The sequence below is a fragment of the Conger conger genome, chromosome 5, assembly GCF_963514075.1.
Source record: "Conger conger chromosome 5, fConCon1.1, whole genome shotgun sequence".
Classification (NCBI taxonomy): Eukaryota; Metazoa; Chordata; class Actinopteri; order Anguilliformes; family Congridae; genus Conger; species Conger conger.
Window position 1 is genome coordinate 27056823 of NC_083764.1, and position 142719 is coordinate 27199541.

The 142719-nt window shown below is 41.6% G+C and overlaps 2 protein-coding genes across 4 annotated transcripts in view; both read left to right on the forward strand.

The window, feature by feature from the left end:
* Positions 1-51754: 51754 nt before the first annotated feature.
* On the forward strand, positions 51755-119929 carry LOC133128652 (forkhead box protein N3-like). Of its 2 annotated transcripts, none has more exons than XM_061242355.1 (6): positions 51755-51943; positions 74855-75405; positions 84706-84842; positions 99685-99752; positions 113466-113574; positions 115958-119929. In XM_061242355.1, exons 2-6 carry the CDS (start codon positions 74881-74883, stop codon positions 116391-116393), a joined length of 1275 nt encoding a protein of 424 aa, XP_061098339.1. In that variant the 5' UTR covers positions 51755-51943; positions 74855-74880; the 3' UTR covers positions 116394-119929. The 2 variants fall into 2 exon arrangements, with proteins under 2 accessions (XP_061098339.1, XP_061098340.1); XM_061242356.1 differs by having other exon boundaries at positions 115961-119929.
* An 18795-nt stretch (positions 119930-138724) lies between these two features.
* The window catches only part of gtf2a1 (general transcription factor IIA, 1), a 10947-nt gene continuing 6952 nt past the window's right edge, over positions 138725-142719 (forward strand). Inside the window, exons 1-5 of one of the 2 annotated variants that reach the window (XM_061243728.1) lie at positions 138725-138896; positions 141746-141847; positions 141936-142086; positions 142195-142259; positions 142675-142719. The exon at positions 142675-142719 is cut by the window's right edge and continues 31 nt beyond it. In XM_061243728.1, coding sequence (XP_061099712.1) covers positions 138867-138896; positions 141746-141847; positions 141936-142086; positions 142195-142259; positions 142675-142719 — 393 coding nt within the window. In that variant the 5' untranslated portion in view covers positions 138725-138866. Of the gene's footprint in view, positions 138897-138965; positions 139409-141745; positions 141848-141935; positions 142087-142194; positions 142260-142674 lie in introns of those variants that run through there. The other variant, XM_061243729.1, reaches the window with a different exon arrangement.

Consider the following 142719-nt stretch of genomic DNA (forward strand, 5'->3'; position numbering starts at 1 on the left):
GGTAACATGGAATGTACAGTTGTGGTCTAGTTTAATTTGTGAAAGTCAGCCCACTTTAAATCACCGCCAAGGTAGTCTAACATAACTATTCTAACACAAACAATGAAAGTCTTTCAGTAACAAGTAGAAGTAATTTACATTACAAGCCAAATGTAAAAGCACTATGAATCTAATGCACAACTCTTGTGTGCATCGATAACAAGATGCAAGAGCCTCTCAGATTCAGCACTGTACTTTTCTGTTGTTGTTATGGAAATAAGCTATCAATGTTGAGATAATTAAAATGCAAACATAAGACTTCCCTGCAGCCTTTGCTCTTACAGACTGCACGACTAACATTAGCCTACAATGAGCCAATATTTGTGAATTCCGCGTCCATCAGTAAAACTACATGCTCACAGACCCATTCGATAAATCTTTTCTTGTGCTGTTTTTTTTTTATTTTTTAAACAATCATTAAAGCATGAAGCATGAAACCACAAGTAGTTATACACGTTAAGGGGCACACAGCTTGTCCAAGCACAAGAATGTAAACAAGGTGTTTATCTATGATATAAACATGTTCACACAGTTACCACATAATACCACAAAAATCATCTAATTTCTAATTTATTTTTTATTTTCTGGATAAGCAACAGCACAGTAGCTTGACCATTGTGATGTGTTTTGCCACACCTCAGGCTTATGGTAAATGCCAAAATAATGGTTTTATGTATACTATGCATAATAAAATAAGTAAATTAGTAATAGTTTAGCGATATACATTGAGCCATAACATTCTTAGAAAGTTTTCCTATCCCACTTGAGATATTTATTTCTTGAAAAGGGGGAAAACAATTTGAGATGGCCCACTTGAGACATGGTAATATTTCTTTGGTAGGTCCGTGATTTAATATCCCATTCTGTTCTTATTTCCCTCAGTGCCACTTGATAAAATTAGCTCCTTTCTATTTATTTGAATACAAAATTCTCTGCCGCCTGTATGTGCTAAACCATGTACAGTATTTGAATTGTGACCAGCTTGGAGTGAATGGCCCACAGGCCTTTGAGCATCCAGCTTGTCGAGCATGAAATGTGTCAGGTAACAAAAGACACACTCATGCCGACTCTTGACTCAAGTGCTCAAGGATTCACTGCTCTATAGAGCAGTGAATGCAATATAGAGAGTTCATGTGTGCCAGATATCATGAATTAAGCTGTCAATCACACTCCAATGGAAAAAAAGAAGAAGGAATATGTATGTGAAAGCACTTCAAGGATGTTTCAGACCCTCACATTGTTATGCCGCCATTTTGTCAGTTCAGACATTCATACATTAATTTCAAATCTGATGGGCTGGAGTACAGAGCCTAAACCCACTGTGCCCTTAATAAAAAGTTGCCGCCGAAAATCTTAGTGCCCAGTGCCCAGTGTTCTGGGGTTTCTTCAAAGAGGCAATAAAACCTTCCAGGAATGCAGATACCAGAATACAATAGATTTGTGTGTATAGATAAGGGCCTTGGTATGCCTTTTAAATGCCTGAGGAATTCCCTGAATATTTTGGTAGTCGGGAGAAAACCGACACAAATTGATGTAACAATGTAATAGTATATAGTCATTATCAATTAACTTGAACTATCAAAACATACTGTACTATCCCTCTCTTTCATCTGGCATATTCTAAAAACTAGGCATCTGTCAACCTCATGACAAACAACATGTTTTTGTAAACAGTGTGTGAGAACAAAACTACAGTAACAGCAGTTCTGTTTACATGTTGCATGCTTGTTTTTTTATCTGAAAACATAGCCCTGAAAGTTGCTACAAGCCACACATTAAGGTGTGGGAGGTACAGTATACTGCAGACTGGAATGCAGCCATATGATTTATATGGATTGAAAATTATTTCTTGTGTCCCCTGCTACTGCCCACTACAGGTACCGGAATCCACCCACCACGAACAACCAGGACACGGTAAGGTAAGCATAGTCTTTATTACAATTTCAGGTAAAAACAGCTCATTTACGGGCAGCTGCCCTGCTCTGACCTACTCCTCCAGTCCCTGCTCGTGTGGTGGTGCACATCCCTCACACCGCCGGGCTCCACCCCCGCTCACCTTCTGCCTAGCCCGGGGCTCGCCTTCTGCCCAGCTGCTGACACGGTCCAGGGTTTGCAGTCCCCACTGCCACACACTCTCCACACACTCCTAAAAGAAAGGTGGGGTCTCTCCCAAACCACAAAAAAAAATTAAGAAACGAAAGTATGAGGAAAAAATCTAAAGTCAGGGATAATAGAAATAAAAACCTTCAAAAACCCTTATTACAATTACATGGCTCTGGGCCTGTTCCTTTCTGGCTGCCCACCCCACACTGTCACAAATCCTGCTCTTTTATTCTTTTGCCTGTGTTGGAGGAAACTAGTGGCAGCTGTGCGAGATCAATTGGGCGGAGCCTAGGAGACCAATTACCCTGGTCCACATTCACTCACGTGCTCCCAATTACCAATAAAGAAAAGTGCTCTTATGAAGCCAGTGGCTTGTCAGGCTCACCTCCTGACATTTGCCTTTAACTAGGTAGGTGAACTGACAATTATTCTCATTTGCAGTGATGACCTGGGATATTGGCTTAACATCTGAAGGTTTGAAAAATGCAAGAAAAATGATCACTTTAATTTTATTGATAATTTTAATTACCCTTCATGCAATTATTGGATCTGTGCTTTGTGCGATATTAAAAAGAAGCACAGCTTTTTTTTATTGTACACATAGTGAGTGTACAATAAAAACAGCCCCATCTAACAGAATGTGATGTGCAGTGTCTTCAAGTAATTGACAGCTCCACAGTCAGCTTTGAAAACACGCCACGGAAAAACGACACACTTGCCCCAAGCCACAGGACGTCTGAGCCTATTATCTTAATTAAAAGTGGGCCTCAGCACTCCCATCATCCACCTTAAACTCCACCTACCACTCCTTATTTAACAAACTGGGGGGACCAACAGTATCCAACAGTATCTGAGAGCAAGTGTGCAGCACAGGGTGACCAACTTCCACTGACAGAGTCTCCATTCCCAAAGGAAGCCCATCAACTGTCCAACTGTCAAGTGCTTACCATTTGTGCACTAAAATAAAAAAACATTAAAGTGCAGATGAGGTGGACCGTACACATTCCCCTACGAAGATCACGGACTGCTGCGTGTTCAGCTGCCTTGACCGTGAACCCCATGGGTAATTGATACTGGTCCGTCCACACCTCACATTAGTGCACAAACAAATTAAGTGATGAGGTGTGATCAAGTATGACAAACAAGCTCTGGTTAACCAAGACCTGGGACTTAAATAGCAAGGCACACAACTGACCTTGATCAGTAATCAGACTGCATAAGAGTATTGATTACCTGATAGCCAAAGAACTAATCATCGCATTGGCAAAAGTACAACAAGCGCACCCTCTAGCGCCGCAAAGGTACTGCCAGGAAAAGACTGAGCTGAGAACTGTGACAAAAGTAGCTTCACTGTATTACTTTGAGCACTGAAAGATAGAGGTTCAGACAGTGAGGGTCAGGCTACCACTGACACACCACAGAGGATATGGTGAAAAATCCAGAAAGGAAGAGAAAATTTAAGTCAAAGGTCCACTCAGAGGTCAGAGAATACACCTGAGCTGGTCTGAACATTGAAATGTATCCCACTATCTGTCACAAGAAGGTCACACAGCTATTTTATTTGCCCCATCTGTGAGCATAAACTGATTTTTGTCTTTAGTTTTTTACATTTTATTCTGCCTCTCTCTCTCTCTGAGGATTGTGGGTTGTGGGAAGTGAGAGTGAGTGGTGGCATAATGACTTTTCAACTAGTGAGCGAGCAATGGACTTAAGAACAGTTCTTGTAAAAAGTGGGAATGTTTTTACAACGGCTAAAGAGGATGGAGCAGTATTCTGTAGTCTGTATTCTGTGGGCCAGGTTTGTACCTGTCTGGGACAGGGAGGTTAGGTGGTCTGCTTCATGGATAGGGATGAGCTAAATTAGCTAGATAGTTTACATTAGCATGGGCTGGTTTCCGCTTTCAGGGTATATCATTACCTTGGTTTGAAAAAGTCATGGTTCCAAAACCAATAAAAGTTCCTGTCATACTGCTCCGACGGTATGAGCTATTTTTTTGTGTGATAAACTGACTAATCACAAAGATATGTCTAGAATTTACACAGGCTGCATAGTGCGCACAGCTAGTAGACCGTTGACTGAAGCCGAATTTTCACTGTGCCTGGTGCCACGCTTTCATAGAAATAGAGTGTGGAAATACACTGTCAATGCTCACATTTGTGCAATGTCATTATAGATGTCATGTTCCATGTCCCATGTTTTATGTATTTTCTGAGTTCCATTTTAGCCTTTGTGCTCATGTGCCGCTTTCTCATGTCTCTTTTTCCAGTTCAAATCAATGAAATTAACAAAACCAAATTGAGCTGAAAACAAAATACATACTAAATGTTCACGTAACAAAATAATATATATCTACTCTATAACCCAAAATGACATAGGTGGCAATCACCCCTTTCCTAATGTGTTTCAACAATTGTTCACCCTACTTGCAGCAACAGAGTATAGAGGCCTCTGTCTTACCTGCCCCAGGGCTGGGGCAGCCAACATGCAGCTTATGTAAACAGAGGAGGGACGTGATTGGTGGAGGTGGGATCAAGATAATGATGATTGACAGCAGGGACAGCGAATGGAAATGGTTTATGGCTTCACCTGTAGAGTTTAAGGGGGGGAAACAGACAGACATACAACGTAACACTGATTACCTGCCTGTTCCTGATACCCTGCCCGTTCCTGATTACCTGCCCATGCCTGGTTACCTGCCCGCTCCTGTTACCTGCCTGTTCCTGTCTTTATACCACTGGCGTACTTAGCAACAGACATCAAACAGGTCGACCAAGGAAAACAACAGCAGTTGATGACAGAAACATTGTGAGAGCTGTGAAGAAAAACCCTAAAACATCAGTCAGTGACATCACAAACAATCTCCACAGGGCTAGGTATCTCAATCAGCCGTTCGAAGAAGACTTTGAGAGCCACTATATAGAGACTATACCACAAAGCGCAACCACTCATCAGTAGTAAGAATTGGAAGGCAAGATTACAATTTGCAAAGAAGTACAGTAATGAGCCACAAAAGTTCTGGAACACAGTGTTATAATGAAACCAAGATGAACTTCTACTAAAGTGATAGAAGCCCCTTATTTGATTTTTTAGAATGATTAAAATAATAAAACGATCCATCTTGTGATGATTAGTTACATTGGCTAGTTAGCTGGTAAGGTATTTAGCAAGATCGTCTTAAATTCTATGAAGGATAAACGCTAAAAACTTAGTCTAGCTAGTTAGCTATAATCAGAGAGAATAGTTTACTTCCACAGAGTAGCCTAAAATACCCACCAAACCAAGAACTGTACATGCCTGCCTATCCTCCCAAAACCTGTTAGTGCACAATTCAGAGTTACATCCTAATTAAAATCCCATTTTGTTTATCTCAGGGTACACAAACTAGTTGTAGAAGACAGATAGAAGACAGATACTGCCCAGTGAGCCGGAGCACAGTGACATGGCGTGTGATCGAGCAAGCCATAGAAATGGAGGCCAAAATCAAAACCAGATTAGATAAGCCAGACTCTTCAGTGACAGTGGACATTTGGACTGAAAAGAGCATGCATGGCTTTTTAGGGGTGATGGAGTTGCAGAAGACTGTAAAAGTCTGTTCTTTTACGGTGTGACAGATTTACAGGATCTCACACTGGAGAAAAAATCAGTGACAAATTTAACAGATCTGTGACAACTTTGAAATAAAGCAAAAACTAGATTACATTATTTGTGGTAATCGGCGGACATGAAAAAAGCCTTTGCAGTATGTTTCCCTGCAGTGGCCTCACCTGAGAGTGAGGAGGATGAACTGGAAAACCCGGTTTGACGGACTCTTCAGCGTCGATTCAAGGGAAGTTTTGAAAATGCTCGAATGGAAAAGTCAGATCAACATGTTGGAGAACTTCCCTTTGGCATTTTTTTATGTGCCCTGAGACAGCAAAGCTTTAAATGCAGTCACCTTGATTGATAGAGATTGTTGGAGATCAATAGATCTTTACCACTGTTGTAGGCTTGACCCCTTGAAATCTCTATTGTGTGAGTTATATGTTTGCATAATCAGAGGGCTTTTTCATGCCTGCCTTGATTATGATGAGCGATAATTCTGCCACATGTGCCTCCAACTGCAATCAGTTAGAGAATTGGAATGGCAGTAATGATGCCTATGGGCAGATAGAATATGCCACCCATACTAAGAAAGGGAGAGCTAATATGGATGCAGGGCATCACACTGGTACAAGAGATGAAATAGGATTCCTGTCCTTTGTTAATATAATTTAACAGCTTTTTGCCCACTCCCATTCACTCTCATGCTCACGTGTTACACATGTCCTCACCTCCTTACACTAGTTAACAGGTGTGGCCTGAAAAGACATAAATATCTAGTCCTAGCCTATGAGGCAATTAAGAGGAAGTACACCCTCTTTCCTGGAATCATTCATCAAACCTTCTACTCCAACCAAACTTCACTCTGCAACCCCTGACCAAATGGGTCCTTTTTTTGCTCGGGCAGATCTCTTATCTTCTCTGGCCCCCGTTAGTGAGATGCATTGAGAAGTAGGATCAATCATCAGGACTGCCAGGCCACTGTCTTCTGCTGGAAACTGAAAGCTCACCCATTTCTGTAAGGGAGCGGAGGGAGGACTAAACGCGACCGAGTTGGGTTCTAAAAGTTACCCACAAGATGTGAGATTTCTGGGCTAATTGCTAATGAACAATCTAATTAAACTGATGGAACAGGATTATTTATACAAAAGTGAAAATGAACAGTGATGGGGGTCTTCAGACACAGAACCCCAGCTATCAGGAGTTTACACTGAGGGGGGCAAGCTCCAAGACTTAGTGAAAAGGCACACTAATTTTTTTTAAAAAGAGGAAAAAGGCCCTGTACAAATGTTTGGATACCGTGTCAGTTATTACTTTGTACTTGAGCAACTATAACAGCTTGTAAATGCTTCCTGTAGCCAGCTGAGAGTCTTTCAATTCTCGCTTTTTGAATTTTTCACCATTTGTCCTGGCACCTCTAACCTCCTTGCACATACTGCATGTTTGAGATCGGTCCACAGATTTTCAATAATATTCAAGACAGGCCAATGTGGTGGCCATTCCAAAACCTTCACGGTCTTACCTGGAGGTGCTTCATGGTTGATTTTGAGGTATTTGTTGGATCATTCTCTTGTTGGAATACCCAGCCTCTATTCAACTTCAATGTCTGGACTGACCTTTGGACATTAACCTCTAGAACTTCTTAATATTGGAATCCATTCTTCCTTCCTCTCGCGCAATATTTCCTGTGTCCCAGCATGTCCAGCTGCCACAGAACCCCAAAGCATAATGGATTCACCTCTATGCTTCACAGTTGGGAAGGTGTTCTTCTCTACACCCTTTTGTCAGTCCAAAGCACATTGTTCCAAAAGGCTTCAGGCTTCTCAGTGTTTTCTTCTGCATACTTCAGATGCGTAATTTTGTGTTGATAGGTAGGTCTTTGTTGTTTAAAGTATGTTGTATTGTTGTCCTGTGAACAGCTAGACTTGTGTTTGCTACTCTTTCTTGCAGCTCATTTCCAGTCATATGTGGGTTCTTCTGAGCATTTCTCACCAGGTTTCGGGCCATTCTATTTTAAATCTTTCTTGGTCTTCCAGACTTTCCCTTGACTTTCCCTTAACTATTCCATTTATCTTCCTTTTTCTAATAATGTTTCTCACAGTGGAAATAGGTAGTTTGAAACATTGAGATTTTTTTTCCTTTAAAGATATTCTCATTCATTTCTACCACTTCAATCTTCACATTAAGATAAATATTTTTTGTATTGCACTTTGTCTTAAATATGCAAATTAGGCAGTATCTCATTAAATATGCATAACTTTGCATATATTTCGGTACCAAATATCTAATCAATGGATAAGTACTAATCAGAGGGGTTTGTGACTTTTAGCTTATATTGTCTTTAAAATAAAAAAAAATAGTGCATACACCAATTAAAAATGCATTTTTGGCGTATTTTTAGACACTAATGCAACCAAAAATGAAAGGACAACAAGATATTCACAACTCCTTCTGTAATATGGGCAGAATACACCTGCCCTGGAAGTTGAGATAATTTGTGTTAATAGTGATAGTATACATGTTATAGTAGAAGAATGCCAAAAAATCTGAAAATTGATGAATTGAAAATGCCTTAATTTAAAAAATTTTTGCCTTAATGTCTGGAAGTTTTTTAGAGGTCACTTTGGATGACAGCATCGTTTTTGCTGACAGGCTTTTCTCATAGTCACCCAATGGGAAAGGAGCGTGCTCTCTCTACCCAGATGATATCATTTCCAAGACCCGGATCCCTGTTGCAAGAAAATAAGAGGGAAGTTCAAAGCAAATTATTGGACCTCTAATGAAGCAAGGAAACAAACAGTCATGCTAACATTATCTTGGCTCCATGCATTGTAAATAAATATTTTAAATGAATTAGCTTCTTAATGATGGACTTAAACTCAGGAACTGGCTATGTTTACATCTTATAATATCCTAGTCTGCCCACACACAACATTTGGCCTATTGCCAGTCCAATCTCATTTCCTCTGCAGTTGCTGCAATGTTACCCTCCTGAACACTGAAACATTTAAATCAGCCACAGAAAAAACTACCACCACTGTCAACAAACTTGTCCTTACAAATGGATATCTCATACCTAAAATATTCTTGCTTACATTTAAATTGCTCTTCAAATGTAACCAAGATCTGTGAGGGCAGATCCCTTTTCTGATGCATTCAGTTTTAGGAAATGTTGGAGGACTGGATGAATTAAAAGCTGTTCTGGGTTTTGAGAGGATTAAATTATTATCATCTCCTCTGATCTTATCACCAAGTTCAAACGGCCACCTCTGCTGGAGTGATTAGGGCTTTGGCACAGATTTAAGCTAACCTTATCAAGCGTCTTGGGACCCGTTTTTAGAGAACCGTGCCCAAACGGGGAGAGCGACTACAGACCACTGCTTGTGTATAAGAGAGAGAAATGTAGAGATGAACATGAGAGCAAATTGAATTAACCTTCACTTTTGGCATCAGTTTAACCCCATTAAGTGTTCTCTGAAAAAACTGTTTTTCATCATGATACAGCACGATTTTTCTCATTTGGATTGATTAAACAGTAAACATGCAATCAAGATAATACTATGTTATGTAGCAACTTTGCATACAAAGCTGTTGTGCAGGGTTATTTTTTACCTTCTGTATAAAATGTAAGAAAATAGAATATACAAAACGAAAATTTTTATTTTGTGTATCTCAGATTTCTTTGTGGATCATTCTGGTGGCACTTTCCCATACAGATGTCTTTTGAATGAGAAATTGGTGAAGTGAGACTGAATGGGACTGAGAGCCCAGAGGTCTGGAAAGATGAGTAATGGAAAATACACTCAGTGAGCACTTTATTAGGTTTTAGGTTGTTTGTTTTTTTTACTTATCGGTGTTCTGCTGCTGTATCCTATCCATTTAGAGGTTTGACATGCTGTGTGTTCAGAGATGCTCTTCTGCATACCACTGTTCTAATGCTGTCAACTTAGACTAGTCTGGCCCTTCTCCTCTGACCTCTTTCATTAACAATGTGTTTTTGCCCGCAGAACTGCTGCTCCTCGGATGTTTTTTGTTTTTAGCACTATTCTCTGCAAACTCGAGCAGTAGTCACCAACCATATTCCTGGAGATCTACCGTCAAAGTCATTTACATCACATTTATTCACCATTCTTATATTTGGTCTGAAAAACAGCTGAACCTCTTGACCATGTCTGCATTCTTTTGTGCTTTTAGTTGCTGCCACATGATTGGCTGACTAAATATTTACATTAACAAACTGGTGTACAGGTCAACCTAATAAATTGCTCACTGAGTGTATAAACATATAAGGATTAGGATTTTGTTGCAGAAAGGAACAACAAGGATGGAACGACCAGGTCTCTAAATAGAGTTGGCCGTCTCAGCCAAACTGAGTAACTGGGCAAGAAGGGTCTTGGTCATGGAGATGACCAAGACCTGTCAGGGTTGGGAGGTAGTATCGGTCGTGACCACCAAGGGGCTTTATTATTTTCACCTGGTCCTCGTTAGTGCCAAGGGAGCCTTACCTCCGGAAGGTATTTAAAGCACGCGCTGACTATCGGTCGACGCTTTGGTGTTCACTGTTCGCTCTGTCATCAAGCTGGTATGTATGCGGTAAGACTCTGTCTGTTATGAGCCAGGTATCGTGCAGGTTCTGGTTTTCTGTCTCATTTAAAAAAGAAAGAAAAGAAAAGGGTAAGGAAGACGCTCAGCTTGTTGGTGCTGTGTGCACGGCTGACGCCTTCCGTAAGGTTCTCTGTTTTGTTTTGTTTTCATTTATAGCTTGTGTGAGCTTGCGGGTGAGGGACATTGTCCCCGGTATCTGTATTTTTGGTTTGTGTTTTCCTGAGCTGCGTCTCAAGGTTCTTTGTTTTCTCGCCGAGTGTTTTATACCAGGTTGTTCTTTTATTTCGTCCCCGGTCCGGGGTTTGTAGTGTTCGCTTATAGCACTCCTTTTCGTTGGGTTGTTCGCCCTGGTTTTTAAGGGTTGCTTTATTTTCTGGTAGCCGTTTTTTGGGGCTGTTCCTTTTATTTTACTCGGAGTTGTCTCCAGACATTTTCTGTTTCCTATACCTTCCGGGGTTTTGTGGCGAACACGCTCGCGTGTTAGCATACAAATATCACGGAACCTAACTGGCCTAGCCTGAGCAATGTGACGTACAGCTCTGACTTCGCCGAGTTAGAGGACAGGATTTTCAATTGTGACAAAGAAATACAACCTTACAGGGATTTACAGAGGAAGAATTGCGTGAGCAAGAGAGACAAACAGTGGAGGACGAGGCAGCCAAAGCTAACCGAAGGCAGAGAAGTGGGAACAGCAATTGGTGTCAGTGTGGGAACTGTGAACCCATGCCTAATGTTCAGGAAACGTAGAGCCTTTTTCTACCGCAAATGGGATTGAGGGCAACGTTTGTATCACTGCCAATGTGACATACGTCTCTGACGTCACTGGACAATGTCCTTCGAGGTTTTGCCCTATATTTATAAAAAGGCTACACTGACGGTGATTTTAATAAGGCCTACACATATTATTTAAGCATTTAATCCAAATAAGCTAAATTCAAACATATGTTTTAGAATAACTGATGATATGTGACCCCCACAGACTTCAAATATGCATTATATAAATCGTCTTGTGGGGTATAAGACGTTGTGCTGGAAAGCAAAGTAAATCCGAGTATTATTCCAAATTTAATTTATCATGCAAACCTCTCAATATTATTCACAAATATATGTAACATGATCCACAAATAAGATCCACTAGCTTCAATTAAGATCCACAATTCACAAATGTGTCTCATGTATCCACATACAAATATCTCTCAACTTGCGTCTTGTGAATATGAAGAGCAAAAGTATATATATATCAAAATTCTGTGTGTATTTTTTGCAGTCTCAATTTAAAAAATCTGCATTTGCAGATCAAATGACACTCGTGCATTCAGTGAGTTCTGAGCATTGAACTGAAATATAACAGTTCAATGCTAGGAAGTTAAAATATTTTCTTTTTGAGAATTTCCTTCCGCAATCCACTCACAAATGTGGCAAGCTGTGTATGTTGCGCCAAAAGGGTCACATAACAGGTTTTCTCCATGGTTCCTTTGATCAGATGGCTAGCACACCTTAGTACTAGATATCTAGCTTTCTATTTTAATATGTGTGTGTCTAACAAAGGCAGTTTGTAAGCTGACGTGACCAGCTGATTATGTCTGTAAATGCTGGGAGTAATGTTACTTCAGCAGCCCAAAGCTGAGCCGGCAATGCATTTATTTTGTTCATAGCTAGGATATATAAAGGATTGAACAAAAGGATATGGGAGTGTGCCAGCAGAAGCTACACAGTGTTATGCGGTCAATGAAATAAACGACCACCACTGAGTGGGTTACTTTAAAAGCAAGAATCCATGGTTTTATTCAAGAAATTATCTAACCAGTTGGTTGCTATTCTGCTTATCCTTTATTTTATTACTCCATGTCCTATTCTTGCATACTTCCAGAGGGGTTTGGGCAAGCAACATTGGCTTGTTAATGTTTCTCCAGGTGATCGTGCTGGAAAAAAGGTGTTTTACTTTTTACCAAGCAACACCCTTTGATCCCTTAAAAAAAACTTTTTTTTTCAAAGGATTTAAATTTGGAAATAAAGATTCGTTTTTAGAAACAAGGTTATTAGAAAGGAATAATTCATTTTTAGAAACAAGGATTTAACATTTTTAAATTTATTTTTAGAAATAAGGCTTCCAATTTTGAAATGGATTCAAATTTAGGATTTTAATTTAAAACTAGGATTCCTTATTAGAAACAATGATTTTACATTTAGAAACAAGGATTCCTTCTTAGAAACAAGGATTTCAATTTAGATATAAAGATTCCTTTTTAGAAACTAAAGGATTGCTTTTTAGAAATGTGAATTGCACCTCTGGGCCACCATACTGCAGTAATACTAGCCTTCTTTTGTAATTGGCTACAATACAAAGCTAACGATTCAAACAATGATGATTTGAAAACAATTCAAATACGGGGGTAGCCTGGAGCTCCAGCCCAAGATCAGCCACACAACTCCCTCCTGCCACAGCTGTAGCACCAAGCCTGTCCCCTTGCCTGACAGTGCCACCCATTGGTGTTCCTGCCATCTGTGCTTCAAGTTATTGGACATTTATGAACTTTTATTTAATCTGGTTTTCTGTTTAAAAACCATTGTTTTTACAAACCGGTGTTAACCAGTGGCAGATGGGTTCCCCTACTGAGTCAGATTCTGCTCATGGTTTCTTCTTGTTCCAGGGTTTTTCCTTGCCACTGTTGCCCTAGGCGTACTCTTGGGGCCCGGTTTCTAATTCTGTAAAGCTGCTTTGCAACAAAGGCCCTTTGTAAAAAGCGCTATACAAATAAAATTGAATTGAATTGAATTGAATTATCTTAAAAAGGTTACCAAGAGCATCTAGTTTTCAACTTCATACAAATTAAGCAGTTTTCCTTTGAATCTCACAATGCTATCCATGGCTGTGTAAATATTATGATCTATAAATAATGTCAATAACAAATGTCAGACACTGAAGACGATTGGTGCAAAGTAATTATTTTGCTGTGGTTTGGGTCAAATCTGTAATGTATGTCCTATTGCAATTGACACTCAGAAATTAAATCTACTGTGTAGGACAGCTAATGTGAGCAAGCACAAGTATGCAGTTGTGACCTGTGATGATCCTATAGCAACTACAGTGTTGTGAGCCACGGACCCCTTGCCGAGCTCAGACCTCACGTTCCCACGAGCAGTACCTCACCACGAGGTGTCTCGGGGACGAACTCAAGTACTCCGAACGTCCTGGAGCCCTGGTAAGTTCTACTGAACTTCCAGCCCAGTCTCGAAGTGAAGGGTGTGATGCAAATCTGGTATTCGATGTCCTGTATTCAATGTATTCCTCTAAAGAATCTTTATCACATATGATTATAGTAAGATATACTTTATTATAATCAATCAAAAGAATAGAGTTATACAGATTACAGTGTACATATCATCTTTTGCAGTTTGCTGATCACATGAAAGTTACATATACCTCTTTAGCTCTTTCTAAGTTACCTTTCCACCTATGATGTTTAAAAGTCAAGGTACACCCCTCAAATATCCATATCCATATCCATTAGCCTTATCCTAAAGCTCCCCCTTCTGGACGTTTAAAAGAAACTATTCCTAGAATATTATATTTATCTAACTATGATAACTTCTCTACATTTTTCTACCTTATATAGTACCTTAATGAGAAATAAAAGATATTAAAATAAAAGGAAACTTATAATGTGTTACTTTTCCTACTTCTACAAGTAATATAGATTATAATTACCACTCCAGCTTGGTTATAGTTGTTCTGTGTGGCTCTTTCTTCAACAGCTCGTAGATATCTTCTGAAGCCAAATTCTAAGATCCTACCCTAAGGTCTAAAAGCTTATTCCTTATATATCTTTTTTGCATACAAAAGTGTACCTTTTTGATAAGAAATGTCCCCAATATTTCAAGCGGGAAGACATTTATCTCTTATGTAACTTGTTTTTTAATGATCATATTCATTATTTCTGTTTTTCCAACTGTCATTTTCTCATACCTCAAAAGAAATTTCCCCAATATTTTATTTCATGTGCCCCTCCGGTTTGGGAATTTCCACCATCTTAATATACGAGTGGAAAAACACTAGCTTTTTTTTATTTTTTTAAGGAACCTATTCATCACTGGTGTCTGTTTCAATTTCATAGTCTCTCCTTGACTTCCTCCAAACTTTGATCTCATGCAAGCCAGAAGTTAATGCCTGTGCAAAATGCAAAACTCCCTGGGTCACCAATTTCCGGTTCTGCGTGTTCAGCATCTTCCATGGTCATGCTAGAACACATTCTACGCATGGCCTCAGTCAGGCCTTTAGCCTTGCTCTCTAAAACCCTGAATCTAAGTCCTCTGACTTCAGACTCCTCAGTATCCATATACGGTTGTACATTTATCTTGTACCATATACTTCTCCTCTTACGGGAGCTTTTACTCCTACCCCATTGGTGTGTGCGAGGGGTTAACAATGCATTCCTGCCTAACCCATCTTCTGTCAATCTCTCATCAGGTGGGCCTAGGGCCGGGTCCTCGACAACAGTATGTTAGTACAAGAAAGGATGTTGTATACATCATAATTTTCATCAAAGTAACAGATGGGACTCCTTCATAGACTATCGACAGCCTGGGAACTGTGAACATGTCATGGAGTCCCACTGTACAGTATACAGCCATGTACTGGTCAGACTTGCTCTGTATAACGACATCACTGGCCAGATCTACAATGTTAGTGTGAGGAGGACTGCATTTCATCACATTTCACAGCTCTCATTCACGGTTGCCATGGGAGCAGGGAACAGGCGATTTTATTGTTTGAGATTAATATGGAATTGAGTTGGAGGAGCATGCGTTATGGTGATGGCATTATGCGATTCCTGATATTTTGTGAAATTTGATGTGTGCATGGCAGAGCCTTTCTGAATTATGTTGTGGTAGAAATTGCACTAAAATATTGCTATCCAACAGCACTGCAGGTATTTCAATATTGGTACAGTGGGGACCGTATATAATGATGAAAGTTCAGTGGTATCAGTCAAAAAGTGTATTTAGCCCTTAGATGAAAAATGTATAGTGAGACCGAATACTTGGGAAGCCATAAGGCAGCTTAGTGATTTTCTCTAGATTTTCAATTCAATTTCTCAGTTCTCAGGTTCTCTCTCCTCCCAGTTTTCCAGTGAAGCATGAGAGATGAGCAAAGGACAAGGTATAACCAGGCCTTCAGCTTAGGGGATCAGATTTCATGTATGGTGTTTCATGATCTGAATAGATAACCTGGTTTCATAGCTGCATTTAATTGGCTTAATCGCTGTGCGTTTCAGTTTGATGGGGGCATGATATTCAATGTTAGGCTAGGTAATATTTGTCAATCATTTAAATGAAGAAAACTACTTTTACACAGGTTATGAACACCATCACTAGAAGCAAACACAATCTACAGTAAACTGGACAGAGCAGCTCCATCCACCAGGATGATGCATTTGGCATGACCATTGTGATTGAAGATCTTTATTGCTATTTTAAGCATTATTATATTTTGTCTCCTATTTAAAAATATAATTTCTTTTTTTGCCTTTTTTGTTTGTAAACTAAAAGAAAATATAAAGATACTGTAGGCTTTTGTGGCCACTAGACAGAGAAGAGCTCTTCATCTCTGTCATCTGTATAGCTTTTTTGTACTTTGTTTAGCAGGCTTACATCTGATGGTCAACTGTTAGATATGACCATGGTGGCTTCACCAGATGGGGCTGGATAGCGTGGTGTTCTTGTGCACCACTGCTAGCTGGTGTTTATGGGGTTCCATCTAATGTTATCTAATGGTGCAGAAACAGCAACCATTTTATTTGTGAATGGAATGAACAAAAATAGACTAATGGTGGTGTGAGTGAGGAGGTTGGTGCATGCCAGCTGCTGTGGAGAATCCTGTTTCCTCATTTTGGCCGTGCCAGGTTGTGATATGATTAGAGCCAGGGATGCACTGATCACCCTGGTTTGTACTGCAGGCGCCTAGGAGCAAGTATTAGCGTCCAGTTGCCGAGCAACTAATGTGGTTTTAATCCTGTCCCTGTAGCCACTGAATTTCTCACCACATTTTCTGCTTCTGCAGTGCAGGGGCAACATCCTACAGAGGGAGGAAGGGGGGAAAGAGAGAGTTTAAAAAGAGAGATCGAGAGAGAGAGAAAGAGAAACAAACACGAAAAGTATAATGAGAGAAACAGTAAAGGAAGACAGTTTCAACAAATCTTTATTTGGCCAGTTAAACAGGCTGTTCAAAAGAGATTAATGATGAATAGCAGAACAGAAAGAAAAAAACCATTTCAATTGAGGTCATTTCCCCCTAGGCAGCACATTTCATCATCAATGACCCAAATTTCTTTAAAAACCTATTAGGTCTTTCATTAATCTGGAGAATTTGTATTCCACCTTGATGTGAGAAAGAGAGAGAGAGAGAGAGAGAGAGAGAGAGAGAGAGAGAGAGAGAGAGAGAGAGAGAGAGAGAGAGAGAGAGAGAGAGAGAGAGAGAGAGAGAGAGAGAGAGAGAGAGAGAGAGAGAGAGAGAGAGAGAGAGAGAGAGAGAGAGAGAGAGACGTTGAATCATTCTAAAAATGTCAGTCTTGTAATAAATAAAAGAAAATAGCAGCTCTCATTCAACATTTAAAGGTACAATAGGTAAGATTTTTGTCTTAAAACATTATTACAAGACCATAGTAAATCCCTTCCTATCATTGAAAAAGGCTCACTGACATGTTGACTCACCCGCTGCCTAAGTTTCAAAATATGCAGTTGACAGGCCGGCACTCAGCCAAAACATCGTATAGCTGTACAATAATTCTAGCTCATTGGTTGAAAATTGGTTCTAATTGCCACAGCCAATGGCATTTCAACGTCAGCACATTCACAGGGAAGGGGTGGGATAAACAGTGTTGTGGTTTGAGCATGCTTGTTTCTGCAATTCATCTCTTGACCGTTAGAAGTCCGAAATGAAAGATTCTTGTGTTAAAACATTGCTACAAGACCATTGTAAATCCCTTCCTATCATTGAAAAAGGCTCACTAACTCACCCTCTGCCTGTGTTTATAGTCCTTAAATTTGGGTTTCAAAGTGGATTTAATTGCTGTACAACTGTACAATGTTTTGATACATTTGACGGCCCGACAAATGTATCAAAACATTGTACAGTTGTACAGCAATTAAAGCTCATTGGTTGAAAAATGGTTCTAGCTGCCACAGTCAATGGCGTGGGGCTTATTCTGTTTGTTCGTGTAGCTGTCCAAATTGGACTCCAGACAATCACTGAAACTCTGTGTACTATTGCTTATTTTCCAAACGAAGACTACATATCTAGTTATAAAACAATACAAGTTTGTTTTCGGTAGCAACAACCAAATTAGCTATAGTTATCTTGATGAATTTACTAATATCCACTTACTATAAAATATAGGCAATACGAACATAGTAGTGATTGCACAAGCGTTGTGCTTCAGGTGGATATTTGTACATTCGGGAAGCTAACTAATAATCGCTAATTTGCTTTTATAGCGAACTGGTATTGTTTTCTAACTCGATAAGCAATAGTATACAGAGTTTCAGTGGTCGCTTGTCTGGAGTGCAATTTTGGCAGCTACACGTTCCTTTTGTCTCTTTATTACATTATTGGCATTTGGCAGACGCTCTTATCCAGAGCGACGTACAACAAAGTGCATACCCATAACCAGGGATAAGTGCGCTGAAAGACCCTAGAGGGAAGTACAATTTCAACTGCTACCTGTACAACAAAGATAAGGACGAGGGCAAATTTTTTTATTTTATTTTTTGTGTTCAATCATCCGTAAACCTTTATTTCTCTCAAACTGTAAATTGCAGTAGCATCATTTGTGGTAGGCTATAATATCTTAGTTATATAGCCAGCTAGTTGTGCAGCCAAATAACTTTCTTGCTCACAATATAGTTGGTTAGCTAAAGTGAAAATTACAAATAGTGTTGTGTAGCACACCAAAGTCAAGATCTCATAAAGTCACCTGTTCGGCGAACACCACGAAAAGACGGCAGGCTCTGTTGTGTTTGTCATTGTCAGCTTTCCAAAAGAACACTAAACTGTCTCAAACTATTAATATTACACGTTATATTCATTGACTGTGGGAAGCATAAACAGTGTTGCCCCATGGCGAAAAGTGCCTTGGTTTGGAGTCATGTCTGATGTGCCTGGTGCTGCTACAGCAGCAGACAGAGGGCTGACAGGCAGTGGAGAGGGAAGTTGTTGTTTTCGATCATGTGTTGATGTCCTCAACCTCGACCTGGCAGAGGTAGCTCAGAGCCACCGTCCAGATCTGATATTTGCTGAGGCATAATTTCTCCTTTCTCTTCATGGACCCGACTTGATTGGCTCCCCTGTTCCACCGGACCATGGCTTACAGTGACTCATTGCCTGCTTTTATCAAAACCTGGCAAACTGGAAGAAGGGTTTTTTTTAGCTTTCTGCCAACTGTGCTCTTGTAATAGCGGGTTACTGGCTATGCTGGCAATTAGGCTGGGATTACATCACCTGGTTGGCTGATCTGGAACCACACCACAGCTTTTACATTGCATGAATGTAATTGCATGACCAGCTTGAAAATTCAGCTGGTCAAGCAGGTCAAGCTGAGTAGGAGCTGGTCAACCAGCTATCAGCTGTTTCAAAACCGAGCTTAAGCTGTTTTTTCAGCAGGGCTTGCATAAATCTTTCCGATAACCATGATGAATAAAGCAGTCTGCCTAGTGTCAATCACTGAGATTCCCCTCCAAAAAACAATTATCATACTAATAAAAATACTTGGTTTCTTGCTCTACTGCTCGGTTTGCAGTGCTGTTGCTGACAAAAGCTGATGCAGGCATGCAGCTTGCCCACCTTTTAAGTGGGCCAGCACTGATCATTCCTACAGGGTTAGTTGACCCAGTTCAGCAGCACCAAACATTAAAAGCCACCCAGAACCTGGACTAACGGTCAACCTGCTTGTGGCTCTCTATAGGCATTTGAGAGAGAATGTCCAGGGGTGGACGCAGTGTTGGGACCGGGGATTAACATGGAGTCGAGGCAGAACTTATAACAACCATTGCCCTCTCAAGGACCACCACTTGTTTCTATAGTACAGCCTGCTGTAGCAGGTTTTAGGAACTTCAGTTGCCTGATAACAGGGTGCATGCCTTATTCCTGCTCTGGGGGGCAGCCATGTCCATGAGGCTTGCACCTGGCTGTTTCAGCGAATCACTTTTTCACACAGGGCCATGTAGGTTTGGATTTTTTTTTCTCCCTTAATAATAAAAACCTTCATTTAAAAACTGCATTTTGTGTTTACTTGTGTTGTCTTTGAATAATATTTAAATTTGTTTGATGATCTGAAACATTTAAGTGTGACAAACATGCAAAAAAATAATAAATCAGGAAGGGGGAAAACACTTTTTCACACCACTGTATATATATATAAATATAGTTTTAACTATTTTTTTGTTTGTGTAAAGGAATGCATAACTCCTAGAACGGGAGGGATGGGGGGTTATTATTGTCAGTTCTATTTGCACATTACACATGTCATTGCATGCCCTCCCGTAGACACACCCCTGGGACAGAAGCACGGGTCACACTAACACTTACAATGCTACTGTTAAGCATTGCACTGTCAAGCACTGTCTCAGTGCAATGTACCAATCAACATCTGTATGTGTCCAGGTAAGTTGTAACCAGCAAACATCACACTTATATCTTTGGGATTCTTTATTCCGTTAGTTGGGTGATCTCTGTTTTTTAAAACAGAGGTCCTATTCTGCTGGCCTATACGATTTTTTAAAGTTTTATTCTCGGATTTTTCCATTTTTCTCCCAATTTGGTAGTCAATTGTACCACGTCTGATTCAATTAGAGCTAGTATTAGATACACCGCCCACACCTCGTCCCTCAGTGGCCCTCAGCGGCCCAAAGGAGAGCGACACGCCTTCTTCAAGCCGTCTCGTCTCATGCTCGTTTTCCATGATTCCAAGGCGCCTGACGTGCTTTTGTTATGCTGTTCCACGTGAGCCGGCCAAACTTGGCTTTTGGCAGGACTGGGAATCGAACCATTAGTGCAACTGCAGCGAACTGCAAGTCTAACCGCATCTTAGCCTGTTGTGCCACTGTGGCCCTAACCATCCCCTCTTCACACCTCTCCTTACCTGGTGATCAAACATTTAGCTGTGCTGCTCCAAAATTTTTATTCCCTCCCTCTTCACATTCACATCTCACAGACTCACTCTCTTCACTCAACAAATAGCTCAAGCAAGCATTCACGTAATACACATAACTATACACACGTGCACTGACATGCATATATTGCAATTATCATACAAACAGTATTAACACCCCATAGTCAATGAACAAAAAAGCTTTAACTGATCTGCTAGGTTTACAAAACACATTACACCATTACAATATAATTACATTACACATTACATTATGATTGTCTGTGTGACTACTATATCCACTGAAAGAGACTTCATTGCCCAATTATTTTTGTAGGCTACAAAAATAACCCCCCAAAAATCTCACACCGCTCTAAATAATTTGTATTTATTTTTTTGCCGTGCAAAAGTCACTCTGTAATGTTAATTAACAGTGAGAAGTGTTCACAAAGTGTTGAAATCCATAATACATAGGGCTTGGCTCAATTAATGAAGCACTGTCAAGCTTTTTTCAGTGGAGCACATTTGGATTAAATGCTTAAATTATGTGTGTAATATTTTAAATTACCATCAGTGTGGCCGTTTCCTAAATTTGGGGCAAAATTTCTCAAAACAAACATGTTCACTGCATGTGTTTGGCTTGAATCTCCAGCCTGCGTTTCCCAGAAGGTAATGGGTGCTCAAAGTCCACCCTTGAATGCAGAGACTGGTTTATGGATGGCCATACATCCAGGTGTAACAGGTGAGAAATTGCCTGAGTCCAAGGTGGGATTTGAACCCCAGCCTCTCACTTGTCCAAATATTTGTTGAACGAACGCGTTACCAGTCAGCTAAAGACGAACTCGCCCCTAGCCAAGGGCAACAACGTTCTTTTTTGAATTTGAGGGTTACGTCATCGGGGAGTGTTGTCGCGATAACCTGCTACCAGCCTTCGCTTTCACTGCACTTCACCATGCTTACTAGCGAACTAGCTGAGCTAACCATGCTACACAGGCGATCACATGACACTGCCAGATAATATGGTAACATTACCATACAAATATCACGGAACCTACCTTGGCTAGCCTGAGTGAAATGACGAACAGCTCTGACTGATTTTGACAAAAAAATTCAACCTTACAGTTTTGAACCAGGATTTACAGAGGAAGAATGGCATGAGTGAGAGACAGACAGCAAAGGAACATGGACAACCAAACACGGAGTTTGCATCACTGCAAATAATAACTTTTATTGAACCCTTGCTACATCCTGCAGTACTTACGAACTTCTTCTGCAGTAATAAAAGGATTAATGGGAAGTAGCCACAGCCAAGGTTTTGATACAGCTTTAGCCAGATATTTACTTGGCCTCCTTATTTAACTCCAAAAAATTATAAAGTGGGCGGCTATTCACATCGGCTACGTCATCACAGTCTGTAATTTAGCTAGCTGAACCAAAGTAATGCTGCTTAATCTAATGACTGAATAGCTGCGACATCCAATGTTAAGTCAGCTACCAAATCATAACAGTAGGCTGTCAGATTTATTGATGATGGCGATGGCTGCAATGCAGCTGGTAGAATGTCAAAAAGGCTGATGGCAATTGCTGACGTTGCAGGCTGGAGATTCAAGCCAAACACGTCACTGGACGTGATCCATATTTAGGAAACGGCTACACTGACAGTGATTTTGAAAATGCCTACACACATAATTTAAGCATTTAATCCAAACAAGCTCAACTGAAATGTGCATAACAGTGTTCCTTTAACTTTATAGGCTGGCCTTGAAATACTTTAAATCTCTGAATTAAACTGCTTCTCAGTGGAGAGCACTTGTACAGTCGCACCCAGAGGTGTCACGCCCATTGACTGAAGGCCTATCAAAATTTTTAAAAACAAACCAGCAGAAAAAAAATCATGCAACAGTCTGTTTTCTGATGCATGTGCAAGTGTGGAAGTGCAAGTGTGGCTGATTATATATTCCACTGCGTTTATTAAAGTTCAAGCAATTAACAAGGATCGAATTGTGCGAGAAATTTCTCCACCTCTATAGAGCAGGCGTAAACCGAGGTGCAAGACAGAGGCACAGATCTAGGCTTCGAAGATGAACTGAAATAATGAAAAACAATCACACTATTTCAACCCCCAGAGCAATAAATAATTAAACCGAATATTAATAATAAATATGAATTAATGATTGCAATCAAGCAATAATTAAGGTTGGGTGTTAGTCACAGAAAATATTGACAAAATAATTTATTGAATGAACCAATACCTCATGCGAATCAGTCGGAAGTTACTGAAATAACACGCTCAACAGTAGTGACAATATCTGTAGTTTAAAAAAATCAGTGTTGCAACAGATCTGAGTAGGCTAAATGCAATGATATGCTGCTTTTAATTGCTTTTTGTCCATTGCGGAAAGAGCTTGTGTTTGTTTTGATTAGTTATCCTCCAAAATAATCACTACAAATAAACAGGGAATTAAAGGGACTGCCAAAAAAAGTGAAAATCCCATGCAACACCCAGCCATACAAATAATTATGTTTCTGGGAGAAATAAAAGATGTACTGGTACCTGCCACACGCCGTTCAATTTCTATCTCAGCAATCGTGAAGCTCATTGCAACATTACATCTTGCATTTAATTCAACCAAAATAGTCACCACAGATGGAATATATATGCATTTTGTCCTGCACTGGATACGCTTTTACGTAGCAGCCAATATATGGATATCGCCACACACAGTGAAGATATTCAGTTCACTAAACACCCATTTTAACAAAAGTCTTCCCTGAGCTGAAGAGCCTGGGGATATTATGTAAGGAATAATCCATGACGAGGTGGTGATTACATGATTTTAACACACAATGTGCGAGTGAAGAACCGCAAAACTACTTAGGTGGTTACGGTAGCTACTGTTTCAGCATGTTGCTATGGTTACATGTGTTGGTTAAGTTCTGATCAAAATAGAGAAGCTTGGCAGATGGTTAAGTCTGGTTTTCATTATTTTTCATTTTGGTTAAATTCAGCACTTTATATTTGTAATTTCAAGTCCACCTTAATTTTTTTTACGCCGGTGTTGTAACTGCCTATGCGCAATTTCCACAGGAAAGTTTTCAAACACCAAAATTATCTTGGGCTACACATTACACAACTATATCACATAATTTAACCAACATAGCCAGCTTCTCTGTTTTGTGCTGGTAATAGCTAGCCAGTAAAGGAAAAGATTATAGATAATTTAGAGTTGTCTGTTTACAAACAACCATTTTAGAATGTCACATAGCTAGTAACATTAGCTTGCAAACTAGAAAAACATTACAGCACTTATGGATATTCATATCTCAATGTAATGTCACTGGACTTAACAAAATCATTTCACAATTTTGAAATGCAAGTCGCTTTATTGGCATGACAAAGTCGTAGTCAATAAAAAAAAAAAACCCATGTCATACTGATAGCTTTGGGTCTCTCCTTAAGTTGCAGCAAAATGCAGGCTGCATATGAATTTAGAATAGTGCCAAGCTGCCAAACGTTGAACGATTATACAAAAAATAATCACCTCCTAGCATCCAATAAGAATCGAGTATTCACCCAGACCATAGTATAAGGAATTGTAACGTCAACACGGATAACAGACAACAGGCAAGTATTTGTTTAATCATGCTAGTCTGTTGGACCTGTTACATGTTTTTCTTTCTTTCATGGGCATTATCCAGGTAGGCAATGTCCCGGCATTCTGTAATAGTGAAAATTGCAGCAGCCCACTGTATGTTAGGTCATAATGCGTTTCAAACAACTCTGGCTCATGTTGCCATTTTGCTAGCTGCCGATAATACATTATCTGTCACGTCTGTGCCCTTTTTTGTTTTCACCTCATTACCCTCTGTGACCACTGTAGTCTGTTTTCTTTTTCAGTCACTCATTCATTCCTTTCACCTGTTCTTCATTTAGTGTCTCTGCCTCCCACTCCTTATATGAATTTCCTTCCTGTCATTATGTCAAGTCTCTCACCTATTTCTCATTGTCTGTTCAACAGTGTTCTATTTAAACCTCTCCTTTTCAGTTTCTCGTGGCTAGTTCGTCTTGTCCCGTTTTCAGAGTCTGCTCTTGTATTCCTTTCTCTCGGTTCTAGCCTTATTCTGCAACCCTGTTTTCCCGTGCCCAGATTTTTGGGATTTTCTAGTTTTTGATCTCTGCCTGGTTTTGACTCTGTTTTTGGATTTAGTGTTTGTACTTTTGCTGGTTTGGTTGGTCTTTTTGGTTAACTGTCTGTTTTTACGATTACACTATTCTTGCCCCGCATGTACCCGTCTGCCTGGATAACGGCCATTGCCTGTTTTTAGATTATGTTTTGGATCTTTCCTGTGCTAATAAAGCCTGCCTTCTTCGTGGCATCCCTGAGTCTGCTCTTGGTCTCTCTGGCGTTGGGGGTTATTCTGACAGTTCAACTGGGGACAAGCCCAATTGATAAAATTGCCAAAAGTGGCACAGGGTTTTGATGATGAAAAGGCAGCTGATGTAAGTTTAGTTTTGAGACGGGTGTGTGCAGGGTTGGACCCAAAATGCACGACTCAAACAACAGAGATGTAATAAAGTCCAGTGAGGTCTTTATTCAGGGAATGTCCAGTGAGCGTAGTCGAAAAACAAGCAAAGTTCATAGACATAAAATCCAGCCAAAACCAAAGTACAGTACTGAGGGAGAAGGCTGTCTCGAAATTGGTAAACCATGCAAAAAGCCCAGTAACCAGGAAAGCTGTCAGCGGGGCAGTAGTGCAGACAAACGGCAGTTCGCAGCAGGCTCGGAGTCGAAGGCCGAACAATCAAGAATCAAGACTGAAGTCCACTCCGAGAACATAGACAGCTGGCAAGAGTTTGTGGTACAGGTAGGCAATGGTCAACAAAACAGAAGTCAATCACAATGGTCAATAAACAGGTTTGGATCTTAACAGGCAGCCAATGGCTTGAAAAACCACTCAAGAATGCACCGAAAAACAGGAGGCAACAATTTCACAAAGGCATGACATGAACACTGAGCTTTATGCAGGTGTAGACAGGTGCAGAAAATTAGCTTGAGAGCAGCATGTGAATTGAAATCAGGTATGGAGGATTAACGAGATAATTAGTAATCATTAATAATAAACCTATCCTGACCTAGTGTTAGTAAAGCACAAGAAACGTAAGGTAAACATAAACACATGGTTAGGCGGCCTGTAGCGTAGTGGTTAAGGTAAATGAGCCGTTGGGCCCTTGAGCCCTTAACCCTGCATTGCTCCAGGGGAGGATTGTCTCCTGCTTAGTCTAATCAACTGTACGTCGCTCTGGATAAGAGCATCTGCCAAATGCCAATAATGTAATAATGTAGAATGTTAGTATTAGCCAATCCTGATCTAGCGTTAGTAGATTAGTAAGTAGACACGGGAAAATGAAACAATTAGGGAAACGTGAGTGACAGCAAGGGAGAGAGAGAGAGAAAGCATGAATGCAAGGTTTGCGGAAAGACACAAAAAAGTGTATGCTAATCAATGAATGGAACAACATAACATGAAACAAACATAAATTGTGACATAAAACTTTGCTAACTGTGACCAGAATAAACTACATAACGTGACATGACAAGACTAGAAAATGCATTGTAACAAGAAATAAAACATAAAAACGAGCATAATACGTGACATTACAATAAAATAACTAAGGCAAGAACTAAACATGAAACATGACGTGACAAGCATGAAATGTGATATAAAAAAACGAAAGGAACTGGATGCTTTAAAAGCATCCCACGACTTGTAGGACCTTGGGTACATTTTGTAAAGAAAATTACTGTGCATATGGTTATTATCTGTGTTTAATGTATGCAGCATTTTTTCTTCATTTTTATAAACAAATATAACAAATCATAATGTATATCATATTAATGTGGGCTCAGTAGATATTCTTATTGACTGGGAAAGTTGTTGTGTCAAGCTAGCATGACCCTGCAAATTATGGCAGAGTAGGTAGGGAACATTGTTACACATGATACATATGCTTGACATATGTAACCTGGTGGTACAAATGATTCGTATTATCAGTGTGCATTTGTAAAAGCAGTATGCGTTTAAGTGTCATATGATCAAAAGGAGGCACACTGGAGAGGAAAGGATAGAGAGAAAATGGCTGAGAGGCATCCTCAGTAACATATTGAAATATTCAATGTTAAATATTCACTATTGTTTTAAATGTAAATAAATATTTTACTTACCTGTTGTCAATGTGTAGCCAATCAGCAGGAAGGGTGAAGGTTCAGTGTGGAAAACAAGAAGTGATAGGAAAAATCGAGAGACATACAGCTTGTAAATAACAATAAATAAATAAAAAAACATAACACACGTCTTTTGTCCTAACAGTCTTATAGTTATATGTATATATGTGGTTAATGACATATTAATCGAATGTGTAAGCTATAAGTAGTGAGACTGGGTTTGGAAAGGTAAACTTTGGCAAGAATTTACTGTTAGCCAGTTTCAAGTTCCACTGTAATTGTGCAAGAACATATTTCTGGGATTACGTTAGCTAAATCAGCAAACATACGGGGGTACACCCCCAGTGAAGAATATTCTGCACGTCGAACAGACACCCCAGATAGCAGTTTGAACTACTAGCAATGCTGAAACTTCCTCTGGGCAAGCTGGATTCCCCTGCTGAAATAAGCTGCAAGGAACAAATAGTAATGGAGTGTAGTTGAGCTCCTATACATGTGAATGAACACAATTGTGATTGGATTGGGTATTCTACTGAAAAGTGTATTTTATTTGAATGTGAGTTGAAGTTGTATTCAGCTACAACATTCAAGTGTACTATTTACTACTGGGTGATTGTGATACCTAATAATTTTGGGACATTTCTTTTTATTTTATTTGAACCATAAGTAAATATTTAAATGACTTATTTCCTTGTTTTTGTCTAATTACACGTTTTTATAGGGTAAATGATTAACAGTTGATCAGTTCATTAAAATAAGTCTATTTGGGGAACTAAAAGTACATTTTAGTTAAATGAACCGAGGGCCCTGCCCTCGACCACAATGGGGATAAAAGGGGCTACAGACAGATGTCTCTGGAGGAGATCTGTGGCCCACGGTGTAGCGGTGAACAGGACGATAGCGGTGGTTTGCAAACTTCTTTGTGGTGGTGTAAGAGGGTAGTGATGGTAGTGCGGGGGCTCTCTTCTAAGCCCTGTGGGCACATCGTACCAGCACTTTGGTGGCCGCAACTTCTACATCCCTCTCCTCCTCAGGGAACAGATGGGGATTTCTCCACAAGACAACGCAGCATTTATTATTTTTTTCCAACTCCTGATTAATCCTTTCGGTCTGACCATCGGTGTGGGGGTGAAAGCTGTATGACAACTGGGATTTGGTACCGATGAGCGTAGAGAAAGACTTCCAGAAGAGAACCGAGGGCCATGGTCCATCGGAAGACATGGAGGAAGAGAAGCTCTGATATCTCTTTTGAGGAGGGTAGCTTGGGTAGTGCCACAAAGTGACAAAGCAAGTGACAAAGTCCGTATCCACATGAGACCAGGGCTGACATGGAACAGATAGTGGCTGGAGTCCCTGAGGTCGCTGGCCTTTCGTCGAGCACACTCAGCGATGGACTCAGCTGCATCTTCCTTGGCAGATGGCCACCAGAAACAACGGCCCAGGAGAGCCAGCATGTGACTAAACCTATGGTGACAGGAAAGAGGGGAAGCATGAGCCTACTCCATGACCTGAGGCTGGACAGCTTCTAGCACAAACAGACAATCAGCACGCATGTCATCAGTACCGGTACATCAGTTAAACCTGTTGAAAAATAGGGATGAAGACTTTTGGCCAACTTCAGGTACTCCAGGTTGTGGTGGTCAGTCCAAACAATGAACGGGACTGGGGTGCCTTCCAGCAGGTGGATCTCTTGAGCTCTCTGAAGGCCAAATCGTTAGGAGTTCAGCAGCAAGTGACGTTACTTCGAGATCATGTCTCTCAGTATATCGTTAATCAGGTTTTGAAAAACTACAGGAGCGTTGGTGAGGTCGAAGGGCATTATCAGGTACTCATAGTGGCCACTAGGGGTATTGACGCCAACTTCCACTTGTCCCGCTCGAAAATGCAAGCCAGGTGATATACGTTGTCTAGCTTGGTGAAATACATTCAATTCTGAAGGGAGGAGAAGGCAGAGGAGATCAGCGGGATAGGGTAGCAATTCTTTGCGGTTATGTCATTGAGCCCTCGGTAGTCAATGCAGGGAAAGAGTGACTTGTCCTTCTTCTCCATAAAGAAGAAACCCACACCAGTGGGTAAGGAGGATGGACGGATCAGACCAGCATCGAGGGGTTCACCAATGTACTTATCCATGGCTTGGGTCTCTGGAGCAGAAAGCGAGAACAGACACCTCATAGGGGGAGTTGTGCCGGGCAGCAAGTTGATGGCACAGTCATAGGATCAGTGAGGAGGCAGGGAGCAGGCCCGGGACTTGCTGAAGACTTGACTGATGATGTGATAGATGGCCAGAATGGTGTACAGGTCAGCAGGCCTTTCTTTTGTTTCTTTGAAGCAACCGGGGCTTCAGCTGGTTATGGTTCCTTGGACGCACCTGATGGTTGTGGCATAAAAGCTACATTCTGCCCAAAACCACAGGAATCAGGGGTGACTTCATCACATATAAGGCAACTTCTTCCTGATGGTTATCCAAGATCAGGTAGCTGGCAGGTGATGTGAGGACCAGAGTGGGGCACATGAAATTGGAGTCTGCCCCCAAGTCGATGAGCACCCGCACTTAGTGGCATATCCTGTTCCAGGAAATAGCGGCAAGCATAGTGGACCAGGAGGTTGAGGGGGATGGTGTGTTCCCAGCCAGCTGAGGCCGCCAGGGTCAGGAATTCAATGGCGTAGTCAGACACAGAGTGGTTATCTTGGCTGATCCTGAACAGGAAATTGGATGGTCAAAGACCCTCTTCATGGCCTCCGCGAAAAGGGTAAAACCCAGAATCCCATACCTCACTCACAGGCTCTCCCAGCTCGAACATGAGGGTGCACTGGGACAGGAAGGATCAGCAAGAATAAGGTTCTCCAGCATAGTGTTCAGGTGGGGGCACGGACGGTCTCAGGAGCAGAGACCATCGGGGAGCGAGTGGCTTGGGTGCACAACACTGAATTAGACAGGGTGGCCATCTGATGGTGTAGGTTCACCAGATCTTGATTCAGGGAGCGACGTTCAGAACAACAAGTAGGCAGTCCAAACAGGCAGATAAACAAAAGCAAACCAGGAATCCAAACACAGTGGGTCAAACACGAACAGAAGGATAATCCAAAAGGTGGTGGTTTAGGTACAAAAAATGGGTCGAAATACAGGCAGATCAGACAGAGAAAATGCTGGAGAGAATGGCAGGAGAACATTACAATCTGGCAAAGAACATATGAAACAGACAGGTTTAAATAGACAGATAACAAGGGGAAATAAGAATCAGGTGTGCATGATAATCAGTAATGATAATCACCTGTGAGATATACAGGTGAAACGAATGAATGAACAGAAAGCAGACTCCAGAAAGCAATAGGTGAATAGGCTTAGACTGAAAACAGATATTGAAAACAAAGATTATGACAGAATTACCTTATTTTTTAGTGTACGGTATTATTTGTGCATATTTATCAAGGGTGCCACTAATTCTTGACTTGACTGTGTATTATAACAGCCTGTTCTAACTATAATTCGATGACAGGTGACCGAATGTTCTAACCACTGAAATCGGACTGAGTGTTCCGAAATCTGAAAATCCGCCCCAGTGGTTGAAGTTAACAGTACATTCTAATTTCCCAAGCAAAACTGAGGCACTCGAATCCGTACGTACAAAACGTTTTTGTGTCTCTATGCTCAATTAATATTGTTAATGTTACATCTTAACCCTAACTATAACCTCTGTTGCTAAAATGTTTTGCCATTTGCCCACGGATTGTATGTAAATACATCTATTTTATATTTATTATATTTCTCCTTGCAATTGCAGAATGTCTTCGTGGGGTGGTGCTTATCCAGGATTCGGTATTTGTGAACCGATTTCCAGGGCATGAAAATTTGGCGCAAGAACATATTCATTATTCTATTCTATTATTGGCTTCAATATGCTTTTTATGAATAATACATTTGTTTCTGTACGTTTCCAAAATACCATAGTTTTAGAAGCAGCCTTGAAAACACCTCCATGGTTATCAGACCTGCTTGAATCAGAGCTCAGCTTTTCAGCTTCTTGTCTCTCTGTTGGTGAGAAAATGTTCTATTTTCAGCCAATCAAAGTCCACTGTAGGCAGAAATAGACTTACACATGCAGCTAAGGCAACCAACCGCCTTTCCCTCATGCTAAATTTAATGGCTATTTTTTTTAAAGGTCTTGCACCCTGATGCTGTTCCCTCATGTCTCTTTCTAGAAGATACACATGGCAACACAGGTTTGGATCAGTTCTCACAGATGTGTGCTTATGTACCTTGCTGAGAATGAGTATAATTTCAGTGATTGTCATACATGAAAAGAATCTGCATTTTTTTCCCCCTCTCCTCTGCACTGAATGTGTGTGATGGATGGACTGTATCAAGTTGTGCACTCACAAGGAAAGGTTCAGCATTTCATCCCTGCAGTGGTGTGACAAGTTGTAGGTACCTGAATGTACAGTGGCGTGAAAAGGTATTTGCCCCCGTCCTGATTTCCTCTATCATTGCATCTTTGTCACACTGAATGTTTTAAGATCTTTTGCCAAAATATAATAGTAAAAAAGAGAACCTGAAACACATCTTCTAAATGATTAAAAAATATGAAGTACCTATATCCCAAATGGTTCCTGTACTTTAATATCAGTCTTTCAAAACACTGTTCTGGAATTTTAGCCCACACTTTTTCGCAGAAGTGCTTTGAATCAGGCAAATTGGTAGATTTCCTACTAATTTCAGGTCCACCATCTCTTTTGGGCTCATGTCAGGACGTTGACTACCCTGCTATTAAAAGCAGATATGCCAGCTTGACCAGCATGAAAATTCAGCTGGTCAAGCTGATCATGAGTGAATATGGTCCTGGTCAACCAGCATGGCCACGCTGGTCATAAAGCCTGTCTAGTTGGCTATGAGCTGGTCAATGAGCTAGTGCTGCTAGCTTGTCTGAGCTGGTAGCTGGTCAAACCATGTCACCAGAATCGTCAACAAGCTAGCTTGAGCACTTTCTTTCAGTATGGTAGGCGACCTAAATTTTGTTTCTTTTCAGCCATTCAGATGTGTACTTGCACTTATATTTTGGATCAGCTGCATAACCCAATTACGCTTCAGCTTCACCTCAAGGACAGATGACTAGATATTCTCCTTAAGAGCTTTCTGGAACAGAGCAGTATTCACGGTTCCTTCAACAATGCCATGTTGTCCTAGTCCCAAGGCAGTAAAGCATCCCATCAGACTACACCACCATGTTTGACTATTGGTATGATGTTCTTACAGTGAAGGGCTGTATTTAGACCAACATTGTCCAAAAAGTCCTGCGTTTTGCATATGTGGCTATACCTTATCCCAAAAGGCTTGGGGATCATCCAGGTGCTTTTTTGCAAATGAGATTCACCACTATTCCAAGTGTTCTCTGTTTGGAGATTGTGGCTCTCATTGTGGTACGTCCCAGAGCCTTTGAAGTCTTTACTTGAACCCAATAGATGCTGTGGCAGGACTTGAAACAAGCAGTTTATGCTCAAAAACCTACAGATTTGTATGAATTAATGCACTTCTGCAATTTGTGTTTAGGTTCCCTTATATTTTTTTGTACCTATATGATACATTTTGTCTAAAGATCTGAAACCATTCATTGAGACATACAATAATGGAAGAAATCAGGAAGGGGGCAAATACTTTTTCATGGTATAGTATGGTCAGTCTTACAATACAGGTCACAAACAGTTTTGTTTACGTACCCTCCCAAAGACACACTGTCTGTCTTAGTGATTCCGTCTGTCTGTACTACAGTAAATGTGTGCCTCTGCCTCACATTGACCCTGTGAGTGTCATTGTGGTCTTGTCTGTCCCTCTCAATGCTCTCACGGTCTCACTGTGATCTATTCTGTCTGTTATTCTCACAGAGATGGTGATTATGGGTCCTTTGTGGTCCCCATGTCCTGCTATATTGCCTAATGGACACATGGTCACATGTTTAGTCAGAACCAGTCTGACGTCTTGTGCCGGGCTCATGATTTGAGATAAGACCGACACTGCCTCTGCCATGATGGTGACAAAGCGGGGAGTAGACGGATCAGACTGGGAAATGGTGGTTTGAGCCACCAAAGGTAAGCCCTAATGCCCTAAAAAAAGAACAAGGCAGCTTGACTGCATATGCAGAATTCAGTGTGCCTCCTCTCTTCCCACCATACAGAAGCAGTGTACAGATGCTGTATGTCCAGCCTCTTAGTGTTGTTACACTCACAAAGGAGAAACAGAAAGGTTTGGGCTTTAAGAAGAGGACAGCATATCTGCCTGACAGTGTGCAATACCAGGTGCTACTCAGCCCATTGAAATCAAGCGTATGGATTTGCTGAACACAGCATATTTGCACATAATAAAGGGAAATCATTGTGATACCAGCCTCTTTAGTCTAACAAAATGCAGTCTATGAGGGGCTGTAAATCTACAGGTACAAGCAGAAACCAACACATCCCCTTTGTTTCCTGATCAGATTACTAGGTGTTGAAATTCATAGCAACTGGCTTAATTATCTTAAGTAACTAGCAGCATTGAGTGTTAATGAGATCCTCATTTACCTGATTATGTCCCCACAGTATTTATAGGTGAAGTCCTCCAGCTATGTGAGGGATCCCATTATTTTTTAATTCATGTGAAGGTGGGGATAGTCTTTTAGATGTTTTCTTAATTGAACTCAGGATGATATACACTGCAGAAGAGCCTCTGAGAATGTTGAATTCAGTCAAACAATTACTCCTGAAAAAAAAAGTGGCAAGTAAATGGCCACAGCACTCAACATCCCTGTGCAAATGGTAATCAGGCTGTGCTAATGAGGGCTGTACTGAAGGCTAATATTTATACTTGGAATTTAGACATAGCATGTGATGGTTGGCAGACATTTTCCATGGCTAGGCCTACTTCTCTGAATGTAAGTATGTAAAAGTAATGCAGATTCAGTCTCACAATCAAATCATAATGGCTTTGCACCTGTTCTCCAACTGGGCACACTGTGGGACCACACAGATATAATGGCACTCACCTTGCCATTCATTTACTCCATTCAGTAAAAATATGAAGGACTTCTTTTATTTTTGCATTTTGCATTTGCATTGCTCTGTTCATTTCGTGCAAACATTTTGCCAGATTACACAATGAGTAAATAATGCATTTTCATCTAGCCTAGCAAACAAGGCTGTTTGCAGTTTATTTGAGTTTTCTTTCCTCTGCTAATACAACGTAGAAGGAGGGAGCACAGCAGCGAGTGGTTGCCATAGCGACTTATCCAGCGGCGTCGCTGAATCATTTTTATCCTCATGATCCCACAGGGGCTTTTGGCACTGTAACTTTTCAGAATTTCCGGTCTAATTATGTTACACTGCCACGACATGGGATTAAAAATTAAAGAGGGTGAGTCTTCATTTGAGTTAATCGCTCTGAGTGCTTTTTACATGCCCCACTAGTTATAAAGAGCCTGCAAAAAGTTAAAAACAAAAGATGATGTTTTGCGTGTGGATTCCGCTAGAATCCGTAAGTACAATTTTTCAAAGGTACGGTGAAAACACTGCGATTTGTTTGTATAATTAAATTAGGGAATTAAACCGAGACAAGTGTTTGTTACGCTTTTGAGCGTCAAATCATTGACGCGAACTAGTCTACTCTGAACGTGAAATGTTGAATCAGAATAAATTGCAGGATAGCCCTCTTTGTAAATATCATGTTAGTTTTATAAGTAATTGTATTTTTTGTCTTCTTGCTGGTTGATGTTTTATATTCAAGTTACTTTTCAAGGTCAAGTTACTAAGTGATATCGCTAATTTCATGGAGCCTAATGCATTAATAACTATGGATCGTTCTTAATCATGTGACAATTTCCTTGACGATGATATGATGAAGGACAAGCAGCCAAATAAACTAACGAAGCTAGCTAACATTCCGATACTCAGCATGTGCAATCAGTCACTCACTAAAGGTAAGACATTTTCTGCACACTGCATCAATTTTCAATAACACCATGGCATTTTGCTACTTGGTAAGCAAGTAGAGGTTTCATTTATGGATATTATACTTCAGTAGCGATCTAGCTAGCGAACTAGCTATGATGCCAAGTGGAAGACGGTTGCTAACCATAATAACCATAATAACGGTTTCATCATCGATTATCCACTTGGAGTGAGCGAGTACTGCATTATTCGTATCTGTTTCCATATACATTCAACCAATTAAATTATCCATATCTGTCGGCTACTTGCACTCGGAAGTGGGTGTAATGTCGGTTAAACAGACCACAGTACTACATTGCGATGTACAGTACAGTGAAACCAAAACTTTCACCTAAACCACAACTACTACCGTTTTCCACTCCATGATTTGCAGTTATGCTGGTAAATATCTATTACATTTTCATCTGGTTAATCATAACATTACTGTCACATTACATTAACAACATAAACCGTCTATATAAAACGATGTGTGTACGTGCATTAACTATTTAGGAACATTTTTGGTTGAACACTTGCCTGTTCATATCAGCACCACTATCTGTGTTGCCCTCGGACTCACCCTTTAAACACACACCCATGTTGTCCTCAACATCTCCCTCACAGTTTGTTACATAAATAAAATAATGCAGATGCAAATAACCGTGAATCACAAACACTTGTGTGACCAGCGACCACACTCCCATCCAGATCCCCAGACTGCTAACTCTCTTGGCAATCTGTAACAGAGGCAATACACCTCATATAATACACTGGGCTTGCATGGATTATTGGTATGTTTCAAAGTAAATAAGGTTGGAACAAAACTGTCCCATACCTTGCTATCGGGTGACGTCAATCTGTCACCCACACTACAGTACAGTCAGGCCAAAGTAGCTGGCTAGGCTACCAACTGCCACCTAATGTTACAATAAACAGGCTAATTTTAATTCAGCTACTTCAACATCTTAGGAGGTAAACGTATTCATTGACGTGATGATTAAACACTGTGCTTATGAGTACGATTGATTTCCAACCCCAACCGGAGAATGCAGTAAATCTGAGCCAGGGAGAAAGCTCACTCCATACAAAGTGCTGCCATTCATGCTTTGAAATGTTATGTTGGGGTATGTCTATATAATACACATCCATTGCAACCCAGAACATACACCTGATAAGGTTCAGTCAGGAACACCTTGTGACTATAGTTCCTACCAGAGACAGTAAACTTTCACGGCAAAATATGTTTGCTTCAAACAGTTACTGTTGAATGATTTTAACTGAACATTCCATTTAGTTCCCCAGCAATGCATTTTGAATATAAATGGATTCAAATGAAAAGGATTCACCTTTTCAAATTGTTAGCTAATGTTCGTGGCAAACAGAAAAAAAGTTTGAATATGTTCGCTAATGTTTGCCATCTTGAACGCACCTCTGGTCACACTATGCCAAGATACTAGTTAAGTAGTTATATCCTTCATCTACGATCGGAACAAGTTCAACAACAGTCTCTTGACATGCACAAAAGAGAAGTGAGGATGAGATCTGTGGTGGCCATTCCAAAACCTTCATTTTTTGAGGTATTCTTTGGATCATTGTCTTGCTGGAATGCCCAGCCTCTCTTCAACTTAAATATCTGGACTGACCTTTGAACATTTAGTCCTTGGGCCAAACCCCAAAATTGGACGATTTGGTACCATCTGGGTGGGCAAATTCTAGATGTGATTTTTTTAGTCCTATACATCCCTAGATTATGTTTTGATATGATAGACCTTTTGGTTTGGCAGCTTATTAGTGGTTATCACCTCCTAAAGGTATGGACTGCTTTCGTTCAAAACCGGAGTTTTGCCAAAAAAAGTCCCCTGCCATATTTTGCCCCCCTTCGCATGATTCGCTTGTAGGTCGGGCTGTGGGGGTGCTAGAGACATGAGCCTGCAGTTTTTGTTATGCGCCTGAGTCTCCTGAACACGTAGAAACCAACCCTGAGTCGATCAGACCTTCCTAGGCCAAGCTATGGTCACTTTTCCCGCACCTACCCCCTACCGGTGAATGCCTAATTTTTGCGGTTTTCCGTAGGTATTGTGCGGTAGGTGCGGGAAAGTTACCATAGCTCAGCGTAGGAAGCTCTGATCGACTCGTGGTTGGTCTCTACGTGTTCAGGAGACCCAGGCGCATAAAGAACATGTCTCTATCAACCACAGCCCAACCACAGCCCGAGCTATGAGCAAATAACCCGAAGGGGAGCAAAATATGGCAGGGGACTTTTTTGGCTCCACCAGAAAAGTTAAAAAGGGTAAAACATTTTACCTAATAGATATCACCATGACACTTCCTCAGTTGGTTACTTACATAAAGACTATTATTTTTTGTATTAAAAGTTTTCTGAATTTTTATGTTTAAATATGCAAATGATGCATTATCTACTTAAAATATGTGTTAATTTACACATACAATACATAAACCCTTCTTGAAGGTTTTGTATATGTCCAGGTTTCAGTTCAGTTCAGTGAGTGAGTCTAGTGGCTGGTGACCGCTAGGACCATAGGCAGATGCCTTGTTGGTAAGTAATTTGTTCAAAGTACTTAAAACAAATAAAGTGTGTGTTTACCCCCTCAAATGAATTAATTAATTAATTAATTATTTATTTAATTTATCTCCAGCCAGATCTATATTTAGAGGTAAGTTACCTTAGGTAAGTTAGCGGTAATGTATATTACATAGATACGCTCCCGTTAATAACTAGCTAGTTAATAACGAGTTAATCACCTTTTAGTTAGCTAGTTTGGCTAGCTAGTAGCTTGCTGTGCACCCAGGCATGAGACACGTGTTTATATTGTAGTAATATTAAATGTAACTTAATTTACATTACATTTACAGAAGATTCCTTGTTTGTAGCCCCCCTAAGTTGTAATGAGATCTGCGCCCTTGATTGGCAGCACTGAGCCAGCAGGCAGGGCCCCAATTACTGCACCCTGACAATATTTTAGTTTAGAATAAGGTTGATAATTTTATGTCAAACTATATTTATTCCTCTATGTCAGAGACCCACATCGTCAGCAGTAGTGTAATGATGGATCCAACTTCAGGCGAATGCAGCAGCAACCTGCCAAGAAAGCGGGCCCGCATGGACTGCATCATCCACTGCTCTGATGATGATTCCAACTCAAACCTGGTGTCACCCCAAAACCTGGACTCATGGAGAACTTTGTTGAGGGCGGCAGAAATGAGACAACATCTCCCAATTTTGGACTTAGCCAAATACTTGTGTGAGGGAGATATTCCACCAGTGCAGTATCATTACCGCTGCCGTAGTATTTTCACATTGAAAAAATCCCTGGATTCTATCACAAAAAAAAAAAAAACTGCCTCTGACTCTGGAACCGAAGAAGTAAGTTCAAGAAGACTGTCTAGAGATGTGCCAAGCAAATCCATGGTGTATGATGAAGTGTGTATCTTCTGTGAGAAATCAACAAAGTATCTGAAGGGCAAAAATACGAGGGAACCTCTCGTACAGTGTTCAGAGTTGCGCGCAGATGACAGGATCCGAGAAGCAGCAGTCACCAAACTGGACCAAAGGATGCTTGCTGTCACTAGTAGAGAGCTTGTTGCTGCTGAGGGCCATTATCATAGGTCCTGCTACCGAGCATATACACGCGGAGAGCCTGCTGCCAACTCTAAGTCAAGGGAACAAAGTGGAGATGCAGATGCTCCATATGAGGTAGCAGAAAAACATGCCTACGAGGAACTGTTCTCATACATTAGGAATGAACTCTTTCCCAACCCAGAAGTACTACCCATGACATACCTCTCATCAAGACTACAATCATCCATGACGTCTCTTGGTATCAGCCAGATCAAGGACTCAACCAAGAAACACCTCCGCCGTAGGATGGAAACAGAGTTCGGTGGAACCATCCATATATTTCCTGATGACAGTGGGAGGCTTCTTCTGTACCCAGACAACCTTTCAAAGACTGAGCTGGCCAAAACTGTGTACTCCTTGAATATGGAACTACAGCATACCAGATCTGTCAGAGGTGATATAACAGAAGCAGCTTTGCTGATAAGAAATGAGATAAAAAAACAATACACCCAAGTGTGGCCACCTGATGTAGAACAAAATGAATTCATCCTTCCCAAATCTATCACTCAGTTCCTGCAAACACTACTGACTGGAAACGGCGAGTGCACAAGTCCATCTGAAAGAGTCAAGCGACTTACCACCTCCTTTGGCAGTGACTTGGTCTTTGCAGTCACCAGTGGCAGAATCAAGCCACCAAAACACCTACTTCTGCCGTTTGCTGTGAAGTCCTTGACAGGAAACACAGAACTGGTACACACCTTGAATCGGCTCGGACACGGTGTGTCCTATTCACAGGCTGAAGAGATTGACACAGCACTGTGCCTGCAGAAGATGGAACTGTCAAGGGGCGGCATACCACTACCAACAGACATATACCAAAATGTCTTCACCACCCTGGCTTATGACAACATAGACCGACTAGAGGAGACGGTTAGTGGAGCAGGAACCTCTCACCGAGTCAATGGCATAGCTGTCCAGGCAAAAGTAATTGGACCTGTACCTCAAAGGATCATGCCTACAGTCACTAAGTCAAAGAAGCGGAGCATCAGCCCCAAAGCACTGATGCTACCCACCTACAATTCTGGACAGAGAGTGGGGCCAAAAAACGCCCCAAGTGTAGATGCCAACACTACCACACAGGTACATGATGCAAAGGCAAAGAACGTTGTCTGGCTGCTTGCTCGAATGTTTGCCCCAGAAGCTCAGACCGTGAGCAGCTGGACTGGATTCAACATCCAGACCCGCAACGATGTCACAGTGGTCCAGGATACTGTGAGCTACATGCCAACAATCAATGCCCCTGCTACAGAACTGTCTACTGTGTACGAGATGCTAAACCAGACAGTATGCATCATGGAGTCCCTGCAGTTAAAGACAATTGTCTGCGTGTTTGACCAAGCACTCTACGCCAAGGCAGCAGAAATAGTGTGGAAGCATGACAAGTTCAAAAACATTGTCATCAGGATGGGGGTGTTCCACACCATTTGCAACCTACTTTCCATTCTGGGGAAACGATTCCAAGATGCAGGGTTGAGAGACATCTGTGTGGAGTCTGGTGTTATTGCTGAAGGGTCGGTAGCTGGTGTGATGGAAGGAAGAAAGTACAACAGAGCTGTCAGGCTGCACAAGCTGGTCTACGAAGCATTAATGAGGCTTGCCTGGAAAGGCTTCCTTCTGTGGATAAAGGACAAACATCCCACACAGGTTCGCAACCTGGAAGAAGCATTGGCAGCTTCCATGGTGATGTCTGTCAGGTGTCACTCACAGAGCTTCTTGAGAATGCCTCATTCACCCTCACCATGGAGCTGTTCCAGGTCTACCTGGACTCTCTCCAAAGCCAACATGGTCTTTCAGCTTTCTGGATGTCCTACCTTGATATGACAGAGATCCTGTTGGGCCTGATTCGTGCTTCTAGAGAAGGCAACTGGATGTTGCACCTTGCATGCATCAGAGAGATGATCCCTTGGTGTTTTGCTTACGACAAGCTCAATTACGCCCGCTACCTTTCCTACTACTATGCAACCATGTCACAACTGCCTGCTGATCACCCTGAAGTACATGCCCACTTCCTGCAGGGAGGCTTCTCTGTCCAAATTGGCAGCAGAAATCCTTTTGGGCGAATTCCTGTCGACCAGACCATTGAGGAGACTGTCAACAAGGACACACAAACACCTGGAGGAACCAAAGGCTTCAGTCTCAGACCTGGGGCTATAAAATGTCCACTCCAATAATAGAATAACCAAATAAAAAGTGATCAATGTCAATGTGCAATTAGAAAACAAAAATATCACAATTAGTGTAAACAATGTACTCTTGAAAACAACTATTGCACATTCAAATAACGTAAACAGGAACAGTCTTTGCGTTTGCCCACTGGACTCCACTGTAGCCTGCACTTTCGATCGTGTTTTGTGACGAACATTTGAACATTAGGGTCTAAACTTTGAGCAACAGTTGAAAATAAACACCATTGCCCTGTTTTATTATGTTTTCTAGTGATGGATCAAGCCGGTATTTTTTTCGGCCTGCTGGCGGGCCGATCGGGCTTAACAGGTTTAATATTACTACAATATAAACACGTGTCTCATGCCTGGGTGCACAGCAAGCTACTAGCTAGCCAAACTAGCTAACTAAAAGGTGATTAACTCGTTATTAACTAGCTAGTTATTAACGGGAGCGTATCTATGTAATATACATTACCGCTAACTTACCTAAGGTAACTTACCTCTAAATATAGATCTGGCTGGAGATAAATTAAATAAATAATAAATTAATTAATTAATTAATTCATTTGAGGGGGTAAACACACACTTTATTTGTTTTAAGTACTTTGAACAAATTACTTACCAACAAGGCATCTGCCTATGGTCCTAGCGGTCACCAGCCACTAGACTCACTCACTGAACTGAACTGAAACCTGGACATATACAAAACCTTCAAGAAGGGTTTATGTATTGTATGTGTAAATTAACACATATTTTAAGTAGATAATGCATCATTTGCATATTTAAACATAAAAATTCAGAAAACTTTTAATACAAAAAATAATAGTCTTTATGTAAGTAACCAACTGAGGAAGTGTCATGGTGATATCTATTAGGTAAAATGTTTTACCCTTTTTAACTTTTCTGGTGGAGCCAAAAAAGTCCCCTGCCATATTTTGCTCCCCTTCGGGTTATTTGCTCATAGCTCGGGCTGTGGTTGGGCTGTGGTTGATAGAGACATGTTCTTTATGCGCCTGGGTCTCCTGAACACGTAGAGACCAACCACGAGTCGATCAGAGCTTCCTACGCTGAGCTATGGTAACTTTCCCGCACCTACCGCACAATACCTACGGAAAACCGCAAAAATTAGGCATTCACCGGTGGGGGGTAGGTGCGGGAAAAGTGACCATAGCTCGGCCTAGGAAGGTCTGATCGACTCAGGGTTGGTTTCTACGTGTTCAGGAGACTCAGGCGCATAACAAAAACTGCAGGCTCATGTCTCTAGCACCCCCACAGCCCGACCTACAAGCGAATCATGCGAAGGGGGGCAAAATATGGCAGGGGACTTTTTTTGGCAAAACTCCGGTTTTGAACGAAAGCAGTCCATACCTTTAGGAGGTGATAACCACTAATAAGCTGCCAAACCAAAAGGTCTATCATATCAAAACATAATCTAGGGATGTATAGGACTAAAAAAATCACATCTAGAATTTGCCCACCCAGATGGTACCGAAAAATGGTTTGGCCCAAGGACTAATTAGCCTCTAGAATTTCTTAATATTTGGTGGAATCCATTCTTCCTTCCACTCGCGCAATATTTCCTGTGCCGCCAACTGCCATACAATCCAAAAGCATATTGGATCCACCTCCATGCTTCATAGTTGGCAAGGTGCTCTTCTCTACAAAGGCTTCACCCTTTTTTCTCCAAAAATATCTTCTTTGGTGGTGGCAAAAAAGTAACATTTTGGTTTCATCAGTTCAAAGTTCCAAAAGGCTTTAGGTTTCTCTGTTTTCTTTTGCATACTTCAGATGCTTAATTTTGAGCTGAGGTCATTCTTTCTGGCAACTCTGTTGTTGTAAAGTATGTTGTATTGTCCTGTAAACAGCTAGACTTGTGTGTGCTATTCTTTTTTACAGTGATGTGTGGGTGAGCATTTCTCACCAGGCACCTCATTTATAAAACTCTGCAGAGAATCCATAGTAAATGAGGAAATGTACGTACGCCAAAAAATATTCAGGCAATTGAATGCTACAGTACCATATAATTTCTGTGTTTTAAATCTGTAGCTGTTGGTTCACTTATGACTTATTGTATGGCGTTTTTTTTCATCCATGTTTATTTGTTGACATGCAAATCCAAACTACTGGCAAACTGAACGTAGCTTTCCACTATGTACTATGCACTATGTAGGTATCTACATAAAAATAAATAAAGCAATATATTATCAGTAGGCTATTTATCCATTGGATATTGAATGTGAATTTTCCTCCTTCAGCGAAAAATGTACCATGTTAATCTCACAACCACGATTGCCCTGCACCATATAAAATGCATTGGCAAAGTTTACCGTTATATAAAAATATATCAAATTATATAGAGACCTGTATTGGCATACATGTAAGATCATTAGACCAGTCGCCTATGGTAAAATAGACTCAGTGTTATCATATTATATCAGGAAAATATTGCACTCCCAACGGAGTGCACAACCCAGTCTGTAAGTTCTCAACAGCAGTATATTTACTGATTTCACGCCAATCAAGTCTGTCAGGCAGAAGCCATAGGGAAGAGGGATGAAAACATGATTCATGTCTTATTTTAATCGATGCATTTGTTTTTAATTACAAGCGATCCACTAGCATGCCTGGACGTAAATTACAGGGATTGAACTAGCCTACTGACTGCTGTAACTGTGAGGTTGCACTGCACAATGTCAATGGAAATGTAAATCTTGAATTTGGCAATTCGGCTATTATCTGACAATGTTGACAGTTAACTATTACGATGGCCCAAAATAAAGTTTAAAAATGCAATTAAATTTGTCTGCAGTTTCAATAAAATTAAAAAAAGATACAAGCAGTATTGGTTACACGGTGGAATGGTATCCGTTTACAAAAACAGATGATTTCTCACATCCCTGGGTGGTGCCCTTATTGCAATATGACTGCAGTCTACTGCACCGATTATATTTGGGAACGTGCTGCAAATTGCGCTTTGATGTTGGCCTGTTATATAATTCAAAATAATTGAGTGAAATTGTTATTAGAACATATTTCTTTATTTCACTACTTTGCCTGCAGAGTTGCTATTTCCCTCTGCCTCCGTAATGTGTGTACGCATGGGTCAAAGTTAACGTAAATGTACACACATTTTCTTGAAGGTAAAAAAAATAAATTAAAAAATCCCAGTTTATGCTTAGAAAGTGGCATATGCACATTTCAAGCCCTTTTTTGTGCGTACACAACAGTTATAAATTAGGCCCCAGGGCCATTCTATCTGAAATCTTTCTTGGTGTTCCAGAACTTCAACTGTTACATTTATCTTTCATTTTGGAATAATGATTCCGACAGTGGAAATAGATAGTTTGAGAAATAGATAGTTTTTTTTTCCTTCTCCCTCTTGGTGGAAATGATCCATTTCATTTTGAAGTCATTGGTCAACTGTTCAGCGGAACCCATGGTTGAGCCAAATAGAGACCATTGCTGTTGGATATATATAAATTTATTGAAGGATAGCCCCTTCAGATGAATCATCTCGTTTTCTCATCTCACATACTGTACAACATACACAGAGGCACATTTACCCACTCACCTACGCATCCCACCCAACCCACCCACATAAAGTATTTACTACATAAATTGGTAAACAATACATATACAAAATAATTTAGGAATTACGTGTATGCATCCCAGAAAAACAAAGACAAGATGAAGATTCAAAGATTAAATGGATAAAGATAACTTCTTAGGGAACAAAACATAAAAAAGAAGAAAAAAATGTAAGTGAAAATAAAATGAGAAATGGGAAGGTAAGGAGAGAATCACTCTAAATACTCTTTATTTTTTACAGGATAAAGTCTTTATTAACTTTGAGAATGGTGAAACAGGCAGGGGTCGATAGCCAGCAGCCAGATGCAATAAAGGTATTCCAAAACAGAGTCGATGTCACAACAAAAGTTTCTACACAAATAGGTAGTCCAACCAGGCAAAGAGTTAGAGACAAGCACATAACAATCTGGCAGAGAACCAACAAAAACATACTGGTATAAATACACAGGTGATTGGACTGAAATGACAAACAGATGTGAGTGTGAGGAACAGGTGAAACGAATGAGTGAATTAATGAATGAATGGACTATGGAAATCGAGGGCGGACAGAAAACATGGACAGGAGACATAGAATGGAAAACGCCAAAACAGAACAGACACGGACAAGTACAGCCATTGTTAAACTATAACACATGAGCACTACATTTAAAAACAACAACATGATGTTTTAAGCCAAGATAATAATGAGGTCTTAGAGAGATGTATGGAAGTAGTTGATCTGAGAGAATTAAGCAAACTGTTGCAGTCAGAAGGAGCTTTAAACTTAAAGGCACGTCTACCGATTTCAGGCACAAAGAAGTAAAGTTGATGGTACTTTATAAGGCATGGAGTTACTTCTGAATACAAAAAGTTCAGCCCGGGAATTATATCCAGTGTATTTGAAGCACTAACTAGTAAATCAACTGGGTCTGGGCCTTAGTAATCATCTTTTTAAAAAGTAACAAAGAATAATCCAAAAGGGTTCCTATACTTCTGCACAGGGCCCTTTTCCTTTTTGTAAAATAATTAATAAAAATTTGCTGTAAACTTTGCAGAAAGGTCTCATGTTTAACTCATGCTTACCATTTAGAGTTCAGGTTTGCTTTTGATTTTCTACTGATTAATTTTAACAGACATTTAAACCAGGAGTGCCCAAATTTTTGCACCCCACTGTACTTATTTCTAATGAACAATTTATAGTTAATATTTTTAATGAACTATTTCTGTGCTAGTTATATGTTATCAAACTTGTCCAATTTTTATATGAATAGCTTTATCCCTCTATTTAAAATAAATAACCGTTATGCAGTGCAGATTGCAGGGCAGCTCATATACAAAGTGGCCAAGGGTTTATTTCCCAGCCATGTCATGTACTGTGATCACATCTCTATCTGTAGCCCTCTCTGAATTCCCTGTCTGAATAAAAAATACAAATGTTGAGTAGACTGGCTTCTATCTTTATAAAAAAAAGAAGAAAAAAAACTCACATCCCCTCTGCAACATTTCAAAATACTCCTGCATGTCTACAATCCTACATAGCCAGGAACAACATCACATGCTGCCTGTCAACATCACTTTGAGTCATAGTCTGTGGTAGTCATAGTCTGTGGTAGTCATAGTCTGTGGTGGTCATAGTCTGTGGTGGTCATAGTCTGTGGTATTCCTTTACCAAGGTGAATGGGGTGGTGCACTCTGAATGATTGTTTGACACAGGGCTTGATAAAACATTTACAATTGACCACTTGCAGGTGGAGGACAAATTGCATACTGAAAAAACATGCTTCATATTGCCTCTGGTGGATTATTAAAATAAAACTGACAAAAAAAAAAATTGTTTCTCTGTGCAACTAAGCAATTGCTGACATTTAAATTTTTTTCATTTTTTTTTTCATGCACATTCATGCCAACTGTATTTTCTGTAATCTCTGGGCTTGTCATGGTATTTGACCTAGTTTTTTTAAGTGCGGAAGGTAACTGACTTGTGTCAACATGTTTAACCAGTGTGTAGTATAGGGTGTTCTGGATTTTAGGGGGTGGATTGTTTTCCATGGAGACGTATATGGGAGCTCTCTAATTTTTACCCTGAATGCTTTATGTGGATGGGAGACTAATCATTCACTCCATGATTACAGATGTTGGTCAGCAAACACTGAAGTTGCTGTGTGCATAGTTTTGTCTTTTTCTTTCATCATACGGTATAGAATTATTTTTCCAATGCAGAGACTACAGACCTGCTCATTAACAAAACCAATAAATCAATATCAATCCATATTAATCAGTCAACAGTGAACTCAAACTCTGTGAGGTCACTACTTTCTGGAGTATCCATGCTTGTTAAATGGTATTTTTTTTGTTTGTTCTTCTCAGAGAAAGCAGTTATTGAGGCAAGTAATATTGATGAAAATATAGTGATGTGATCATGCTGCATTAGCAATGATTGGGAACTGAGCGAGCCTCCCTGACTGTGGTATTTTTTACACAGGATAAACTCAACTACTTGTACATCTGGGTTTATGCTGCGTTCATGTCACATAGGAGAAAGCGGAATGATAGGAGAATTTCCCTTTGCCCCAACATGGTAGTTTGAAATTACTGACACCTGCTGAACTGTCGTGTCTAGGAAACGACAGAGTCCAAATCTCCAATTTGTCGAAAAACATCTTCACGAGGGAAAAGACACCACGGCAGCAAGCTGTTCAGGAAAATCTCATTTTATTTATCACAAGTGCATAAAGCCGGACCAAAAACATAGACCCGGACTGCCATTTTTACAACCATTTTATACACAGTTACTCCTCCTACAACTCCACCTCCAACCTCATTCTGGCAAATCACCCACATTGTTCTTATCTTAACTCCTCCCACAACTCCTCCCACAACGTAATTGTGGCAAATCGCCAAAGGTCCTTATGCTCTGCCAGCTCTGTACAAAGTTCAGGACGCCCCCCGTCCTCACTTCACCCCGCACCTTCTCTTGGCAGAGTGGAAAAACTACCAAACTACCCGAAAAGTTCTGGATGCCCCCCCCTCTAACACACACGTCATCCATACACGTCACTCTGTATCTTTCATTTTTATAAGACGAACTAAGCAGCAGTAATCATTGAAAATATACAGACATACTAAACATTTGATTAATTATTCTCTTCTAAGTGAGTAAATGTACGTTGCATTCTTTGCATTCTTTGCTCTCATTTCGACAGTTTTCACTGAGGTTTCTTGCGTTTTGATAAGCTCAGCTATAATTAATGTTCTAGGTTCATTTGATTTGATAACAAGCAGCGTACATGTGATATATTGATTATAAGTCACTTGCATATAGATACACTTCTGGCATAAATCATCGAGAGTCCCAGAGAAATCAGCTGTACAGTCATATCTCGCTTTGCCCGTGTCCTTGACAGTTCGAGATGCCCCCCCCCCCAGCTGGCTGCTTTTATTAAACTCCAGTTACATATGGGTCACTGTGTAATTCTAGCACAATTTAGCAGTTAATCAGTTTGAAACTATACAGGGTACATATCATACTTTAATATGGATATATTGATACACTTTTAGCATAAATCATCGAATGTTTTGGAGGAACCAGCCTGCTCATCAAGGTGGAGTCTGATTTTGACTTGTGATTGTTTATCATGCTTTTAGGAGGGAGATCTTTTGTTCTGTGAATTTTCCCCGACAGAACGTGTAGCCCAGGGGTGTCCAATCTTATCCAGAAAGGGCCGGTGTCTAAGGACTAAGACATCTGATTCTACTCATCAAGGTCTTGATTAAAGACCACAATTAGTTCATTAGTTTAATCAGGTGTGTTACTGCTGGGTTAAAACAAAAAACCCACGCTGGCCCTTTTAGGATAAGATTGGTTGCAGTTTAGTAGCTCCCTCTATATCTCACTAACAACATCACCTTAACAGCAACACCAAGACAATTGTAACTGTTGTTGTCCTACAATTAATTGTAAAATGTGCAGAGACTCACTGGTGCAAATATAAATTAAATAATGATTTTGTTAACTTGAATGTTTGCTAAATTGGTCATGGAAGCCATTTCTCTTGCTGCATTCATGAGACTTCCTTAGGCTTTAACAACAGCTCAGAAATATTGGAGCCTTCAGTTCCCATTTTTCCTTCTTGGAATTACTTGAAGCTTGACCTGAACGTTTTTCCTCAGTCGGAAGGTGGTCATTTTGGTAATTCCTATTTCAGACTCAAACGCAGCAGTAGCCCACATAATATTGGATCCAGGTAAGGTTGCTGTAGAAATGCCCCCCAGATTGTGTAAGGCTCTGCTAAACTACTGCTAAGCTGGGTCAGTGGAAACATGGATAAAGGCAGTGGAGCAAAAACCGTTGAGTGGTGAGTGGTGTGCGGCTGAGAGGCATTATCAAAGCAACTCATTTTCTCCACAGGTTGTAATTGGCTGTTTTAAGCTTGCTTGCTCTTCAAGGTAATATGCCTCTACGAAGGGACACTTATGTATAGCTGCTGTATTACTTTCATTCAGAAAAATCCATGGAGATTTTTTCCTGGGATTCTAGCACTTACTTGTCAAATATCTGGGATATAAGGACACTTGTAGGCTGTAAACCACCTGGGACAGCTGGCACCTTTTGTTAAATGATCATGAGGAAGGTCATTAAGGCTTCCTTTGTCAGGCTTTTGACAGGATAAATGAGACTTATTAAGGGAGTACAATGCGCAGGGCACTTGAGAAAGGTCAAAGCGATCTACAGGCACTGTTCTGATTTCTATCTTGACTGAGGTGAAGTGTAGTGAATTGGGAATGGCCTTCTGTATTCCTTGATCACTGTGCTTTTGAAAAATAAATCTTTAGCCGAGCTGGATCAAAGAAATCTTTCAAAAGCCCTGTACTCCAGTGGTACAGTATGATTCTTGTGTGAACTGGAAGTGGAATGCCATTGCTTGCAGTGTGGTAAGACTCACTGCATCAGGAGTCCATTTAAATTACTTTCATAGTCGTGGCATGCATTTTTACAGATAAGTTAATATATTCTTTTAAGTGATGTTTTCTGGGTTTATGTCCTCCCGAGACCCGACAGAAAAATATTCATTTAAATATTTCCATTTCTTTGACATACTGTAATAGTGTATTGGATGACAAAATCATGTTGCAATGAAAATATTTTCAAAAAATATTATTTTATTATATTGAATGCCTCTTGTAGTGTACTTTTCAGTATAGTAGAATATATACTGTTGTGTTCAAGAAAATAGCAGTACAACATCAGAAACCTAATGAACCACTGTTCAGTAGTAGTGATATTTCTGCATGGCAAATACTTATAGTTATAGATGTAGTAGTGTAATAGAAAAACAACAGACCCAACTGTCATGACATGCACGCTGCTTGTTCTGAGTACTTGACTCATTCATTGAAAGGGGCATGTTCAAAATACTAGCAGTGTGGGGTTTAATTAGAGAATTCATTCATTATGTGAAAAAAAGGTGTCATTAATTGTATGAAGAGAAGAAGGGAATCAAATGTTTCACACATTGTTATAAAATATATTTCCTTCTGAATTGCTAAGTAAAATGGGCCGTTCCAAACATTGTTCAGTGGAACAACGTCATTTGATTAAAAAGTTGATTGGAGAGGGTAAAAAAAAATAATGCAGACCTGATAAAATTAGCTAATGCTTTGAATTGAATGTGTAATGTTTCCAGCACATTTGAAATATTTAACTAAAAGCTATGAAAAAATATTTGCACTTTATTCACTTTTTTAAATGCACTGCTACTCATTTGAACACAACTGTAGGTGTAGTTATTATGGCAAGGGAACATGTTATGTGGAAGAGTTTATAATATTTGTAGTTTTTCTTGTGTTCTTGAAAAGTGGGATATCTTGAAAATGAATATCTCGCAGCTGACTAGAAGCATAAGAGATAAACTAACAGTGAAAAATTGAATGGAATGGATCTCCAAGCTTATTTAATGTGGAAACAAGTAGATCCCAAAGAGGATGAATTCCTGCCTGCTGAGAAATCTTCTCAAACAATGGGTTCTAGACACTTGACAAAGGACATCGACTTTGAAGGTTCACTCGAGTTTCATAGTTCAAACTGGCTGCTATGCCTGATGCATAATGGCAAATTGAAGCTATTAAAATAAACAATGTTGTTCTTCGACCGACATATGCACCGCGCACTTCTCTCAGCCCGATCCCCGGTGAGCCGTCACGTTGGCTGCTCTTCCTTACCTCATTGATTTCGCTTATTGTTTTTCTCCAGGCAATGTGGTTACGGAAAAGCCTGCCAAATTGTTTAGTTATGTGGGTCATTGTCCCTGCCATTTTCTTAAAGAAAAAGGCCGAGTGCAGTTCAGATCATGCCACAGCCTTTCAAATTCGGCCCTTATTTTCAGGCGCGGGGTTATTCTTAGAACAAACTGTCAATGTGATAAGGCTTCCAAAATATGCCTGCTCCCTCTTCCAGCCTGAAAATAAGGGCCACATTTGAAATGCTGTGGCACAATATGCCATACATCTGCAATATAGCAGGATAAACACATAGTATGGTTGACTATGTTTCTGTTGAAGACGACTATGTTGCGACAGCGTGTCCTCTTTTATTGGCCAACTCTATAGAACAAACTGTCAATGTGATGAGGCTTCCTGAATAAGCTGGCTTCCTCTTCCTGCAACATACCTGAAAAGGTACAGTTTTCTGGAAAATCTGTGATTTTGGCAAGAGCTACCCATTTGAATAATGGTGAAGTAGAAAATGGTTAAAAAAAAAAAGTCAACAGGCACATTCATCATGTGATAAAGTCAAGAGTGGCAACATTTTTTTCTATGTGATCTCAATATTCAGAATCAATATTTATCCAGCAGTAGGAAGGTAAAAGATAGGAAGAATATGGCCTAAAATGATAAATAACAAACGGTTTGCCAATAAAGTGAGGACACACTGTTGCAAAATGGTCTGCTTCAACAGAAGTGTTTAGTCTGCTAGATCGCAGATGTATTGCACAGATGAACCTGAGTCCGTACTGATGCTTTCTTATGAGGTCAAGGCATGTGGTCAAAAGTTGTTTGCTGGATGTGGAAAATCCATGTTGATAAAGTAGAAGTCCTCCCCAGTATTTTGTCTCAGATTTGCTCATTAGCGCAATTATTCAGCCAGGCGGTAGAACTAATTAGTGAAATCAGCTCTGTGAGTTCATGGGTAGAAGAAAAACATGGCAGGACCCCTGGACTTTCTACCTCTGCCAGATATACAGACCCTCTTTTTATGCTTGTCCTCCTCTCTCTCTCTCTCTCTCTCTCTCTCTCTCTCTCGCTCTCTGTCTGTAGCATGCTGCAGATAGATGGAGCAGCTGTTCTTTCTGGTCTCTAAATGTGAGTCATATTTGCCACTGAGCCCAGAGACAGATCCTGAAGGAAGGATTACTATATCCCAATGGATCAGTCTACTTCTGTTGTCACCATCTGGAATGGGTCTTCTTGTTGTTGTTGTTCTTCTACTACTTCTTCGGAAGTTCTTAGCAGACCCTTTGGGTGTGTTGAATCACAGCCTCGATGCAGATCTTTAGCCTGGGAGTGCGTGTCTGAGCAGGGGTCTGCTGAGGGCACACAGGAAGGAACAATGGCATTCTTTCACTCAACACAGGGTACACTAGGACCCAGCAGATAACGGCCACCTCTCTCTGCTGGGCTGTCTCAGCACCGGAGCTCCGAGAGCGAGAAGGAGACAGAGAACGAGAGAGGGAGGGAGAGAGAAAGACAGAGAAATAGAGGCTATAGGAACGACATAGCTCCTGTGGTCACAGCAGGAGAAAAAGAAGAAAAAGAGAAAGGAAGGCACGGAACCCATGGCAGAAATGGAGGGATTAGCCCGTGGGATTTAGCGGCCGGAGTACAGGCTCATGTGGAGGAGGCTTTCGGGGGAACATCGGGATTGAAAGGTGAGAGCAGAGGATTGTTTATTGGCTGTCAGGAGGCATCTCCACCCCGGCAAGGAGCGGGACCGTGGTGTGAGCACTCTCCACAAGGGTGGTGATTCAACACAGGCATGGGGGTGGGGGTGGGGGGTGACACAAAAACAAAATAGTTTTGTGGAAATTAGATAAGGAGGCAGGGCTAGACTGTGAGAGTGTGGCAGTGGTGGTTGTTATTGGGGGTGGGGGTAGGGGGGTGTCTCATATGCTGAGAGGGCGAGAAACAAAGTTTTGTTTGTTTTGTTTTGTTCCACTGCCCTCGCCCCCCCCCCCCCCCCCCCCCCTCAACCAGACCAGTCCCTATCTTTCCCAGTTACAAGAGGTGATGATGTCTTATTCCCTTAAGTGACTGCCTACATGATTTTATTATTTTCTTCTGCTTGTGAGAATTTCAGAATGTAGAGTGTTGTCAACATGTTCAGAGGAGAATAAATCCTGTAAACAAAGTTTGTTGGACTGAGCGGCTGTGATGTAATAGCAGTTTGCTGGACGGATGGAAAACAGGCCATTAAAGCAGATGTGTACTGACACTGTGGCAGCAGAGAACACTCTCCAGGCATTCCCCATAAGTGAGTACCAGCAGGAGGAGGGAGGGAAACTGCTCTGGAACATGAAGTCACTGCAGTTATATAATGTAGTTGGAAGTGTGTGTGTGTGTGTGTGTGTGTGTGTATGTGCGCATGTGCGCATGTGCGCGTGTGTGTGTCTGTCCATGTGTATGTCGAGTTGCTCACCCTGTATGTAGTTATGTGTAGTCATTGTGTAACTGCGTTGGTGCGCATGTACACTCACTGAGCACTTTATTAGGAACTCTATACTAATACTGGGTAGGGCCTCCCTTTGCATTCAAAACAGCCTCAATTCTTTGTGGCATGGATTCCATAAGTTGAAAACATTCCTTTGAGATTCTGTTCCATGTTGCCATGATTGCATCGCACAATTAATGCAGATTTGGAAGCTGCACATTCATGCTGCAAATCTTCTGTTCTACCATATCCCAAAGATTTTCTATTGGATTCAGATCCGGTGACTGGGAAGGCCACCGAAGAACATTGTCATGTTCATGAAACCAGTTTGAGATGACTTTTTTGACATTATCTTGCAAAGTAGCCTCTAAAGTATCTCTAAAGTAGCCTTTAGAAGATGGGTACATTGAATGGCCATGAAGGGATGTACATGGTCAGTAACAATACTTAAATAGGCTGTGGCATTCAAGGGATGATTGATTGATATTAACAGGCCCAAAGTGTGCCAAGAAAACATTCCCCGCACCATTAAACCACCGCTATCAGCCTGGACGGTTAACACAAGGCAGGTTGGGTCCATAGATTCATGCTGTCATCACCAAATTTTGACCCTAACATCTGTATACCACAGCATTCATCAGACCAGGCTACATTTTTGGTGAGCCTGTGCCCACTGCAGTGGAACCTGACGTGGTCTTCTGCTGTTGTAGCCCATCCACCTAAAGGTTCGACGTGTTGATGCTTTTCTGCTCATCACAATTGTACAGAGTGGTTATATGAGTTACCTTTCTGTCAGCTCAAACTAGTCTGGCAATTCTCTGTTACCTCTCATCAACAAGGCATTTCCGTCCGCAGAACTGCCGCTCACCGGATTTTGTGCGTGTTGTGCGTGAAAATCACAGAAGATCAGCAGTTACAGAAATACTCAAGGTCTGGCACCAACGATTATGCCATGGTCAAAATCACTGAGATCACATTTTTACCCCATTGTGATGGTTGATGTGAACATTAACTGAAGCTCCTGACCCGTATCTGCATGATTTTAAGCATTGCTCTGCTGCCACACGATTGGCTGATTAGATAATTGCATGAATAAATAGGTGTTCCTAATAAAGTGTCAGTGAGTGTATATGTGTGTGTTTTATCTTGTATGACACACTACGTAGGTGATGAACTTGACAATCTACTGGAAGTAGAAGTCATAACAAAATTAGTGACGCATGATAGTGGTGTGATAGTGCATGTCTCATTTTCTACAGTTCATGAACTGCATGGACATGGTGGTTTTGTGTGCTTGTCATTTCCTAGAGAGTTAATTGGACTTTAATTGCTCCTGTTGTCGTGAGACGAAGCTGTGCTCATTCAGAAATGCCCATCTCAGCTGAAGACCAACAGGGTTAGCGCTATTTGCAGTCTGAAGGAACTCTTTGAGGATAAGACTTAGCCAATTGCTTGTTTCTGTGCCCGAGCTTCCTTGCGGTTCTCCACCCAGGAAAACCCAGACCGATGAACCAGACTGGACACTGCCAGAGCTTTGGACGTAATACAAACAAACCGTGCAAACAGACCACATCTTGCGGTTGCCACTATAATGCTGAGCGGCGGGGATTCATAGATTGTGGAACATGAGTGGGTTGGCTGAGGTGGGCCATGGAATGTGTTTGTTTCATGCCATGGTAACATTAGTTTCACCCTTCTGCAAACTTTCATTTAATCCAATTAAAAACATATTTAATTGGATTAAAGTGTACGTGCAGTCATATAGACCTAGAGCCATAAATGCAATGTTTAAAGATGCTTGGCTAAGCTTTGTGTGAATATTGGTCATAGAAAATGCTGTCAGTCATTAATATTATGTTATTGTGTGCATTGGGGAAACTCTGCTCTATGTGTTGGGAATGGAAGTGGGAGGTGTTGTTGCCAGAGTAACTTTGGTACAGGGGTGGAGTGTTCAAGGGGACTGGGGCTGAGCCAATTTTGGAGGGGAACAATTTCTTTGACAGTGTACACCCTGATAGGCTTGCAGTCTCTGGTCCAGCAGCCTACGTTGATCTTGGGTCAGTTTATTCTTGTCCTGCTCCGCAACAGGTATTTTAAATAAATGGGCCTCTCCATTGCCAGTACAGGGGCTAAATAAATATCCACAATATCTACAATAAAAACTTGACCGGTCGATTCCTAACTCTAGGTACTGCACTTGAAGATACCTGCCTCTGACTGCTGTAGGGCTCTTAAATGGTAGACACCCCTCTACTGTGAAAAGCAAGCTACTGATCCTGGACCAGTACTTTGAGGCTCTATTCAGAGTTTATAAGAACTGCTCAGGGACTCGGTTGCCATAGAGACAGAGATAAGCCCAACTATATGTGCGTGTCATCACAGCAGTCTGCAGTGAGTGGTGACTCCTCTTAGACCAGCAGCTGCGATGACATTCCAAGAGTCCTGTTTTCTCTGGCTTACAGTATTTTTTATTCTCGGCTTGGAATACAAAAAGCTTATTTTAATGAAAAAGTCTTGTTGAATCCCTCTCACTCAAATTCAAGTTCAAATCAAAAATGCTTTGCTGTGAAGGAGGCATACTTACGTAAAGCATAGACGACAGCAATACACAGGTATTGAACAAAAATATTTATGACCAAGAAATGCTATACATAAATAACAGTAACAATACAATACAATAACAATACAATTTTGGTTCAGAATCCAAACAGATTTTTCATTTGGCAGTCACTTTAAAACTCCCGAAAACATTTGTCTTTATCCCAGTATCGACTGGATAGAGGCTTTTGCCATTTCTGGGAGCTCTGCAGGTGGAGTGATACCTCATAGGATATCAGGCTTAACTTGGAGTCTCTTTCAGCTCTCTATGGTGTATACAGCTGTGCTTCATCGGGAAGCTAACAGAGTTCTGTGGGGTATTGAACCAAAACTCGTTTGATGCTATCTAACCAGGCTCTGTGGTGTATTAAAAGTGGCCCATGACTAACAGCTCTCCAATTGCAGGTGTTTTGTCTGTGGGAGGCTGTGTCCTATACCAGTATTCTCTGACAGTCCTGCTGAGTGAGCTGCTTGTCAAATTTGTGGATTCACATTCCAATAGACACACAGACATGCATAACACACACTGCACATACGTGCGCATGAGCACACACCGACACACACACATACACACACAGCTGATGCAGTCCAGATTGATTGTCTGTTTTCTTATCTATTCAGATCTAAGAACTGCGGAGTGGTGTTTGAGAATAGAAACCGCAGACTCTATGGTAAATGTGCGCTTTATCCACATTCCATGGTTGCTTTCTCAAGTGTCACTGTGGCTTTTTTGGACAACCGATGCTCTGAAATAAGGCAAACGCAGCACCCATTCTCTACTGTTCGAATGGCTCTTTGATTTGCTTTTTATGAATTTCTCCTCTTCTCTGCATCTCTGTCTGTCTTCAGTGATGTTGCCATCAGAGCTTCCTGCTGGTGTCAGCTTCTGAGAAGATAAGAATGTTTTCAGGCCATGGAGAGATATGGAAATACTAACTCATCATGAATTGGGGGAAAAGGATTGTGAGGGTTTATGTCACAGTGGACCAAGTGTGGCCAAACAAATACACAAACTGATGGTTCATGGCGTTGCAGATGCTGCATAAGAATATGGAATGAGGAGCAGCTGATTTTCTGTCTGCTGAAGGAAAGCTTTCTAACAAAGAGGCCTCCAATTACCACGGTGACACCTGCAGCTGGCTCAAGAGACACTGTAGCTTAGCTGTGTACACAAGCACACTCACACATGATAGGCTGCTTACTGTATAGTACTACTGGAACGCTAATACTGATCAGGTGTGTCTCTCACTCATGTTCTCTGGAGCAACTAATCAATGGCATCTCAAGAAACTCTATAGATGGCTGTCTTGAACCCCCAACTCTGAGCTGTGTTCTGCCACTGCAAACTCCCAGTTACAGATTGATAATTACATGGCTGGGGCTTGAGCCCTAGGCAGCCCATATTAAGAACTTGTCAGTACTATCCAGTATCTGGTTGGTCCACTTCATAGGCTTTAAGAACTTCCGCGTCTGGATTCACATGATGCCACGTGTTTTCCATCAGGCCTTCCTTTTATTTATTTCAACAACAATTTTCCTTAGAAGTATTTGCGAGCTGCTAGTCAAAGCTGTGTCATAGCAACCTCCATTTGATGTGTAAAATCACCATGAGCCATCAGCAGGCAGCCTTCCAGGGGTATTTGGCTTGCTTCTTAAAAAGCACAATTTCCCCTCAGAGCTACATAAAAAGCTTTTTTCCCTGCTGTCGTATTAGCTCATGGAGTGCCCTTGGTCCACTCCACCTGTATTCATCTGTTAAGTGCTCATTTACTCCATGACGGAAACGCTCACCAAAGGCATCCGGGAATAATGGCGGAGCAAATCTGAGTGCATCACAGTGCGCAGTCAATCTGAGTGCATCACAAACACATTTCCCATGGCTACAGCAGGACAGAAAGGGCCTGGCATGAAGATAGTCCATTTCCAAATTGTCACAGTCATTCACTTGTGTTTTGCAATCTAACACCCAACAGAAAAGAGCTATTTTTAAAGTGTTTTGCTGAGTGTACTGTATGTCCCACTGTATGTCCCTGGCCAGGAATGTGTCTTACCCTGTGCAGTGGGAACAAAGAGTAGTTTAGGTGGAGGGTGGAGAGCGGGGGCAAAGTGTATAGAGCAATGTGGGTGGAAAGGCCCTGTAGTACATTGCATTGTGAGTCTATATGATATTATGTTATGTCATATGGCTGAGCCTTGATTAACACCTGTGGTAGGGGCCGGGACTGAGACATAGAGTGTTTCTCAATATCCGTTCTTGTGTTCTCTAACTTGTTTAGCGCCATCTTTCAAGGAACAAGTTAACTTCCAATTTCAAGAACACAAGAAAACAAGAAGGGATCAAATTCCAGGATGTGTTCTTGATCTGCCCCTTTTATCGAGGATGCATCCGAAAAGAAAGAAACATGAAAGAAGCAACCTAAATCCATTAGCTAGCTAAAGAACAGCATGTGAAATGGACGTTTTGTTCACTTTAATGTTTTAAGTAGGCAGCAGTTTGTCTACAATTGGACCAAAAATATAACCAAAACCATAGTAAAGCAGCTTTACAAAGAAATTAGGTACACAAAGTGGAGAGTAGTGAGCGACTGTCAGGAATGACTACTACAAATGATGGTAGCTCATGCACACGTCACAAGCATGCATTGCATCTCAAATGTGTTTTTCAATATCAAGAACGCAAGAATGTTCCCTGAAATGGGACCAGTCCCTCTTATTGATGTCACAAGTGCTCAAAACATTTGGTCCAAGTCTCAAGAAAATCTCAAGTAATTTTTTCTTCAGCAAGTCAAGTCACAGGTTATGTCAAGTCAAGTCGAGTCCCAAGTTAAGGCAAGTCAAGTCGCATTTTTCACTACCGATGTAATATTAACATTACTGGCCAGGTTATCGTCATCTTCAAAAGGCATATTGACAATTAAATTGGAATTTTAATTATGGTTCAATTTCAATTCATGATGTCGTTTTAGATTAGCCCATTTAGATTTACGCATTGTTGAGATTTACACAGCTTGTAAAATCTTGCCCGTAAAATGCATTCTTTTTCAACATAACATTAAGTATATTTGCATAATAACACTAAAACACTGTTTTAAATGCATAAGATAAATATTGATACATGAATGAATCCTATTTTGAAATACCACCAAAAATATGAATTACCATTGCTAAAATAATATTATTGTGTTTACATTCCCAACAAATTCTGATGGATGGATTCACTCATTTTAACTAGCCTAGTTAAAGCTAGCAGCCAGTTGATTAACAGTTTGTAGTAGAACTGTTGTATAAAAGCAATACATGAGTGGAGTTGCAATGCAATTTAAGACCAATTTTGTGACAAAGTGAAAAACAATATTCCCAATCATATACAATGGATAAATTACTATTTTTCTGTAGTTTCATTGTAAAATAGTCATTTTAATGAAATAGAGACATCAGAGGAAGATTCCAGGCCATTTACCAAGTTGATTGATGAACAAGAATCCGCTCCATATTTTGGTAGCTACAGTAGCTTACCTGAATGCAACAATAAAATGTGACGGTCAAGGCAGAGGTTAGCATACCACTTATAACAAATTGAAACAAATGCAAATAATGGCAATGTAGCCAAGCAAGGCTGTAGTTGCAAACCCACTGAGCACTTTATTAGGTAGACCTGTACACCAGCTTGTTAATGCAAATATTTAATCAGCCAATCATGTGGGAGAAACTAAATGCATAAAAGCATGCAGACATGGTCAAGAGGTTCAACTGTTTTTCAGACCATAATGTCAGAATGGGGAAGAAATCTGATCTAAGTGACTTATACCGTGGAATGATTATTGGTGCCAGACAGGGTGGTTTGAATATCTCAGAAACTGTTGATCTCCTGGGATTTTCAGTGAATGGTGCAAAAAATAAAAAACATCCAGTGAACAGCAGTTCTGCAGATAGAGACTAATTGTTAATGAGAGAGGTCAGTGGAGAAGGGCCAGACTGGTCAAAGCTGACAGGAAGGTGAGAATAATGCAAATAACCTCACATTACAAGAGGAGTTTGCAGAATTGCATCTCTGAACACGCAACATGTCAAACCTCTTAAGTGGATAGGCCACAGCAGCAGAAGACCAGTAAGTCTAAAGTCAAAAAGTTTAATAATACCTAATTAAGTGCTCACTGAGTGTATATGCTATGTTGTATGCATAAAATGAGCTAAGATTTGGTGATTATAATACATATGTATTGCCTTTTTTTTTTTTTCTCATTAAGATTTTAGCAACATTTATTGCAAAAATGGTGAAACTAAAAACTTGATTTGTGAGCTTGGCTTGCCATCTCGCAATGAATGCTAGGATATTATGTCCATCCTCGGTTGGCAATAATTCATCTGATGCACCCTTGGGCTGTGAAAGATAATGTGAGAACACAAGAATGGACAAGAACATATATTGAGAAATATAGCCATGTGTTTTTGCAAAACCAGTCTCGTCAAGAACACATGGCAAGAATGTTCTTCCCAAGAACACAAGAATGTGTCAGACCTGGTTCAAATAGCTGTGAATCCAATAATTGTTTTGGATTCAAATACTTTTCTATGCTCGATTGATCTTGCCTGGTGCAATTAAGTCAACCAAGAGGACCGGAAGGTAGGGTTTACACTATGAGAGTATTTATTGGGTTACAATGCATCAGACAAGCTCAGCAAAGCATAGAAAAGTATTTGAATCCAAAACAATGACGTATTTGACCCAGAAGATGATGTCAGGTGTGACAGTGTGGTGTCATATCCCAGAGGTCCCAACATCATGAGGCACCGATTCAGACAATCGAGAAAAAAAGAAGATTAATTCTCAGGCCAAGGATGGCACAGGAGGAATAATCTTACAGAGGAAAGGGGCAGTCCTTCAGTGTCTCAGTGGCAGCAGGAGGAAATGACAAAGAGAGGTGGGAGAACTCTTGGGGCAAGACATTAAAAAAGTCCACGGAGTTGTAGTGGCAGAATGCCAGGTGTCGACTCGTCCCGGTGGAAATGTGTCTGTTGCCAGGCTGTCGGGTCCTGTCTGGTGTCAAGCAGCTCAGCGTCAGTGCTTTCCCCAAGGTAGGAGATCCAATCATGGTGGCACTGTTCCTCTCTCTCTTTCTTTGGCAGCTCCTGTCAAACTACAGCCGTTGGAGGACAGGATGACTTTGAGATGTTTTCAGTGGCTCAGGGAGGCACTGCATCGCTTTACCCCCACCCCATTGCAATAGAAACATTTAGAAATCTGCAGAGCTTCACAGAACATGACTATAGTCATTAATTGATAGGTTTGCTATTTTTGAACCCAGGCCCTTTGGATAGTCTCCGATGACTGTGAATAGTACAGACCATCATTTTGCTGATGGCTTCAGAATTGAGTTTGATAACCATTATATTACATTAAATTATTGGCATTTGGCAGACGCTCTTATCCAGAGCGACATACAGTTGATTAGACTAAGCAGGAGACAATCCTCCCCTGGAGCAATGCAGGGTTAAGGGCCTTGCTCAAGGGCCCAACGGCTGTGCGGATCTTATTGTGGCTGCACCGGGATTAGAACCACCGACCATGCATGTCCCAGTCATTTACCTTAACCATTACGCTACAGGCTGCCCTACGACCCTTTGCTGCTTCCTTAAACACGGCTCCAATAGGAATACACTGGGACAATTTTTGGAGCCTTCAAAAACCATGATAAATGATTTTTCAAAGTTAAAACAAAAATAAATGCACATTGTAAATTGTTGATGCAGTCTGAAAGCACCTGCACCCTTCTATATAGTATGACCCAGAAATACTTCCTTGGCTGCAAACTTTTTTAAGCTAAACTCTCTGGCTAAAGCAAGCCATATAGGGTGTTGTGCCATTTGCCAAGCTCCTGGAGTGGAGATTATGTCACTCCCCTGTTGCCATGGTATCACTGGCAGAAGCAAAGTCTGGGTGTGCGACAGCAAGATACGGTGCTGTTTGCTGAAGGAAAGTGGAAAGCTGTGCAGTCTCCTGCTCTAGGTTTTAACCACTCTCCAACCAAACCAGTTACTTGTTTGGGAGAGCTATGGTGTCCCAGCAGTATTGATGTAGGTTCATGATTCAGTTGCTCCCCAAGATTGGTGTACAGGTCACATGCTCTGCCATAAGGTCAACTTCAGGAGCTAGTTTCATTTGATAAGATTAGCTGATGTCCTGCTGACTAAACCCTCCCTCCTTGTGGGATGTCAAGACCAACTGTGCATGGGTCTCTGGGCCGCAGACCACACGGGATCAGGATCTGATTCTCTGGTGCAGGGGTCGGCAACCCTGGTCCTGGAGAGCCGCAGGGTGTGCTGGCTTTCGTTGTTACTTGGCATTAATTGATAAATGAAAGCCGTTGATTACACAGTTAACTCGCCTCACCTGGTTTCTTGGGTCTGAATTGGTTGCTTATTTTTAGGTGGAGACAAAAGCCAGCACACCCTGCGGCTCTCCAGGACCAGGGTTGCCGACCCCTGCTCTGGTGGGACACGGCTCCAAGCTGGACGTGCCATCTAGGACAGCCTGTAATTGCATATTCTTGAGCAGGCTACCCCTTTGTTTTGGTAGTGATTAACAGACAGCCGTACTCTTGAAATAGGAGAGATGGTGTCTGAAAAGAAACAAGGTTGCTGCATTCTGGCACCAAGGTCATAGGTCACAGCTTAAGAGAGAAGATGCCAAAGGCAGCACAGGCTTTGATTTAAGGCCCACTCAGTATCCACAGAACCTAAAAACTAAAATCATGTGGATGGCAACTAAATACCTTGGTGGATCATGAGACTCATATATTTTAATGTCTTGGCGTTGTGCTAATCTGGGCAACAACTCTATGATACTCAACTTTTATAACTGCTGCAGTTTGCATACTACTGTAACAACGTCAAGTATATCTGAGGTCGTTAGGCATGGTTTATTTGGCAAAATATGAGTTATTATAAGATATCATACTTGTCAGGTGAGCTGCGCAAACAAAGAATGAAATGTGGAAAATGGTAATTGACCGTCACAAGTCTGGTAATGAGTACAAAAAATAAATACGTAAACTAAACTGTTGTACAATTAATGGCTTTTATTCATCCATTCACACGCCAGTGGTATGTCAGTCAGTTGATTGGGAGCAATTAGGGGTCAGGTGTCTTGATCAGGGACATTGGCATTTATTGGCATTGGGACACTTTGACACATGCAGAGCGGGGGATTGAACCAGCCCCTCTACACTCCACCCAGTTGAATTCTATCCTCTTAGTTCTGCCATTTTCAGGAAAGAACAAGGTTCAAGAGCTCAATTGAGTGCGGATAGATGTTGCTGACCTCAGTACCGCTGGCATTTTTCAGTTGAGCTGGGCTCCTTTGACAGTACTGATATTTGCCACTAGGGGGCCAAAGATCAACAAATGTGTTCACAGCCATTGTGCCAGCCTGTCTTATTATGCCAAAAATTTAATGGGTCGGTATTTTTTTTTGTCAAAATATCAAGTGAACGTGCTTCTGGCAAAACAAAAAAAAGAACTAAAATTGGCTCCAATGTTGTTTTCTTTTTTTCAGCATTTTGTGGTAACCTTTTTCTTAACGGTACTAAAAAATAGAGATTGGTCAGAAATAAATTTGGGACTAAAGCCTGAAAAAGCAATCTGGACAAAAGTAGAGGAAGTGCAGTTGTTCCCCACCTAACTGACCTTCTTATCCTGGGGTGTTCACACAGAAATGCACAGATGCTGCCTGTCTCTGTTTCTGAGGTGTCTACCATAACCACCCCAGATCAGAGGGCCTCATTTTGAGTCCATGTCTGGCTATGGTATCTCCAGGCTACGTTTGGGCACAGAAAGAGAGGCAGAGCCTCACTGTTAAGATGACCATTTCTGCCTCATAAACAGCATCACTAAGGTGGGACGAAGGAGACTTTCGTTAACATCAACCTAACCCTTACTTTCTCAAGGGAATTGAAATAAATCATTTTGAGGGTATTGGTCATATTGAAAGTATTTTATTGGAAAGCTGTGTGTCTGAAAATATGCATGCATTTTATTTTGCTCAAGGAGAGTTTAGACTGTTCAGAAAGAAAAGTAGCTGGAGAGTAGCTCACTCTCATGAATCAATATGAAGACTTGATCTCAATGATAGAATTGTTAAGTTCAATTTGGATTTGATCTAACACTCCCATCTCTACCAAACACTAACAAGTGAGTAAATTAACTTAATTTTATGAAGCGTCTCTGAAGAAAGGACTGATAATGATGATAATGGATAAAGGTGACAGATATAGGCTATGTCATCTGGGTTTGGTGGGAGTCATTGCTTTTCTGGGTGCTGAAGACCTGCATCTTTCATTTACTGCTCTCTCTGTCATGCCAGAACTATTCCAGGTCCCAGAACGTGCCTGTGCCTGTGTTTCCAGTATTGTGCAGTACGTGTAACAATGCTAAAGCTGGTTTGCTATAACATTTTTGTTCATCTGAGGTCATTTGCCAGCTACTTGAAAAACTTGGGCATTGAGGGGAATGCTATAATGTTGCCACAGCAATGGGAGCTGTTAGATAATTAAAAAAACACTGTTGTGCAACCTGGATAAATTGTGAGCCTTGGCTAGTTTTGGCATGACACGATCCCCACTGTGGGTGTGCCAAGTTCAATCCCTGAAGCTCATAAGAGTTCCAGAATTCCAAAGTCACACAGAGTTCCAGAATTCCACAGTGATCTATCCTTTGTCCACCAAGTGTGAACAGCATGGAAGGGGGGACGCTTGAATGGTAACTGAACTCGTTCTGTCAAGATGATCCCTCTCTAATCCAGAAGGGCTGCTTACGGCACATAGTATGTTAAATGTGGATTGGGAGAGCAGGGAAGACGGATCAAACACGTTAGCTGATACAGAGTATATAGCAACAAAAAAGGACTATATTTATATCATTATATCATACAGCACCTTTTGCTGGCTGATGTTTTCTGTGATCTATTTCAGTAGTCTTTGCTATTTTATTTATTATTATTTATTTATATTCTGATGTACTACTGGCAATTGAAAGCAGTGGAAATCTAGAACACTGATTTAGAATGTCCCAAAGAAACCTGTTCTTCAAAGGGTTAAGTCAAGGGATACATTTTTTCTTGCAGGCCAGAAAGCTCAAGCACTTTTTTCCATGCAGTGTGTTCCGACAGCAGAGGAGGCCCTAGGGTTAATGGGTGAAGGAATACTGGCTGCTGCTCAAGCAGTAGCTGTGCCTTGTTGCCATGGTAACCAGCTTGTACGCATCCCAGGTTGTCCGCGGCGACACCACAGCAAGGACGAGCATCACGTCAGCAAGAAAATCTAGGGCTTTTAGCTTAGAGCCAAGAGAAGATGAGGAATGCCCCCCCCCCCCCCCTCCCCAAAAAAGATCTATGTGGGGAAAAAACTATTGCAATTGACGTGTATCAGATCTATTTGATAGCTGACGTTTTTATATATATTTAGGGATGTTATTCCTTTTTATATTTATATCTATCATCTTGTGTGTGCATTTGATGTCTTCTCTTTTTATAAATGTTTAAAAAATGTTATTCATTACTATGGCGTATTTGGCTTGATTAGCATAAAGGTGAAGAGTGATTGATGTTTTGCCAAGATTTTTAATGGGAGGATGCCATCCATAAGGACTCATTTCCCTGTGTTCTCTGGACTGAAAAACCAGCTGTGCGATTAATCACAGCTGCTCCTAAGACAGAAGACATTTTCCTACCCTCTGCTGAAAACAGGCAAAGCAGCACTTTGAGGACTGCAGAGGAATTTGTGTTGTGTTTGACTTTATTGTAAAGCTGAAGAAAAATGGATTACCAGTCTGTCCACTTCATATTGCATGGCTGAATGTAGCCCTATTAACCCTGAAAGCGATATCCAGAGTGTGAAATAGTGGTAGCACTCAAAGGTCACTCCATTGACATTGCACCAAGGACACCAGTTTCACCTGCTGTGTTTGATACCCACGTACCTTTTTGTTTAACATCTTCTACCCCAAAATCATTACTGCATGTTTTTTTGAAGGGAGGTTCTGGGGTGGAAAGTCATTAGATGTTAAACAAAAGGGTATGTGAGAAGATTCAGAGCCAGAAACATCACCTCAGCACCTCAATGTCTAGTGGAGGACCAAGACCAACTGACGGTCAATGCCATCTTGTGAACTAAGAGTAGGTGATAGTATATCACCTAATTTCTCATGGCTATTGGAGCATGAGTCAAGGGGACCAATTTTCTTTGGGCTGATTTAGGTTTTCACAACATCAAGCTCATGACACCAAGTGACTTCATGGGCCACCGGCGTCTGCCGTGTTGCGAGCTAGTAATTTTGCGTTTTCCGGACGATCCAGATGCCTCTGGTTATTCTTGCAGCACACTAAAGTGGGAGGAGAGCCCCTGCTCACGCCATGTCAGTCAAGAGTGAGCAGCTCATTGACAGTTCGATGTAGCCTATTGCAATTTTCAGGTCAGACACACATTTCACCCTTTTGCCACCCACCAGCTCAACCCAGGACAAAGGCACAAGTTCAGTAATGAACAGTTTTCATTGATAGTATACTGTTCACTTTTTCTTTGATATTGCTAAATCCCAGAAGCAGGAACATGCATTGGTTTACTGGTTCGCTGTTTTTTTTCTTAATAATTTTAATTGCTGTAATGAGAAGAATGGCATAACGCAACTTGAACAATCTTTTCATTTTAATTAGGTGACAGTTGAAATAATAGCTACAGTAGCGCTTACTGGTTTGACTGCATTTGTAAACTGTTTCACAATTAATCCGATATTTTGCCATTTCTCTCTTGGTAGTAATGTCATGAATGTAATATTGATGTATTTGTAAAGACATAATTACCATTAGTTTTAAACACCAATGATCATTACATCTACAATGATCACTCAGCAGTCTATTTTGCAGTTAAATGAACTAAACTGCACAGTGTTTATAATTTATGCCAGTACTGTATATGCAATCTGCATTTAGTAAATTAGTTATTTCCTCGCATATCTTCCTCGCTAATATTATCTGGTTGTAGGCCTACTCAATGTCAAAGAGACCGATTAACAACAACATGATGTGCATGTCTGGAGGCCTGAAAATCAAGTTCAAGTATTTGGGTCAAGTTTGAGTGAAAACAACCAAGGAGAACGTCACATAAGCAAGCGTGAAAAACCCAAACACCTGTGTTCTACTCGAAAGAAAATCGCTCAGTTCAAATCCCTCAGTTCAAGCCATATTATTCAAATGAATTAATTATTTCATTTAGTGTTATTTTTTTTTGTTTCGTTTGCGCAGCAGTTGATAGCCTGTGTTATGATCTTCCCTGGTTTTATTTTGTTTAGTATACTTGAAAAACGTGTTAGTATTTTTCCGCTATAGAATAGCTCATTTAAAGTATTGAGCTACAGGTTTAATGGGGAATTAAAACTAGCCCATAATAAATGCTTATAAATGTATTATTGAAATTCTGACAGAAGTAAATGCATTGGACGGATTTTCAAATGGATTACTCTTATTTATGAGATTTGTTAGAAGTCCATTTTTTTTTTCAGCGCATGTGTGTACCTGCCATAAAATAACTTTTTGGGAGAAATATCTGGCTTATCCTCGTCTTCCATTGTATTCTTAGGGACTATGGCAAATGCCAATCCTACCTGCGCGATATGCATGGATTTTAATGGTAATGAAAAGAGTTAATTTGATTGGATATAAATTAATCTAGGTGTACCACACTCACTGATTATATAGTAAGCATTATCCAGCCCATTTTCCACCTGCCCATGCACCTCACCAGGTGACTGACTGGGCAATACACCGTACAGAGTTGATTCTGGAAAATATAGCCCCATGTGTTTGGCCACAGTAAGCGTAGCATCCTAATTAAGTGTTTTATGTTACCCTTTATAACGTTTAGCCTTTAGCCAGGTGACATGTCACATTGGGTGTAATGCGTTGCATAAGGAGGTGTCATATCTCCCTTTATGAAGTACGACATTTTGCTTTACATATGCATTTACATTTACATTTACATTTTAGTCATTTGGCAGACGCTTTTAATCCAAAGCGACTTACAAGTGCATAGGTTCTACCATAAGTCAGAGCATCACATCCAGAAACTAGCAAAATACACAGGAAATGCTGTTCTAAACATAGTTGTCATCAGAAGTGCAATTTTTTTTTAATTTTTAATTTTTATTTTTTTATTTTTTTATTTAGACAAGGATAGGGATATCAGAAAGGAGGGGCAGGGGAAATCAGGAGGGAGGACTAAGGTAGAGTTTGAAAAGGTGGGTTTTGAGTCTGCGTCGAAATAGGGGGAGGGATTCTGCTGTTCTGACAGTGGTAGGCAAGTCATTCCACCACTGAGGAACCAGAACGGAAAACAGGCGTGAACGTGCAGCTCGACCGCCAGGTGCACGTAGAGAGGGAACCGTAAGGCGACCAGAGCTGGCAGACCGGAGTGGTCTAGCTGGGGAGTAGGGAGTGATCAGGGATTGTATGTAAGGTGGGGCAGTCCCCTTAGCAGCCTGAAATGCCAACACTAGGGCCTTGAAACGGATGCGTGCGGCAATAGGAAGCCAGTGGAGGCCAATGAGAAGTGGGGTGACATGAGCCGACCTGGGCTGACTGGTGATCAGGCGGGCTGCAGCATTCTGGACCAGGCGGGAAATGACGAGCGCCTGGACTAGGAGCTGGGTGGCTTTCTCAGTCAGGAGATGACGGATACGGCGTATATTATACAGAAAGAACCTGCAGGTTCTGGCAGTGGAGAATACTTGTGGAGCCAGGGTGAGGCAGTTATCAAGAGTCACCCCAAGATTCTTTGCCGTACGGGAGGAGGAAACTACAAAGTCCTCAACAGTCAATGAGAGGTCGATTGACGGAGAGGACTTAGCAGGGATGTAGAGAAGCTCAGTTTTGGCAAGGTTGAGCTTCAGGTGATGGGAAGTCATCCACGCAGAGATATCAGCCAAGCAGGCAGAGATCCGTGTGGTGATTTGGGTGTCGGGGGGGAAGGAAATGAAGAGTTGGGTGTCATCAGCGTAGGAATGATAAGAAAAGCCGTGGGAAGAGATAACAGAACCAAGAGACATGGTGTATAGCAAGAAGAGGAGAGGCCCAAGAACCGAGCCCTGCGGGACTCCAGTTCGTAGGGGGTGAGGGTCGGAGACTGCGCCCCTCCAAGTCACCTGGTAGGAGCGACCAGAGAGGTAGGAGGAAAACCAAGCGAGTGCAGAACCTATGACACCCATCCCAGACAGCGATGAGAGCAGAATCTCATGGTTGACTGTATCGAAGGCGGCTGACAGGTCGAGGAAGATGAGGACAGAGGAGAGGGATTTTGCTTTAGCAGAGTGGAGTGCCTCAGTGACCGCGAGCAGGGCGATTTCAGTGGAGTGGCCACTCTTGAAGCCAGACTGGTTGGGGTCATGGAGATTGTTCTGGAGAAGATAAGTGGACAGTTGGGAGCAGACCGCCCGTTCCAGAGTTTTAGCGAGAAAGGGAAGAAGAGAGACAGGCCGGTAGTTGTTCAGGGCAGAGGGGTCAAGAGTAGGTTTTTTGAGCAGGGGAGTGACTCTGGCCCTCTTCAGGGAAGAGGGCATGGTGCCGGAAGAGAGGGAGGTGTTGATTAGAGAGGAGAGAAAAGGGAGAATGTCATCAGATATAGATTGTAGGAGGGGAGAGGGGAAGGGGTCAAGAGGACAGGTGGTTGGGCGGTGGGAAGTAAAGAGTTTCAGTGTGTCGGCGTCAGAGAGGGGAGAAAAGGAGGTTAGGGAGTTGGGGAGGGTAGGAGGGTCAGCAGGGGTGGAGGGTTGGGAGAAGGAATTGCGAATAGCATCGACCTTCTTTTCAAAAAAGGAGACAAAGTCATCAGGTGTGAGTGATGAGGGGGGTGGGGGGGGGAGGGGGGGCCAGAAGAGAGGAGAAAGTTGAAAACAGTTTGCGGGGATTAGAGGCGGCCGCGCTAATTTTAAGGAAGATGAGAGGGAGGACATGAGAGTTGTAGCCGCATCATCGGGAGACAGTCGAGAGAAAGACTCCGCAGATGGTAGGGAGGAGAGGATTGTAGATGAGAGGGTGGAGGAAGACAGGTGGCGTAGGTTCCATCGATAGGTGACAGTGGATGGTGGGAGAGATGGATGGGTGTTAGAGGAGAGGAAGAGAGAAAGAGATGAAGGAGTGGTCAGATATATGGAGTGGTGTTACAGAGAGGTTGGTTGTTGTGCAGCTCCTTGTGAAGATGAGGTCAAGAAGGTTGCCTGCTTTGTGGGTGGGAGGGGAAAGAGTGAGGGTAAGGTCAAAAGAAGAGAGGAGGGAGAGAAAGGTAGACTGGGTGGACTCTGAGTTGAGGTTGAAGTCACCCAGGAGGATCAGGGGGGTCCATCTCATCCAAAAAGTTCCCCAGAGGACCCGGGGGGCGATAAACAACAATAATAAACAGTTTGCACAGCAGAGTAACAGAAACCGCATGAAATTCAAAAGAGGAGAAGGAGAGGGATGAGGAGAAGACACTAGATCTCCATGAGGATGAGATTAGGAGACCTGTGCCACCTCCTCTGCCAGAGGATCTGGGTGTGTGGGGAAAAAGAGAAGGCAGAGGAAAGGGCAGCCGGGGTGGCCGTGTTCTCTGGTGAGAGCCACGTTTCAGTTAAAGCAAGAAAGTCAAGGTTGAGGTGGGAGGCATAGGCAGATATGAAGTCTGCTTTCTGGACGGCGGACTGGCAGTTCCAGAGGCCACCAGCCACACAGAGATCAATACCAGGGGATCTGGGAGGAAAGATGAGGTTAGAGATATTCTGCCCATGTTGGCGGGAGGCGAACCTCCTACCTGACTGGGACCTGGGGAGAGGAGAGAGGACAGGGATGGGAAGGAAACACATGGAGGGAACTAGGGAGGACAAGAGGAATACTACACAGTGGAATGAGGGCAGGCAGCAAAAACAAAATCAAACATCAGGCTCTCGGACAGCCTCGATGGACACCCGTAGATAGACACCCTCGACTTTGTACACCTGCGACTTCGTACGCCGAGGCAAGTAGCCGAGGCTGCCGCACACAGCTGCCGCTGGTGCTACACAACTGCTTAAATAACACTGACACTGAATACAGAAAATGCAACCAACCCACTGCAGAACAATAATGCACACTGAAGTGAGTTCAGGTGTGCCAGTAATAATAGCCTGAGCAGGGTGCAAAGTATTGGCTCCTCCTACAACAAAAGCTGTGGCCTGCCAGCCAGTAAAACAATAGCCTAACTTAATAGCCTAGCTTACCTGAGAGAAACAAACACCTAACCCAGTTTCACTGAATCTAAATAAACACCACTTGTAATAGCTAACAAACAAACAAGTACACAACAGAACACTATAATGACAACTAAACTGAATTTAGAATCAGCAAGCAAACAAATAATACTTAACTAATCCAGGAGAAAATGCAACCAACCCACTAATCCAGGAGAAAATGCAACCAACCCACTGCAGAACAATAATGCACATAATAATGAACAATATGCTTCATGAAGTATTTAAAAGGAACACTTTCTTTAAAGTGTGACCAAATTGTGTTTTATGCTAGACTAGCTGTGAGAAATGCAATTTAATTATCCAAAGTGCTCAGTAGTTGTCATTATAATAGCTTGCCACTGGCCGGCTGTAAGCTGAACAGAATGTATACTGTAGTTGCTTGCACATGGAGGAGGCATTGCCTATACTGAGAGACTGTACTGGTCAGAGAAGCTTGTAGATGGACTTTTGTTCCAGAGAGCCTTTACAACAAGTATTGTACTATGTACAAGTATTTTTGTGCAAGTATGCAACAGCAAAAATGACAACAATGATAATTCCTCTGGAGAAATTCTGAGTAAAGAATTTATATTCTATCAATGTTTCTCCAAGGTAGCTAACGTCTTTGGAATTTGGTTCACTAGACCCTTCGCCGTGACTTTAATGGCTCTCAGTAGGCTATTTTTTCTCACCTTGTTATCCATCTTATGCTCAACCCTTGTGCATTTTGTGTAGAAACTTAAAGTCTGATCATATTATGAAAGTGGAGACAGTGATTGCCTTTGGTCCTCAAGGAAAGCACAAACACAGATATTCAGCTCTTAACATTAATTACTGTTTTTAAATTTCTATGTGTTTGTTTACATTTCTAAATATAGCATGCAGGAAATAAAAAAGCAGCTGCAAATATGGTCTCAAATCATTTCATAATCACTTGACTCTGTCTATGCCCATTTGTCAAAGCAATGGTTGTCACCATAAAATACAATCAAATGAAAACACAATGCCATGTTTCTGAAAATAAATTTAATGCTATTATAAAATGGTTGTTAATAAAACCCAGGAAGTAAGAAGTGATGGCTACCCTGCTTTTCAAGCCTTGGAAATGGTGACTCAGCTCACAGCTTTGGGCAGAAAATATATCACAGGTCTGGGCAGTGGAAAAACAACAGTATTTCAGCACTGCTTAAGGCCAAAGCAGGTTTCTGAATCATAATGAAAAAAATGTTTTGCCTATGGAGCCTGAAAGATCTTTCAAAGATTATTTAAAAAGTTGCATGTTGGTTATGTCTAACTCCCTCTTCTGTCTGTCTGACAAGCGAGCCTGTGTCTTTTGGGCTTATGTCTAACATTGCTCATATACTCGACGTCACAGATTTCAAACTCCAGCGTCAGCTGGTTATCAGGGTATTCTTGGCACCAGTGGTTCATTTCAGTCATTGTTTGTCAATTGGCAGTTGAAAGGGAAGCACAAAACCCACAGATGCAGCGTCCCCCCTGTGAATTCAGTGTGACACCTCTGCTCTTGTGAGAACAGAGCATGACCATCTTTTTTTTTTCCTGCATATGGACTATTCTGGTCTGCTGAAAGTGGTGGTGGTTCTGGCCACATAAAATTCAAGTTCAGTGACTGACCGCACAGTTGCCTTGAACCCTACAGGATTTGTGATGGCCTGATAAATAGACCATGATCCTCTGTGAGGATTAGGGTTTGATAAAGGTTAGGGGTACCCTGCTGTAATAGCTTGAAAATAGAAAGTTCTGGTCTAGCTGGGTATGAGCTGGTCAACCAGCATGGCCAAGCTGGTAATAAAGCTGGTATAGGACCTGGTCTGAACCGGTCAACAAGCTCCAGATGTTTCAAAACCTAGCTTGGGCTATTTTTTTCAGCAGGGCACACTTTCATGGAAATACTGTAACTTGTGTGGTGGAGGTAGCAGGGCAGAAGAGAACTGAACAAGCCAGTGCTCTAAACACTGATCCAGAGTCCGCATCGGTGGTGGTGATATTACAAGCTGGCATGTCACAGTGGCAGCATAGGATCGTAGACATTGTGAAATGAAGTCTTAATCCATATACACATGACCGTCTTACTGTAATTACACTCTCAGGAAGGGTGCAAGCACCATTAACTGCTGCCGGTTCAGTCCATTTAAAGGAAGGTGGATTAGACGATAATCATATGGTATCCAGACCATAAAATCTGCGCTTTATTTAGGGCTGAAAGGATGTGCTGTCACGTGTGTCCTGCATGATCCTGCTTGATTTAGCAGGGCCTGCTGGTCTCAAAACTGCATTAGCAAATTTACCAATTTAAAGTGCTCTAAATGGAGGCACTGTAGGAGTGTTTGTGTGTATATGCATGCATACAGTATGTGAATGAGTGTGTGTGTGTGTGTGTGTGTTTCTGTCAATCTGGAATTGAGTGCGAGTGTGGATTTGTGAGTGAATGTACATTCAGTGAGCACTTTATTAGGTATTTTAGACTTATTTTTTAGACTTAAGTCATCTGTTGCTGTAGTTTTTTGCGTTATTCTCATCTTCCTGTCAGCTTTGACCAGTCTGGCCCTTCTCCCCTGACTCAATAACAAGGTGTTTATGTCTGCAGAACTGCTGCTCACTGGATGTTTTTTGTTTTTTGCATCATTCTCTGCAAACTCTATGTGAAAAGCAGTTTCTGAGATACTCAAACCACCCTCCTTGGCACCAACAATCATTCCATGGTCACAGTCACTTAGATAATTTTTTTCCCTCCATTATGATGGTTAATGTGAGCATTAACTGAAGCTCCTGACCCATATTTGCATGATTTTATGCATTGCACTGCTGCCACACGATTGGCTGATTAGATAAGTAGGTGTACAGGTGTTCCTAATAAAGTGATTAGTGAGTGTATATGTGTGGGTGTATGTGTCAGGTAGTCTGTGAGTGTAGCATGTTTTTGGGTGAGTGAATATAAAATGATGGTAAATGGTTGGTGTCACAGACTGAGCTGTGACGCACAGGCAGCATGTCCACTTCCATTATCAATACTGTCTTCATACTGCTTTGCATTACTGGTTTACCATCATTAAGCACTATTTCCGTCACTTTAACTTCCATCAAAGAAACAATGTTGTTTTAGAATGAGGGGAAATGCCTACCGGTATTTTGCAAGCAATTAATTTTTGAAAAACCTCAAATGCAAAATATTCTGTTCATATGTTTGGTCATGTTCACCCTTCATCTGTATGAGTTTTGTCTGGAATCAAGAAATGCAAACATTGGCTCTGGCTGTAAAAAATATTCTCATTTATTGGTTAAAACCTAATTATTACTGAACGTGGACTAGACCACGTAGACGGGTGTTTTAATGGAAACGACAAACCTATTCTTTATACAGTCTATGCGACAAACACGGACATTTTATCTACACTGAGTGGTCTGCACGAGAGAAAAATGTTTAATATCTTTGTTTGTTTTGAGTTTGCTTACTTGGTTAATTTATTTGGTAAGAAATATGTTGTTTAGTTTCCTGAATAATGCTAGAGTTGGGGTTACCCAGTGGGTGGGGCTACAGCTAGCCTTAGGCTGTATTAGGCCCCATGGCCTGAGTATGGGGGAGATGGTTGAGAGAGAAGGTATGGTACAATGGTAAAGTCTGTCAAGGGCCTTTAGACATAGCCTGGCAACTTATGCCCATTTCTTTTGTTTTTGTAAAGTTTTTGTTTTGTTTTCTGTTTTTTACGTGTCCTGATTTTTCCACTGTAAATATCTGCACTTCCTAAGAAAAAAGAAAACGAAGAAAAAAAATAAAAGAACTCCGTTGCTGGCTATCCTGTCACAGTTGGCAGTTATATAGCACCTTTATCCAAAGCGCTGTACAATTGATGCTTCTCGTTCACCCGTTCATACACATTCACACACCAATGGTGAGTGGCTGCCATGCAAGGCACCAACCAGCTTGTCAGGAGCATTTGGGGGTTGGGTGTCTTGCTCAGGGACATTTTGACACACTCAGGGCAGGATTGAACCGGCGACCCTCCAACTGCCGGACAACTGCTCTTACTGCCTGAGCCAATGTCGCCCCATTGGTTCTGGCGGTAAGAGTGTATGCGTATGCGATTGCATGTGTGCACATGCGTGTGCGTATCTGTGTTTTTGGGTTGTGTGGGTGTTTTGTACCTCTCAATGATTCTTTAAAAATACAATCGCAGCCTTAAGCTGTGATAATTTCTTTAAGCCTCTACTCCATCTCTCCTCACAGGGCCTTTGGTCTGAAATTGTGCGGTCATGCCCCCCAGTAAGAAATCTGAAGTGTCCCGGGTCAGCGTGGTCAACGGTCAGAGCCTGTTTGCCCAGGTGGGGCTCTCGCAGGATACCGCGGTCAAGGCAGACCCCGCAGCACCCAACCCCCGGCCTGAGGACGAGGAGCTGACCAACCTCAACTGGCTCCACGAGAGCAGCAACCTGCTCCACAGCTTTGGCGAGCAGGTCCTGCGTAGCGTCAGCCCGGTCATGGAGACCGACCGCAGTGACGGTGCGCCACCCTCACCTTCCCCGCCACCGGCGCCCTCCGACTCCAACTATGACCTCAAGCAGAACCCCAACTGCAAGCCACCCTACTCTTTCAGCTGCCTCATTTTCATGGCAATTGAGGACTCTCCCTCCAAGAGGCTGCCCGTCAAAGACATTTATAACTGGATCCTGCACCACTTCCCCTACTTTGCCAATGCCCCTACTGGGTGGAAGAACTCTGTGAGACACAATCTGTCCCTGAATAAGTGTTTTAAGAAAGTGGATAAGGACCGAAGCCAGGTAAGTTTGGTAACTTATTTCATATAATGTAGTTAAACCCTTGAATTTACAGTCACCCTAGATCCCTCACTCTCTCCAAATGTATGAGAGATAAACAGAATCTCTTGCACTTGCTCTCTCTCTCTCTCTATCTCTAGCTCTCTTGCTCTTGCTCTTTTTCTCATTTCTCTAATTCAGTATCAAATTCAAGAAGTTTTGGAGTCAGAAAATATGTTGTAAAAATATTGCTGAAGCATATAGCAGTACATTGAAGCATGGACCCAGTTATCACCTCTCTCTCTCACTCCATTGCATTACTCTCTACATTTTCAGCTATATGTATTTTTTATTTCTTCATTTTATATTGACCAAAATGACAGCCTGTAAAAGTAATTTTGTGGAGCTTAGGATCAAAGGGTATACTGTAGAAAACAATCATATAACACAGGCTTTAAAAACATTGAAGTCTGATTTTATTTTGGGAAAAAAACATACTATTTGCAGGTATTACCTTATGTTTTTAAAGCCCACAGTTCAGTGTTTGGATCCCATAAATTGAGTGAATTAAATTTTAGTTTCTTATTGATTGAAAACACACACTGTAAATGTCATTTAATGTTTGTTTTTCTGTATTTAGCATGTACATTATGTGCAAACAGACTTATATGAGGGACATCTGCTCCTAGCAGATCAGTACAAGCCTTTAGGTGTGTGACCTCCTGCTTATGGCCATTCACACCAAGAAGGATCATTGTAAATATATCTGTGGCATGTTGGCTTGGTTTGCGGGAAAGAAGTAGGGCACTGCGAGGACCGTATGCCAACTGGTTAAGTAGACACACACCTGGACTACATTACGAATCAGTACAGGAGTTTATAAGGTGTACTTCTTTCCACAGTAGGCAGCTGAGACTGGGGAACCATTGTTTTACCTGGATCCTGTGAGGGTGAAGGGAGAATACTTTTTGTTTGTTTACTAGTTGTGTGCTCTCTTGCTCTCTACCTCGGTCCTGTGAACTAATAAAACCCCAGTGCAATCCAGAATTTTAATATCTCCCTGTGTCCAGCTCTTCTGTCCTCCCCAGGGTGTGTCATGGTGTGTGACAGTTTTTTATTTATTTTTATGTTCTAATTAAAGTGGATGGCAGTCCACACCACAATCATAACAACAACAGCAGTGACAAACTGCACTCGCTGAGCGCTTTATTTGGTATTTATTAGGCTTAGTTTTTTTTTTACTTACTAATCTTCTACTACTGTAGCCTATTCACTTAAGAGGTGTGATCAGAAGCTCCTGACCCTCTCTCATTAATTACACGTTTTTGCCCACAGAACTGCTTCTCACTGGATGTTTTTGGATTTTCGCACCATTCTCTGCAAACTCTGGAGACTGTTGTGTGTGCAAATCCCAGGAGATCAGCAGTTTCTGAGATATTCAAACCACCCTGTCTGACACCAACAATCATTCCATGGTCAAAGTCATTTAGATCACATTTAGATTTTTTCTGAAAACATCTGAACCTCTTGACTACGTTTGCATTCTTTCAGTTGCTGCCACATGTTTGGCTGATTAAATATTTGCATTACATTGCAACAAGCTGGTGTCCAGGTGTACCTAATAAAGTTCTCACAGAGTTTTTTTTTTCCAGCTGCATGTATGATAAAACACTGACAGCCAATCAAAATCCAACTGAATTTACAGGGCTTCACATGCAAAATATGCCAAGAGACTATTTACAGAACATTATCGTTCAGCAGTGTGGATACTCACATTGTTATTGTTAGTTATCTTTGATATAGTTCTTGGTGTGGATAGGCATTTAACCAAGCACACCTGTCTTCAGAACCCAAAGCCCTTTCAAGTAGATTGTATTGTATGTATTACTTTGACATGATAATAATTAGCAAGGGCATTTTGAGCAGTTGAAGAAGATCAAAGGGAAGATCTTCTTACTGGAAGAAGGCACTTTGCACATTCTTGTCCTTTTTGTCAAATTCTCTTGAATAGTTTCTCTGGTTTGGCCCTCTTCACCTGATCTATGAAATCCTGGACTTAAATTCAAGGATGGCATTCAGCCTGTGGATGAAAGCCACCGAGTCTGGGCTGGCTGTAAACATTGCCCTTGAACACATTGTAAGTGGCTTATCCATGAAAAATGATAAATTACAAATACAGTAAACAAACGGCTCTCTCTGCTGAAATAATGCATTATGCTGAAAGACGTTATGTCACCCATTCAGAGCAAATGGCTGAATCAATTTGACTGCCTTCCCCCTACCCATTCTCTTTCTCTTTCTCTTTCTCTCTCTCCCTCACTCACTCCCCCTCTCCCTCCCTCAAACCTGTTCTTTCTGGTTTTTGCCAAAAGCAATTGCCTTTTTGTTAATATATCAAGTCATATTTCCATCAATTTAAAGAGTTGGAGATGATGGTGATGAATCCTCAGTTTCTGCAATGAAGATTTCCGCATATTCAATGCTGCTAATTGCAATGCCTGAAGGGGACGTGGATGCCCCATGAATATGCCTCTGTTTGTGTGCTGTGTACATTGTGCATACTGAATATGCCTCCATATTTGATAGCTGAGCACATTGTGCTGTGGGTGAGTCATTAGTCTCTACAGCATGGATGACAAACACAATTCCATCAGTCCAGGATGATGGACCACATACATTCACCCACACACACAGACTCACACATGTAGGTACAAAAGTATAGAGCACACACACCCTACGCATACATACACAAACATAAACATTACAGTACAAAATACAAAACAATACTGCTGTGTGTAGTTGTATCATCAAATGAATATATTCTAACCAAACATGATTTGGGGCTTAAAGAAGGACTTGTAGGAAATAACTATGAGGTACTGACTAGAAATATGACCAGACCAGCACCAGCAAGTGGCTACAGCAGGCAGGGTGATGTAGAGATTGAGATTGCACAGCCTTTGCTCTTCTTATATCTGTAGATGACAGTGGCAAATACACTTAATGCAGCCAGACAGATTGGTGACCTTCCCAGGGCACTTGGAACAATGACAGGAACGACAGCCTCTGACTCACAGATCACAGAGCATGTTGTGGCTTCGATTTGGCTTCTCTCCATGTCTCTCTTTCTCTATCTCTTCCACTCCATCTCTCTCTCCCTCCCCCCTCTCTCTTTCTGCATGTGTGTGAGGAGTTTGCTGGATTAATTATTGCTTGTGGAATTTCTCTTAGACCGCATTTGTCTTCCATAGAGCTCGCTCAGAGCTCATTTTAACCAGAATGTTCATCTGTTAAGTGTAATTCATACCTTTATAACTGTCATACTGGGCTCACCCACTGCTGTGATAAGGAGAGTAAAGAACTCTTTGCTTTGCTGAATAGATCACTCCCTTGTTAGCAGGCAACCTGCATGAGAATGGCTACAGTTTTCATTGGCTACCTGTGTAATCACTCATTTTAATGAGCAAGCAGCCACCATTTATTAAAGGGGAGGGTGGGGGTCCTCCATTTTCTCCTCAGGTTCAAAAAGAGGATGATTTTAATCATGTTTGAGTGTGTAATAGGTATAATTATGAGTGAGACACTCTCTTCAATGCTTTACTGGTATTTTCTCCACCCATACCTTGCTGACCTTCTCTGCTGGCTGTGTACTGTAGGTGCTGTAATAATTGTTCATAAACAAACATGTGAAGCTATCAAAAGTTACAAAGGTAATCTCACTACATGCGGTGTTAGCATTAGTAAAGCCGAAAGCAGGGGTGTCCAATCTTCAAGAAGGACCAGTGTGGGTGCAGGTTTTTGTTTTAACCCAGCCTGACGACACCTGTTTCAACTAATTAACTAATGGTCCTCAATCAAGATGGTGGGAGTTTCTCAACATCTGGGGATCATTTTGGTGTTTACACTTTTCAGTTACTTGCAACTTGAACTTGAACTCATTATCCCATTTTTTCGTTGGTGTAGTAGACTACGCCATACCCCATACGTGTATGGAATTTATATTCAACTCCACTTAAGCATTAATTAATCAGGATTACCGGAATGAATGAATCACCCATGTTGAATGCTATTATATAATATCCAATTGCCATATTATGAAAATAATTTAGCCACTGTCAATAAAATAAATATTATATATATATTAATAAAATATGAATTAATGGAATAATAAAATAAGAAAACACGCTTTACAACCATGCTCTTTCATTCCCGCGCACAATACTAAAAGCTGAGACCACTCGTGAAGTTTGTTCAGCTCCCACAAAAAAACTGACATCCGAAACCTTTGATAAATCATTATTTACATTTTTTGTGGAAATGCATTTCCGATGGAATTTCGGTGAATTTGTTCGGTGAATTTCAATAGTCAAGCTCATTGCAATGACACATCCCACATTTTGGATTCAACAAACAGCAATAGCCGCTACAGCTGGAATATGTACACATTTTGTCCTGGGCTGGAAACACTTTTATGTGGCCCACTCCAGCCCTTTTTAGATAATATTGGAGACCCCTTTCTGATGAGCTTGAAGTACAGGATCATAAGGAAGGTGCGTGCATCCCTGTATCAGTCCCACCTGTGCTAACCCAGAAGCAATGTAAGAAAGGGTTTTTGGGTCTGTTTGCGAGGGTGACATTTGGCTGCCATCCTGATAAAATATATGACTTTGGATTTGGCCGCTTTTGTTAAATTAAGGGTGTGAGAGGGAAAAATGGCATTCTGAGGAATGTGAGATACTGGCAATCGACCCCTCTGGTGTTCTGCCAGTTTCTAGTTTAACTGCATGTTTAATGACAGCCTGCTGACATGGTGGGGTGGGGTGGGGTGGGGGGCAGTGCTCGTTATGGTGGGTATTTCAATGCACACACACACAGGGATTAAGTGTATCATCTGTGAGAGGATGCAGCTCTCTGCCTTCGGAGGGTCTCAGCTCTTAGTAAGGATGAAAGATCCTCCTGCCAATGCTATCAGACAGACCTTGCACCCCCCCGCCTGCCTCCACCCACCCCCAGTGCCTCGTCTGTTGCCTAGGAGACAAGGGTAATCCACCCCCTGCTGCCACATGCACAAAGAGCGCTAACTCATGGAAGGTAAAATAGCATTCTGAAGTTCTCAGACTTCATCATTATAATATTGTCCACGGGTGTGAGTGTCTCGAAAAGCGCTATATAAATGTAATGATTTATCTATTTGTCTATCTAATGGAGTCTTTTTCTGTAATGCTTGACAAGGTTAAGGAACACATTTGGGGGGTTTTTAGACCATTCCTCACTGCAGAACCTTGCAAGATTATCAACAGCCCTCTTCAGTTCAGTCCACAGTTTTTCGATTGGGTTGAGGTCCAGCACTTGAGATGGCCATTGCAGAACATTGATTTCAGTATTTGTTGTGCATTGCCAGTCAGGGGTGCCAATAATTCTGGAGCACATGTACATGCACTCAAAAACTCAGGCAGGTAGGCACACATTAACACGTACACTTGCACAAACATACACTCGCACACATTCCTGCATTTTGCAAACACATTTAAACATGTCTTGAATGGGATTTTTGACTGGTTTGGACAGTCCAATTACTGTGTGTGAGTTCTGAATTTCATGGCATGTTTGCCATTTTAATCTTGGGTAGGGTCTTAAGAACGTTTCACATATCTGCCATGATGTGGTAATCTGAGAAGTGGTTCTGAAATACACTGATGGAGAGCAGACAGCTTAATTAGGAGAGGAAGGGTGTTTGATCTAAAAATAATCTCACACATGGGAAACGCTTCTGGGCAAAATAAGAAAATGAGTTTAGCAGTTCCTCTAAAATATAGCAAGTGAAACTGACAAAATCATGCTGCTGTGAATATCAGGGAAAATGGATGCTTGGAGCCTGTAGCCTAGTGGTTCCGGTACATGACTGGGACCCGCAAGGTTGGTAGTTTGATCCCCGGTGTAGCCACGATAAGGTCCCTTGAGCAAGGTCCTTAACTCTGTCTCCTGCTTTGTCTAATCAATTTGGATAAAAGTGTCAGCTAAATGAATGAAGACCATGGATGGATACTTTATTATCCACTTCTGGGGGAAATTTGCCTTTGGCTTCACCATTGTTATGGTAAAAACAAGCAGCCATACAGGCCACAGACAATACAATATACACATAGTGGCCTGTGTTGTCTGAGGCTGAGCCTAACTACCCAGGACATAGACAACTGCACAATAGAGCTCCTGGTGCCAGAACATAATTTGCAAACTACCACAGAGAGTGAAGCACAGGGTCAGCAGCTGAAACTGTGTCCCCTTCCCATAATTCCCTGTAAATGATATTGTTAGAAGCAGAATTTGCAAAGCATGAACAGTAAGGCTTGTCCCTGGAGGACAGGGAACTCCTCATCCCCCGTGACAGCTTTCTGAAAAGACTTTTCATTTGAAAGGTGTCCTGCCTTTTACACATTTTTGATGGTGTGATAAAATGTTATGATGCGTGCAGACAATCTGCTGCCGTTATCATACCTTGATCTACAGCTTTCAAAATCCCCATCTCCAAAAAATTTTAGCTAGTTTGCATATATTCGGGGTTCACTTCAGTGCCAGCAGGGAGAAAAAACGAATGAGTGTTCTCTTTTTTTCTCCGCATTTGCAATGTGGGTACTTGTGGGATGAACCAAGTTCCCATGCTGAGTGTGTGAAAACATAGTTATGACCCCTTTCCCATCCATTGCCACTATTTGGAATATACATTCAATGATCACCTTATTAGGCAAATATACAATACAAATATCTAATCAGCCAATCATGTGTTCCCAACAGACCGTTCTTGATGACACTGTCTGCTCCGATATGTCAACTGATTCAGAGTTGCTCACCTTTTTGCCAAATGTCTGCCGAATGTGCTCCAACAGCCATCCCTCTTTCAAGGTCACTGAGGTCTCTCCTCCTAGTCATTGAAGTGAACATAAAAAGGCCTGCCCAGTGCTGGATGATAATTGTTTAATTCATTCAGTTATAAAACATCATGTGGAAGCACCTACTTTCAATTTACTTTGTATCCCTCATTACTGATGTGTTTCCTTTATTTTAACAGTTAACCATCTATCAATCTTCTTAGGGCTGTTTGAAAAAAAGTAATGGGGGAGGGAAGATTTGACATTCAACAAAGTTGCTGTAGGCATGACAGGCAGTATAGTTACATCCAGGCAGACTCAACAAGACTCAACTTTTGAAGATGGCTTTTTGCCCAGTGTTGATATCTGATATTATAGATCCTGGGGATCCAGTTTGTTTCACAAAGCAAAAATATCAGGTAATGTCACTGTGCTCAGCTTTAACAGGATGAGCTACCCAGCAGCCCCCAAATGCTTTTTATCTTTATATCCTGTTCCTCAGGATCACAAATTTTATCTGCGTATTTCAAAGTTAAGAGGGCAAGCCGCTCCTCTCTTCTCCATGAGGTCTTGGGTACAAATGAAGTGGAATATTTTCTCATCTCCCCTGGTGATGCACATCACTAATTTAGCCATTTAGAGTGATGGACTGGCACAAAGGTCATTTACCGTTCCTGTAATGCAGGCTGTGGCCTGTCAGCAATAAAGCATTTCTGCACTGTGCCTTAGAGGGAAGATGGTATGACTGAGTGGTTTCCTAGCAACGTAGCACTGGTTCTGCTGCCGGTGAAGTCTGGTGATTCTCCTAAAACACTTCTGCACCCCGTTCAAAAAGCTCCATAGAGATCGCAGCTGAAAGAAATGAGAATGACCTGGAAGGACGCTCTCAGAAAGAAGGGTTCTTTGGCTTGTCTCCATAGAGGAACTCTTTTAACTTCTTTATGGAACCCTCTATCATAGGTGTAACATGTGCTCCCAGACAAAGAACCATTTTGCTTTGAAGTAGATAGGGTTCTGCTACGGAATCACACAATTCCTTTTGGAACCATTTTTTCCTGAGAGTGTACAGTGAACCCATCCGAGTCAGCTAATCACTGTCGTATGAACAAAACTCTTCAATCATAATTCCTGAAAAAGAAAAGGGTAATGATATTGTTTGTTCATTTAATCTGGGTCACACTGCTCCTCTGAGATTTGCAGAGAAGTAAACTGATCTAGTTCTTTATTAAAGTTGCTAGCTTTATGGACTTTGAGAGATACAGTAGATGAGTGTGCTTCGACTTTGTGCTGAAACCTCACTGGGTCTTTCTGTTCTCAGAAGACAAATTTTAAGCCTGCACAGCTTGCAGAAATGTGTAGCAATTGGTGAAGAGGATTGCTTTATGCTTCTTGCAGGTCGAGGCAAAATATGTGGATACATGTATATAAAAAAAAACAAAAAACTAAATTCTCCTTCTGGAATGTGGCATCCAACATGCATGCTACTAGCCACAGTTGATTTTTTCTCTTTGGTTCAACCAGCTGAGCTGTGCAGTCGGTTACTGTGTGAGAGAAGCATTATGTGCTTGTGTAGGTTCAGGCAGACAGTAGATTGGGTAGATTGAGTCATGATATGACAGACACCACCAAACTGATTAAACCCCTCCCTGTATGCCACAAAGACCAATTATACAGGCCACAGTCAGCCATGCCACTGTGACAATTTAAAATATGAATGCCCTGGGTGAAAGCTGGGGGGCTGTAGGTGGGAAAACCTTAAAATAATGCTTGGGGTCAATTTGACACCATTGTTTGACATCTCTTAATAACCAGTTGAACATCTTCATATTGTATGATTTTCTAATTTGCCGTTATTAAATAGTAAATACACAATAAATATAATGATATGTTTTCAGAAGTTCTGTACCAACATTGTATGTGCTGTGTGAGGTTATTCTGACCCTCTGTAATGATATAAAATATAAGAAAATACAAATTTCTTTGTGGACGATTTCCAATACAAGCGCTAAACTTTCACTTCACAGATTTGTCATACCTATAGATAAAAGGTTAGTCATTTGGGAGACAATAAGAAGGTGACACACAAAGTGTCAACATTTTTCTATTGCAATAATTTTGTGTTTATTTAAACTGTTGGGGTTGATTTGACCCCAAACATAAAAGCGGTCATTCAATCTTAGAGTAATATGAGTATTAAGCTTTTCAGGAAATAATTACATGATCTCATTGGAGTGAGTACTCATACAGAGTAATTTGTTATAGGTTACATAACATTCATGTATACAGCTGGTAGCTATACAGCTGGTAGCAATTACAGAAACAATTCAGGATCTGAGGTCTGAATCAATACGGATCTCAGGATTGAAAACTAACAGAAAACTATGAGGTCATAGCCAAGCTCCCTGATATGAAGCTTATGTAAAGCTTCATAGCTCTTGTTTTGTTTATGTCTCTGCAGAGCATGGGGAAAGGCTCACTGTGGTGCATAGAAGCAGAATATAGACAGAATCTCATCCAGGCGCTGAAGAAGACGCCCTTTCATCCCCATGCCCAGGTGCTGACCACTCCCTCTGCTTCTCTGCAGGCCTATCAAAGGTAAGACAGACTTTCGCTGAATGTGCTGGCCACTCACTCATTTACCCACTCACTCAGTCCTCCCTTTTCTCATTCTCTCCATCCTTTCTTGTTCTGATTTACTTTCAAACAAAAGCAGTCTTATTTTCAAGAGAGCTTAATTTCACACTCCAATTAGTTAAGTGAAAACCTTAGTGTCAACTATTTCACACTTGGCTGAGATATTTTTCCAAACTCTAGTTGAAAGAAAGAAATTACACTCCAATTAGATATTAAAATTATCAGATAGTAGTAAGGTAAAATATTTTACACCTGAATAACATAATGAAGTTAAGTAATGACAATAAGGTAAGCCCTCGGTGCTTTTGAACAAAACCCGCTGATTAAATGTGAGACAGGGCAATGTAATAGGGGTGCCTGGGTGACAAGAGGTTCTGTGGAGTGAGACAGACTCAGTATTTTCCCTCATAATAGCATCTGTGGTTATTTCCCTATCCATATGGTTTTGGAGTTGCAGCCTTAACGCAGCATGAAACGCAGGTCAGCAGTCAATCAACCATCTATCCCTATATACATCTGTAAAAGACGTCACCTCAGAGTTGGTTTTTACAACAAGTAGAGCGTAAGAGGTGAAGGGAATGTGTGGTGGTAGAGTAGGAGACGTATCATTGGTGAAATTGGTCAAATGTGGAGAGTGACAGTAATGTCAATAGCATGTCCAATGGCACTTCCATTTAAACACGGTCTGGAACGGAACAATTACAAACGTGGCCAGAACGGTTTTCTCAGCACGGTTGGGATATCCATGCTGAATTCAGCAGGACCGACAGGTGGGAGGGCTTAATGATGTAGATAATCCCAGATTGGTTTTAAATTACGTCCCTTCTGTGATGCCCCATACAGTCTCCTCTTCCTTTGCATACGGTGAGCTGGTAAAAACAAATGACAAATGATCAGCACAGATATTACTCTGGAATAAATAAGGAAAAAGAAAAATGGTGGAAGCTTGGAGTTATGACCCCAGAGCTTTCCAGTTCTTACCTTGCAACCATTGGCAGATGGCAAGAAGCTGTTACCAGCTTCTGAGCACCACATGCTTCACAGCTACTTTGTAACATACGCTGTTCATTGGGAACAATAAAATATGTATAAAACGTATTTAGGAGTGAACTGTTGTTCGCCATTATTGTGCCTTTACATACAATGGACGTTGTTGCTGGCACACTACATTACTTGCATCATCACAGGTATTTCCTTCTCATGATTGAACCCTAAACACTTTGCCCCCTTGTGGTTGAGTTGTCGACCTCTCAAATTATTGTGACTTAGATGATTATTAGCCTCATACTTTCCAAAGCAGGGCAATAAAACTCCAGCTTCCCCCTGGCCGCACTCATGGTTTACAACCCTCACTTCGCAGACAAGAAAATGGATATTCTAAAAATCCTTGATACCATTTCTCTACATCAAAAAAACATGTTCCAATATAAGAACAAAAATATACAATTCAAAAGTTGCATGAATAAACACATTGGGCCTCATGTATCAATATTTTCGGAAATCCGTCTGAAAATGTTTGTGGGATCGGAAACAAACTAACACCTTTAACCATATTCATGAAAGAGGCGTAGACAGCTTTTATTTGTATCCACATGTTGATAAATACCAAGTAATCATAAATCAAAGGCATGTGCACAAAATTGATGAATTGATGCCCCTAAAACACCATATATGGAATTTTGGCTTTTTAAAGAGATTGTCGAAAAAAGAAAAAACTTTGATTGAAGTTCTGTTAATGGAAGTGCAACAAGCCAAAAACATACACTGATCAGCCATAACATTAAAACCACCAGGTTAAACCAGTTTTTTCCACAATTGAAAATGATTTAAACTGTATGAACTTGTCTATAAACACTTAATTGTGCATTTTTCATATTAAAAAAAAAAAAAAATTTTTAAAATGCATCTATTCCGATATAAATTTCACCACATGCAGTACCATGTCATTCCAACGGAGGGAAGAATGGTGAAACTGATTAGATGGCAAGCATTTTTAAGTATGGCGGGTGGCCTTAATTTCTTGTTAAATATGGAAAATCCTACAGGTCCTGGAGCATCTCTTAAGATAGACGTCATCGTGAACACCAGTATGTACCAATATATTTCAATAAAAAAACAGTGCTGATTGGTGTATTTTATTTCCGTAGTGTAAGCTATAATATTTCAGATTTTTGTCTGTTTTATTATTGTTATTCTTGATATTTATGATTATTTTATTGTCATCAATTACAGTCCATTGCATTCATCATCTCCTGTTATGTCTGTGTCGATATATTTTCGAGGCAGAGTCACTCCCCTGGCTGCGTGCTGCACTATTCGGGTGGTTTCAGTAATTTCCGGGTTTCGACGATTCCTTCCCAGTCTCGCATTTTCTTACTTCCTGCTTTTTCGCTAGTTCATGTTGCATAGCACTAATCTTACTAATAACAACTAACATAGATATTGTATAGTATTAATTATATTAACACACTGTCTGTCTAACTAATGAACTAAAAGTCAATTGGGTAACTTAGATTTAAGCACGTAACTAATTTACTAATGTTATCTCCCGTTTCAATTCTGCTCTGCAACTCCGCCTCTCTGTTCTATCACTGATAGTTTCAGCAAAGTGTTCACACCTGCCTCTCGCTATCACTACGTCTCTTAACTCTACGCAAATGTCCATTCCATAATTCGGAGCCGTATGTCTTTCATGTGTGTCTATGTGCATCCAGTCCTCGTTTTCATTTCCCCCTTGTTATTGTATCATTACCCTATTATATTCTTCACCTGTTGTCTATTTGTTAGCCCACCTTACTCCCGTGCCCCGCCTATTTGCCTATGTATTTAAACCTCAGTCTCTGCCTTGTTCTTTGTCCGAACGTTGATCATTATTCTGAGCCGAGTTACCAGTACTGTTTATTGAGATTCCTTAAAACAACCATATGACTGTTTTTGTTTTTGTTTGCCTAGCCCCTTTGATTTGTTTGCACTTCTGTTGATTTGGTTTTGGATTTGATTCTTCTGCTTTCATCGACTTTGATTTTGCCTAGCCCTTCTGATTTTCTGGATTTTTGACCCTGCTTGTTTTTTTAAAAACTTTTCTTTTGCGTCTCGCTTTGGCATTATTGTCTTGTGATCTCTTGGCTTTGGACTTGGACTGTAATATATATATTTTTGTATTTTGGAATATCCCCGGTCTGCATTTGGGTCTTCGGAACCGTACATAACAGTAAGCAGTTAATTGTCAGAGCTGTGGAAGACTAAAGCCTGGCCATATAGCCTAGCTGCTGTAAACTCTTTCTCAAGTAACATGCACTATGCAACAGGTCAAAAGAAAATTGTTTCACATTGGCACTTCCTTCCCACAGTGATTTTTCAGCTCTGCCAACCAAAGATTATGTGTACATATTATTGTTGGCTAGAAACTTTTTGTATCTGTATTTATATTACTGAACTAGCTAGTTTGCTAAACGTGATTAGTTTACTATTTCCTATTTACTTCCAGGCTTCACAGTAGCCTATACATTGGGCTGGAGGAACGCATTGGAAAATCATAGGAGACGTCGTTATCTGGAATCCCACCAGTGGGTGACAGCAATAGCCTATAGCTATTCCCTGTCCTTGCAGAGAGCCAGAAGGAGGTGTCACAAGCCTCAAACAAAGTGATTATGTGGCCATGCTTCAAATCTTCTAATGAAGCTGTAAAGCCAAAGCAACAAAGCCTAATGCTGCATTCACGTCATATTAGAATGAACCAATTAGCACCAGCCGACTGGAGGCAAAAAACTAAACTTGGAAAGAAATCAGCCACATTTCATGCCACTTCTATAGCCTACCATGACGTTTGCAGATGTAACTTCAACTTGAACTTGTTATAGTTCATTGTTTCATAAGTGTAGTAGGCTATGCCATGCCCCATACATGTGTTATGGAATTTATATTCAACTCCACTTTAGCATTAATTAATCAGGATTACCAGAATGAAACATCATCCATTTTAATGTTGAATCCAATTACGTTTTTTTATGATATGAACACTTATAATATCCAATTGGCATATAAAAATAATTTAGCCACTCTAAATAAAATAAATATAATATATATTAATAAAATATTCATTCATGGAATAATAAAATAAAAAAACACGCTCTACAACTGTGCTCTTTCATTTCAGCGCACAATACCGCTGAAACCATTCGTGAAGTTTGTTTGGCTCCACAAAAAAACTGACGTCTGAAAACTTTGATAAATCCCGCATTATTTGTGGAAATGCATTTCCGATGGATTTACAGTGAATTTTCGTTTGGCTCACGCTTGATAAATGAGGCCCATTGTTTTTTTTTTTTTGCTGAAATATATTGCACGTCCAGTCTGGTAGAAATATAGTTATGCAAATTCTTCAATACAGACATATTTATGGAACCAAATATCCCACCTGGTTATGAAGCTATGTTTTCTGAGTAACATTGAAATTTATTTAGTAATCATTTCAGCCATTTTTGAGAACTATATTTTTGTCTGGAATATACCCAAGCGAATGTCATCTTGAACTGCTTCTTGGTGCATGCATCGCTAAGTCATTTCAGTACCTTCAGTACTATCGATAAGCCTGTATTTATTAGACTTTTATTTACACTTATTAAGTCTTCTGCTGCTGTAGCCTATCCACTTTGAGGTTTGACGCATTGTGTGTTCTGCATACCACTGTGTAATGTGTGGTTATTCGCGTTACAGTTGCCTTCCTGTCAGCTTTGACCAGTCCAGCTTTCTCCTCTGACCTCTCTCATTAACAATGCATTTCTGCCCACAGAACTGCTGTTCACTGGATGTTTTTTGCACTATTCTCTGCAAAGATCCCAGGAGATTGGCAGTTTCTGAGATACACAAATCACTCTATTTGACACCAACGATCATTCCACAGTCACTGAGATCACATTTTTCCCCCATTCTGATGGTTGATGTAAACATTGACTGAAGTTCCTGACCCATATCTGTGATTTTATGCATTGCCACACAATTGGCTGATTAGATTATCACATTAATAAGTATTTATTGATACGAGTTTACAGGTATTCTTAATAAAGTGCTCAGTGGGTATATGTGAATAATTTTGTACACAGTTTGACATCAAGTTTGTGCACAAGTAGTTCTGGTTTGGTCCTTGACTTAGAAATTGAGTTTGCTTTCACTTAAATTTGTTCTGTCTCAAATTCCTGAATGGTACAAGCCCCTTCCTCAACCATGTGTGTGCAGTAATTAGTTTATATGAACACTTTTATTCGACTGGTAAAAAGGTTAATATTGGCCTCTTGGGGGGCAAAGTGGAAAGGGTTGGCACAGAACGGCTCAATGTGGCCATGGTAACCCTTCGGCCCTGAAGTGGAAAAGAGGCTTTTGTAATCCTATGAGACAGTGTAGCATTCCATCAGGTCACTGAATGGTTTGCAGCCCACCAATATGTGAGAATGCAATCTTTACCCCCATTTTTGTCAAATATAGGAATTTTTTGCTTCATGGAGGTTAATCACTGGCCACATGACCAGATGTTGATACAGTGAATGCTGGTTGTCTGGCAGTGACAGTCGATGATTGCCAAGGTTGAATGTATCACTCCAGGGTTTTTTTTTCCTTTTCGCATTGTGAGAAAAAACATTTGTGATATTTTGATGAGTACATGTGGCTTGATCTACTACACTGTCAGTAGAAGTGTTATTTGGCTGGTATCCACAGGGGAACCCTTTTCAGTTCTTCCTGGAACCCTTTCTGCTGAGTATGAAATGGAGGAAAGCTCCCAGCTTTAACCATTTTAACTAATAAAGAACTCCATGCACTAGATAGGGTTCCTCTGTGGAGAAAGGGTTCCAAAAGGCTCCTCTGCCTCTGTGGAGACTCTTTTGGAACCCTTTCTTCTGAGAGTGTTGATCGAATCGACTGAAAGTACAAAAGTAATGGATTTGTTTTGCCATTTTGTTTAGATTTTTCACACAACAGATTTTATTCCCCCTCCGAGGAATCGCCACCTTAACGTGGTGGAGGGGTTTGTGTGTCCCGGTGATCCCGGGAGCTAGGTTGTCGGGGGCACTGTTAGCCCCCAGTAGGGTCTCCCAAGGCAAATTGATCCCAGGAGAGGGGCTAGACTAAGAGCAATTCAAAGACTGCCCCACAATGACCCAGTTACCTCGCCCAGAAAAGGGAAACCGGGGCCCCCTGCTGGAGCCAGACCTGGGAGGCGAGCTCGTCGGCGAGCGACTGGTGGCCGGGCCTTATCCCATGGGGCCCGGCCGGGCACAGCCCGAACTGGTCACGTGGGGTCGCCGCCCTGTGGGCTCACCACCTGCAGGGGTTGGCATCAGAGTCGGGTGCTTTGCCCAACGGGCAGTAGGCAAAGGCGGGGATCCGGGCATGCTGATCCTCGGCGTCGCAGACTGGTTCTGGGGACGTGGAACGTCACCTCTCTGGTGGGGAAGGAACCGGAGCTAGTGCGGGAGGCGGAGCGGTACCAACTAGATATAGTTGGGCTCACCTCCACGCACAGTACTGGTTCCGGAATCAAACTCCTGGAGAGGGGCTGGACTCTGTTCTTTTCTGGAGTTGCTCAAGGTGAGAGGCGCTGGGCGGGTGTGGGGATACTCACAAGCCACCAGCTGAGCGCCACTGTGTTGGAGTTCCACCCGGGGAACGAGAGGGTCGCCTCTCTGCGACTACGTTTCGCTGGGGGGAAAGCTCTGACATCCTGGAAAGGGTGCCACCCGGAGACTCCATAGTTCTGCTGGACAAACCCAAACGTGTAGTGAGGGTGACGTCTGGCAGAGGCCCCTGTTCCACCTCCGGAGGAACTTCTCACGCATCCCGGGGGAAGCTGGGGACATGGAGTCCGAGTGGGCCATGTTCAAAGCCTCCATTGCAGAGGCGGCAAGCAGGAGCTGTGGCCAGAAGGTCATCGGTGCCTGTCGGGGCAGCAACCCAAGAACCCGCTGGTGGACACCAGCGGTGAGGGAGGCCGTCAAGCTGAAGAAGGAGGCCTTTCAGGCTTGGCTGGCCCGGGGGTCCCCTGAAGCAGCAGACAGGTACCGGGTGGCCAGAAGGACTGTGGCTTCGGCAGTCGCTGAAGCAAAAACCGGGGTATGGGAGGAGTTCGGGGAGGCTATGGAGAAGGACTTTCGGTTGGCCTCGAGGAAGTTCTGGCAAACCATCCGACGACTCAGAAAGGGAAAGCAGGGCTTGTCTCAGGCTGTTTTCAGCAGGGGGGGAGAACTGCTGACCCGGACTGGGGATATTGTTGGGCGGTGGAAAGAGCACTTCGAGGAGCTCCTGAACCGGAACAACACGTCCTCTGTGGAAGAGGCAGAGCCAGAAGACTCGGGGGAATCTGCACCTATATCCCTGGCGGAAGTTGCTGAGGTAGTCAAAAAGCTCCTCAGTGGCAAGTCGCCGGGTGTAGATGAGATTCGCCCTGAGATGCTGAAGGCTCTGGACATTGTTGGGCTGTCTTGGCTGACACGCCTCTTCAGTGTCGCGTGGAGGTCGGGGACAGTACCTGCAGAGTGGCAGACCAGGGTGGTGGTCCCCATTTTCAAGAAGGGGGACCGGATGGTGTGCTCCAATTATCGGGGTATCACACTCCTCAGCCTCCCTGGGAAAGCTTACTCTTGGGTCCTGGAAAGGAGGCTCCGACCAACGGTTGAACCTCGGATTCAGGAGGAGCAATGTGGCTTCCGTCCTGGTCGTGGAACAGTGGACCAGCTCTTTACCTTGGCAGGGTTGCTGGCGGGGTCATGGGAGTTTGCCCATCCAGTCCACATGTGCTTTGTGGACTTGGAGAAGTATGTACTGCGGGAGTATGGGGTACCGGGGCCGTTGTTACGAGCCATCCGGTCCCTGTATAACCAAAGTGAGAGCTGTGTCCGCATTCTCTGCACAAAGTCAAGCACGTTTCCTGTGGGTGTTGGACTCCGCCAAGGTTGCCCCTTGTCACCGGTCCTGTTTGTGGTATTCATGGACAGGATCTCAAGGCGCAGCCGAGGTAAGGAGAGTGTCCGGTTTGGTGATCGCATCTCTGCTTTTTGCGGATGATGTGGTTCTGCTGGCTTCATCGGACCGTGACCTTCAGCACGCACTGGAGCGGTTTGCAGCCGAGAGTCAGCACCTCCAAGTCCGAGGCCATGGTTCTCTGCCGGAAAACAGTGGATTGCTCCCTCCGAGTTAGGAACGAGTCTTTGCCCCAAGTGAAGGAGTTCAAGTATCTTGGGGTCTTGTTCACGAGTGAGGGTAGAAGGGAGAGTGAGATTGACAGGCGGATCGGTGCAGCGTCAGCAGTAATGCGGGCTCAATTTACTGGTCGATCTACGTCCCAACCCTCACCTATGGTCACGAGCTTTGGGTAGTGAACGAAAGAACGAGATCGTGTATACAAGTGGTATCGCATATACAAGTGATTGTAAAAAGCTGTAATTAAATCTACAACACTATAAAGTTTACAAAAAGTGATAGGATCTCGATAGTTTCTGAAGCCACTGTACATGTCTATGTATTGTCTATGTTTTGTCATTCAGAACATGGAAAATCTACCATCATCCATGTGAAACAATTTAGCAACTGCATGGGAAGCAGTTGCTTCTACTCAACTTTCTTCTTTCTTTTCTAACAACAACCTGCTAGACCCCCATCAGTCTGGCTTCAGATCGGGCCACTCGACAGAGACTGCGCTCCTCTCTGTCAGTGAGTCACGAGCAGCCTCCCTCTCCTCTGTCCTCATTCTTCTAGATCTCTCTGCTGCCTTCGACACTGTGGATCACTCCATCCTCCTGTCTGCCCTGTCAGCAACGGGCATCTGTGGCACAGCCCTGGACTGGATTGAGTCCTACCTCTCTGATCGCTCCTTCCAGGTTGCCTGGGCTGGTTCGGTATCGACACCTCGGCCCCTCGCCACAGGAGTTCCCCAGGGCTCAGTCCTAGGCCCGCTTATTTTTTCTCTTTACACTCGCTTCCTTGGCCCTGTGATCACTGCACATGGGCTATCCTACCACTGCTACACGGACGATACCCAACTCTTCGTCTCGTTCCCGCCGTCTGATACGCAGGTTTCAGCCCGTATCTCTGCTTGCCTGAGGGACATCCAGAGCTGGATGGACAACCACCATCTAAAGCTCAACCCAGGCAAGACTGAAATGATATTCATCCCTGATAAAACCTCTCCCCATCTGGATCTCTCCATTTCCCTCGGGGATACCACACTCACGCCGTCACCCAGTGCAAGGAACCTCGGCGTGGTGATGGACAGCAGACTGTCCCTTTCCGAGAACATTGTGGCGGTGACCCTATACAACTTCTTCCTATACAACATACGGAGATTCCGCCCCTTTCTCACCCCCTACTCGACCCAGCTCCTGGTCCAAGCGATGGTTCTGTCCCGCCTGGACTACTGCAATTCCCTCTTGGCTGGCCTCCCAGCGTCTGCCATCAGACCCCTCCAACTCATCCAGAATGCAGCAGCTCGTCTGGTCTTCAACCTTCCCAAATACTCACACGTCACCCCCCTGCTTACTTCCCTCCACTGCCTGTCATGGCTCGCATCAAATTCAAAACATTGGTGCTAGCCTTCCAAGCAGTTAAAGGGTCTTCCCCAGCTTATCTACAAAAAATCATCAGACCCTACACCCCTGCCAGACCTCTTCGTTCAGCCTCCACAGGCCGCTTGGCACCTCCCCCTCTCTGAACCTCCACATCACGCTCACGTCTACTGTCTGTTCTGGCTCCACGGTGGTGGAACGAACTCCCCGTTGAGGTCAGAACTGTAGAATCTCTCCCCACCTTCAAGCGCAAGCTGAAGACGCACCTCTTCAAGCAGCACCTCTCCCCATCCCTCCCTACCTCCCTGTGAACCTTAATTGTTGTCTCTGTGACTTACATTTACATTTACATTTTAGTCATTTGGCAGACGCTTTTAATCCAAAGCGACTTACAAGTGCATAGGTTCTACCATAAGTCAGAGCATCACATCCAGAAACTAGCAAAATACACATGAAATGCTGTTCTAAACATAGTTGTCATCAGAGGATCACAAGGATAGGGATATCAGAAAGGAGGGGAAGGGGAAATCAGGAGGGAGGACTAAGGTAGAGTTTGAAAAGGTGGGGTTTGAGTCTGCGTCGAAATAGGGGGAGGGATTCTGCTGTTGGAAAAAAGGCGTGAACGTGCAGCTCGACCGCCAGGTGCACGTAGAGAGGGAACCGTAAGGCGACCAGAGCTGGCAGACCGGAGTGGTCTAGCTGGGGAGTAGGGAGTGATCAGGGACTTGCTTTGTGTATCGGTATTTTTAGTTGGCTAGGTAAGCAGTGTTTGGATAGTTAACTTTGGTCACTTTTGCTCTGTTTGTTTCTTTCTTTGTTCTCAAAAAAAAAAAAAAAAAAAAAAAGGCCCTCGTCCTTATCTTTGTTGTACAGGTAGCAGTTGAAATTGTACTTCCCTCTAGGGTCTTTTCAGCGAACTTATCCCTGGTTATGGGTATGCACTTTGTTGTACGTCGCTCTGGATAAGAGCGTCTGCGAAATGCCAATAATGTAATGTAATGTAATGAATACAAGGGATTTTTTTCCCCATGTGAAGAAATATGTAAATGAAACAATTATTTCATATAGCTATGCACTGTCTGCACCTCTTTATAATGTATGGGTCAAGTCGGTCAGTTTTTATGATTATGGCCTTGCGGTTATAGGTACTTGGTCCCCGGGGCTATGTGTAATAACAATTTTTCCATATAGAGTGCTTTTCACAAGCTCAAAGATGCTAGAGGGAGAGAAGGAGAGAGAATGATAGAGAGACAATGGATTGGAGGAAGGCAGTGAAACTGATTCATCCATTTGCTCTACTGAATGGATGACATCATACTGCAGTTCAATATTGTATATACTTCATTCTCTGAATCATGCAGGCTATGGCTCTTGAGGCCAGAGAGATCATTAGTAATGGCCACGTGCCGGGTCATGACCCAATCGCATCTGGACCATCTGGGTAGGGTGGAGCGGGTTGGATCAGGACAAACAGCTGGTGTCAGGAAGCTGCTGCACATCCCCTTTTGGCTTGATGGTTGCTATGCCAATAGAGGAACGCCTCCATAGCAACACAGCCAACCAAGGCATTGGCAGTTACATCACAGGGCAACTCTGTTGCCTGGCAAAAGGGGACAGGCCATTTGCACAGCAAAAAATATTATCACCCTGACAACAAGTAACGTGCCTTGGCAACGGCAGATGGCTTGGAGCTTATTTCTTTTTTCTTTTCTTTTTTTTTTACCTGCTTTCAGTATTATTTTTTAAGAATCCATAGCATATCACAGGTAAGAACATGAGGTTTGGAAGCTTCGGGAGATTCATTTTGAATGTGGCTCTTTGAACTGAAATAATGGGGGAAAAAAAGGTTTAAAATGTAAAAAGGAGTGGCCTTTGGCTCATCTTTAATGTCAGACTTTTCTACCTTGGAAAATTATAAACAAATACAAAAACAAATTACATCTAAAAAAGGTTTTTTTCTTTGCCAGGGAAAATGCCTGCAGTTACGTTTTCCCTCACCTGTTCTCTTCCAATATGAGCATTCTTACTTGCTCCAGTTAACTACAGTTACAGTTAATCATGGAGCCTCTCTAAAAAATAAAGCAATAATAAAGAAATGAACAGTCATTATGACAGTCAAGGCTTCATGAGTGTCTCTGTGTGTGGTATGTTTGGGCATGAGAAAGGTGTGCGTGCATGTGTGTGTGTGTATATATATGTAGATATCAGTGGAGGCTGGTGACTTCCAGAATTGAGGAGGCCATTTTTTTCCGCTTGCTCACTTCACTCGCGATGGAATGTTCCCTGTTCTCTTATCTGTCTTTGTGCTGGCCAAAGGCATACTATTTGGAGTGTAAGCTACAGTCAGAAAGTTCTGGCTGATGAAATTCATTGTGCAGAGCTTAGCCTTGTGCCTTCCTGAAGAAATGACATTGCTGTAAGTCTATGAGCCTGCCTGATAATTAAGCTGAGAAATGACATTTGGATGTAATATAAATGCCAAGTGAACATGTGTAAAAGGCAGGAATTTTAATCATGTAGTTAAAAACAATTTTGTTTAGCTTACATTTTTCATTCTTCTACAGCTTCAACAGGTAATCACCAATTTAATCAAGTTTAGCATATAAAAAAGATAAGATAACACTTTCTTTATCATATGTAGTTTTATTCAATATATTTAATATAAAATATGTAAAAATATGGTTCCAGTTGGCTTTATCTAACGTTAACCTTATCCACTAGAGGGCAGCACTCTATTCGTATTTAGAGTGAATTTCCTCACAGAGCAACAATTCGGTAATTTGATATGGAAGATTATTAAATTGACTTGTAATAAAACGAAATGGACTACATTAAAAATAAAACTGTTCAATAAATCCCAAATGGTGTCTAACATGACCTATTGAATGTCATTCTCACTCCCTAGTATCTGGAATCTGCATATCTCCAGCCCAAGAGCTCAAATTGCGCTAGAATCTCGCCGACTTCCGAGGTAGTTTTAAGCAAAAGTGTTTGGCCAAATGAGCTATAAACTCCAGGGATGATAGCCAGGGGTGTTCTCTAAATTTCCTGAAAAGCACAAGTTGATAGGACACTCGTAGCCACTATGGCGAGTGTTTGTTTGACTGAAGTGACTCGCGAATTCTCAAAATGGCTTCTGTGTTGAATAGGAAAGGAAAGGATAGTTGATTCCAAATGAACCAGTAGCATGTGATTGGACGAACAAAATGTCAATCTTTCAGCCCTGGACACAATGCATGGTGAGGCCAGGCCTCCGTTGCCCACCCATTTTCAGTGATCTGGCCAATCACATATTGGCATGAAAAAAAATGCATTACATTGACTTCTATGAAAAGCTAATTTCCTAGGGGAGGCCTGGCCTCCCTTAATACAAACTGATAGGGAAATCTGGCCTGTTGCTTTACAATTGCAATATTGGGTTTTAGCCATGGGAAAATTTAGATTTATGAACAAAACTAAAATAATATGAATATAAAAAATAAAAAATATGTTTTTTGTTAAAATAAATAAATAAAATAAATATATTTATTGTTTTTTTTAAATCTCTCTCTTCTCTCAAATTATTGGGGAGGCCAGGCCTCCTCCACCTCTATGGAGGAGCCTCCACTGGTAGATATATATTTGTGTTTGTGCTGGACAAAGCTCCTTGTACTTCAGTGTGGTGGAAATTCAAACTCACAGGCCAGCTATGCAGTCTACTTTCCATCTGTACTTTTTGTACTTTCAAGAGGGCCAAAAATAACAAAGGCATGAAATTAACGTCTTTGTACATTAACTACGTATTTTCAAAGGCTGCTTTGGGGAATGTTCTTCAGAGTGTGTGTGTGTGTGTGTGTGGGGGGGGGGACTCATGGCTTATTATTATTTTATTTATTTTTTTATTTCTTATTAATATTATCTTATAATTATATTATATTATTTATTGATTTTATACAGGTATACTGTAATTTTGTGCATGGCAATGCATTTGTTTTTTGCTCTTATAAATGGAAATTCCACAGACTGCTTATGTCTCCGAAGCAATATCCTCATGAGGCCTGGGAAAAAAAGTATTTTAATTTTTTAAAATAAAAATTTGACACAAACATTTAAAAAAACATATATATCTTAATTGAATGTCCCTTGTTGCTTAGGTTTCAGCATAGTAAAATATATAAAATTAATGTCCACCATAGGGAGACCGAATGGGGCAGAAATGATATCCAGTATAGTGGAAGTTGTATAATGACAGAAGTTGTATAATTGCATGTGAGACAGAGATGCACAATTGATCTGTTATGAGGCACAGACGGGAGCGGAATCCTAGCCTTGTGCATGGTAAAACGATTGTTAATGTGGTACATTTTTAGTGCTGTGAGCAGCTGAAAATAATCAGGGCCCATTGACTGAGTGACTCTCTCAGGAGAATGTCCTTGACTGACTGCATTGCCGTGACTGTAACTCTCAGGTGTGCTGTAATGGAGATGATTGATGCCAGAAGCTGGAACAGACTGTAATGCAGTTGCTGTAATCAGCAGTCACTCTTGACTACTTCAGCAAATGTCCTTGTGTGCTTACATTCCAGGTTGCACATCTTTTCTCAGGTCTGGATGGGTTTATTAAATCATTTGCCAGCTCGTTCTCCCCCCCCTCTCTCTTCCTCTCTCCTTCTCTCCCTCTCACTCTCTCTATCTCTCTCTGACTCTAAACATCTATCTTCTTCTTCCCCCTGACTCTCTCACTCTCTCCACCACTCCCTCTCTCTTCCTCTCCCCTCTCTTCATCTCCTCCTCTTCCCCTCTGCCTCTCTCCAGCTCTCCCTCTCTTTCTTCCTCTCCTCTCACCTCTCTGTCAGGTCAGAGGAAACTGTTGACCTTTGATTCCTCTGAGATGGGGGATTTCCAGAGTGTGAATAAAAAAGTACTGTATGTCGTCTGCACAAAGGCTCATAACATGCCTTTTTTAATTGATACAAAGGAAAACCAGTGGCAGGCTGTTTTGGAGCACTCCTTCACAGGTTATAGGTGGAGGGTTTTGTATAAATGTCCTGGAGGATCATCCATGGAGAACAGAAGCTACAATATCCATGAACAGACCCGTGGAACACTTCACATTTCTTTCTTTTAATTTTGAAGTTTGTGATTCTTGTTTGATACCGGGTTGTTTTGTTATTTTAATTTTCAATTTGTATGCTAAGTAATGTATTGACAAGGATTGTAATAAAGGGACATCAAAGTCAAAGTCTTCTTCTTGCTTTCTCTCTTTCTCTCCAGCATATCCAATCCTCCACTATGGCCCGTCAGTCCCTTCTTCAGGAGAAATGGTGGAGTCCTCCTGCAAGGTACCAGTGTCGTGGCATCGTTTTGTCTGTCCTCCCTGATTGTGGGTACACCCTGAAAAAAACAACTCAAGCTGTCAGGTTTGAAACTGCTGATTGCTGGTTGACCACTTCACACCAGCTCACAGCTTGACATGGTTTAGCCCAGCTCAAGCTATGTATGTTTTGAAAGCTGGTAGCTCTTTCAAATGTCACTTTTTTATATACAGCCGGGTATTTCCCAACCCAGTGTTGCTTCTGGAGGATTTGTAGTCTGGCAGCATTCCATCCAAGGTGTCTCACAGGCTGTAATCCACAGGGAATTTGTGTCCTCTTCTCTCCGTTTGTACATGATCTGTCTAGGGAGTCTCACAGTGATTCTGCCATTGTTCAGGGTTGTCAGAGGTAACCATGCTGACAACTGTTGGTCTAGCGTGGCAGTTGCTGGAGATTGAAGGAGAGCTGACCTGGGTCAAATGCATAATTGTTTGGATTCAAATACTTCTCGTACTACATTTCAATGAAAATCAGCCAGAAATTGTGGTATGCTAGTATGTGGTTTTGAACACAGCCTATTTCAGAGGTTTTAATATGCCAGGCAAGCTCAGTAAACCATGGAAAAGTATTTGAATCTAAAACCATTTCTGTATGCATTTGACCCAGTTCTGAAGGAGAGTGAGCGGATTAGATGATGGATGGATGGATAGATGGAAACAGAAGAGTAACATTACGATTACGAAGATTTGGAGTTTCACGTTTGCACTGAAACTCTCCAAATGCTTACAAAAAAGAAGTGCTTTTCAGTTTTGGAGCTTTCCTCTGTAAGGAAAAGGCAGCGATAAGAAAAGCGGAAGGGTCAGGACTCGTTAGATAACCGTATGTCAACCCTGTAAATGCACTGTATAAAACAAACTATATAAACACACTGTTTATTTAAACAGACAGTATAAACACAGTGAATAAACAACTTATATAAGTATGTTTTATGAACACACTATATACTGTAGATGTGCTTTATGAACACACAGCATAAATGCACTATTAAACAAGCTATGTAAATTGTGGAATTTAACCTAGCTGTAAACCACACTACATACAATGAGCATGTTATATGGATGCACTGTATAAACTTTACATAGGATTACATGGCAATCACTTAGCAAACAGTCTTATCCAGAGTTACGTACGTACAGACATGGAGAACATCAGGGTTAACTCCAGAATATAGCGGTGTGGTATCAGGCACAGAAGGCACGGAAGTCAGAAGGCCAATTTATAATCAATATGTATGAAGCTAGTCAAGCAGACCATCAATTACTGTATTATTGTAAGCAAAATTAAATTACACTATACAGCTAACCTTTACACAGCTATACTTATAATATTACTATCCCAAAGGAAAGAGGACAAACTCTGTATTAATACATTATAATTGGACAGTATAAATGCATTATATAAGCATGCTGCATATGAGCCTCATATAGTAAATGCCCTGTGCATTAAATACTCTTTAAACAGTTTTTTTTATAAATATACAAAGATGTGCCTCATGAGGATTTTAGCAAGGAACTAAATGCAGCAAACCTCTAATACCCACCTCCTTCAGCTAAGTGGTAGCAGCATACACCAAGGTTTAAGTACAGATAGACAGGGCTTAAGGATGGATGACTCTTGCAACAAGGGTGGTAAATACATTGACAGAAACTGCCACCAGTCCCTCAAAGTTTGTATTTTGGAGAATTCCCTTCTTATAACACTAACAGTACAGCAAGTCTTACCTGGTATCATCTTGTGATCCAATGCTATCAATCATTGACTTTTATGAACCAATCAAAAGACTGCTGAACATGGCAGAAACCTATCAAAACTGTGAGTCACTGGTAACACATAGAAACTTCTCCCATTGGGGAGTTTATGAAGCTCTTCCATCACAAGGTTAATCCTCTGGATTCTACCTGCAATAACACGATGTCAGAATGATGCCATCTCTGAGGAATTGGATTTTTAACCTTGTGGTTGCAGGTTCACATTGTGGGTGGCCCACTGCTGTTTGTGCATATATTGCTGATCCTGAAACGCTACAGTGAACTATTTTTCTGTATCAATACTTGATACTTTAGAAGTCCCATCTACAGTCACCATTAACTTAGTCCCAGCTTTTTTGACATAGACGTAGGGTCTATGTCAAAAAAGTATTGTAATGCAGAAGGATTGTCTTAAAGATGCGTACTGCTGAAATGATTGGATTCTTGTTTCTTTGGTAACAGAATTTTTGGAACAGGAATGTGGTATTGAACCAGAAATAATAGGAATGAAAATGACAAGAGCCACCCTAGGGGGGGGGGGGAGGGTTGTGCATGTGCACACTGTATGTGTGTGTATGCAGTGTGTGTGTCTATGTGTGCACATGCATGTATACCTGTCTGTGTGTGAGTGCAAGTTTTAAGATATAGGGGCCAATAGAATACATGTGCAATAAGGAATAATGACCCAGCAACAGACTAATCCCCTTACTGGGGACTAGTTTTGACTCCAGTGACCCCCTCAGTATAAACTGTGCAGAGACGGAACGGGGATTGAGAGACAGCTAATTGAGAATGTACCATTTCCCTCTCCAGACAGTGTTTCCACTCACTTTAAGTGGATGATTGCATGACTAAAGAACACTTGTTCCTTTTGCAGGTTGTACACTGAGGAGGCAGTCCTGGGTGTTGACTTTAGAGGCTTGAGTGTAACTCCCCTCCTAGTGCTTCTTGAGGTGACAAGAATTCCCATTAGATTTGGATAAGGAGAAGAGACAAGCAAATTGGCTGGCAGTTATCACAAAGATGCTGTGATATCAGTCTGTGAGCTGTTAATTCATTCAGGCTTATATTGATCAGTGAGCTTATTTAATGGGACTGTGATGTCAGTCAGTGATCTGTTCATTTGCTAAGACTGATATTAGCCAATGAGCTCTTTATTCGCTTTGACTGTGATAGTAATCAATGAACTGTTAATTCACTAAGACTAATGTTAGTTATTGAGCTGTTTATTCACTTAAACTGTGATATCAGTCTACAAGCTGTTAATTTATTAGACTGTGATAACAGTCATTGAGCTGTTAATTCTCTTTGACTATGGCATGCAGTGAATCTGTTTATGATTTGCTTAGAGACTGTTGATATGCTATTAATTCAAGTGAAGCTGTTATTTCAACTAATAAGCCTTTATTTATTCACTGCGATACTGTTACATCAACTGCTGCTGTTTATGCACTGTGAAGTAAGAAAATGCTAATTATATCCTCAGGACCTATTGACATCCCACATGTAACTGTGATGTGTGAATGCTACATCCTTTTGCTGTGTGTTTTCATTTGCCAGGACATAAATGTTTTCAATGTCCATGTTATAGGCTCTGACAGAAACCATTCACATGGTAATGGAATGAAGATGTCTTCGTAGGAACTGTTCTTATTGAACCTTTATTTAACCATTCTCAGGAGGTGTACTGAGAATACAGTTCTGTTTTACACTGACAATCTGGGCAATGCGAGAGGATGGGGAATGTGAGGGTGTATGCAGCCAACCAGACGTAGGGGCCATGATTAGGCGCCCAGTTGTATAAATGCAGTTTTGGAATTCATGAAGTGCTAGGAGATCTTTAATACACAATAAGTTATGTGTGAGGGATACCTACTACAGCCAGCACCCTAGGGTGTGGGCTTGTATTTGTTCCAGGGGGAACATTGCCTCTTACTTTTCCATTCCATCACATTACATTATAGGCGTTTGGCAGACACTCTTATCCAGAGCGATGTACAACAAAGTGCATAACCATAACCAGGGAAAAATGTGCTGAAAACCCTAGAGGGAAGTACAGTTCCAAATGCATAGAAGTGACTACATAGATAAAAACTTGAACCCTGTAGATTAATCCAATGAGAACAAACCCAGCAAGAAGCAACAATAAAACTGTTTGACAAAGCTACCTCATTTTCTCAAGTAGCTTCAGATGTTTGACATAAGAAGGTTGCTACTGGTTACAGTGCTAAACCGGAACTGTCTGTGACTGTCTGTCACCCTTTTCAGCTTAACAGAACTTTAACAGGCACTGAAAAGTGAGGCTACTATAGATCTCCCCAAATCTTTGTAAGGGGCTTGAGATCTTGGTCCCTTGAAAAACAGAGGGATGACAAAATTAGAAAATAAGAAGCGCAGCGATACAACACCAGCTCCAGCAGGACTAATCGGTTAGTTTTATTAAGGCAAAAACAAAAACTAGCACACCCTGTGGCTCTCCAGGTCCAGGAATGAAGACCACTGTTCCACACCCTCTGGGGCTTGTGGATGTGATGGGTTTTGTAAATCAGGAGTGACTTTTGACGTCTCTGTGATGAGAAAGTTTCTTAGGAATCTCAAAGTTTCTTATGAATCTCCGTATTTTCTTAGGAATCTGCGTGTTTTGTCCTGTGACTTCTGCACTGTAGGCCCAGGGGAGGGGGGTTTCTTTCTCTCAGGTGAAATCAAGTGAAATGAAATTGCACATGGTGTGTGGCCATAAGAGGGGTTGCCATGGGTTAATTAGGGGGTGACATTCATTACTGAGTGCTGGCGTTTTAAGTGCAGGTTAAAAAAAAAGGTAGGTGGAGGTAGGCTTGAACTCCATCACTTGATCTACATACTGTCCTGTAGTGTGATAATGGACACAATTCCACTCCAGACAAGCTTGCATTATTTTGTTTCTGGTGTTAAGTTGAGCCTCAGAGATTTATTATGCAATAATACACGAGAAGGGGTGACTTACCAAGCGATAATGTCGCTGCTGTGTTGCGCAGCCATAGATCAACACAGCAGTGACATTATCTCATAGTAAGTTACAACTTTGAGTGTACTGTATTATTGCAATTATACAACAGTTTTGCCAACATGTTTATAAATAAATAAATAAATAAATAAAGAAAGAAAACTTGAAAAATTATACAGTAACTCAGGTTCAAGCTTATGCCATTTTCAGGACAGAACAGAGCTCTTCTGAAGTGTTGCTAGGTTACATATCTCTGATACTGGAATGAATCAACCAAACATAAGCATAGCGGTTTGGTTTTGCTAAATTAGGAGTTGATAATGTCACTCCTTTGAATGTTACCCAGTCAATCACAATGCGAGGATGGAATGGCCTGTTGTAGAATCCCTAATATTATCTCATATTTGACCCTGTTTCCTATAGAGGACCTGGAAATTATGTATGTCTTTCTTTCTCTTTCTTTCTTGACCTTTGGAAAAATGGTATTGCTCTTTAATCCTGACGATTCATCATGGAAACAAATTAAGAATTTTCAGTTCATAGAGGTCTATGGGAATAATCCACATGACCACATTTTCATGTCTCTTATAAAAGGTATGAAAAGAAAGTTGCTTCATGGCTACAACAACTAATACATTTACAGCATTTGCACCTAATATGCAAGTGAAATGTCAGATCTCTCAATATAAATTTTGCTATACATATCGTTTCTGTAATATGCAAACTTGTCTCCATATTTTACGGTTATATGCTGAACACTTTTGGCAATCAGTAGCAAATGAATCACATTAGATCAATGTAGCATATAAATTGGAGTAACTCTAATGTCTTTCTTCACATTATATTGTGATGAAACTATTCTCTTGAATGTCAGAGCATTCACCATTTCCCCAGCTTACAAAGATCAGATTCCACCAAACGTATTAAGAAGGCGAGAACCAGAGGCAATTTTCCCACAATGGTTTAATCTTGGCTCTTTTTTTAGTGCCTGATTTATTTTAATTGGTTCTCTCAGATAATCAGTCAGTTAGAGGAGGGGCTTCCCAACTTAACTGGGTAATTCATATTGTTGAAAAGCAAAGCCGGGTGGCAGACTGTATTGATTGAAAATGTGTGATCAGAATGGAGTATGGAGGCTGATGTACTGCAGATGTTCTTGTCGCTTTGAAGCGATTATGCCTGGGTGTGTGAGATAGAACTGCTTGAAACATCCCTATCAGCACCACATTATGGACATAGCCTTAACCTGGATCTCTCCATTTCCCTCGGGGATACCATACTCACGCCATCACCCAGTGCAAGGAACCTCGGCGTGGTGATGGACAGCAGACTGTCCCTTTCCGAGAACATTGCGGCGGTGACCCGGTCATGCAGGTTCTTCCTATACAACATACGGAGAATCCGCCCCTTTCTCACCCCCTACTCGACCCAGCTCCTGGTCCAAGCGATGGTTCTATCCCGCCTGGACTACTGCAATTCCCTTTTGGCTGGCCTCCCAGCATCCACCATCAGACCCCTCCAACTTATCCAGAATGTAGCAGTTCGTCTGGTATTCAACCTTCCCAAATACTCACACGTCACCCCCCTCCACTGGCTGCCTGTCATGGCTCGCATCAAATTCAAAACATTGGTGCTAGCCTTCCAAGCAGTTAAGGGGTCTTCCCCAGCTTACCGACAAAATATCATCAGACCCTACACCCCTGCCAGACCTCTTTGTTGTACGGGTAGCAATTGAAATTGTACATCCCTCTAGGGTCTTTCAGCGCACTTAGCCCTGGTTATGGGTATGCACTTTGTTGTACGTCGCTCTGGATAAGAGCGTCTGCCAAATGCCAATAATGTAATGTAATGTAATGTAACCTAACAACAAGACATGCAAGTGTTGGATGGAAGGCATCATTTTAACTCCTGCATTTGTACCTGTGAGATTCTCACCGCCTGAGTTCTGTACTATAAAATGCTCCCAATTCCTCATCTAGCATCCTTGGTTGCATGGCCCAGTTTCTGTTTGAGCTTGTTTTTCGGTTTCTGTTTCCACTACTCGCTGTTCCAGCCCCATCATGTGTTCTGACAATATTTTGAGTGGACAGCTGTACCACTCTATTGTGAGACATCCATGAAGCGATTGCTTCTGAAAGTGGGGATAGGAGGTAGGGCTAGATGATGGAAGCTGTGTTTTTCCAGGCAACTGCAGTTGCATAAATGTCTGAAACAACAGGAAAATACTTCGGAAAACAAATCTTTCCACACCTATGTGAAGACAAATAAAACCTGTGATCATAAATAATATAAATGACCGGGTAAAGGGAAATGGTCCCTGCTGTAATCATGTTGTCAAGCTGGTCATAAGCTGGTCTAGCTAGGTATCAGCTTGTCAACAAGCTTAGCCAAGCTGCTTATTTAAAATTTTTACATTTTAGTCATTTGGCAGACACTTTTAATCCAAAGTGACTTACGTGTGCATAGGTTCTTCACACAAGTTAAAGCATCAAATCCACAATTAGTGAAATACACATGAAGGGCTCTTCTAAACAAAAGCACAACAGTCATTGTAAGTGCAATTTTATTTTATTTTATTATTGGGTTAGACAAGAGGGATATTGGAAGGGGGGAAGGACTAAGGTATAGTCTGCGTCGAAATATGGGATTCTGCTGTCCTGACAGTGGTAGGCAAGTCATTCCACCTCTGAGGAACCAGAACGGAAAACAGGCGTGAACGTGCAGCTCGACCGCCAGGTAGTGAGGGAACCACAAGGCGACCAGAGCTGGCAGACCGGAGTGGTCTTGCTGGGGAGTAGGGAGCGATTAAAGATTGTATGTAAGCAGCTTATAAAGCTGGTCTAGCTGGGTATAAGCAGGTCAACCAGCTACCAGCTGTATCAAAATGCAGCTTGAGCTGGTGAGAATTGGTCAACCAACTGCCAGCTGTTTCAAAACATAGCTTGAACTGTTTTTTTCACAGAGGTTTTAAACTGTTAAAAGTCTGAAAGGTGAGTTGTTCATAGTTTGGTCCTGGGGAGTGATGTCCAACCGGCTGTACGTTGAAAAGACATTCTCATTCGGCAGCTATATTTTCTGCATCCATGGCTTTCTCCTCTCTTTCACCCACACCGCTCTCTGAGTTGGTTCTGTGAGTCAGCTCTGTCGGGCAGGAGCCATGATCAAAGAAAAGGAGGGAGCCCTGGATAAGGAGGAGATGAGTGATGGGAGAATTAATGAGGGAGGAGGCCACAGGCAAATGGCTGTTTAAAACTGAAAAGAAAACAACACCATGCTCCAAGAATACTGGTTGTATTGTGTTTGTGTGTGTGTGAGAGAGAGAGGGAAAGAGAAGGGCGGAGAGATATATATGCTGCAGTTTCTGCTTTGCTTTCAAACCTTGCATACCATAGAGATGGTCCTGCTTTCCATAGCACAGACATATTCACCCCCCACAATGAAAAGAACTGGAACATGATGCTAGAGGAGGTGGGGGGGCACTGTCTGACTCAGAGCCTTGCGGAGTGTGTGGAAGTGGGAGGAAGGCTGCCATCTTCATGGAGCTGATTGAAATTGCAGAGTGCCGTGGCACATTCTGAACTCTGCGGAGCTGGTGGGAAATCCCACCCCCTCCAATCTGAGTCAGTGACACTTTCGACACTTAGATAAGTAGCTTGAGAGGCACAGCTTCAGAGATGGCACGCTGTTGAGGTGATACAAACCTGTGGGTGTGTAGCCTCATATCTCAGCCATCCCTGTATTCGTTTTGTATTTAACCAAGCTTGTATTATCAAAAGGCCACCTCTGAAACTGTCTCATGTTCACAGCTACTGAGCTGTCAGTGCTGTTATGTCAGTGATGTTTTTATTCTGGGTGTTCATATAGTATACAGTATACTTATACTGCATACATATACTGTATATACACTCACAAGCACTTTATTAGGAACATTTTTACTTCATTAGTGTCTGGGATGGGTGTCACAGGTTCTGCACTCGCTTGGTTTTCCTCCTACCTCTCTGGTCGCTCCTACCAGGTGACTTGGAGGGGCGCAGTCTCCGACCCTCACCCCCTACGAACTGGAGTCCCGCAGGGCTCGGTTCTTGGGCCTCTCCTCTTCTCGCTATACACCATGTCTCTTGGTTCTGTTATCTCTTCCCACGGCTTTTCTTATCATTCCTACGCTGATGACACCCAACTCTTCATTTCCTTCCCCCCCGACACCCAAATCACCACACGGATCTCTGCCTGCTTGGCTGATATCTCTGCGTGGATGACTTCCCATCACCTGAAGCTCAACCTTGCCAAAACTGAGCTTCTCTACATCCCTGCTAAGTCCTCTCCGTCAATCGACCTCTCATTGACTGTTGAGGACTTTGTAGTTTCCTCCTCCCGTACGGCAAAGAATCTTGGGGTGACTCTTGATAACTGCCTCACCCTGGCACCACAAGTATCCTCCACTGCCAGAACCTGCAGGTTCTTTCTGTATAATATACGCCGTATCCGTCATCTCCTGACTGAGAAAGCCACCCAGCTCCTAGTCCAGGCGCTCGTCATTTCCTGCCTGGATTACTGCAACTCCCTCCTAGCCGGTCTCCCAGCATGTGCCATCGAGCCCCTCCAGCTGGTCCAGAATGCTGCAGCCCGCCTGATCACCAGTCAGCCCAGGCTCATGTCACTCCGCTTCTCATTGGCCTCCACTGGCTTCCTATTGCCGCATGCATCCGTTTCAAGGCCCTAGTGTTGGCATTTCAGGCTGCTAAGGGGACTGCCCCACCTTACATACAATCCCTGATCACTCCCTACTCCCCAGCTAGACCACTCCGGTCTGCCAGCTCTGGTCACCTTACGGTTCCCTCTCTACGTGCACCTGGCGGTCGAGCTGCACGTTCACGCCTGTTTTCCGTTCTGGTTCCTCAGTGGTGGAATGACTTGCCTACCACTGTCAGAACAGCAGAATCCCTCCCCCTATTTCGACGCAGACTCAAACCCCACCTTTTCAAACTCTACCTTAGTCCTCCCTCCTGATTTCCCCTGCCCCTCCTTTCTGATATCCCTATCCTTGTCTAACCCCCCCCCTCCCCCAAAAAAAAAAAAAAAAAAAAATGCACTTCTGATGACAACTATGTTTAGAACAGCATTTCCTGTGTATTTTGCTAGTTTCTGGATGTGATGCTCTGACTTATGGTAGAACCTATGCACTTGTAAGTCGCTTTGGATTAAAAGCGTCTGCCAAATGACTAAAATGTAAAAATGTAAATGTATTCATGCGATTATCTAATCAGCCAATAGTGTGGCAGCAGTGCAATGCATACAATCATGTAGATACAGGTCAGGAACTAAAAATGTATGGGTGAATGTATATATATATATGATATATGATATTTGTATCATATCATATTGTATTTGTCCAATTATAAATATGTACAAACGTGAGCTGTGTGGTGCAGTTTGTAGGGCAGCCGCCACTAAAGGAGGCTTGATCCTGCCATGGCACCTTCTGTGTTGTCATAACATCTGTTCATATTCCCCACTTAGTTTTGCCCCTGTCTGAACAAAGCAAACTATAGGAGGGCAGGCCTGTCAGCTCTCCTAATGTAATGCAACATACAGAAAGATAAATGTGTATACACAAGGTGTTGGAAGCAACCCTAAAGTGCTTATAGTTTGACAATTGTAGACAAAGCTGTGTAAAACGTTTCAGTTTAAGTTAACTCCCTTTAAGTTCGATTAACATTGTGCAATGAACACTGTCACTGAAGAAAGGCTGGGGTAAGTGCCACTCTGTCTTTTGGAGACATAGTGACTTGATGCAGATTGTGGACTGGGAGGGGACTGTTCTCTCCCTCTCCACCTAAGCTGATGTGTGGTGAGCATTCTGGTGCAAAATGGCTGCTGTTACATCACCCAGGTGGGTGCTGAACATTGGTGGTGGTTGTTGCGAGTTTCCCCTCATCACTGTAAAGTGCTTTCAGTGTGAGAAAAGAGCTATATAAATATATCTACCTATCTATCTGCTGGTGGACTGCAAAGGCTGTTTGAGTGTACCTACAAAGCTGTAGTTGCAATTATGTACTCTGCATTGGGAGATACAGTACTTGGGCAAAATGGCTGACTTATCAGCACTGTCCAAGGGCGGTGATGGTGAGTATGTAGCTATAATGACCGCCATCGTTCACTCTCATGTACGATCAGTGCATGTCTGAACTCTCAGTATCACTCTACCCTGTTGGAATTGTTACCATTACATTTCTTAGAAACAGACCTGGTTGCTCAGCAACAATACCAATGATGAGTTTACATTTTACACTATGTGATTATTTATTCTCATACATTTTATATTACACTGTTAGAAAAAAGTGAACTTCAGAATTTCAGAGCCAGAACAGAGGATATTGTTACTTCCACTAAAGCTGTTGATGCTTGGGTTGGGGTGGTAGAGCCATGGCATCATGCTACCCCTACTGAAAAAAACAGCTCAAGCTTTGTTCTGAAACAGCTGGTAGCTCGTTAGCCAGTTCAGACCAGATCGCAGCTTGACATGCTTTGACCAGCTCAAGCTATGTTTTCAACCAGCACTAGACCAGCTCATATCCAGCTAGTCCAGCTTTATGACCAGCTTGGCTTTGCTGGTTGACCAGCTCATAGTCAGCTAGACCAGCTTATGATCAGTTTTCCCAGTTCAATTTTCAAGCTGGTCAAGCTGGCCACCAGAGGGCAGGGGCTCATTACTTTCACCTGGCCCTCATTAGTGCCAGGGGAGCCTACCTCCAGAGGGTATTTAAAGCCATCGCTGGCAGTCAGTCTGTGCTTTGGTGTCAACTGTTTGCTCTTGAACCAAGCTGGTAAGCACGCGGTAGACTCAGTGTGTATTTGAGTCAGGTATCGTGCTGGTTCGGGTTTCTTTCACATTCAAAAGAAAAGGTAAGGAAGACGCTCAGCTTGTTGGTGCTGTGTGCACTGTTGATGCCTTCCGAAAGATTCTTGGTTTTTTTTGTTTTTCATTTATAGCTTGTGTGAGCTTGTGGGTGAGGGACGTTGTTCCCGGTATTTGTATTTTGGTTTGTGTTTTTCCTGAGCTGCGTCTCAAGGTTCTTTGTTTTCTTGCCTCGTGTTGTATACTAGGTTGTACTTTTATTTTGGGTCCCCGGTCTGGGGTTTGCAGTGCTCGCCTTTTAGCACTCATTTTGGTTGAGTTGTTCACCCTGGTTTTTAAGGGTGGCTTTACTTTCTTATAGCCGTTTTTTGGGGCTGTTTTCTTATTTGGTCGGAGTTGTCTCCGACTTATTTATGGATGCGAAAAGTGTACAGTTTTTCTAGGTAAAGTTGTCTGGGTGTAAAATCAAGCTATTTTTTCATCTGAGTGACTGACAATTTCCTGCAGGTTCGCTTTGAGAGAGGGTTATCGACAGCAGTTAAACTGTGACCAAAAGATAGAAATGTAATGAGACTGATTCCAGTTGGTATTGAGGCTTGGCAGTAGATCAATACTATACATTCTGACTTACATATTCCTTTGTTTGTTGGTTTGTGTGTTCGTCTGTTTATTTCTTTGCTGGTCTATTTTTCCAAGGCTTTGGATGAGTGTGTATGCACCCTTTAAGGCTTTATGGTGGATATAGTAATGCAGTACAGTGACAGAAACAGTGGCTTGCCCTGCGGGCGATCATTTACAAGTGTGCTGTGTGTGATTCCAGTTACACTGTGCTATGTGTGCTCCTGTGTGTGTGAGTATATCTGTGTACGTGTGTTTGAGCACATACAGCTGCCACCCCTATTTTAAATGTTACAATGACTCCGTCATGTGATCATGTGATCATGTGATTGAAAGCAAACCTGAACTCTAAATGGAACAGAATTAAACATTGCTTTTTATTTTGATTTTGATTGATTTTTATAAATTATATAAAGTTTGGGTAGCCTTTTGGATTATTCTTTGTTACGTTTTAAAGAGATGATTACTAAGGCCCAGACCCAGGTAATTTACACATTAGGGCTTCAATGAGTCAGGTGAATATAATTCCAGGGCTGAATTATATTCTGAAGTAACTCCATGCCTTTTAAAATATCCAACTGCAGTGGCTGGTCTGTCTTGTGTTAACAACCATGGGTTCCTTTAAACAGTTGTCCAAGGATGTCAGAATTAAGATGTTCCATTTCCACCAAGAAGGAGAAGGCCACAAAAAAAACTGTCAACGTTTCAAACTTACCAATTTCCACTGTCAGAAACATTATTAGAAAATGGAAGATAAATGTTGAAGTCAAGGCAAGGTGAGAAATGCTCAACCCATACATCACTGCAAAAGAGCTGCAAAAAAGAGTAGGAGACACAGGTCTAACAATTCGCGGGACAACATTGTACTTTAAGCAACAAACACCTGCAAGGCAGAGTTGCCAGAAAGAACTTAAAGAATTTAAAGACTTTTATAGTTGCCAGAGGAGGAGTTACATAGTAGTAACTGACAGGGTTCCCAAACTTTTGCACAATTATTTTGAAATTGTAAAAAATTAAAATAAAAAGTGATAAAAAAGAAGAAATGTGTCATGTTTAGCTTTGTACCATTTAGAGGTCAGGTTTGCTTATGTTCACTGTAATTGTAACAGGCTTTTTTGACCCAGATTTTTGCATACCACTGTATGTATTTTTATGTGAGTGTGTATATATGTGTTGTATGTGTATGTGTGTTTGTGAGCGTGTATGTTATACTTTTGTGTGTGTGTGTTACTGCCAAAGAACATGATCGGGCAGGAGCGTGTGTGTGAGCATGTATGTATGTGTACATTTGTGAGGGTGTGTAAACACTCACGTATATTTGCTTCTGTATTTATAAGTGTATATGTACTGTGTGTGTGTGTGAGCACATATGTATGTGTATTTATGTATGCGCGTGTGTACGTATTTCTGTGAGTGCATGCATATGTGTGTGTGTTCTATAACTACAGGTCAGTGATTCTGTCTCCTCTGCTCAGTCCCTCAGGGAGTGATCCAGAATGGCGCTCGGATGATGAGTCAGGATGTTTTCCCAGGAATCAGACCCCTTCCCGCCATGCCCATTGGGAGCAGATCGGCAGCTGTGAGGTCAGGACAGCCCTGTATGCAAATGTACACTCAAACACACACCACATCTGTCCCCATTTACCACATAAAGCACATACAACACACACCTCTACTGTCCACATTTACCACATAGAGCACATACACCCAAACAAACACACCTCTATTGTCCCCATTCGCTACATAGAACATACACTAAAATCCACACTTCAACTGTCCTTATTTACCACACATGGCATATATGCTCAAACATACACCTTGTGGCGCCCCGTGGGGAGAGAGAGACCTTTCCCAGTGCTTGGCGCCGGCGCACGGGCCGTTCCACTCCAGTGGTGTACCGATTCCTGATCGGGCCACCACAACCTCTACTGTCCTTATTTGCCTCACATAGCACATACACTCAAATATGCACCTCTACTGTTCCTATTTACTAAGTACTAATTGTAAAAGGCAAATTGGATTTCCAGTATGTGCTTGCTTCCAAACAATATATCAAACTGTTTATTTTGACACACCCAATGTTTTGGCTATGTCTCTGATTGATTTCTTCAGATTTTTCTGCCTCATGATGGCCTGCTTTACTGGCATTTACACTTATTTGGCCTTCATTTTGAGAGACAGCAGCAAGACTCAAAGTGCAAATTACACACCTTGAATCAACTGACCTTTCTTAGCTTTTTTGTGCATGCATTAATGATGCAAAAACACAGCTGGCCAAGAAACTGCCAATTATTTTTGCTTCCCTAAAATGTGTAATGGGGTATGTATAAGAAGCACTGTAATTCCTACATTGATCACTGACAGCTGACAGTGTACACTTTAACCTCGTAGGCATTGTTCCCCTTCAAATCCAGTGTGCTGGAGTAAATAACAACACAAATGATGTCACTGTCCCCATACTTTTGACAGGCAGAGTATGTAATAATAATAATTTGTTATTTAGCTGATGCTCTTATCCAAAGAGATGTACGGTTGATAAGACTAAGACAGTTCCCCCTGGAGCAATGCGGGGTTAAGGGCTTTGATCAAGGGCCCAACACCTGCACAGATCTTATCATGGCTACACCAGGGCTTGAACCACCAACCTTCCAGGTCCCAGTCATGTACAGGCTGCCCCATATACAGTACATGTACAGTGCATCTGGAAAGTTCTCACAGCGCTTCACTTTTTCCACATTTTGTTATGTTACAGCCTTATTCCAAAATTGATTAAATTCATTTTTTCCTCCAAATTCTACACACAATACCCCATGATGACAAAGTGAAAAAAGTTTTTTTGAGATTTTTGCAAATTTATTAAAAATAAAAAACTAAGAAATCACATGTACATAAGTATTCACAGCCTTTGCCATGAAGCTCAAAATTGAGCTCAGGTGCATCCTGTTTCCACTGATCAACCTTGAGATGTTTCTACAGCTTAATTGGAGTCCACCTGTGGTAAATTCAGTTGATTGGACATGATTTGGAAAGGCCCACAGTTGACAGTGCATGTCGGAGCACAAACCAAGCATGAAGTCAAAGGAATTGTCTGTAGACCTCCGAGACAGGATTGTCTTGAGGCACAAATCTAGGGAAGGGTACAGAAACATTTCTGCTGCTTTGAAGGTCCCAATGAGCACAGTGGCCTCCATCATCCGTAAATGGAAGAAGTTCGGAACCACCAGGACTCTTCCGAGAGCTGGCCACCCATCTAAACGGAGCAATCGGGGGAGAAGGGCCTTAGTCAGGGAGGTGACCAAGAACCTGATGGTCACTCTGTCAGAGCTCAGCGTTCCTCTGTGGAGAGAGGAGAACCTTCCAGAAGGACAACCATCTCTGCAGCAATCAACCAATCAGGCCTGTATGGTAGAGTGGCCAGACGGAAGCCACTCCTTAGTAAAAGGCACATGGCAGCCCGCCTTGAGTTTGCCAAAAGGCACCTGAAGGACTCTCAGACCATGAGAAACAAAATTCTCTGGTCTGATGAGACAAAGATTGAACTCTTTGGCGTGAATGGTAGGCGTCATGTTTGGAGGAAACCAGGCACCGCTCATCACCTGGCCAATACCATCCCACAAGCTTGTGGCATCATATTCAATAAGACTTGAGGCTGTAATTCCTGCCAAAGGTGCATCAACAAAGTATTGAGCAAAGGCTGTGAATACTTATGTACATGTGATTTCTTAGTTTTTTATTTTTAATAAATGTGCAAAAATTAAAAAAAAAACTTATTTCATGTTGTCTTTATGGGGTGTTGTGTGTAGAATTTTGAGGAAAAAAATGAATTTATTCCATTTTGGAATAAGGCTGTAACAAGAAAATGTGGGAAAAGTTAAGCGCTGTGAATACTTTCCGGATTCACTGTATGTATATACAACAACGTGTGAGGTATGTGTAAGCGTGCTTCATATGAATGTCTGTGTGACAGCAGGTCGGTCCTGGGCGTGTGCCGAAAGCGGAGCGAGAGTGATCTGTCCTGCGATTCCCCATTGGTCAGCAGCGACCCCAAGGAGGACCACACGTACAGCAGCGCTAAAACCAGCCTGGCGGGTGGAGACGCCCCCAGCGATGCTGAGGATGACGACAGGGTCCGGGCGAAGAGGGAGCTCAAGGACCCGCCCCCGGACTCTGCCCACCCGGCCCAGCAGTGCAAGAGGCGGCAGCAGTGGACAAAGGTCAAAGTGCGCGTGTCCAGCGACTCGCTCCCGCTGAAAAAGAGGCGCACACAAAAGCCCCCTGAGAGCGATGACGAGGAGATGAAGGAGGCGGCGGGCTCACTCCTACACCTGGCTGGAGTGAGGGCCTGCCTGAACAACATCACCAACCGGACGGCCAAAGGGCAGAAAGACGCTCTGAAAAATTAAATGAAAGGAAGGCGAAACGAGAGCAAAACAAAACGAGCATCGCTTTTAAATGAATTTCTATATTTTTTTCTAGGACATCAGGTGAATTCTAATGATTTGTGGCAATATCGCTTTGTTTTCATATCCGTTACACTGTCTTTTTTGGGAGGATGAGGGGGGGTCTTTGAAGATTTTATTTAAAGGAGATTAAAGCCATATTTTGTTTTCCTGACGCTTGACTAATTTGGGGATTTTTTTTTATTTCAATTTTTTTTGTCTGCTGGATTTGAGCACAGACACGGGCCCTGTCTGAAACAGCCTCCTAACTACTGTGTCCTCAGAATACGTACTGTCTACTAAACATACTGCTTAATGTTTAGTGCTTATTTTTAGTACGTTATGAGCAGTATGGGAAAAACGTCCTCCATACTATTTTCCAACAGTACTGTTAAAGTGCTGTAAGACTCACCAACAGATGGCTCTGCCTCTACCTCCTAAAATATATGGTTTCACTGAATAATTAATTACAGTAGATTTTGAGAAGAATTTGCCCAACTACTTTTTCATCCAGTGTACTCAACTTGACTTGACTTGATAGTAGGCAAGTAATAATTTCAGACAGGGCCCTCAACATGTGGGTAGAGGTGGGACAGGAAATGATGTCATCAATAATTATCAAAGCAAAATAAACAGGAAAATTGTAGCAATCACCATTCACCTAATATAGGTGGACATGGAGAAGGGAAAATTTTGCAGGCCTCTTAAACTGTGGTGAGCATTCTATAGGAAAGAACCATGCAAACCCTTTGTTTGAGGCTGGAAGCTTCACTAGAGGAGTAGGGATGACTTCTTACTCTTGCATCACTGCAGCCAGCCCTTATTTCTGTCTGACTGTGGAACAATAATGACGTATTACACTGCAAAGTTGCATGTTAGCAAATAGCTACAGCTACTCATTTCAACCCAGAAACCATAAGCTGATACTTCAGACATTGGAAGTATGAAATCTCTTTTTGAGAAGAATTCCTGCTTGGTGGAAGATATCTAAAGTGATTTGTTAGAAATGCTGTCAACATGGCTTGTTGTAGACTTGTTATTAATGGGGTTGTTTTTAGCATTTTCTTTTCCCATACCCATCTGAAGAAAGCAATTTCATCCAGCCAGCATACCACTGTATAAAGTTCACTAAATGCTTCTCATTTCTTATATGAAGCAATGTCACCAGCAGGATTCATCCCACCATGTTGCATGGGTTCCGTAAAGTAAAATAAAAAATGTGTTTTTTATTCCAAGTTCATGTAAAGCAAATAATGTATTTAGCATGGAGCATGAATTATTTTCATATAAATGTAGCTCTTAGAGAAAATGGCTTAGCCTCTACTTTTTGATGCCTGTTGGCATAGATTTTTTTATTATAACTATTGTCATTGGTTTGTGTTTATTTACTTGAAAACTGATTTTATTTATCTCTCTTTATTTTCCTACTTGTTTTGAAGCAAGGCTTTAGAAAGATAAACCTTGTTCAGGGACAAACGCTGACTGCTGGGAAACTCTTGCAATATTGAAGAATCACATTTCGGGTTGGACCTTTGATGGTCCCTCAGCCTGCCTCGTGACCGGCTTTCAGGTCACTTCCTTTTTTTCAGTAATGTCCTCGTGTCTGGGCTGTCTATCAGTGCTGGGGGGTTAGCGGGTGTCCACTGTGCTCCACAAACACTATTTTACCTGCCTGACACACTTGCCTGTTTGTTTACACTTTCCGGTTTGTTCCTACCCAGTCATGTTATTGACACCATCCAGGTTAATCTGTCAGTGTTGAAATTATGGTTTAGGGTTTACAAAAGGCATGGTCGAGATATGGTTTGTGTAGCAGTACACAGTGGCTTGCAAAACTAAATTTTTATGGCTATTAAATCCCATATACAGTATATATTTAAAGTGCAATCTCATAAGTCCTCTAAAAATCACATATAACACCTTAATGAACATGCTATTACCACTCTACAAGGCAGTTATACCTATGTTGTACTTTATAAAAAAGCTCAAATGGAGCAAACATACATTTTCCTCTGCATGGTTTACATTTTAACACTACATGCAATATATTGTAACTTTGCAGTTATCGTGAAGCTCTTCTGGTGGTTATGAAGCCTTTACAGAGTAGTGATGCAGTGTTAACCCCTTCAGTCTCACCAGGTTACTTTTCATTCATTCCTTTTTTCATGGTGCAATTTTAAATCACTATGGTAACACGATATAAGTGTTAAAACTTCTATCTCTATAACCTATTTTAAGATGCCATTGCTTTAGTGACAACAGTTCCTTATTTTGTAATGTGTGTGGCAAGACAAGCAGAGAAGGACTTCACCTTCTCTGCATTTTGGAAATCCGCAGACTACACTAATCAAGGTAATGTCAGTGTCCTTTTCACAGCAAGGGTCCAGTGAACCAAATGCATTATCATTTCTAATCCTAAAAAGCCACAATAATCTGTATCCACTCAAAAACAGAAAATATTTTCAGTGAGAAAAAGATCTACCACTTCCACTGTGTTTGAGCTTCTGTAACTTTGTTTTAGTTATATTTAATGTAACTCTCCTAAAACAAACCCCAAAGGTTTACCCTTCAGAAGAGACTAGGATTATACCTGGAGGCAAACGGGTTCAAGAAGGGGTTAACGAATGAGCGATGTACACAGCTTTCTCGTGAAGTTTCCCTTAACCTGTATGACCCATTACATTTGTGTGCCAAAGCCTGTAATCAGGTTAGTTACATTTAAAATGATTGCTTGCCAAGACACTGACCTGGTTATTGACTATACAAACTTTTCCTCTCGTGATTGAAGTTCATTGTCTGTGTTAAACTACACAAATACCGCACTGCTTGTCAATGTTGCCGAAGATGAGGGAGAACTGGAGGCTTACATCAAGCCAAATGTATGGGGCCACACTCTATTTCTTCAAGTGATCTTTTTCCATAAGGATCTCATTCTTTGCCTGGAAAAGTTTCACTGTGTGTGTGGGTGTATGTGTGTGTGCATGTGTGTGTGGCTGCGTGTGCATGCATGGATTCAATCCTGTATTAAGGACAATGTTGTAAATGCTCAAAACATGCAACTGCCCAACTGCATCTTTGGGTGTTGCAATTTCTGGATCCAGTGGAACCAGCGAGGGGGACTGAGAGGAAATATGATTACTGTACATCCCTAAAAAAACCTGCCATTTGTTTTGTTTTAAAATGTATTTAGCTTCCATTTTTGTTTGCTTTCAAGGAGGAAAGAAAGGATAAGGATGAGAATTCAGTTATTTTTTTGTTTGTATTCAAATCTGTGGTTTGATGGCATGTGACCCCAGCTGATCTGAGGCATTTCTGTATTCTGTATTTTCTTGGTGTGTAATCATATTGCCAAAGACAAACTAATTTGTTCATGTAAATATCACTTTGTCTGCTACAATTTTGTTTTATGTTTGTTTTATATTTTTCTGAAATCTACCATAAAGTTTATGTGATGTCTCGTCTTCCACTTGCAATAAAAATTTCAAATGTTGAAAACTTGACACCTATGCTGTTGTAAGACACATTATTTTTGACAGGATGGTAGACTCGCTCAATACGGTTGATTCGCATCATTTGTCTTGCAGGCTCACATGGGTTTAAATCATGCACTTGACAAATGACAGCACCCCATGGTGAAATCGAGAACTACAATTTCCCTCCCAATAATTAATTCCCTCAATGAATCAAAGCAGATTTATATCAAGATTAATCACAGAAAATATATGGTTTAAGTGAAATGTTTGCATTTGTTGAAAGCCTCAAAAGACAGAAAATGAAATTGATCAGCTGCTCTCCATTAAGGTGTAAGCACAGATCTCTGACAACTGCTACAGCAATGTATAATGCCCACGGAACGTCAAACAACATGTGCTCACCACTGGGCAGATAGTGGATTCTTTGAGATGTTTGAATCTTAAACAATCTTAGAGTAATGCACTGCAAAGTGTGCAGGCAATTTAGCATATTAAAGTTATTAAAACATTGTTTATTTTCCTATTAAAGACCACATATAACTCTTTCAACATAGCGTGCCCCCAAACTGTGAACTAGTATGACAGATCCTGCATTAACCCCATCCACGCTGTTGAGATGTCAACATCCCAAATTAGTGTTGCCTTCATATTTATAAGATAATAAAAACTGGGAACATTGAAAAAACGCAAGTCGGCGAGGCCCGATTGTTAACAGACTCTCTGCTTGCAAGAACAGCACTTTAGATTCGTATCTACCTCTTATTTGCAAAGCAGGGCAATAAAACAGCAGGTCCCCCCATGCCATATCAATGGCTTACAACGTGGACCGAGTTAGAGATTGAGACAACAAAAGGCATATTCTAACAATCCTTGATACCATTTATCTACGTCAAATCGTGTTCGAAAACAAAATCAAGAACAAAAATATACAATTCAGAAGTTGCATGAATTAACACATACACACATTGTAGAAATACTAGTTTGTTTAGCAAATTATTTCATGCAGACATATTTATGGAACCATATATCCCACCTGGTTATGAAGCACCAAATATTTTAAGTTTAGTTCGTAATCCGTTCGGTCAGTTTTCAGAAAACTATGTTTTGGCCGGAAATATACCGAAGCAAATGTTGTGTTGAAGTACTTGTGAATGTTGCGTAATTGCATTGCTATGTCATTTCTGTACCTGTTATGCAGGGGGGAACAGAGGAACCAGAAGCAGACGGGGGTACAGAAAAATGTTGATTTAATACAGCATGGGCAGACAGAGCGTAGTCAAAAAACAAGCCAAGGTCCAAATCCAGGGGGTCAGTCCAAACAGGCAGAGGTACAAAAATCCAAAACACAAAGAAGAGTCCAAGGAAGCAGGCAGGGGTCAAAACCAGAAAACCAGAAAACCAGAAAACCAGATAACCAAGGGAAAGGACTCAGGGGCAGGGGCAAGGGCAAGGGCAAGGGCAAGGGCAACAAGGAGGCTAGAACTGGGGAACGGAATACAAGGACTCGGGAACAGAACAGGACAAGACGAACTAGCAGCGTGCAACTGAAAAGGACAGGTATAAATACACAGGGGAATGAGACAAACTAGGCGGGGCATGGGAGTGAGGGCGATCTAACAAATAAACATCAGGTGAGACACATGAAAGGGTAATAGGACAATAACGAGGGGGAAACGAAAATGCGGACTGGATTCACAATGACACACATGTAATACAAACGGCTCCGGACTAGAGAGTAGACAATTGCAGAGAATCAGGAGGTGCAGGGATAGAGAGAGACAGGTGCGAATACTTCGCTGAAACTAAGCAAGTCATCAGTGATAGAATAGGGAGGCGGAGTTACAGTACAGAATTGAAACTGGAGATGCGTTAGTAAGTTAGTGAAGTGATTTAAATTACAAATACCCAAAACTAGTGAATGTTAGTTTGTTAGTTTGACAAACATATTAGTGTGTTAGTGTAATTAGTACTGTACAAATTATATGTTAGTTGGGATTAGTATATTAGTGCTTTGTACAAACATGAAATGGAGAGAAAGCAGGAAGTAAGGAATGTAAGATTGGAAGGAAGACTGAACCCCGGAACTACCGTAAACACCCGAATAGTGGGGCAAGCAGACAAGGGAGTGACTGGGCTAGAAAACATTCAGACTCAGACATCACAGGGGAAGACGAGTGCAAAGACTAACGAATATAAACAGAACCAGACGTGAAATATGAAAAATAATAAATTACAAGAATACTAAACAATGATACACTAACACACAGAACACAGGAACATAACAGTACCAAAGTGTAACACAAGGCACGCTTCTTGTAGGGGGGTTTCCTACCCTTTCCAACAAGGTATGATGAGTCATACTCTGGTGACAGAGTGTTCAGGGATATCGGCATGTTCGCATAGCAGCATGAATATACAGACATGCACAACAGGATTTGGACTTGCTGTAAATGTAAACCTGTAATTGTACTGGCTAATGGGGCGAACAGGGCTCTGGTTAACCTCATTTTTAAATAAAGTTCCATTTTATATGTGATGCAGATTTGTTAGAAAGTGTCCTTTTCAGATAGCTTTTTGAACACTTTAGAGAGCTTTATAAAAACATTCTCATATACAGTGCATTCGGAAAGTATTCACAGCGCTTCACTTTTTCCACATTTTGTTATGTTACAGCCTTATTCCAAAATTGATTAAATTAATTTTTTTACACACAATACCCCATAATGACAACGTGAAAGTTTTTTGAGATTTTTGCAAATTTATTAAAAATAAAAAACTAAGAAAACACATGTACATAAGTACTCACAGCCTTTGCCATGAAGCTCAAAATTGAGCTCAGGTGCATCCTGTTTCCACTGATCAACCTTGAGATGTTTCTACAGCTTAATTGGAGCCCACCTGTGGTAAATTCAGTTGATTGGACATGATTTGGAAAGACACACACCTGTCTATATAAGGTCCCACAGTTGACAGTGCATGTCGGAGCACAAACCAAGCATGAAGTCAAAGGAATTGTCTGTAGACCTCCGAGACAGGATTGTCTTGAGGCACAAATCTAGGGAAGGGTACAGAAACATTTCTGCTGCTTTGAAGGTCCCAATGAGCACAGTGGCCTCCATCATCCGTAAATGGAAGAAGTTCGGAACCACCAGGACTCTTCCGAGAGCTGGCCGCCCGTCTAAACGGAGCAATCGGGGGAGAAGGGCCTTAGTCAGGGAGGTGACCAAGAACCTGATGGTCACTCTGTCAGAGCTCCAGCATTCCTCTGTGGAGAGAGGAGAACCTTCCAGAAGGACAACCATCTCTGCAGAAATCCACCAATCAGGCCTGTATGGTAGAGTGGCCAGACGGAATCAGTAAAAGGCACATGGCAGCCTGCCTGGAGTTTGCCAAAAGGCACCTGAAGGACTCTCAGACCATGAGAAACAAAATTCTCTGGTCTGATGAGACAAAGATTGAACTCTTTGGCGTGAATGGTAGGTGTCATGTTTGGAGGAAACCAGGCACCGCTCATCACCTGGCAAATACCATCCCTACAGTGAAGCATGGTGGTGGCAGCATCGTGCTGTGGGGATGTTTTTCAGGGCAGGAACTGGGAGACTATTCAGGATTGAGGGAAAGATGAATGCAGCAATGTACAGAGACATCCTGGATGAAAACCTGCTCCAGAGCGCTCTTGACCTCAGACTGGGGCAACGGTTCATCTTTCAGCAGGACAACGACCCTAAGCACACAGCTAAGATATCAAAGGAGTGGCTTCAGGACAACTCTGTGAATGTCCTTGAGTGACCCAGCCAGAGCCCAGACTTGAATCCGATTGAACATCTCTGGAGAGATCTGAAAATGGCTGTGCACCGACGCTTCCCATCCAACCTGATGAAGCTTGAGAGGTGCTGCAAAGTGGAATGGGCGAAACTGCCCAAAGATAGGTGTGCCAAGCTTGTGGCATCATATTCAAAAAGATTTGAGGCTGTAATTCCTGCCAAAGGTGTATCAACAAAGTATTGAGCAAAGGCTGTGAATACTTATGTACATGTGATTTCTTAGTTTTTTATTTTTAATAAATGTGCAAAAATTTCTAGTAGTTAGTTAGTAGGGTAAGTTAGGAGGGTATGTGTATGTGTGTGCGCGTGCAAGCGCGTGTGTCCCTTGGACAAAGGAAAGGTAAAAGTGGGCATGTTAGTGTTAGCTGTGAGCAAAGACTACTTGCGTAGTTTACTCTATATATGCGCGAAAGACGGCGAATCAATTCACGTACATATACATATATCGCTAACAAAATACATTCCAATGATAAGACGGCAAATATAGAAACACAGATTCACAATATCAGTTAAGACTAAACTAAACACTGGCTATGCCTGAATGTTTGTTGTCTTACTGAGTCCATATGCATTGCTGGATCCAAAAGACGTGCTGTCCTTGTAGAAGCGGCGATGGTAATGTGAATGAAGTACTGGAGAGATGCGCAGAGCTGGGATGTTCCTGTGGGCTGCGTGTTGTCATCTGGTCTGTTCGGTTCTGGAAAAAATGTTCGCTGGTCCTTTTTCCGGGTGGAAAAGTTTGTTGCTGTGGTTTGCAGTGGTAAACGGATGTAGCGTTCCGCGTACACCAGTTTCTACTCGCTATAGGCCTCTAAGTTACCATGAGGTAACTAGGAGTGTCCGTAGGCCTGGTAGTGCCCTGTGTCTGAGCCTCTGTCCGAGTATCGGAGCAGATGAGATGAAGAGAAAATGGCCCAAGGGGGTGCGTCGAAGAAAATGGGAAGAAGAACTTTCCCAAGAACATACCTTGCTCTTATACGGGGAAACTTTATTGCTCCCGCCATTACGGGATTGGCTGAAAGGAGCTAGACATCATGCGGGGTGGACGTCGCAGAATTGTCCTGTGGGATTGTGGGAAATGTGGATCCTACAACTATAACAACTGTCTCAAAGCCAAAATATGGCCAAACCAGAAATGCCGATGGAAGTTAAACAATTTATTTTATTTTAGGCTGTACACCAAAACTACAGTATAAAGCTCACTGCGAGAGTGAAAGGCTTCCCATTGCTGGTCCCTTCAGGACTTTATAGTCTTGGACCAGCTGCCGTCCATCTCCAGTCAGGCTGGCAGCCACCACAGACAATGCAAAAAGGAAAAGCAAAAACAGAGACAGGCAGATACCACACAGAACTCACCAGCAGGGTCATGATTTTGTAATCATGAGCTAATCTCCATATATTCCGCACCAAAACGTTAAGTCAAGATACCAAAACATTTGCATTTTTGTCCACATTCAAAATATAAAAAGTCATTTTGATTGGAGGAAAGGAATTTTTTCCCCCATTCACCTGTGGTATCTCTCTTTAATCTAAGGCTGGCTAGCTTGCTTTAGCCTACTGATATACAGTACTTTATTTAAATTTTTGGGTAAACTGGGCTGTGTCGAAGTGTCCCTGAGCAAGACACCTAACCCCCAAATGCTCCTGACGAGCTGGTCGGCACCTTGCATGGCAGCCAATCGCCGTTGGTGTGTGAATGTGTGTGTATGAATGGGTGAATAAGAAGCATCAATTGTTCAGCGCTTTGGATAAAGGCACTATATAAATGCCAACCATTTACGGTAAGGAATCTTACAAAAGTTGCACTAAAAAGATTATCTCTTTTATTATTGTAATTCATTTAAGTATAACTTTATTCTATGTTTAATAGTGTACACAATGCATAGTTGTTCTTGTTGTTTTTTTTTTTACAAACTTTCCATTAGGAAATAAGAATGGAACATGCTCACTGCATAGAATGTACCACAGTATGAAAATGACAGACTAAAATTGCTCTACTGTATTACAAAACATTGAAGTCACAGGTACCATAATGTTTTAGTCTACCTGGTCTACTTCATTTGGTCACGTTCTCCTCAACATCATACCTTACACTCACTGAGCACTTTATTAGGAACACTATACTAATACTTGCTAGGGCCTCCCTTTGCTGTCAAAACAAATTCAATTCTTCTTGACATGGATTCCACAAGATGTTGAAAGCAATCCTTAGAGATATTTTTCCATGTTGACATGATTGGATCATGCAATTTCTGCAGATTTGTCAGCTGCACATTCATTCTGTGAATCTCCCGTTCTACCACATCCCAAAGGTGTTCTGTTGGATTCAGAGCTGGTGACTGGGAAGGTCACTGAAGAACATTGAACTCATTCTCATTCTCAACTCTTGCTTTGTGACATGGTGCATTATCATGCTGGAAGTAGCCATTAGAGGATGTATACATTGTGGCCATGAAGGGATGCAACAATATTCAAATAGGCTGTGGCATTCAAGCGATGATTTGTTTGGTATTAACAGGCCCAAAATGTGTTAAGAAAACATTACCTACACCATTACTCCACCGCCACCAGCCTGGAGTGTTGACACAAGGCAGGTTAGGTCCATGGATTGCTGTTGGTGCCAAAGTTTGACCCTACCATCTGTATTCCTCAGCAGAAATCAACATGTTTTTCCAGTCTTCAACTATCTAGTTTTGGTGAGCCTGTGCCCATTGCAGCCTCAGCTTTCTTGGCTTTAAAAAAATTGAACCCAATGTGGTCATCTGCTGTTGTAGCCCATCCACCTCAAAGTTTCAAATGTTGTGTATTCTGAGATGCTTTTCTGATCACTACAATTGTACAGAGAGATTATTTGAGTTACCATAGCCTTTCAGCTCAAACTAGTCTGGCTATTCTCCATTGACCTCTCTTATCAACGAGGCGTTTGCATCCGCAGAACTGCCACTCACTGGCTGTTTTTTTGTTCTTTGCACCATTCTTAGGAAACTCTAGAGACTGTTGTGCATGAAAATCCCAGGAGATCAGTAGTTACAGAAATACTCAAACCAGCCCATCTAGCTCCAACAATCCTTCCATGGTCAAAGTCACTTAGATCAAAATCCCAATTCTGTTGGTTGCTGTGAACATTACGTTCCTGAAACTTTAACGAAGACTCGGACCAACTGAACTAAACTTAATTTTACTTTTATAGGCGTGTTTCCCAAACTATCCCTTAGTAGGTTGCTTAAGGCATAGCTTCTATGTGTGACGTTACTAGGCCGATCTCCAGGATGGATTATTCACTCCATGCAGCAACTGCTTGACTTTGTTATGAGAGAAAGCAGTGTTATTAATAAATAAAACACTGCAGGAATACTTTAAAATATTGCATTTATCACGACAGGTTGGAACTTATTAATAGAATTAAAAACTTTCAAACTGAATTATCCAACCATATATATAATTGTTGCCAAATAGGTGCAAGAACACAGCACCTCAGATTGTGGTATCACACCTCTTCCCACTATGCCACCAGGTAATACACCTTCTTTGGCATGTCATGTTTTATTTACATTATTTTAATATTTTTGTCAAGGTGTCTTAAATGACTTTGCAATCAGGGTTGATTTTCCAGAAGCATCATCACATTACCGGTATCATTCACAATTTTCTCTGATTAGCTGACGTTTTCAATAAAAGCGCACCAACAAGTAAGACACACCAACACGAACACAACATAAGCTATGGTGGGAAAAAACTAAACCAACAAAGAAGCGGTCCCACAGCTTCACCGCAAATGAAATGTAAATATTGTTAAAGGAGGTGGCACTGAAAAATGAAACATTATTTTCCAGTTTTAGGGCGATGGTGTCCAACAAAACAAAGAAAGAACTATGGTTAAACATCCTTCCCACCCACAGAGAGAGTGGGAAATCGTCAGTTTATAAATATAATTTAAAAGGCAATTAGGCTACATGTTCATTAAAGTGTAACATGCATCCATCGGAATGTACAATTTCATTCTTTGCATGAAAACACTCCCATTAATGTGGTATTTTAGTAACATTATTAGCCAACTACAACTGTAGAATTATTAGTGTACATATTGCTTTACAGATAGAGATGTAACTAGGAGCAACAGCTGATATCAGGATAAGAGGTTTGCGGTCGTAACAGTGGTGGCCACTAGTGGAGTGAGCTGACAACATCAATTACTTATAGCTAAGAGTGGTCCAGACCAACCTTACAAAAGTATCACTTACAGAAGGTATACTTAGCTAAGAATGTTTCAGGAAACGCACTAAAATGTTAAGGTACAGCTTAAGGTACAACTTACGAACAACGTAGCATTAAGAAGGCTTCGGGAAACACAGCTCTGACCCATATCTACATGATTGTATGCATTGCACTGCTGCCACACAATTGGCTGATTAGATAATCACATGAATAAGTAGGTTTAATAAAGTAAAATGTTCCTAATAAACTGCTTGGTGAGTGTATTTACTCATATAAAATAGCTGTAGTAATGTTAAAGCAATATTAGACATAGAGTTGACAAAGTTGACATATTTGAGCATGTGTTCCTTGAATGAAAAGGGTCTGCCTCATCAAATGCTCACACATTTTTGCCTCTCTCTGTTCTCTCTCTCAGTTTATGCAGCACAGATGATATGCAGGCTATAGTTTACTCTTAGGAATGGAGTGATAAACAAGCCCCTTGTTTTTCAATCTGCAAGATGGCTCAATGCATTATTCATGTTTTTGGTAGTTCTGAAGGAGACTCAGTTCTGGAAATTAGCATGTCTGAGAGTCCTGTTTACATGTTAACTGGTGTTATCCATTATTTTACTTTACTTGCAATCTTTTTGTCTTCTCCTTTCTCTCCTTCTCGGCAATTTGAAGGAAGACAAAGTCTTATTGGGCCAAGAGGCAGTACACTTATTGTGTGTGTCAGCATGTACACACCTCACTATCCTAGCTAGATCAACCAGGAGTTACAAAGCCTGCTTGAGAAGGTCTGTATGTATGTCGGTATGCATTGTTTTGACTCTCCTTCAGATAATGTGTCAGACAATGTGGGGCATTTGTAATAGCCAGTCCATAACCGTCGGACGAATGGTTATTTCAGGTTTTCAGGTAGTGATAGAGGGAGCAATTGAATGACTGAATCAGTGATTCCGTGGAATTAATGCCCTGTCCAAATCTATATATATCAGTGCCTGTGTCCCACCTGCTGTGCTCTCTCCCCACAGACGGGGTGTGGCTGCAGACCCCCGGTCACAATTCTTCTTTGATAACATCGACTGGCCAGCCTCTGAAAGGAGCGAGGTGGAACCCAGTCTGCAACAATGTGCTGTTATTTTTGTTCATATACAGCAGCAACAATAGGTGTAGAACTGCGCAGCATTCTGGCAGGGGCTTGTATATATAAATACTGCTGCCCAGTACAGCACAGTGATGCCTGCTCTGGGCTTTACAGGGGAGTCGTTTAAATCTTTAAATCATATATTTCATTTTCTAGTTGTGAAAGGCATGTATATTTTTTTTACAGGAGAGCCCTAAAATGTGAGTGATAATTTATTGATGGCATAGACAGTGAAAAAGATGCCCCACTTGTCCAAGAGTAATATACTGTAGGCTCCATCGACTAGCAGGCATTTTATTTTTCCACCCAAAGTGAATCTGGGTAAATGGGATATATTCTGAACAGAATCGAATAACCTTTTTTTCCTCAGTAAATTAACGTTGATTGAAGAAACAAGTGTCTTAATTATATAAAAAGGATAGAAAACAGACAAACAATATACCACCATTTTAACCCTTTCCATTTGCCCCCCTGGAGGGCAATTTCCACCTTTTATCATATAAAAGTGTCAATATCTTAAAAACTATTTACTGAACAAAGATGCCTGTACCAGATGCCTGTACCATTCAGAAATTTATGAACAACAGAACAAATTTATGTCAGGACATGTACATACAGGGTACAGAAATAGATACAGTAAAATACCAAAAAATATATTTGGGCACTGAATATAAAAGTCCAGAACTACTTCATATTTGTGCACAAACTTTATGTCGACTTGTGTACAAGATTTGGTAAAGATATCAACATGCATTCATGTGGAGTATTCCACATGGGTTTTCCTAAAACTGCACCCAGATGTTCTCAAGTGTCCCCAAATCTCTCCACATACAAATACATCTGCATATAATTTTTGTCCAGACACATGAATGATCAGAAAAGCTTTTTTTCCCCTATTAAAACAGATTATTTGATACAAAATATACAGCAAATTACCCTTCATGTGTGTTGTTTACATAGACTCAGCAATTTATTAGATATACCTTTACACCAGCTTGTTAATGCACATATTTAATCAGCCAATCATGTGGCAGCTAAATGCATAAAAACACTCAGACTTGGTCAAGAGGTTCAGATGTTGTTCAGGCCAAATGTCAGAATGGGGAAGACGTGAAAGACTTTGCTGATCTCCTCGGATTTTCACACACAACTGTCTCTAGAGTATGCAGAGAATGGTTAGAAAATCCAGTGAACAGCAGTGCTACGCGCAAAAATGCGTCAGAGGAGAAAGGCGACTGGTCGAAGCTGACAGGAAGGTGACAGTAATGCAAATAACCACGCATTAGTGGTATGCAGACGAGCATCTCTGAACATTGTGCCAAACCTCTTAAGTGGATAGGCTGGTAGACCAATACGTTTTTTTTTTAAGTCTAAAAGGAGCTGCAGTGGCAGACAGCTATAGCATTGGACCTTGATGCAAGCATCAGTCCGATGCAGTTGCCAACCGAAGACCGAGGTTTGCATCCCGATCCTGCCAAAGCCGAGTTTGGCTGAATCACATGGGAGTGCCATAATTGGCCCGCTGCGCCGAGGGAGGGACTCGGCAGGATTAGTGGGATCGCCGCAAACAACAGAGCCCCAATCGCCTGAGAATTATGGCCAAGGGGCTGAGACGAAGGAGCTTGATGGTTCAAGCCATGGTTTAGACGAGATCCACACAGCGAATAATTATTATTGTTACTAGCTAAGTAGCAAGTATTAAGTAAGTACAGCCAAAAACTGTCTTCCGTAATTCCTAATCATCTTAAAATAAAACCCACCTGTTATCGCCTTGATTTTCACTGTTCCTAATTTCAGACGCTTAAAACCTACATAGAACAATGCAAAAAGACTACAAATGGCTGAAAAAATGGCATAAATGTAACCATCCAGCCCCTCACTAACTCGACTTAGCTTATAGGTTTTGGAGCTTGAAACTTATTTGGTACTTCAACTTTTGGAAACAGTGGATTACTTTACGTTATTGTAGGGACTACAACTTCCACATTCCCACAGGAAAATTCCACGACGTCCACCACGAATGACGTCTAACTTGGTTCAGCCAATCCCGTAATGGCGGGAGCAATACACGGTCCCGTATAAGAGCAAGACACGTTCTTGGGATCTCTCTTTTCTGCCTCTTCTGCTTTTTCTGCCTCCTCTGCTTCTTCTCTTCGACGCACCCTTTTTGCCCATTCGCTTCAGCTCATCTGCTCCGAGACTCGGACAGAGGCTGAATGCTGCACAGCGCACTACCAGGCCTACGGACACACCCAGTTACCTCGCGGTAACTTCGTGGCCTATAGCGAGTGGAAACTGGTGTACGCGGAACGCTACACCAGTTTACCCCTGCAAAGCTCACCAAAGAACAACAACAACGAACTTTTCCACCCGGAAAAGGGACCAACGAACATCCTTCCAGCAACCGAGCGGACCAGACGACAACGTGCGGCTAAGACGCCCCAGCCTGCGCATCTCTCCAGGACACACATTCACAGCACCATCGCGGCTCCTACAAGGACAGCACGTCTTTTGGATCCAATGCGTATGGACTCAGTAAGAGAACAAACATTCAGGCATAGCCAGTGTTTAGTTTAGTCTTAACTGTTTTTGTGAATCTGTGTTTCCATATTTGCCGTTTTATCATTGGAATGTATTTTGTTAGCTATATATGTACGTGAATTGATTCGCCGTATTTTGCGCATATATAGAGTAAACTACGCAAGTAGTCTTCTCACAGCTAACAATAACTAACACACCCAGAACTCTAGCTTACCCAAGCTAGCTACTCCCACTTTTACCTTTCCTTTGTTCAAGCGACACGCGCGCTTGCGCGCGCCACACACACACGCACACACACATACCCAACTAAATTTCCTTACTAACTTCCCGTTAGTTTATCTGTTCTGTGTTTAATAAATATATTTTATTAAACCCCGGTGTCCATTTTGGAATCACATAGACATGAGAGCCGAGTTAAAGCAGTCTTTCGAAGAACTTCCAACCTTCAGGTTATCGGTATGTTTAATCATTAATATTGGTTATTTTAATTATTAATTAAAATACTAAATTTGTTGTTAGATATTTCTGATAATAGTAATTTTATGAGACTGATTACTTTTTGCAGTTATACTGCTACACAACGTTTAACTGGCGCCCCGGTTTCGTAGAGAGTAAAATCCCTGCGTTATTTGGCGGCCCGTGCGAGGACCCTACATATTTTGGTGCCCTGTGTGAGGACCCCTACATTATCCTTCATGTTAGTTTCTTGGTCAGGGCTTAGGGGAGACCGAGGCTGGTTGTGAAACTGCTTATATCTCGCTGCCTAGAAGGCGCTGTACAAATATTTTGGGATCAAAATGTTCAGTTTTCATCCAAATGATAATTTAATGAATTCATGAATAAGCCGTACATCATTGAAGTGGGGGGGGGGGTTCATATTTTTCATGTCAAAAAGTAAAATTTCAACTGATTGATGTTTTCCTTCTGTACTTCTATGCTATTAATTCTTCAAACAATTATCAACATTGTGAACTTCAGGAATGTTTACAAATATTTTGTTTTACTGAAAATGAAGTGACAGGTTGTTTCTAACTTTTTCTTATATTTATACAAGGAGATAAAAGGTGTACATGCTATTACCTAAGACATAGAGGGTTGCACTAGTGTTGAAATTACTATGGCGTGCTGAAATTGAGTTAGTCATGAGTAGAAAGTGTGACAAAGTGTGACAACCTTTGAAATTCGCTCCCTACTCACTCAAACAGCATTCTTGCAAAATGCATCATCAATAACTTCAAATTCAGATCCACTTTTGTGTTTCATTTATATCTTTCACTGTATCTCACTCCTTTCCTTGGTCGTTAGTTAGGTAGTAGGGATCCCAACCATATATCCAACTTGCAGAGATTCACATTTCACTGCAAAATTTAGCTAATTTAGCTAATACAGCATTCTGCATTATCATATGATAAAAAACACTTCACAGTGGTCAACCAAATACACATGTTTCCCAGCAGTCTTTGCATATTTGAAAATAAGAAAATGGGCTACTGCTTTCAAAGAATTAAAAGTGTTTGGAATACATTCCCTGCACCAGTATATAATATACTGTAACATTCTGGCTGGTAATGGTTTTAATTCTGGATTGATAATGTTCTTGCACCATGTTCACATTTAGCTAATGCAATTAGTTTGCTTTTAACTTCTGTAGCCTGGATGAGGGCAGAAGAGACAAGAGACATTTGACTGAGTTTGAATAGGGGGCCGAACATTGCGGTGGACAGATAAGGCTTTTTTAGATATGGGGGGGACACATGTAAATAACACCTATGTTGCATTATCTCTTACTTCCAGCCTTTAAAACAGTTCTTAGTCTGGAATAAATATATACGTCATAAAAATGAATACTTTCAATTTATATTGTTTCCATGCTTTAAAATTGCACTTTTTCAGGGGCATTTTACTCTGTAGTTATCCAGCACAAAGTAATGCTGCTTCAAGAAACACCTCTCATATTAACAACTGATCTCCTGTGTAAAGAACTGTTCCGCCATCTGCTGGTGGCTTAAGTCATTCATCATTCTGTGGCTCATTTTGTGGTATAAGTTTCTCAGTATTTTGTTGATCATTTGAAAGCATTTTTGAAAACTATGTTTTACATACTTAATAAGACATAAAATTCAAAATTACATTACATTACATTATTGGCATTTGGCAGATGCTCTTATCCAGAGCGACGTACAACAAAGTGCATACCCATAACCAGGGATAAGTGAGCTGAAAGACCCTAGAGCAGGGGTGGCCAACCCTCGTCCTGGAGAGCCACAGGGTGTGCTGCCTTTCATTGTTACTCAGCAGTTAATTGATTAATTAAAGCAGTTGATTACACAGTTAAGTCGACTCACCTGGTTCCTGGCTCTGAATCGGTTGCTGAAGCCAGCACACCCTGCGGATCTCCAGGACCAAGGGTTAGCCACCCCTGCCCTAGAGGGAAGTACAATTTCAATTGCTACCCGTACAGCAAAGATAAGGACCAGGGTCTTTTTTTCTTTTTTTTTAACAAACAAATAAACAAACAACAAAGCAAAAGTGACCAAACTAAACTATCCAAATACTGCTTACCTAGCCAACTAAAAATACCAAAAGAAAGTAAATCACAAAGACAACAGTTAAGGTTCACAGGGAGGTAGGGAGGGATGGGGAGAGGTGCTGCTTGAAGAGGTGCGTCTTCAGTTTGCGCTTGAATTTGGGGAGAGATTCTACAGTTCTGACCTCAATGGGGAGTTCGTTCCACCACCGTGGAGCCAGAACAGATAGTAGTGGTGAGCGTAAGGTAGAGGTTCGGAGAGGGGGAGGTGCCAAGCGCTGTGGAGGCTGAACGAAGAGGTCTGGCAGGGGTGTAGGGTCTGATGATTTTTTGTTGGTAAGCTGGGGAAGACCCCTTAACTGCTTGGAAGGCTAGCACCAATGTTTTGAATTTGATGCGAGCCATGACAGGCAGCCAGTGGAGGGAAGTAAGCAGGGGGGGTGACGTGTGAGTATTTGGGAAGGTTGAAGACCAGACGAGCTGCTGCATTCTGGATGAGTTGGAGGGGTCTGATGGCGGACGCTGGGAGGCCAGCCAAGAGGGAATTGCAGTAGTCCAGGTGGGACAGAACCATCGCTTGGACCAGGAGCTGGGTCGAGTAGGGGGTGAGAAAGGGGCAGATTCTCCGTATGTTGTATAGGAAGAACCTGCAAGACCGGGTCACCGCCGCAATGTTCTCGGAAAGGAACAGTTTGCTGTCCATCACCACGCTGAGGTTCCTTGCACTGGGTGATGGCATGAGTGTGGTATCCCCAAGGGAAATGGAGAGATCCAGATGGGGAGAGGTTTTAGCAGGGATGAATATCATTTCAGTCTTACCTGGGTTGAGCTTTAGATGGTGGTTGTCCATCCAGCTCTGGATGTCACTCAGGCAAGCAGAGATACGGGCAGAATCTTGTGTATCCGATGGTGGGAATGAGATGAAGAGTTGGGTATCGTCCGCATAGCAGTGGTAGGATAGCCCATGTGCAGTGATCACAGGGCCAAGGGAACGAGTGTAAAGAGAAAAAATAAGCGGGCCTAGGACTGAGCCCTGGGGAACTCCTGTGGCAAGGGCCCGAGGTGTCGATACTGTACCAGCCCAGGCAACCTGGAAGGAGCGACCAGAGAGGTAGGACTCAGTCCAGTCCAGGGCTGTGCCACAGATGCCCATTGCTGACAGGGCGGTCAGAATGGAGTGATCCACAGTGTCGAAGGCAGCAGAGAGATCTAGAAGAATGAGGACAGAGGAGAGGGAGGCTGCTTGTGCGGCATGGAGCGACTCACTGACGGAGAGGAGCGCGGTCTCTGTCGAGTGGCCCGATCTGAAGCCAGACTGATGGGGGTCTAGCAGGTTGTTGTTAGAAAAGAAAGAAGAAAGTTGAGTAGAAGCAGCTCGTTCTATGGTTTTAGAAAGAAAAGGAAGAAGAGATACCGGGCGGTAATTCTGGATGATGGAGGGATCCAGAGTAGGCTTTTTTAGCAGTGGAGTGATGTGGGCCCTCTTGGAGGATGCTGGAAAACAACCGGAAGACAGGGAGGAGTTGACAAGGGAGGTGACAAATGGGAGAATGTCAGGTGTGATAGTCTGGAGAAGAGAAGAGGGGATAGGGTCAAGGGCACAGGTTGTAGGGCGGTGGGAGAGCAGGAATTGAGAAACATCAGAGTCTGTAAGGGGGGAGAAAGTGGAAAAGGAAGGGATGGGCCTAGAGGGGGGGGGGGAGGGCACAGTATGGGGGGCATTCAACAGAAGCATAGTACTTTCAAATGAATTCATGTAGTAAATATTTCTTGGTTCAAGAAAATAAAGAATTTTCCATTAACCAAAATGACAAGCCTATATTTGCAATGCACTTCTTTGTGCTCAAAACAAGTAGCACGACCATCAAATCAGTTTTTCCTGAATCCACTGAAAAATGCAATATTGTTTTCATTTGTAATAAACTCCTTCTAAATCTTCTGATCAACTTGTTTTCAGTTTTACCACATCTATCTGAGTATTTATCAATTGACTTTCTTGTGTTTTGCCTTTATAGAAGGCATTTTAAATATACATTTTAGAAATTGTAGTATGCATTCTGCATAGCGCCCATTAGCACATCAATTCAGGATTTTTTCTTCATGCATAAGTATCACAAGAAGATGCACACACTGTTTGCTTAAAAATAAACATTGACAAATGTATTCAGTCATGAACAATGAATTTATGCATCATTATCATCACCAGCATTATCACACATGCATTTTCTACATAAAGAATTTCATTGACATCACAGTGTATGTCATCTCTGACCATTCCAGAACATTCCTTGGCACACATCAGCTGTTATAGTCATCCTTAGAAAAGAGGAGCGCTGCCCTGTTATAAGGAATGCAGTCACATACCTTCCACTTCCAAGATTTAAAAATCTTGGATGGTATTCACAAAAGGAGAATAAGATGGAAGGAACCAGAGTATGAGGCAGGCTTGAAGTGTCATTTTTGTGCCATGATGGAACCTCATGCTGTCCCAGTTCATGATACTGACATATTGGTGGGAAATCACACAAGGAGTCAAGCTCAATGGACCTTAATAAAAATATATAAAGTGTTGTATTACAGACCAATATATTGCATGTATAGATTGTTGTATAGATTGATGGAAGTTTATGTGACAGTGCCCTCAAAACCAAAAAAACGGTTATATAATATAAAAAACACAGGTAAGAGCAACGTACGTACTGTATATTGTATATACTGTGGTAACCAAAATTCTGAGGACAACACCCATAAGAAATGAGTGTTTTCATTATTAATCAAGGGCTGATACAATTATGACACAGATATACAGTACCAGTCAACATTTTGGACACATCTTGCCTTTTTCTAGATGTTTTTTTTATTAATGTTTTATTTCCACTGTTTGTAATCAAGCAATTCATATGTGGTGCAGATTCTCATATTTTATTAAACCATTTTTTTTATACATTTTGGTTGCACCATGTCGTAATTACAGCACTTTTTATATATAGCCCCCCATTTCAATGTTTGAGACAATTTAACTTAATGTCAAATAAAATAGTCATGTTTTGTATTTGGTTGCATATACATTGCATTGCACGACTTCCTGATGTCTGTGACCTATCAACATCACTGGATGTCTGGATATCTTGTTCTCAGGTTGTCCTACAAGCAATACTATAACTCTTAGCATTTGAATGGATCTCTATGGGAATTGGGGGGTGGGACAGCCGTTGGGCCCTTGAGCAAGGCCCTTAACCCTGCATTGCTTCAGGGGAGGATTGTCTCCTGCTTAGTCTAATCAACTGTATGTCGCTCTGGATAAGAGCGTCTGCCAAATGCCAATAATGTAATGTAATGTATCACTTTGGTTTAGGTTAATACTCGTCTCACCTTTCAATAAGACTTCCAATACTTCACAGGTTTTTTTATTTATGTGCTTTTTAACAAACCCAAACCCAGCCAAATCTATTCTTGATCTTTACCAGTGGTTTGCATCTTGTGTTGAACCCTCTGAGATTATGCTGGTGTAGTCTTCTGTTCATGGTAGTTTTTGACATATCTATGCCTACATTCTGGAGAGTGTTTGTGATCTGTTTGACAGTTGAAAATATTCTTCACCATAATTTACTGTACTTTCTTCATTGACAGTATCCACCAAGTGGCCTTCTGTGGTCTACCAGGTTGTTTGCTACTGTTGAGTTAACTTGCTTCTTCACAAATGACCAAACAGTTGAACTTGGCACAGTCAATGTTCTGGTTATGTCTCTGATCAATTTATTCTCATTTTATAGCCTTGTGAGGGCCAATGGGCTGAGCCAATAATATTTCAATCTAAGAGGCTGGTGTTGTATACATTGTTTCATTACTTTCATAAATTCCAGACCAATATGAGTTTGGCAAGAGGCTGAGCCCTGATGGAGGACAGCTGGATCAGAAATGGGACTGTCCGGCTCAATGACGGACATCTGGACACCATACTGTAAATACACCTCATGTTACATATTACTGGAATAATGGTTTAATTCTGAAATGCAAATGCAGTTTATATGAATTTCTGAAGAAAATATTTTGAAAACCAATAGGTAGGACCAGGGGTGAAGCTAAGGGGGTATAACAGGGAAAGGCACAAGAGGGGAAGGTGCTTCACATACTTTTTTCACAAATAATTTCTAGATCCATTCCTTGGTATGACAAAAACAAGAGCTACTTCCTGTACACAAACATGCTGTCATAACAGAAACAAGCTGAGCCCAAATTAACATAATACAAATGTTCATACTACAGTGATAGGGGAGGTAACGATTTTGTATTTGATTTTTTACAATGATCTATTGTTTTTTTAATGACATATTGAGCTGCGTGGTTGGAATCCATATCTTTTGTTATCATGTACAAGCTAAATACTAAACAAAAAATACATTTCCCGTGGTGCTACCTCCCTTTCGCTGATTTCATAAAGGTGGGTGTTCTCGCGATATTTCATACGATTACCGTTTTGACCCGGCCCTGTGTCTCGCGCACTCGCAGCTTCATGCTCGGTATATAAAGGAGGACGACGGCGGACTGAGGACGGCTGGAAGGCGCAGCCCGGGGATTGGAAATAAGAAATTTACGGATAGTATTTTAATTTAAAGTTATGCGGGCTACTTTTAAATTTTCAATTTCGATGTTTTAGAGGGTTGCGTTTTTGTTATTTTGTTTTTTTTCTGTGGTCGGTTTTCTTTCTTTTTTTACACTCCGGTTATAATGGCGAGCTCGGCTAACTCGAATCCAGTGGTAAGGACCTATCTCAGAGTGTAGTCAGTCAGAAAAAGAATGACGCCAAAATAATATTAGGAAGTGAACAACTTCTGACTATTTTTTATTTTGTTCAAACACTCAGCAAAGTGATGGGAGTGTGGTATCGGCCATGTTATGTTCAGAAACGTGATTAGCTACCTGGCTAGCTGGCGTACTTCAAGCGGCCATTTCTAACTTTTCGAAACCAGATTTGAATCCCCCTTTTGAGATGCGCCATCTCAGTGATGGAACTGGTTAGCCAACTTTAAATTGTTAGTTCTCTAGCAACTTCGTTTGCTAGATCAACTAGCATATTGTTAACCATTTGTGTTTCTAATCGGCCAACTGAGAGTTGGTTCTGTTGAGTATTTGACGTTCGTTAACAATGGCTGGCTAGCATTAGCTGGTGATTGTGCATTTGGATTCGAGCAATGGATCGATGGCTGCCCGCTAGTGAAGTGCGCATTGCTTTTGTTACATTTTAGCTGGACAGCTGGTTAACTATCAAGGTAACGTGAAACATTTTGAGGTTTAACGTTACATTTTGGTGATGTTGCTTGCTAGTTCTGTGAAGTAAAGCAGTAACTGGCTGACGTTAGGTATTGTTCCTTATTTCGAAATCCACAGTTGAAAAGCACCTTCTCATCCTATTTTATAGAATTCCCACGATTGCAGTTCTGAAACATGGTGTTTTCTGCTTGCGAGCGATTTGTGTCAGGTTGCACTAAATTTCATTTTTGTCCATCTAGCCATTTTAGTCTGTCCCCCATCAGATATAGCTAGTTAAGCAGATACCCATTCAAAATAAACTTGTCACAAGACTTGAATCCCCCCACCTTGACGAATACAAAAATAACAATGGGTTGCACATATAAACCAACCGGTCAGACGATATGTCTGACCGCGTGTAGGGAAATGCCTCGTACAGAAATGGCTTCCCTTCCTTCTCTCTCAACGGCTCTGACCCTCCGCCTCGCCTCTGCCTGGCTTATATAGAGCCATAACTGCTCTCTAATATAGACTGCCCGGGATGGGAAGGTGCTATTCAACGCTACGTCACCGGCTCTCCATATAAACACCAGATTGTGCTTTAAATAGTGGAGCAGACAGGCCGAAAGAGGGAGGTCCAAGCCGACGCAGTGTGCGGCGGACATGCGGCAGAATGGAGTTTCTGCCTCTACTGTTTCTTGCAACCATTTTGGATGGCAAGAAAGGATTGTGTACTGTGGGGAACTGTTGAAATCGCCGTGAATGTCCGATGTCGGGTTTGCGTTTTGTTTTTAGCGAGCAAACCTATTCAGGAACGGCACATACTAGGCCCTCTTTTAGTGTCGTTGTAACCGCAACAATTTTAGCAATGTTCCCAAAAACATACGAGCTTAATTTAAGCGCAGCCTTCTCTACGGTGTCGGTAAACGTACATAGATAGCTTCAGTGTAATAACTCGTATTTCCAGCCCAAAAGATGCAGGCTTTTCAGATATTGACTCGAATTGTATAAAATGGAATCAAAATCTGAAGCGGTCATGCAACACAATGCTGAGAAGCCTTGAATGCTTCTCCACCTGCAGTCTAGCCTGTCTGTACAGGTAGTAAATGGTTTGTGTTCATGATAAAAATAGATGTTTGAGTTTCCATTCCAGTGAAACCCTGTGCATTGGTTGGAAATTATTTTGAAACAAAAAAAAAAAAAAAAAAAAAAAAAATGAAAATTGAATTTATACTGTAGTCAAATGTTTAATTAAAACTGTTTAATTTGATATAGGCCATATTGGGACCAATTAAATTGTTTTGCCTAATACATTCATTTTCTGTTTGGATGCGTACTCCAAAATGGTTATTGTTATTTTGTATCAAATGCCAATAAATATTTAATACAAAAGGAGAAAAAAAAAAAATTGGTTAAATATTCCTGCAACATTTTATGCAGTTCTTGTTGGCATAATTATGTGTTGGTCTCGTAGTTATGTATAAGGGTGTGAAACAAGGAGAATGTGGTCTCAATAAAATAATTGCTAAATGACTAAATTAAATGACATTCACTTAGAAAAAGAAAAATAGTGATTTTTCCTTCTGTGCCTTTGTTACCAAGGTCAGATTGGTCAAGTTGCCAATTTACTTTCTTCTATTTAGAGGTTGTTAGTGACATGTTGGCCTGAATTATTTTAATCTCGCAAGGTGGTTAAGCTAGTGGTTTCGCTGCATTGAAGATTTCTAGCTGAAAATAAAACTTGCGAGCTGATTCCCTCAGCAAGCTATGTAAAATTATTCCTGCTACTGAGCTAAGGATTTAGGGCTGCTGTCGGTAAATTTCTTGACGAATGTTCTGAAAACAACTTGCAAAACATTTTTTTTATAAAACTGAATTTCAGTTTTTATAAAATGAATTATACAACTATTTTAATAAAATCTGATAATGTGCAGAATTTCTTTTACAGCAGCTCTTTCTATGACTGTGATCAATTAATTCTGACTGTTCCCTGATTACTTGCATACTTGCAAACAGAGTTACGTAATGTACAGTATTGTATTTGCATTGGTAAATTGTAACAAGGAAGGAATACACTGCAAACAAACCAGTTGCTGCTGCAGGTCTCTGGGATATATCTAAATCTAACCGACAGGATATATTGTTAAGCAAACATGACTGTGTAATGGCATAGTTAGGCAGAGCATTTGGAGTACCTGCATATATTTGAATGTTGCTTTAAAGTTACTTTTAAAAGGTAGTTTAAATAACAATTCTGTTATTTAATGATTTTTTGTCAGAGGGGGGGGTAGTCTCTTTAGGTCTTTTGTTTGGTCGTCTTTTATAACTTGTTTATGCGTGTCTGTATTTTCCCTCAGCCTAAGTTGTACAGGTCAGTGATCGAGGATGTGATTAACGATGTCCGGGAGCTCTTCCTCGACGAGGGTGTTGACGAGCAAGTCCTCTTGGAGCTGAGAACAGTACGTGTGCGACTCTCGGTGGCCATTTTGCAGAGTAGAAATGCCTTTTGCGGTTAGCGAGTGAGGCTAATCTCTCTGCCCTGTCTAGCTGTGGGAGAGCAAGCTGATGCAGTCGAAGGCGGTGGAGGGCTTCCACACGGAGGAGCAGCAGCCCCAGGCACAGGTGCAGCAGGTGCAGCATGTCCAGCAGCAGCCCCAGAGCCAGCCCCAGCAGGTCATCCTCCCCCCTGCCCAACAAGGTCTGCCCCGCCACCCCTTTTCCTCGCTCTACCTTGCGTTTGCTACATACGATCTAGGCATCCGATCTTGACCAACACTTTCCTTACTTTCTCTCTTCTCCCGCACAGCTCCACAGCAGCAGGTCATTGTTCAGGATCCCAAAATTTTGCAGCACATGAGCGCTACAGGAATGGTAAGTCACCGTAAGCTTCAATGGCTAGCCTGTCGCATGTTAGCAAGGGGTCCTGTTAGAAGGCAGCCCCCCGAGGTGCAGTCCTCTGAAGAGTAGGCGGCTACTTAGTAGCCAAAAGAGCGCAACTCCAGTTTTGCGGCTGCTGGGCAGCTGTGCTCCACAGGCAAGCCCTACCGGAAATTGTTCAGTGAGATCGATGGATTTCAAGCCAGAGAAACGCGTGCCGAGGGACTGGCTCTTGGTTTCCCAACACTTTTTGTGCTCCGTTTGTGCTTATTGTCTGTTCTGCGTCTTTTGGGGATGATGTATGAGATGTTTTTGGCCCAAGGTTTCTGCTCTGACTTCGTATCACGGCAGGTATTGAACCTGGTTTTTGTTTTAAGTGTTCCTGTGGGGATTTCTCATGTTCTTTCAGAGTGCCGCTGCCACAGCCGCTACCCTGGCTCTGCCCACAGGAGTG

Excerpts from the sequence above, each read along its gene's own strand:
- LOC133128652 (XM_061242355.1), top strand. The coding sequence starts at position 74,881 with ATGCCCCCCAGTAAGAAATCTGAAGTGTCCCGGGTCAGCGTGGTCAAC. Across the intron at positions 99,753-113,465 it reads TGGTGGAGTCCTCCTGCAAG|TCCCTCAGGGAGTGATCCAG; the intron begins GTACCAGTGTCG and ends TCCTCTGCTCAG. Across the intron at positions 113,575-115,957 it reads AGCAGATCGGCAGCTGTGAG|CAGGTCGGTCCTGGGCGTGT; the intron begins GTCAGGACAGCC and ends TCTGTGTGACAG.